This window comes from Thunnus maccoyii, chromosome 11 (assembly GCF_910596095.1).
Source record: "Thunnus maccoyii chromosome 11, fThuMac1.1, whole genome shotgun sequence".
Lineage (NCBI taxonomy): Eukaryota > Metazoa > Chordata > Actinopteri > Scombriformes > Scombridae > Thunnus > Thunnus maccoyii.
In genome coordinates, this window is record NC_056543.1 from 2,558,387 (window position 1) to 2,702,565 (window position 144,179).

Below are 144,179 nucleotides of genomic sequence, written 5' to 3' on the forward strand. Positions count from 1 at the left end.
TTTTACAAAAATAAGATTTCAGACAATAATACATGTAAAAAAACACCCTCCTAAAATTTTTACTGGCTATGACAATAAAAATTTCTCAGTAAGTGATGAGTTAATTTTTCAAATGTTTCTTTGTAAATATCATAGACAGCAATAGCCTAAATAAGTCTCTCTCTCTCTCCTTCCCTCCTCCTGAAGCTGTCCGTGGTCCAGACTGTTGCTTGACTGACGTATCGCCTTCAAAACACTGATCTGGCTTATCTTTGAACTTTATTAAATGCTGTATTTCAGCTATATGTATGTAAGCTGTCACTGATGAAAGTGTCTTATTCTTTGTTGTCAGTGAACCTTTTTACTCAGTTTGCTTTTAAGAGCAGTCTGAGTGTAATTATCAGAAATGTGATGAATGTGGGGCCTGACCAACGTGGCAGCATGTAATCAAACACATGGTCACATGTAAACACACACAGTCCATTTACAGAAGTGTCATGTAGCAAAATGAACCAGCCACATGACGGAAACTTTATCCTGGTTTATTTGTCTCAGCAACTCTTGACAGTGACTGTGATCATCTCTCATTCTGTCTTCAGCTGAGGCCACAGTGGGAACATGTGAAAGGATCAATAGTGAGATCTTGGTTGTGCTCACAGTTGATAAGCAACGTGCTGATGAAACATGTGGACCTCAGAGTTCAAACACAAGCGCAGCGCCTGCTGTCTGAAGCTTTGATTTCATTCATGGGCAGCGAACATGGAGACTCAGGCTGTTTGATTTCTGTGCACGTTGGAAACTGTTGGTTTAAGAGGCTTTTTCAAGTCCTGTTGGTTGATTTGTTTGCACAGATCCACAGCAGGTTTTGTCTGTTGCCTGGTGTTGGTTTGTGTGTGTGTGTGTGTGTGTGTGTGTGTTTGTGCGTGTGTGTGTGTGTGTGCGTGTGTGTGTGATAGCCTTCACCAGGGTACTGTACCATGAGACTACTATTACTACTACTAAACTATTACTGCATCACATACTCACAATACTTTGTTCATCATCTGATAAAAAAACTAAAATACTTAGTTTACTTACTTACTTTAAGCTGCAGTCTTATAATATTTGGGAATTATTTCTAGTGTTTTTACATCTTCTATTGTGGTCATGTGATTATATTGTTTCCTTTGATTTTCACTTTTTGCTGTTGCTTTAACCAAATTCTCCTGCAGGTGTTTGGTTTCATCTCATATCATATTAAGTACTTCATTCATGGTTCTGATGATGTCACTCAATATTAACAACCCCACTTCTTTCACATTAACTCACTCGTAGCTGGAAAACCAAAGTTAACAGAGCTTGTTGATTTCCAGCTTCATGATAGCAGTTATCCAGTGAAGCAGCTGACCAAAGAGAGCCAGACTAAGCTGAACCTGCTTCATGGTTCAGGCCTCTGGTGTGTGTCAGACTGTCCGTGTCCCCGCTGGGATTCGATCCCACGTCAGAGAGACATCCAGAGAGAGAAAGAAGAACAGAACACATTCACCTTCATCAGTGTTGTTGATTTATTTGTTGTGTATCTCTGATGTTAACAGGTGAACTTGACGGACAGCAACGTCGCATTTTGTTTCAAAGGCCCGTACAGGCCTGGAAGCAAAAACGACTGTATTCTGCTACCTAAGGGACCAGTCACCAGAGGTTATCTGGGTACAGCCCAAAGTACATATAGACCAGGATCCTATTATCATAGAGGTCTGCCTCAACTCACAGGTTCATCAACATGCTACGTGTACGTGATTACAGAGAATGGAAATAGCCGGGCGGTGAGTGTTGTTCAGTTTCATCAGTGTCCATCTGAATATCTCTTATAACAAATCAGTCAAAGCCTTTTCTTAAAGATTTAAGATGTTATTTCCTAACAGTGTCTGAATCTCCTGTTTTATGTTTGCAGGGTGTATTCAACTTCGCACAGTTTGGTGAACAAGGAGCTTTAGCTGCAAGATTGTATCCAGCCTGGTCATCCAGTCCTGTGGTAGGTATATGTTTGATATGTTTGGGATGGAATTAAACATATTTCACTTCCAGTTTTGAAGACTTTTAAGAAAAATAAGAAAGTATCCAGGATGTTAACAAAACCATGAAAGCTCTGAACACTTCACAGACATGTTGCTTTATTTGGACAAGACAGTTTTAGTTCAGTTTGTCCACAAAGTTTTGTTCATATCTTCACGTGTTGTGCTTCTGTCCTGTCAGTGTGTGACAGTAACCTCTGTGATGTTGCTTCTTTTTAGGAGGCCGTTGTGCAGGTCGATGGTGTTAAACTGGATGACTGGAATATGGCCATAAGTCGCCTAATCACCAAGGACATAAGTGGATGCAGACACTCAGGTTAGCAGAGCAAATAATTATTAAAGGACCAATTCACCCAAATTACAAACAGTCGTATTTCATCTCTTCCCTCTGGTGGAATCTGACCAGTCAGATAGTTTTGGTTTTATTTGTCCAGGTATTGAGCTCTCTGTCTGAGATTTCTGCCTCCACCGAACACAGTGCAGATCATTCAGTTTGTGATGCTGACAGCATTATAAGACATTTAAAATAAAACAGAAATAGAAAAAGAAAGCTTTTATTGTCATTGTATTGCAAATACAATTAAATTAGGAGAGCTACTACTGGTTAGTGCATTTAAAACACAGTACAACATAGTCTCACACAACCACACAACACAAGTCCTAAAAGAAACAAGTAAATATATATAAATTGGTAAAGTGTATCTATGAAAATAGGTGTAGTATACACCAGAGTAATATTGAAATATTGCACATAAACAGATTATTGCAGTAGTAGTGTGTAGTGTGAAATTCACAAGAATGATATGATATTATTGCACTTTATGAGAGTAAATAATGAATTGTGGCACCAGGACGGTTTTCATATTGCATGCTGAGTTAATTAGTTTTTGATAGAGTTTAGAGTGCAGATGGCCTTGGGAAAGAAACTGTTCATGAATCTTGTGGTCCGTGTTTTCCGTGTAGCTCCTGCCAGAGGGCAACGGGTCAAACAGGTGGTGACCAAGGTGTGAACAGTCTTGTATGATGTTTGTGGCTCTGGAAAGGTAGTAGGTGTTGGCGATGTCCTCCAGGGAGACAGAATAATCTTTATTGAGGAGCGATAAAAGCAGCCTTTCATTCAGCCTGTTTTTCCTGAGAGCTCTCAGGAAGTGCAGTCGCTGCTGTGCCTTTTTGACAACAGCAGTCGTGTTGGCGGACCCAGAGAGGTTGTCAGAAATGTGGGTTCCCAGGAATGTAAAGTTGTGGACTGTTTCTACACAGTCTCCATTGATGAGTAGTAGGAGGGAGTCTGCACTGTCCTCTCTGAAATCTATAATGAGTTCCTTGGTTTTTGTGGTGTTCAGCACCAGATTGTTGTCAGTTTCTGGACCACATCTCTGTAGGCAGACTCATCCTCTCCTCAGATGAGTCCAACCACAGTGGTGTCATCTGCAAATTTAATGAAGGTGTTGGTGGGATGGGTTGGTGCACAGTCATAAGTGTAAAATCAGTAGATTATTGGGCTCAGCACGCAGCCTTGTGGGGAGTCGATGCGTGGAAGCGTGAGGCTGGAAGAAAGATGGTGGCCAAGCTGAACAGTTTGTGGGTGGTTTGTAAGAAAGTCCTGAATCCAGGTGCAGGTGTGAGTGGGGAGGCCCAGGACAGACAGACTGCTGATTAGTATATCTGGGATGATTGTGTTAAATGCTGAGCTGTAATCTATGAAGAGCATCTTTACGTAACTCCCTCTGTGTTCTAAGTGACTCAGCCTCCTATGGAGAGCTATGGCGATGGCGTCCTCCGTGGACCTCTTTGCTCTGTATGTACACTGATGTGGATCGAAGGTGGGAGGGAGGCTGGCTTTGAGTAGAGTAGTTCCCGTTCAACTACAAACCACAAACTGAACTCCATTCACCTCCATTGTATCAGAGTGGAGGCAGAAATCTCAGACGGCTGGACAGATATGATAAAATCAGTTGCTTTGTAATGTGGATGAACTGACTATTTAAACGGGCCCTCAGGGGTCCTCGAAGCCAAACGACATTATAAAGTTACTGTTAGAGTTTGTACACGATTCAGCAATCTGAGTTTTTTACAGGTGTTCTACTTCTACCAAAAACGGGAAAATGTGAATCAGAAGACTTCTCTGTAACCTGTAATGCTTCAGCAGTCCTCAGAATCACTCCTTGTGGCTCCGGAGAGATCTGCCAGGGCGACGGCCAGTAAATATATTTGATTCATATGTCTAACAGAATGCAGTTTTCTGTTCTGTCATCATTTAGTTCTGTGTCATAGCTCAGTGTCAGTGAGTAGTTTCCATCCCATACATCAGTAGCATCTTTTCATGTCACTGTTGATTGTTCCTCAGACATTTCCAAATGTCTCATCATGCTGATGATGCTACTTGTCCCAAACCTCTGTCAGATGTGTCTTGGATGCCACGTGCACTGTAACCGGCTCCACTGTCATCGATCTTGGCGGTAAAGTTGTCTCTGTCCCGGATCGCTGTGCGTACACTCTGATGTCAGAATCAGGCGTCCACCTGCAGGCCGTCTTCCAGGACCGCCGTCGTAAAGATGTTAGTTTTTTGGACCATGTGATCCTACATCTGAATGACTCAGGCGTTAACTTTCACCTGGGACAAGGTGGGAGGGTTCAGGTAAGTTATCTACAGCCACAGTTTCACTTGGAGCGAGTGACAGACTTTGATCCAGAGTCCTCCTCACATCCTCCTGGTTGTTGGATCTCGTCAGTGTTCAGAACATTCAGCTGTTACTGTGGGTTGAAGTTTCTGTTTTTGTGCTGCTGCTTTCCATTAATGTGCCAAAAGCAATCATCATTTGATCTTTTTGTTTCGTCTGTATCCTTTCAAGCCAAGACAAGAAGTTCATAAAAGGAGGCACCCCCCAACATATTATTTATTTCATTTTATTCCAAAGTAACACCATGGTATATGCAGACACTGTGTTAATGTTCTGAGGTAAAAAAGTCCTGTTTACTCAAACGCTTATTGTTTGACGTTGTGGTTTAGTTCACAAATATTCACTGTGCTCCAGTGTCCTGCAGACAGCCACAGTACATCTGAACCTTTACATACTGTTCATATTCTGACCCTTCATAGTATCTCCTCATAATTAGTCTCTATATCAAACTTCTGACACACAAATCTGTTTTTATAAAAGAGAAATATGGTGGAATCCAGAGTTATGTGTCAGCTGTAGAGTCACTTCTGGTCCTCTCACACATTATCACGAGCAGAAAAGGGATTTCGTCTCATGTGAGCACGACATGCACACCCCACTTCTCACTCAACCTGCGTTCAGCGTCTCTGTCACAGAAGCAGCTGAGAGGACAGCGGCTGGACAAACTGCCTTCAACAGGCTGACTGATAGTAGAAATTTACTGAACCTAAATAGTTTGCATGTCAGCTCCATGTGAAGAAATCCGCAGTGTTGTTATTTATTGATTAATTGATACGGTTAATAAGTTGAAAACACATATATGGCAGGATATTTGTGCGAGTTCCATAAGACTGTCTGAGATTCAGTGTGGATTGATACATTTAATAAAATGGCAGCATATCTGTTCTGTGAGAAAACACTTTCTATGTAAATTGGCCACGGCCTCTCTCTCCAGTTCACTGGCCCTCCCCCACCATGCAATGGGTGCTGGAGATAGGAGACTGTCACATCCTCATACAGACAGCTGCTGTGATGACTTCCCCCTGTCCTGTGCATAAGCATGAACGCCCCCTGCTGCTGATTGGCCAGAGTAGTGTTGTGTTGTTCGCTCCAAGCCACTGTGTTTACATGCCCATTTACAGAGCCAGGGCTGCGTATGGACACCGTTTTTTTTCAGTCCACACACAGAATGGACAGTTAGCGGACCTTGAGGAGATATTTGCTGAATTTGACAAAAAGTGTATTGGATTAGAATCACTGACTTTACTTTTAATCCTGAATGAAGCTTGCAGAAAGAGTGTATACTTTAAGTTTTACTCTATTTGTTATGTAGCAAAAACATTCACAAGCACAATATATTATTAAGGTCCTATGTTACCTGAAACTGGAGAACATAACAGCCAACATAATTTCAATGAATGTTATTGAATGCGAAGAACATATTTAAAAATTGATTTTTGAATAAATAAGGGTCAAATTGAACGCAGAACACTCTCTACAGTTTGTATAAAAATGAGTATCAGCTGCACAAAAATAGAAAAGTTGTGAAATTTGATCATTTTTATATATTCTCACTTTGAGAAAAGTCATAAAATATCTGGCTGAAAGAAAAGTGTTTAGGGTGTTATTACTGCACTCAAATGTAAAAGCGGGTCAGATTTGACCTGGATGGTGTGTAAGGGTTCACATGAGAGTTGACAGTGTTTCCTACTTACACCACAACAGGGAGTGTAACCTTACATCTGTCACACATGTTGTACTGCAGTGCTGAGAGGAAAGGCTGGACAGAAACCTGTCAACAATGTGTCATTTTGTGTATTTTTGTGGATAAGCGAGCATAAAATGTGTAATAAGTGGACATATGTGTAGAGTTATTGCAGAGGGTCATATATATGGTGGGAAAGTTGGCTGTTTATTCATGTTGAGAATGTTTTGGCAGAGGTTTAACTGTTAGCTATGTCAACTTAGCAGCTAAGCTAACCTGTGCTAGGTGTTCAGGGACCCTGTGGTGCTATGTTTTAAGAGTCTGTGCTTGAATTACCATGTTACCAGTGATGGAACAAGGACTCAGGTCCTTTACTTAAGTAAAAGTAGAAATATCACAATGTAAAAATATTTAATTACAAGTAAAATTCCTGCATTTAAAATCCTAGCAATAAAAGGAATAAAACTACAAAGTAGCTGAAAATTTAAATACTCGAGTAAAGTACAAGTAATTTATATTCAAATGTAGGTTGTTACTTTTGATCACTGCTTGCTGTCATGTTTGATGGTGTGTTTCCTCCACTTTGTCCCTCTGCTGTGATGCAGCTGAACGACACAAAGCTGAGCCTCAGCAGCACGCCTGTGGAGCATCATGGTGTGCAGCTCTCTAAGGACCAAACTGGAGTCACAGCCAAGCTGGTGCACTCCAACTACAACACCTCTATCTTCTTTGATGGCTACACAGCACAGATCCACATGACAGGTACAGAAAAACACGTCCTACATGGATAAAAGAAGGCGGCAGCCAGTTTTTTCTCTGTTTGTCTCCATATGAGAAGAATGAACAACTTTCTTACAAATGTTGTTTTTCAAACTGAAACATTATTTTGCTATACGCTGATGATGCTGATTGATTTACAAAAAAGAATTTGGCCGTATGGTGCAGTAAACCCAGAATGCATGGCATCAACTTGCACAACCCATGTTTCTTTGCACAAAGTAAATTTAGTATGTGTTGTCTATATTATGTTTAGATGTTTATATGCTGTACATGTATGTTTATATGACATTTATATTGCGTGTTTATATTATGTGCTTTACTAACTCTGTTTACATTTTCTTACATTTTTCTCTCTTCACATTTTAAGCTTGTGTCCTGTCTTCAACATGTTGTATCTCTTTGCACAGTGGGATGGGAGGGGGGGTTGTCAGTAAAGTCAACGATATATTTCAGTTTGGATCCATGTCTAACAAATATCTATTGTGTTTTATAAAAATACATGCTTCACAGAGGGAATAAAAGCAGCTCTCAAAGACTTATACAAACAGTGGAAAGAGGAAATCTGGAATAAGCCCCAACTTTCAGATGCACAGAATCATACATTACAGTTATCAGAGAGGTCTGAGGTCCTTATGTGCACGCTGGTTACTGAGGCCTTGATGTGTTTCTTGTGATTTTGGTTTGTTGAGGATGAATTTCATTTTGTTTCATCAGTTCATGTACAGCAAACTATTGAGTTCATTATCTGCCAAATTCCCTGAAAGGATCCTGATTCGTTTCAGTTGACTGAAGGTGAAACTGTATGCTGAGTCTGTATTTTAAGAGATTTTTGTTTTGGTGAGATTAATAGAAAACGTGTGCTGGTTAATATTAGCATATCTGTTAGCATATGGCCCGATGCTGCTGAGGTTGGGTCTATGACTGAAGACACTTGACAGCTGGCGTTAAGAAGGACGGGGAGCTGCTGGTCTGCTTTCTGCTCTGTTTGTACGTTCAGATGTGATCATACTGTGACTGTATGAATCAGTGGTTGACAGCTGTCCTTTAGTGAGCAGCCGTGTGCATCCAGTCCGACAATTTATTGATCTGAATCACATTCTCTCCTCAAACTGTCCAGGACCAAGTGGAAAGACCCTGCAGGGTTTATGTGGCAACTCCAGCCGGTCTTTGAGTGACATGAAGGTCTCTGCGTACAGCTCAAGCAGGTAAGACCACGTCACTGACTGCTGCCTCATCACTGGGCTGCATGTATACTAGTAGTGCCTGTGTGTGTTTATATGAAGGAGTGAGGCCTGGGTAACACTCCTGACTTATGCTGTTTGTCTCCCCCTAGCTGTGAGAAACAGTACAAAGAAGTTCCTGACAGTCAGATCAACTGCAAGACAGTGACTGAACGGTGAGCAGAGACACACCTGAACACACATCAAACTCTCCTTTGATCTATAAAACAACCAGAGTTACTCTTCATCACACATTGATCTGCGAGAAAAAGAACATGTTGTTCATGTTTCATGTTGTCTGATGTGAGCAGGGATGAAGCTGGAAGCCAAACACAACTGAACTCAGATTATACACCTTTTTATTTGGGGAACAGAGTTTTTGTGTCAATCTGTCTACACAACACCTGTCCTGTTATTAGACCCAATAACACTAACCTTTGTCTTGTTCTTCATGTTAGTAATCATTGACCTTATCTTTCTGTCTGACTGGACTTGATCGTTCTCTCTCCCATGACAGCTGTAATCTCCTGAAGGAGGATCCCTTCACCTCCTGCCACAAGCGCACCAACCCCGAGCCCTTCATCACCGCCTGCACCAACACTCTGTGCAAATACCCAGCAGTGGACGGTCTCAACTGCCAGTTCCTGGAGGCTTACGCCAGAGCCTGCAGCCTGCAAAGCAAAGTCACGCTGGAGGACTGGAGGTCAAAGGCCAGCTGCCGTAAGACCGTCCTTTACTGTCATTCAGTTATGTTTTATAGGGCATGATAGGACAAGATGAGCCCAGATAACAGTGAGGACAGAACAGGAATCAAGAACTCTACTACAAGTAAAGACCTGCATTCAGATTTACAGTAAAATATGAAAAATAGAAGCAGTAGGTGCAGTGCATGTGATCAGATCAGATCTTCTGCGGACAGTGAAATGGCCGCCTTCTCTGTCTACAGTGTTCCAGATGTAGACGGGACAAAGTGTTCTTCATATTTGACTGAATAAAGAACAAAGTTTGGTTGAGCTGTGTGATAATCTCATGCACGCTGTTACTAAACTGCTCACAAGGAGTCAGGATCCGATCAGCTGTTGTTCCTGTTTATCTTACTGACTGACTGTAGTAAGTATTGATCTTTGTTTGATCTTTCAGCCTCCCCCCGGGCCTTCTGTCAGGACAAGTTCTGCAGTGCTCATGAGTTCTGTGCTGACGACATCAGTGGTGGAACCAGCTGCTACTGTCGGGCCATTTTTGGCTCCAAGTACAGATCGACAAAAACTTTTGGTATGAAGACTGAACAAGGATACCCGTCTCACACGTGAAATGACACAATATGACATCAAATATCATAGTTTACATGTGAAAACATGAATTTATTTTGTGAGCTGGAAATACAGCATCTGACATACTGTCACATTAAGTGAGAATTCTCTGTTGGTTCACAACAACCACAGACACTTTCACACACTGGATCGATTATTAATTTTATTAAAAAAGTATTGATTAGTGGAATGTGATGTGCTATTTTAACCACGCAAGTACAACAACAACTGCAGGGTGGTAGGTCTTAGGCACACGGACAGTGTAGGCGTCTCTATGTGCACCTGCTGTTTTGGTTCATGTATGTGCAGCAGCACAATGTGCAAAAGGGCTGAATGAAGGTGAATAGAGATCAGCAGGTGTGATGATTATTAAATACTCTCTCAGCCAATCACATCACTGCTCTCATAGGTCTGAAACAGCTGAGCCAATCACAGTTAAATGTGATAACAGCAGCTCAACACACAGAAGGCTTTTCTTCAGGAAATGTCTGGATGGTTCAGAGCGTCATGACATGAACACACATCACCACAAATCTGCAGCCAAAGACAGATGGAGTAGTTTTTGTCATCAATGAGTTACTATAATAAAGAAAAATAAAGAAATTGATTCGGTGGAACCATTTATATGATTATCTCAGATTGGTTGGCTGTGGATTTATCAACATATCAGTCCTGCTGCCTTCAGATGCTGCAGAGATTTAATGAACTGAAGGAGAAGCTTTTATACAGTATAAACAGCAGATACTGTAAGAATCACCCACATTCATTTATAGATCAATGCGAACTGATTTATTGACTTCCCTGCTTTAACCACATTAAACGTTATTTTCTGTGACGATTTTGGTTGGAGAGTGTTTAATTGAAATAAATTATTTATATTTTAAGCATTAATCTGTTGTTACAGCGTATCTGCAGCAAGTATTTAGTTTGATCCTGTTGATGAAATCACCAAAGCAGCAGCAGATTGGCGTTGCACCAGAAACAGACATGGTTCTGAGACATCTGTCTTCAGGGTGACTTCTAGGACCAAATTTCAACCAAAATACAACGACTGTCTTTGCACTGCTTTATTTGAATGAACCTCCCACCTGTGCACTGTGTGCTGGTCACCAAAATGCCACACAGACGGGCAAAGTGAGTTTCAAGATCAGGAAAATACAAAACTGTCAGAGCACTGGTTGGGCTGGTGGTTGCACCTCCATGAAAATAGCCCTTATTGTTGCACGTATGTGTGTTTCATTCTCCTCGTCTGTCCTGCTGTACAGGTGAGCCGACCATATGCAGGCACAACTCTGCTTCACTTACTCTGGTTGGTTGTCTCCTGGAGGAAAAAAGCATCGACTACTCTGTCTTACACCTCAATGACCCAAACTGCAGAGGTCAGCGGGACAGCAAGACCCACATGGTGACCTTCAGCTTCGACAGCAGCAACGTCTGTGGGACGGTGGTCAAGGTGGGCTTCTCTTCTCTACTTACTGACTCTCCAGTCAGAGCCAGTCAGATCCCTTCTACCTCTCAGCTGAGCTTTTCCTCACACTTGTAGTGTTTGTGATCCATGTGTGACTGCAGGGGCGTGGTCAAGACCCGCCACCTCCTTTGTTCCCTGAAATACTGGGGATTTATGAAGCTTATTCTGACACACAGCCAGTCAACACCTCAACAGTGTCAGATGTTAGAGTATACAATACAGTTTCTGTACAATACAATGCAATAACTAATGGGCATCTGAATAAATGAACAAAACAACAGGTGAAATCTAAAGATGAATGTGTGGTTTCCTTCACCTGAAACCTCACCTGCAGTAACACTGTCTGAATCCCTGTGACCCTGCAGGCCAATAGCAGCAAAATTATGTACAAGAACGCCATCATGACTCGGGACAGATCTAAGGATGGCCCCATCACTCGTCGTGACCAAGTGAACATCGACTTTTCCTGCTTCTACAACCAGCCGGACATCAAGACCTTGGCCTTCAAAATCAAAGACGGGTGAGTGGTTCAACAGGTTTGTGTGTTCGTTGAAACAGAGTTATTGGTGATACGTTGTCTGTAGCATGTACCTGTGCAGATCAGCTGATTTCTGCATATAGAGATAATTCTCTATATGCAGACATCATCTGACCAGGTAATAAACATGTATGTGTGTGTGTGTGCTCTGCAGCTCTGTGATCCAGCAGATTGTATCTGGAGCATGGAAATACACTCTGACCATGAAGGCCTACACCGATGCCGACCGCACTCAAGCTGTGGAGTCCAGCACAGAAATCCAACTGGAGCAGACCATCTGGGTGGAGCTGAAGACGGACGGGTTGGATGACAAACTCGTCGCTGTGGTGACCGACTCCTGTTGGGCGACCAATGAAGCGTCATCTAGCGGGAGTCTGAGATACGACCTGATCGTTAAGGGGTGAGAGACACAGAGGTGGAAGCCAGTCTGCAGCTTTTCACTGCTGCTTTGACATTTCTCAGTCAGTTCTATACGAATAAGAAGCGAGGACTCATTAAGAATCCTGCTTTTTGATTCGACTTATCGACCACTGAAAGCAAAGTCTGGTCCTACCACACTTACCTCGACTCTGTCGGTTACCTAACAGACAACACCGTATAGAGTGTTTACAGTATGGTGGACCACAGCCAGTGCTCAAAAGTCAGGCAAAGTGTAGTCAATCCCTCTCCCTGCAATTGCTTTTCATCATGTTAGCATGTTTTCAGGAGTTTACAATTCGTAATGTCAACGAGGTCTCAACAAGGGGAGTCACATCCATCTGCTACATGATGCACATTTCCTTATTTGGAAATTCACTCCCGGAGTTGGGGGTGTTCCCCAAAGATAAAGCTGAGCTACTGACACATGCGAAGTGCTCCTAAGGGACTCTCCTTAATCTGTTATTTCCCTTCCACAAAGTTAGGTTGTAAAAATAAAATTGATGAAATAAAATTGATAAAATAAATGAAAAATGCAAAGCAATAATCACCTTTGAAGTTCCTCCCTACACGTTACACGGTGTGGTGTCTCTGTGTTATATATAGGAAGAGGTCTGTCTGCAGTGAGGCAATAAGTGAAGTTTTAGCTCAGTAGTCAGCACAATCGTCTTTGATCTGAGAGACTCCAGTTTGAGACCCAGTGTGGGGACCTCCTTTGTAAGGTAGTTTATTCATGAACACTTATTATAACACTTTAATTTTCTAAAATTAAAAGCGTAATAAAAACAAAAACAGGATTTTTAAGCCTCTTTCCACTTTCATTCAAATACAAATAATCTTGCTGTCTCAACAAATACAGATACAAATACAAATAATGGGCTCTCTGCTCATCCCTAGTCTGAGTGTGTTTGTATATATGTGAATGTCTTTGTATATGTGTCAAATCTTTAACCATTTTTAGTTGTGCTTTTTAATGCGCAAAAACAAAGAATAATGAGAGCCAGAATCAAGGAGCAGAATCAGAGTCAGAGTCCATAAAATAGAAACTGTCACTAACTCTCAGCAGAGAGACGTGCGTTCAGACTGAGTCAAATGCAGACGAGACGTTCAGGGGAATCTGTGATTCTGGGGATGCTGATGCAGCTTCTAACATCTGGTGTGTTTTCTTGTTTCTGAGCAGCTGTTCGAACCCTGCTGACCAGACGGTGAAGGTGCAGGCTAACGGACTGGGAACATCCAACTACTTCTCCTTCAACATGTTCCAGTTCTCTGGGAAGTCTGGTGACGTCTACCTGCACTGCAAACTCAACCTGTGTGTGAAGAAGAAGAACAGCACCTGCGCCCCGGTACGCCTGCTTCACAAATCTACTCACAGATACATGCAGAACAGCTGCCGTCTGAACACACTTCATTAAATACATGTTCTCATGATGGGTCGATCACATCTCAGATGATCAATACCATGTTCGATTTCAGTGGTTACATGTCCCAGTACATTTTGACTGACTTCAACTAAAGTATTTATATTTTATTATTATTTTCAGTATGTCATATATGTTTTCTTTCTATCAGAAGCTCCAGTCAACTAATATCAGTGTAGGACTGACTGAAATCTGAATCTTCATCTGTGTCTTTGTCTTGAATTTTGTCTCAGAGCTGCAGCGGAGGTAAGAGAGGACGCAGATCTGTCAGGACTACATATGAGGATGTAAACCCAGCCTTCATCACCATGGCCTGGACTAATTAGGTAAAAGCTAAATGCTGATTTATGTCATTGCACTGCAGTTTGGGAGAAAAGACATCAGCATCACACAGCAGGGACTGATAACTAATCCTCTGGTTGTCTTCTCAGGTTGTTTCCATGGCAACTCGGACGGACTTACAGACTGTCGACCTTCAGCATGATTCCAGACTTTTGCTTCATCCTGATCAAGAGCCACGTTTCCTGAAAAGATTAGCTCAGTCGTTATTGCTAATGAAGCCACGCTAGCACAAAGCTGTGATAACTAAACACTCCTGATCCTCCTCCAGCTTTGATTGGCCGATTCAGTCCAGTTTAAAGTTAAGAGTTGAGTTGGTCCAGCAGGAAACAATCTGCAGCTCACATGAACTGTGTGAATGAGGACATTCAGCCCCCATCAGCTCTGAGCATGTTAGCGTGGATCATGTGTCAGTAACAAACCTGAGTAAATCTATGATGGAACGTCTCTGCAGAACATGTTGCTGTGCCTTCCTCAGTGATTTACACTTTAAAAAGACCAAACAGGCAGCAACAGAACGGTTGATTTGAATCAGGTTCATGTCTTCATATCACACAGACTGCACCTCCTTCATACAGGATCTCACTGTTCTGTGATTATTCAGACCCAAAACATTGGAGCAACTTTTCTGCAGTTAAGCATTTTTTAAATAATCTACTTATTGTTACGGTGAAGGCAAACATATTATAACCAAATTATTACATCCTCAGTGCATCTACACTCCTAATCACCATCGTCAAATATTATGACAGGTTACCGTTAACAACGAAGCGATCTTTCAAAGAATCATCTGAGTGCTGAGCAGCTTGTTGTACTTCAACCAAACACTTCATGGTAACAGTGATGAGCCAGGAACTGAGATCAGAGCTGAAACAGCATTTCCCCTCTGAGAGACAAACCACTTTAATAACAAGAATCTCAATTTACTCTCAAATAATGAAAAACAACTGATGATTGATCCAAAGTAACTCAGGGATGTAGACATGGAAGGATTTACGGTGACCAAAGTGAATGTTTTCTTTCTTGTGTGCACTGACTAAAACAATGATGAATGAAGGGTTTTAAAGGGTTTAATTCACTACGCCTTACTTTCCATTTATTGTGGTTTCTGTATTAAACTAATGAAAACTATCTAATGGAGTTTTTCCACCAAAAAGAATGTGCATCATCCAAAAAGTCTGAGCATTGAAGGCTGTCAGATGTTGTATCAGAAGTGAAGAATAGGACACCAGCATCCTGGTCCAAAAAGCAGGTTTATTGATTATCTGGAAAACCTGAAAAACTCAAACCTGAATAGAGTTGACCTGGAAGACACAGTGGATCCAAAGCTCATGGAGAGGTTGTGCTCTGAAGTGTCAGTAAAGTTTTTCAGAGAAGTAGAGGACATTTATTCCATCCTGATGGCACTGGTTAGATAAGAGACAGTCATGCATACCATAGTATAACCTTCCTCTTTTCTATTTCTTTTGTATTTACTCTGGCTTGTTTGTGGTGAACAGCAGCCTGGAGACCATCATCAGCTTGTGCCTGTAACAGAATATCAGATCATTCTCAGTTCAGTCTCATTTATGGAGGAAAGTCACTCTTGAGCCCTGAGAGAAGGTTTGCCACAAAAAGGTTTTAATGTTCAGTCTGAGGGAAAGTCCATCAACATGCTGATTATCAGTAGATTCAAGTGAAATGTTAACTGTGACTTCAACTGAACTAAACATGTGGCTTTAATGACACTGAGACCTGCTGTGGTGCTGTTTCATCTTTATTATATTTTTGTTTAAATATCAAAGACCAAAAAAATAAATGAATAAAGGGGATGTGGGTAAAAGAAAAACATGAGTTTGTGTGTTTTTATGGATTTCTGAGTGTAAAGTCTTCACTGTGTGCTGTCCATAATCTTTTATTTAATCTTTTATTTAATTTAATTTTTTCTTTATTTTCAAGCTATTTCTCTAGTCTGGCCAACTGCCCTCCTCATTTCACTAATATTAATGATTTTGTTTAATGTTTGTTTAATAATTTATGTACATCAGGTCTTGATTTTTCTGCTCCATTCATTTCAAGGTCTGTCCCAGTTATTAACACAACTCCCAGTATCAGACAGCAAAGAACAGAATACAGGAAGGCAGAACATAGATGGAAAAAAACTAATCCTCAATCAATCAACCAATCAATTGTTATTTATATAGCGCCAAATCACAACAACAAAAGTCATCTCAGGGCACTTTTCACACAGAGCGGGTTGAGACCCGGGGTTAATTTAAAGAGACCCAACAATTGTGGGTAACAGTGGTAAGGAAAAACTTCCCTTTAATGGGTAGAAACCTCAAGCAGAACCTGGCTCTTGGTGGGCAGCCATCTGCTTTGACCGGTAATCTTGAAATTCATCATCTCCATATGAAGGAGTTATTGCTTGAACTGGATCAAACTATTAAAGGTGTGCAAACGGCTTACTTTTCGGACTTAATTAACAGTAATAGAAATAACCCCAGCTCACTGTTTAGCACTATCAACCATCTTGTAAATCCCTCTTTTCTTGCTATTCCTGCCTCACCCTCAACTGATTGTGGAAACTTCTTACCTGTCTTTGTCGGCACAATCGATGGTCTCAGATTGCATTTTACCCCTACTGTGATACCTTCCACTCCATCCAGTTGTCATCCAATTCTACTGTCTGAATTTTCTCCTATCTCCCTCCAGTCCCTTTTAAACACTGTAGCCCATATGCGTCCCTCCTCCAGGTCTTGATGATCTCCACTAAATTTCTAAAATCCATCCTTCCTGTATTAGGTCCCAGCCTACTCTCCATTTTTATTCTCTCTCCTCTGGCTCTGTGCCTGATTATTTTAAAACCGTCCAGCCTCTCTTTAAAAGAAACCCTCTCTCTACCCAGTCCAGTTAGAGATTATAGACCGATCTCCAAACTTTCTTTCCTGTCCAAAATTCCTGAAAAAAGTATTACTAACCAACTCCTAAAGCTGGTTGAGGATCATAAAATCTTTGATAAATTCCAGTCCAGCTTTTGTCACAAACACAGTACTGAGACAGCACTATTAAGAGTAACAAATGACATTCTCATGCATGAAGATGAAGGTCAATAATCATGTATCCTCTTTAGCTCCCCTCCAGTACGGAGTCCCTCAGGGTTCCGTCCTTGGGCCATTCCTGTTCTCCTTGTACATTCTCCCTCTGGGTCATTTGTTCAGCCATTTTCAAGAAATGTCATATCACTGTTATGCCGATAATACTCAGATCTACTTCTCTGCCAAACCTAATAACTTCAACCAACTATGCTCCTTCCATGATTGTTTAGCCGTTACCAGGGGCGGAGCTATACTCTCAGCACAGAGGGGGTCAAGCATTCTCAAGGGGCTTCTCTAAAACAGTCATTTAAAAATTCACAACTGTAAAATAGCTGATATATCCTATCCATAATCACAAATTGTTATTGAGCCAAGCAAGCCTATGTCTAAGGAAACATACTGTGAAGCCACTGTGAGACAAGCTTGTTCTGAAGAACAAAAAAGAAAACAGGTTGCCAGCAGCGTTCAAGTGTTTCAGCACTGAGGACCACATGTGGTGCTCTACATACACTGATTGATGAATGGTTCAGCACCACCACCTATAGACAGCAACAAGCCAGGTGCTCTGTCTCAGTGCCACATCTTTCTTATACAGGAATAACATAAACATAAAATAGATACAGCGGTCTACAACACTACACGGCCTATTCAAATACAAAGTGGACAGTCTGCAACACCACAGGCAGTGACACAGACAGATGCTGAGATGCAGTAAGCATGGAGTTAAACAACAGATAAATCTAATATTCTGACTGATTTCTTCATAACCAAAATTTAAGTTAATAAAGACTAATTATGGATGTTTCACTCACCAGTTGTCCCTGCTTAGACTGCTGTAGTTTAATGTAATGTTAGTCCATTTGTGTATTTCTGAACAATCTGAACAGTTTAACAAACTTGTACATATCACGGCCCTTTTTAAAACTTCATCCTCCTCTCCTTCATGCTGGAAAACCTGCCAACTACTTTGTCCTTATCAGTGTTTATGTCCCGCTCAACACACAGCAAAGTGAGGTTGGATAGTTTGGCCTCAACCACGCACGAGCACAAATAGCCTCTGACGGCTGAAACTTTGTCTGGCAAGTTTCATTCACCACAAACCTAAAAAGATGCGAATATCTCATATTTTGGAGTTAGTCATAAACTTTGAATCGCTGTTTCTGCAGTCTTCACTTCCTACAGAGTCAACGAGCAGAAATACGGACAGCACCACTCTGTCATTGCAACCCACATTGTGATCAGAGGGGGGATTACACCCATAGTGATAAGAACTACCATAGAGAACTACCATAGAGATCACCAGTCACTCTGCTTATGGCCGTTGACCAAAGAGTGGATGACTCAAAATTTCCTCTGTCTAAACCCTGAAAAAAGTTCTTTTAATTGGTCCTGATAACTTTGTCACTGCAGCTACTCAGTTTATTGGTCCACTTAACCCAAACATTAAATCCACTGCTAAGAATTTGGTATCTCTTGGTATCATTGACCAAGATATCAGTATATGACATTTGACCATCATGTTAATAAGCTTGTCCAGTCCTGTTTCCTTAAGTTAAGAAATACTGCAAAAATAAGACCTATATTGTCCCCTACTGCTCTTGAACAATTAATCCACACCTTCATTTTCTCCCAGTTAGACTACTGTAACTCCCTCTAAACCTGCCTCAGTCAGTCTTCTTTAAAACGTTTACAGTTAATCCCAAATACAGCCGCCAGACTTTGAAACAGAACCAGCCGTAGGTCCCTTATTACCCCTGTTCTGGCTTACCTCCATTGGCTTCGTTTAAAATTCAGAATCCACTACAAGATCCTGCTGATTACATATAAGGCACTTTTTGACCTTGCCCCTCGCTACATTTCTGACCTCCTTGTTCCTCATTCCACTTCTCAACCTCTACGATCCTCAAACCTCTGCCTTTTATCTATCCCCTGCATATACCGCAAAACAAAAGGTGACTGTGCATTTGCAGTCTCAGCCACAACTCTGTGGAATCATCTTCCACAATCTATTGGATCTGCCGAATTTTTGGACTGTTTTAAACAGTGCCTAAAAGCCCATTTATAGCCTTTCTATAGACCTCCCTTCCTGTTCCCATGTCTTGGTTCATTTCAGCCTAGAAGGAGAAGTGTATACCTGGCCTGGTATTGGGGCTCTCTGTCAGACACTAACAGATTTCTAGGAGGAGAGGAGATCTCTTTAACATATAATGATTTCGCTGCTAATAATAATTTACTGTGTTGTTGTTATTATCTTACCCAGTGATTAGACACACTGTAAGTTGGTACTCATTCTCGCTCTCCCGCTGCATTACTCATATGTAGTAGTGCACTCTTAGACAAACCTGACAACCTAGCTGATAGGCAGGAGGTAGCATAGTAGTCTTAGTAACTCAACACCTATGGTAGTACTTTTGAACAGTTAAATGGCACCAAACCAATAGGGACGGCATTTCATTGGGCCGTGGCCTAGGCTCCTAAGTAGTGCCCACATTGGCACCCCAGTCCATCAGAACCAGCTAACAATTGTGATGGCTCATTAATGTGTCCAGATGATAGAACTACGCTGGCAGTATAATGCAACTGTAGATGATTGGGATTGCTGTGTAGAAGTGTATAAATAAGGTTATAAAGTTCCAGTTTCATCAGCACAACTGGCTGCATTGGTAGCGCAAACAAGAGTATGTACTGTATCAGAAAATAAAGCAGTAACAATTTACACGGATTCAAAATATGCTTTTTCAGTTGCATATGACTTTGGTAAAATCTGGGAAAATCAAAGCTTCATGACAACTGCTGGAAAACCAATTCAGAATTCTGATCTAGTTAAGGATTTTTGACAGCTATAATGTTGCTATTTCAAATTGCTATAGTGAAGGGCACAGGACACTTAAAGGCAGATTCTGACATAGACACAGTCTTTAAAAGTAGAATGGGAGGCAGAGCCTTCAGCTATCAGGCTCCTCTCTTGTGGAACCATCTTCCAGATTCGGTCCGGGGTGCAGACACCCTCTCTATGTTTAAGAGTAGGCTTAAAACTTTCCTTTTTGATAAAGCTTATAGTTAGGGCCGACCAGGCTCGCCTTGGACCAGCCCTTAGTTATGCTGCTATAGGCCTAGACTGCTGGGGGACTTCCCATGATGCACTGAGCTCCTCTCTCCTCCTCCTCCTCCCTCTCCGTCTGTATGCATTCATGTAACATTAATGCATGTCACTAACTTTGCTTCTTCCCCAGAGTTTTTTTTGTGCTTTCACATCTCACAGGAAACCCTGGGTTGCAGGCCAAGCCTTTGCAGTCCTTCGCAGTCCTGTTGGCATCCTTCCCTGGCTATTACTACTGCTGTTGCTGCTGTTATTGTTATTGTTATGATTGTTTTTATTCTGTTAATCTCTTTTGTTGTGATTGGTGCTATATAAATAACAATTGATTGATTGAAGATTAGTTTTTTTCCATCTATGTTCTGCCTTCCTGTATTCTGTTCTTTGCTGTCTGATACTGGGAGTTGTGTTAATAACTGGGACAGACCTTGAAATGAATGGAGCAGAAAAATCAAGACCTGATGTACATAAATTATTAAACAAACATTAAACAAAATCATTAATATTAGTGAAATGAGGAGGGCAGTTGGCCAGACTAGAGAAATAGCTTGAAAATAAAAGATTATGGACAGCACACAGTGAAGACTTTACACTCAGAAATCCATAAAAACACACAAACTCATGTTTTTCTTTTACCCACATCCCCTTTATTCATTTATTTTTTTGGTCTTTGATGCTTAAACAAAAATATAATAAAGATGAAACAGCACCACAGCAGGTCTCAGTGTCATTAAAGCCACATGTTTAGTTCAGTTGAAGTCACAGTTAACATTTCACTTGAATCTACTGATAATCAGCATGTTGATGGACTTTCCCTCAGACTGAACATTAAAACCTTTTTGTGGCAAACCTTCTCTCAGGGCTCAAGAGTGACTTTCCTCCATAAATGAGACTGAACTGAGAATGATCTGATATTCTGTTACAGGCACAAGCTGATGATGGTCTCCAGGCTGCTGTTCACCACAAACAAGCCAGAGTAAATACAAAAGAAATAGAAAAGAGGAAGGTTATACTATGGTATGCATGACTGTCTCTTATCTAACCAGTGCCATCAGGATGGAATAAATGTCCTCCACTTCTCTGAAAAACTTTACTGACACTTCAGAGCACAACATCTCCATGAGCTTTGGATCCACTGTGTCTTCCAGGTCAACTCTATTCAGGTTTGAGTTTTTCAGGTTTTCCAGATAATCAATAAACTTGCTTTTTGGACCAGGACACTGGTGTCCTATTCTTCACTTCTGATACAACATCTGACAGCCTTCAATACTCAGACTTTTTGGATGATGCACATTCTTTTTGGTGGAAAAACTCCATTAGATAGTTTTCATTAGTTTAATACAGAAACCACAATAAATGGAAAGTAAGGCGTAGTGAATTAAACCCTTTAAAACCCTTCATTCGTCATTGTTTTAGTCAGTGCACACAAGAAAGAAAACATTCACTTTGGTCACCGTAAATCCTTCCATGTCTACATCCCTGAGTTACTTTGTATCAATCATCAGTTGTTTTTCATTATTTGAGAGTAAATTGAGATTCTTGTTATTAAAGTGGTTTGTCTCTCAGAGGGGAAATGCTGTTTCAGCTCTGATCTCAGTTCCTGGCTCATCACTGTTACCATGAAGTGTTTGGTTGAAGTACAACAAGCTGCTCAGCACTCAGATGATTCTTTGAAAGATCGCTTCATTGTTAACGGTAACCTGTCATAATATTTGACGATGGTGATTAGGAGTGTAGATGCACTGAGGATGTAATAATTTGGTTATAATATGTTTGCCTTCACCGTAACAATAAGTAGGTTATTTAAAAAATGCTTAACTGCAGAAAAGTTGCTCCAATGTTTTGGGTCTGAATAATCACAGAACAGTGAGATCCTGTATGAAGGAGGTGCAGTCTGTGTGATATGAAGACATGAACCTGATTCAGATCAACCGTTCTGTTGCTGCCTGTTTGGTCTTTTTAAAGTGTAAATCACTGAGGAAGGCACAGCAACATGTTCTGCAGAGACGTTCCATCATAGATTTACTCAGGTTTGTTACTGACACATGATCCACGCTAACATGCTCAGAGCTGATGGGGGCTGAATGTCCTTATTCACACAGTTCATGTGAGCTGCAGATTGTTTCCTGCTAGACCGACTCAACTCTTAACTTTAAACTGGACTGAATCGGCCAATCAAAGCTGGAGGAGGATCAGGAGTGTTTAGTTATCACAGCTTTGTGCTAGCGTGGCTTCATTAGCAATAACAACTGAGCTAATCTTTTAAGGAAACGTGGCTCTTGATCAGGATGAAGCAAAAGTCTGGAATCATGCTGAAGGTCGACAGTCTGTAGGTCCGTCCGAGTTGCCATGGAAACAACCTGAGAAGACAACCAGAGGATTAGTTATCAGTCCCTGCTGTGTGATGCTGATGTCTTTTCTCCCAAACTGCAGTGCAGTGACATAAATCAGCATTTAGCTTTTACCTAATTAGTCCAGGCCATGGTGATGAAGGCTGGGTTTACATCCTCATATGTAGTCCTGACAGATCTGCGTCCTCTCTTACCTCCGCTGCAGCTCTGAGACAAAATTCAAGACAAAGACACAGATGAAGATTTAGATTTCAGTCAGTCCTACACTGATATTAGTTGACTGGAGCTTCTGATAGAAAGAAAACATATATGACATACTGAAAATAATAATAAAATATAAATACTTTAGTTGAAGTCAGTCAAAATGTACTGGGACATGTAACCACTGAAATCGAACATGGTATTGATCATCTGAGATGTGATCGACCCATCATGAGAACATGTATTTAATGAAGTGTGTTCAGACGGCAGCTGTTCTGCATGTATCTGTGAGTAGATTTGTGAAGCAGGCGTACCGGGGCGCAGGTGCTGTTCTTCTTCTTCACACACAGGTTGAGTTTGCAGTGCAGGTAGACGTCACCAGACTTCCCAGAGAACTGGAACATGTTGAAGGAGAAGTAGTTGGATGTTCCCAGTCCGTTAGCCTGCACCTTCACCGTCTGGTCAGCAGGGTTCGAACAGCTGCTCAGAAACAAGAAAACACACCAGATGTTAGAAGCTGCATCAGCATCCCCAGAATCACAGATTCCCCTGAACGTCTCGTCTGCATTTGACTCAGTCTGAACGCACGTCTCTCTGCTGAGAGTTAGTGACAGTTTCTATTTTATGGACTCTGACTCTGATTCTGCTCCTTGATTCTGGCTCTTATTATTCTTTGTTTTTGCGCATTAAAAAGCACAACTAAAAATGGTTAAAGATTTGACACATATACAAAGACATTCACATATATACAAACACACTCAGACCTGCATAGACTCAGCTATACATTAATCTAAAGTAAAGGTGTGTGCAGATGAGAGGTATGAAGCTAAAAGCTTATACAAAGAGGTCTCCTAAAAACAAAATAAACATAATTACATTTATATAAAAATAATCAGGGATGGAAAGGCTACTGAGAATGAAAGAAAAATAAAGAGGCAAAAATATTATATGTAACAATTTTTGTCATTGCAGTTGTCCAACAGTCAAACACTGTACTCTGGAAGTTACCAGTATATGTTTGAGATGTTTTGTAAAAATAAACAGAGATAATGAGTAATGGATTATGTGTAAGTACCGAAGCAATACTAGCTGCTGGTTTTGATTCTTAACGAATCATTTTAGCAAGAAAAATGTTTAAAACCAGACTAAGACTAAATTTTTATTCATTAATAAAGAGATCATTGGGTCTTCAGTGTTTCTTCATCCATCTCTGAAACACCTGAATTCTGTCACAGCTCAGCTTCTAGTAATGAAAACATGACATTTTATTGTGAAGCAGCGATAGCTTCCTGTATCTTTAGTCACTGACGTTAACAATTGTTAACCCCTGAAAACATGCTAACATGAAAAGCAATCGCAAAGAGAGGGATTGACTACACTTTGCCTGACTTTTGAGCACTGGCTGTGGTTCACCATACTGTAAACACTGAAGAAGAAAATACACATCTGGGTAGAGACTTGATAATCAAGTGATGTCTGGGAACAACTCCTTGATCAACAAGATGCCAACTGTGTGTCTTTCCTGCCTTTGACCCCTGCTGATTTGACCTTTTTGATCCTGTCGGAATGCAGCGCCCCTCTTGATTTCACCTACCTGAGAGCCCCCCCCCCCCCCCCCCCCCCCCCCCCCCCCCCCCGCAAGCTCACCGCATTTCTGGAATGCTATTAAATCATTTCCACCACAGCAAACTTTGAACAAGGACTTGAGTGATTTTCTTCAACAACACTCTGTTGTCTGTTAGGTAACCGACAGAGTCGAGGTAAGTGTGGTAGGACCAGACTTTGCTTTCAGTGGTCGATAAGTCGAATCAGAAAGCAGGATTCTTAATGAATCCTCGCTTCTTATTCGTATAGAACTGACTGAGAAATGTCAAAGCAGCAGTGAAAAGCTGCAGACTGGCTTCCACCTCTGAGTCTCTCACCCCTTAATGATCAGGTCGTATCTCAGACTCCCGCTGGATGACGCTTCATTGGTCGCCCAACAGGAGTCGGTCACCACAGCGACGAGTTTGTCATCTAGCCCGTCCGTCTTCAGCTCCACCCAGATGGTCTCCTCCAGTTGGATTTCTGTGCTGGACTCCACAGCTTGAGTGCGGCCAGCATCAGTGTAGGCCTTCATGGTCAGAGTGTATTTCCATGCTCCAGATACAATCTCCTCCACCACAGAGCTGCAGAGCACACACACACACACACACACACACACACACACACACACACACACACACACACACTTCAGCACAGGCCTCCAACAAGCTTAAGTACAGTGAAACTCAAACTTCCCGTTTTAAATTCAGTTGTAACATTTTCACTTCACATTCAGCAGGAAACATGAATCCTTAATTTTTCAGCTGAGAGTCACTTAAACTGTGCACATGAAAATCAGTGAATGGTGAATGGATTAAGTCATATTAAGAGGGAAAACAGCTGAATTTGATCCCAAAGATCCATGATTCAGCATTTCATAGCTTTATTTAAAGGTGCAATATACGACATTCAGCCCCACTAGATGTCAGCAAACAACTATTTGCTATGTAAAGATATAATAGAGTATTTATGACAGTGAACCACTCCTGTTGAACCACTCACCTGTCTTTGATTTTGAAGGCCACGGTCTCGATGTCTGGCTGGTTGTAGAAGCAGGAGAAGTCGATGTTCACTTGGTCATGACGAGTGATGGGGCCAGAGCTGTCCCGATTCATGATGGCGTTCTTGTACACGACTTGTTTGCTGTCGGCCTGCAGGGTCACAGGGATTCAGACAGTGTTACTGCAGGTGAGGTTTCAGGTGAAGGTAACCACGCATTCATCTTTAGATTTCACCTGTTGTTTTGTTTGTTCAGATCCCCATTAGTTATTGTATTGTATTGTACAGAAACTGTATTGTATACTGTAACGTCTGACACTGTTGAGGTGTTGACTGGCTGTGTGTCAGAATAAGCTTCATAAATCCCCAGTATTTCAGGGAACAAAGGAGGTGGCGGGTCTTGACCACGCCCCTGCAGTCACACATGGATCACAAACTGGCTCTGACTGGAGAGTCAGTAAGTAGAGAAGAGAAGCCCACCTTGACCACCGTCCCACAGACGTTGCTGCTGTTGAAGCTGAAGGTCACCATGTGGGTCTTGCTGTCCTGCTGACCTCTGCAGTTTGGGTCATTGAGGTGTAAGGCAGAGTAGTCGATGCTTTTTTCCTCCAGGAGACAACCAACCAGAGTAAGTGAAGCAGAGCTTTGGTTGCAGACGGTCGGCTCACCTGTACAGCAGGACAGACGAGGAGTAAAACAATAAGGGAACATGTGAACATGTACGAGGTAAGACACATTAGAATTATTGCTGAAATAGCATTTGTCCCATATCATATAAACAACTTCACCAAATCAATGTGTTTATTTTTTATTTTATTCTACTATTATTATAGTAACTAACTGACTACTACTCCATCTGTCTTTGGCTGCAGATTTGTGGTGATGTGTGTTCATGTCATGACGCTCTGAACCATCCAGACATTTCCTGAAGAAAAGCCTTCTGTGTGTTGAGCTGCTGTTATCACATTTAACTGTGATTGGCTCAGCTGTTTCAGACCTATGAGAGCAGTGATGTGACTGGCTGAGAGAGTATTTAATAATCATCACACCTGCTGATCTCTATTCACCTTCATTCAGCCCTTTTGCACATTGTGCTGCAGCACATACATGAACCAAAACAGCAGGTGCACATAGAGACGCCTACACTGTCCGTGTGCCTAAGACCTACCACCCTGCAGTTGTTGTTGTACTTGTGTGGTTAAAATAGCACATCACATTCCACTAATCAATACTTTTTTAATAAAATTAATAATCGATCCAGTGTGTGAAAGTGTCTGTGGTTGTTATGAACCAACAGAGAATTCTCACTTAATGTGACAGTATGTCAGATGCTGTATTTCCAGCTCACAAAATAAATTCATGTTTTCACATGTAAACTATGATATTTAATGTCATATTGTGTCATTTCACGTGTGAGACGGGTCTCCTTGTTCAGTCTTCATACCAAAAGTGTTTGTCGATCTGTACTTGGAGCCAAAAATGGCCCGACAGTAGCAGCTGGTTCCACCACTGATGTCCTCAGCACAGAACTCATGAGCACTGCAGAACTTGTCCTGACAGAAGGCCCGGGGGGAGGCTGAAAGATCAAACAAAGATCAATACTTACTACAGTCAGTCAGTAAGATAAACAGGAACAACAGCTGATCGGATCCTGACTCCTTGTGAGCAGTTTAGTAACAGCGTGCATGAGATTATCACACAGCTCAACCAAACTTTGTTCTTTATTCAGTCAAATATGAAGAACACTTTGTCCCGTCTACATCTGGAACACTGTAGACAGAGAAGGCGGCCATTTCACTGTCCAGAGAAGATCTGATCTGATCACATGCACTGCACCTACTGCTTCTATTTTTCATATTTTACTGTAAATCTGAATGCAGGTCTTTACTTGTAGTAGAGTTCTTGATTCCTGTTCTGTCCTCACTGTTATCTGGGCTCATCTTGTCCTATCATGCCCTATAAAACATAACTGAATGACAGTAAAGGACGGTCTTACGGCAGCTGGCCTTTGACCTCCAGTCCTCCAGCGTGACTTTGCTTTGCAGGCTGCAGGCTCTGGCGTAAGCCTCCAGGAACTGGCAGTTGAGACCGTCCACTGCTGGGTATTTGCACAGAGTGTTGGTGCAGGCGGTGATGAAGGGCTCGGGGTTGGTGCGCTTGTGGCAGGAGGTGAAGGGATCCTCCTTCAGGAGATTACAGCTGTCATGGGAGAGAGAACGATCAAGTCCAGTCAGACAGAAAGATAAGGTCAATGATTACTAACATGAAGAGCAAGACAAAGGTTAGTGTTATTGGGTCTAATAACAGGACAGGTGTTGTGTAGACAGATTGACACAAAAACTCTGTTCCCCAAATAAAAAGGTGTATAATCTGAGTTCAGTTGTGTTTGGCTTCCAGCTTCATCCCTGCTCACATCAGACAACATGAAACATGAACAACATGTTCTTTTTCTCACAGATCAACGTGTGATGAAGAGTAACTCTGGTTGTTTTATAGATCAAAGGAGAGTTTGATGTGTGTTCAGGTGTGTCTCTGCTCACCGTTCAGTCACTGTCTTGCAGTTGATCTGACTGTCAGCAGCTTCTTCGTGCTCATCCTCACAGCTAGGGAGAGACAAACAGCATAAGTCAGGAGTGTTACCCAGGCCTCACTCCTTCCTATAAACACACACAGGCACTACTAGTATACATGCAGCCCAGTGATGAGGCAGCAGTCAGTGACGTGGTCTTACTCGTCGGAGCTGTACGCCGAGACCTTCATGTCACCCAACGACCGGCTGGAGTCGCCACATAAACCCCACAGGGTCTTTCCACTTGGTCCTGGACAGTTTGAGGAGAGAATGTGATTCAGATCAATAAATTGTCGGACTGGATGCACACGGCTGCTCACTAAAGGACAGCTGTCAACCACTGATTCATACAGTCACAGTATGATCACATCTGAACGTACAAACAGAGCAGAAAGCAGACCAGCAGCTCCCCGTCCTTCTTAATGCCAGCTGTCAAGTGTCTTCAGTCATAGACCCAACCTCAGCAGCATCGGGCCATATGCTAACAGATATGCTAATATTAACCAGCACACGTTTTCTATTAATCTCACCAAAACAAAAATCTCTTAAAATACAGACTCAGCATACAGTTTCACCTTCAGTCAACTGAAACGAATCAGGATCCTTTCATGGAATTTTGCAGATAATGAACTCAATAGTTTGCTGTACATGAACTGATGAAACAAAATGAAATTCATCCTCAACAAAACCAAAATCACAAGAAACACATCAAGGCCTCAGTAACCAGCGTGCACATAAGGACCTCAGACCTCTCTGATAACTGTAATGTATGATTCTGTGCAGTAATCTCCTTTGATCTGAAAGTTGGGGCTTATTCCAGATTTCCTCTTTCCACTGTTCTTTATAAGTCTTTGAGAGCTGCTTTTATTCCCTCTGTGAAGCATATATTTTTATAAAACACAATAGATATTTGTTAGACATGGATCCAAACTGAAATATATCGTTCACTTTACTGACAACCCCCCCTCCCATCCCACTGTGCAAAGAGATACAACATGTTGAAGACAGAATACAAGCTTATTTCTCTTGGTCCTTACATGTCCGAAACTGCTTCTCTTTCTTGTGGTGTGCCGCAAGGTTCCGTTTTGGGTCCTATTCTCTTTGCTTTATATATGCTCCCCCTAGGGCAGGTTATCAGCAAATTTAGTGATGTTTCCTATCATTGTTACGCTAACGATATTCAGCTCTATGTACCTTTTAAGCCTGATAACCCTGATAAACTGTCTGTGCTGCACAACTGTCTGACTGCTATTAAGGTCTGGATGTCAAACAACTTCCTACAGCTTAATATTGACAAGACAGAGGTTCTCATTATTGCTTCTGACAGTATAGCTCCCAAGGTAGCTAAGAGTTTTGGGTCCCTTTCATCAGCTGTTAGGTCAAATTTAAGAAATCTTGGTGTCATATTTGACCAGGCTTTGCGTTTTGATCAGCATATTAAATCATTGACCCGTACATGTTTTTTCCATCAAGTCCATCGTATCACAACCAGAACTAGAAATGATCGTCCATGCATTCATTTCATCCCGTTTGGACTATTGTAATTCCATTTTCATTTGTCTCAGCAAAGCATCTGTGAACCGGCTACAAATGGTCCAAAATGCTGCTGCAAGGCTGTTAACCAGGTCCAGCAGGATGACTCACATCTCTCCTATTTTAAGTTCTTCGCAGTGGCTGCCCATCCATTTTAGGATTCCTTTTAAGGTTCTTGCTATTACATATAGAGCCCTACAGGGACAGGCTCCTGAGCACATCATGGACTTATCCATCCCTACGTCGCCAGTAGGTCACTTAGGTCGTCCAACCAGGACCTACTGGCTGTCCCTCGCTCGTGGCTGAAAACTAAAGGTGATTGTGCCTTTGCATTTGTGGCTCCAACGCTCTCTTCCTGTATATATACAGTCAGCAGTCTCTATAGAAGCTTTTGAAAAACTATTGAGGACCCATCTTTTTAAATTGGCTTTTCTATCTTTTTGAGTTGTCTGATCGGTGTGTGTTACGTGTAATGATCATTTGTTCAAGTGTTTCTACTTGAGGTACCTTGCTGCCTGTGTTTTTTTTTTTGTTTTTTTTTTTAAATTTGAACTTGTGGCATATGTTTTTACTCTATGTATGTTTTTATGGTCTTATTTTTAACTCTTATTCCTGTGAAGCACTGTGTGAATTTCATTTCTGTGAAGGTGCTATACTAAATAAACTTATTATTATTATTAAACAGAGAAAAATGTAAGAAAATGTAAACAGAGTTAGTAAAGCACATAATATAAACACACAATATAAATGTAATATAAACATACATGTACAGCATATAAACATCTAAACATAATATAGACAACACATACTAAATTTACTTTGTGCAAAGAAACATGGGTTGTTCAAGTTGATGCCATGCATTCTGGGTTTACTGCACCATACGGCCAAATTCTTTTTTGTAAATCAATCAGCATCATCAGCGTATAGCAAAATAATGTTTCAGTTTGAAAAACAACATTTGTAAGAAAGTTGTTCATTCTTCTCATATGGAGACAAACAGAGAAAAAACTGGCTGCCGCCTTCTTTTATCCATGTAGGACGTGTTTTTCTGTACCTGTCATGTGGATCTGTGCTGTGTAGCCATCAAAGAAGATAGAGGTGTTGTAGTTGGAGTGCACCAGCTTGGCTGTGACTCCAGTTTGGTCCTTAGAGAGCTGCACACCATGATGCTCCACAGGCGTGCTGCTGAGGCTCAGCTTTGTGTCGTTCAGCTGCATCACAGCAGAGGGACAAAGTGGAGGAAACACACCATCAAACATGACAGCAAGCAGTGATCAAAAGTAACAACCTACATTTGAATATAAATTACTTGTACTTTATTCGAGTATTTAAATTTTTTCTACTTCTGTACAATTCAGAGGGAAATATTGTACTTTATACTCCACTACATTCATCTACAGCTTTAGTTGCTTTTCAGATTAACACTTCACATGAAATAAGATGAGTCTGTTAATTTTGCTGTATTAGTTAAGATTAAAACAGCAGTTCTATTAATATAGCAGTAATATTTCTGTACTTTTACTTAAGTAGGATTTTAAATGCAGGAATTTTACTTGTAATTAAGTATTTTTACATTGTGATATTTCTACTTTTACTTAAGTAAAGGACCTGAGTCCTTGTTCCATCACTGGTAACAAGGTAATTCAAGCACAGACTCTTAAAACAGCACCACAGGGTCCCTGAACACCTAGCACAGGTTAGCTTAGCTGCTAAGTTGACATAGCTAACAGTTAAACCTCTGCCAAAACATTCTCAACATGAATAAACAGCCAACTTTCCCACCATATATATGACCCTCTGCAATAACTCTACACATATGTCCACTTATTACACATTTTATGCTCGCTTATCCACAAAAATACACAAAATGACACATTGTTGACAGGTTTCTGTCCAGCCTTTCCTCTCAGCACTGCAGTACAACATGTGTGACAGATGTAAGGTTACACTCCCTGTTGTGGTGTAAGTAGGAAACACTGTCAACTCTCATGTGAACCCTTACACACCATCCAGGTCAAATCTGACCCGCTTTTACATTTGAGTGCAGTAATAACACCCTAAACACTTTTCTTTCAGCCAGATATTTTATGACTTTTCTCAAAGTGAGAATATATAAAAATGATCAAATTTCACAACTTTTCTATTTTTGTGCAGCTGATACTCATTTTTATACAAACTGTAGAGAGTGTTCTGCGTTCAATTTGACCCTTATTTATTCAAAAATCAATTTTTAAATATGTTCTTCACATTCAATAACATTCATTGAAATTATGCTGGCTGTTATGTTCTCCGGTTTCAGGTAACATAGGACCTTAATAATATATTGTGCTTGTGAATGTTTTTGCTACATAACAAATAGAGTAAAACTTAAAGTATACACTCTTTCTGCAAGCTTCATTCAGGATTAAAAGTAAAGTCAGTGATTCTAATCCAATACACTTTTTGTCAAATTCAGCAAATATCTCCTCAAGGTCCGCTAACTGTCCATTCTGTGTGTGGACTGAAAAAAAATGGTGTCCATACGCAGCCCTGGCTCTGTAAATGGGCATGTAAACACAGTGGCTTGGAGCGAACAACACAACACTACTCTGGCCAATCAGCAGCAGGGGGTGTTCATGCTTATGCACAGGACAGGGGGAAGTCATCACAGCAGCTGTCTGTATGAGGATGTGACAGTCTCCTATCTCCAGCACCCATTGCATGGTGGGGGAGGGCCGGTGAACTGGAGAGAGAGGCCGTGGCCAATTTACATAGAAAGTGTTTTCTCACAGAACAGATATGCTTCCATTTTATTAAATGTATCAATCCACACTGAATCTCAGACAGTCTTATGGAACTCGCACAAATATCCTGCCATATATATGTTTTCAACTTATTAACCGTATCATGGAAACTGGAGCACAGTGAATATTTGTGAACTAAACCACAACGTCAAACAATAAGCGTTTGAGTAAACAGGACTTTTTTACCTCAGAACATTAACGCAGTGTCTGCATATACCATGGTGTTACTTTGGAATAAAATGAAATAAATAATATGTTGGGGGGTGCCTCTTTTTATGAACTTCTTGTCTTGGCTTGAAAGGATGCAGACGAAACAAAAAGATCAAATGATGACTGCTTTTGGCACATTAATGGAAAGCAGCAGCACAAAAATAGAAACTTCAACCCACAGTAACAGCTGAATGTTCTGAACACTGACGAGATCCAACAACCAGGAGGATGTGAGGAGGACTCTGGATCAAAGTCCGTCACTCGCTCCAAGTGAAACTGTGGCTGTAGATAACTTACCTGAACCCTCCCACCTTGTCCCAGGTGAAAGTTAACGCCTGGGTTATTCAGATGTAGGATCACATGGTCCAAAAAACGAACATCTTTACGACGGCGGTCCTGGAAGACGGCCTGCAGGTGGACGCCTGATTCTGACATCAGAGTGTACGCACAGCGATCCGGGACAGAGACAACTTTACCGCCGAGATCGATGACAGTGGAGCCGGTTACAGTGCACGTGGCATTCAAGACACATCTGACAGAGGTTTGGGACAAGTAGCATCATCAGCATGATGAGACATTTGGAAATGACTGAGGAACAGCAACGGTGACATGAAAAGATGCTACTGATGTATGGGATGGAAACTACTCACTGACACTGAGCTATGACACAGAACTAAATGATGACAGAACAGAAAACTGCATTCTGTTAGACATATGAATTAAATATATTTACTGGCCGTCGCCCTGGCAGATCTCTCCGGAGCCACAAGGAGTGGTGTTGAGGACTGCTGAAGCATTACAGGTTACAGGGGAGTCTTCTGATTCACATTTTCCCGTTTTTGGTAGAAATAGAGCACCTGTAAAAAACTCAGATTGCTGAATCGTGTACAAACTCTAACAGTAACTTTATAATGTCGTTTGGCTTCGAGGACCCCTGAGGGCCCGTTTAAATAGTCAGTTCATCCACATTACAAAGCAACTGATTTTATCATATCTGTCCAGCCGTGTGAGATTTCTGCCTCCACTCTGATACAATGGAGGTGAATGGAGTTCAGTTTGTGGTTTGTAGTTGAACTGAAACTACTCCAGTGTGTTGTGTGGATGGACCCTGTTTGTGGAAAGAGACGTTGCTGTTGAATGTTTTAAATGTCTTATAATGCTGTCAGCATCACAAACTGAATGATCTGCACTGTGTTCGGTGGAGGCAGAAATCTCAGACAGAGAGCTCAATACCTGGACAAATAAAACCAAAACTATCTGACTGGTCAGATTCCACCAGAGGGAAGAGATGAAATACGACTGTTTGTAATTTGGGTGAATTGGTCCTTTAATAATTATTTGCTCTGCTAACCTGAGTGTCTGCATCCACTTATGTCCGTGTAGTTTGTGTGACCTGGGATCATTTTCCAGTCATCCACTTTAACATCATCGACCTGCACAATGGCCTCCTACAAAGAAGCGACATCACAGAGGTTACTGTCACACACTGACAGGACAGAAGCACAACACGTGAAGATATGAACAAAACTTTGTGGACAAACTGAACTAAAACTGTCTCGTCCAAATAAAGCAACATGTCTGTGAAGTGTTCAGAGCTTTCACGGTTTTGTTAACATCCTGGATACTTTCTTATTTTTCTTAAAAGTCTTTAAACATAAACCAGCCTCTCCAAAAGCATCAAAACTCCATCTGAATCACTTCCAGTCAACTGCTGGAAATGTGTGTGAGTGTGTGTGTGTGTGTGTGTGTGTGTGTGTGTTAACTTGTCCCCAAACATATCAAACATATACCTACCACAGGACTGGATGACCAGGCTGAATACAATCTTGCAGATAAAGCTCCTTGTTCACCAAACTGTGCGAAGTAGAATACACCCTGCAAACATAAAACAGGAGATTCAGACACTGTTAGGAAATAACATCTTAAATCTTTAAGAAAAGGCTTTGACTGATTTGTTATAAGAGATATACAGATGGACACTGATGAAACTGAACAACACTCACCGCCCGGCTATTTCCATTCAGTGTAACCACGTACGCCTCGCATGTTGATGAACCTGTGAGTTGAGGCAGACCTCTATGATAATGGGATCCTGGTCTATATGTCCTTTGGGCTGTATCCAGATAACCTCTGGTGACTGCTCCCTTAGGTAGCAGAATACAGTCGTTTTTGCTTCCAGGCCTGTACGGGCCTTTGAAACAAAATGCGACGTTGCTGTCCGTCAAGTTCACCTGTTAACATCAGAGATACACAACAAATAAATCAACAACACTGATGAAGGTGAATGTGTTCTGTTCTTCTTTCTCTCTCTGGATGTCTCTCTGACGTGGGCTCGAATCCCAGCGGGGACACGGACAGTCTGACACACACCAGAGGCCTGAACCATGAAGCAGGTTCAGCTTAGTCTGGCTCTCTTTGGTCAGCTGCTTCACTGGATAACTGCTATCATGAAGCTGGAAATCAACAAGCTCTGTTAACTTTGGTTTTCCAGCTACGAGTGAGTTAATGTGAAAGAAGTGGGGTTGTTAATATTGAGTGACATCATCAGAACCATGAATGAAGTACTTAATATGATATGAGATGAAACCAAACACCTGCAGGAGAATTTGGTTAAAGCAACAGCAAAAAGTGAAAATCAAAGGAAACAATATAATCACATGACCACAATAGAAGATGTAAAAACACTAGAAATAATTCCCAAATATTATAAGACTACAGCTTAAAGTAAGTAAGTAAACTAAGTATTTTAGTTTTTTTATCAGATGATGAACTAAGTATTGTGAGTATGTGATGCAGTAATAGTTTAGTAGTAGTAATAGTAGTCTCACTTCATGGTACAGTACCCTGGTGAAGGCTATCACACACACACGCACACACAAACACACACACACACACACACACACACACACAAACCAACACCAGGCAACAGACAAAACCTGCTGTGGATCCGTGCAAACAAATCAACCAACAGGACTTGAAAAAGCCTCTTAAACCAACAGTTTCCAACGTGCACAGAAATCAAACAGCCTGAGTCTCCATGTTCGCTGCCGATGAATGAAATCAAAGCTTCAGACAGCAGGCGCTGCGCTTGTGTTTGAACTCTGAGGTCCACATGTTTCATCAGCACGTTGCTTATCAACTGTGAGCACAACCAAGATCTCACTATTGATCCTTTCACATGTTCCCACTGTGGCCTCAGCTGAAGACAGAATGAGAGATGATCACAGTCACTGTCAAGAGTTGCTGAGACAAATAAACCAGGATAAAGTTTCTGTCATGTGGCTGGTTCATTGTGCTACATGACACTTCTGTAAATGGACTGTGTGTGTTTACATGTGACCATGTGTTTGATTACATGCTGCCACGTTGGTCAGGCCCCACATTCATCACATTTCTGATAATTACACTCAGACTGCTCTTAAAAGCAAACTGAGTAAAAAGGTTCACTGACAACAAAGAATAAGACACTTTCATCAGTGACAGCTTACATACATATAGCTGAAATACAGCATTTAATAAAGTTCAAAGATAAGCCAGATCAGTGTTTTGAAGGCGATACGTCAGTCAAGCAACAGTCTGGACCACGGACAGCTTCAGGAGGAGGGAAGGAGAGAGAGAGAGACTTATTTAGGCTATTGCTGTCTATAATATTTACAAAGAAACATTTGAAAAATTAACTCATCACTTAGTGAGAAATTTTTATTGTCATAGCCAGTAAAAATTTTAGGAGGGTGTTTTTTTACATGTATTATTGTCTGAAATCTTATTTTTGTAAAAGAGAAATCTGCTTCATGACGGTACGTGATCGGGATCAGCAGCTAAGTCTGACAGACGGAGGGGACACTCAGATTTAATGCAGAAATGATGAGAGGCTGCTGAACTGAATGCACGGTTAGGATGTGCGCTCCAGCAGCAACACTGCACCGACCGCATGCTGAGAATTGTTGATCTGACATGAATCTGTGCACAATAATTACACAGAGAACAGAAGCACATGATACATAAACACACCCTGAACATGTCCATCAAGCAGGTTAAGTTGCTCCATGTTTCACACGCACTTTTAAAATGACGAGACATCAGATTTGAAATAGATTTGATATATTTTTATATCATTCACTGCAGCATTAGAAGTGTTAATACTTATTTATCAAGACCCCCCAAACTCAAAATTTTGTTGCTTCCAGGGGAGCTCAGGCCTCTTTCTGGGGGAGCTCAGGACTCTTTCTGGGGGAGCTGAGCCTCTTTCTTTTTGAAGCCAGCATCTAGGGGCCGTCGGTGGCATTGCACTGTAAGGTACTGCTTTGGCTTCAGACTGTAGGCGCAGTAGTTACCACTGACGTGGAACATCCTAACAGAAGTGTGTTGGAGGTAACAGCTCACAACAAAGCAGCAGCTGCTGAAGAGCTAAAACTGCCTCACAGTGAACGATGCGCATTTTTTTAAACATGTTTTCCATCGTGACCAATGACAAAGAGTCATTGTAAAACACGTGCTCTCCTCTGTCTCTGTGCTGCAGCCATCTACCATCTACTCTGAACCAACTTCACAGACCTCTAACATTTAAGAGCGTCATGACGTAAAAAAGAGAAATAAATGTAAAAAAAAAAATGTTCATGTGCTTTCCATAAAAATGAAAGTATAAAAAAACCTAATTCTAATAAATAATGTTTAATACTAACTTTACTACAAAGAGCTCTCTGCTTAACTATCTCACTGAAAACAAAGTCTGCAGGACATTTTTTCTGCCCTGAGTTGTGTCTGCAGGCTGCATACAGCCCCAGCAAATGGTAAATGGACTGCATTTATAAAGCACTTGTCAACCTTCACAGACAAAGCGCTTTATGAGTTTTACTTCTCATTCACACACACACTGATGCCGGCTTGACCATCGGGAGCAACTTGGTGTTCAGTGCTTTGCTCAGAGACACTTTGACACATGGACAGGAAGAGCCGGGGATCGAAGCCCCAGCCCTGCTGGTGGTCGAGCCGCTCTGCCTCCTGAGCCACAGCCGCCTGTTCATAACAAACAGTGTCATCTGAGAAGCAGAACCAACAGCAAAATAAGTTATGCTCATTGCTTTGAGCTCACATTAGTAACGGAAGGAGCCTCAGATGAACGTATCAATATTTTGATCAACTCAGATCTTTTCTCAGGACAGTCAAAAAACAAAGTTCAGAGAAACTGCAGGAAGAAAAATCAACCTGAAACAATAAAACATGTCTCCTCGTGCATCCTCAGTGGAAATGACGCTTGTTTTAGAGCATTTTAAGTCAAAAGAAGTTTGATTTATACATTGAATAGTTTCTGAGTAAAAGTGAAGCATTGTTACGGACACAAAGGATCAACGAGGACAAAGACATACAGCTGTTCAAATGTGACGATTCATCATACTCACATATAGAGTCTTGTAAACTTGTCCATAAAAGGCAACGGGACATGCATTGATGTTTGCTGTAGCATTAGTTGTAAAAGTAACTCGTGCAGCTGCAGAAATGGAGACATGATGAGAGTCAGTTAGTGAACTGAAGTCAGTCAGCAGGACAACAGGAAAAGCTGCAGATACTAATGTTGAGGAACAAAGAGCTCTAAGGAGCCCACAGCAGCCACGTAGACTCACAGATCAACATGTTTGGTCCATGATCACGAACAAGCTGGCAAAATGTTTACTAACTAGTCAGCTGGACAATGACCTTCCTGCCTCAGTTCAAATAATTCTGTTGTTCCTCAGAGTGTCAGATCATCTGATATCTGTCAGGTCTGCTGACATCCCTAAACTCATGGTGCAGGTAGAGTTTCAACATGGCTGCCGTGGGGATGAAGTCATGTGTGTTCTTACCTGACACGTGGCTGACTGTAGCCAGGGAGAGCAGCAGCAGCAGGAGGAGCATGTTGGAGGAGACCAGTCAGCTGACAGAGAGCTGGAGGACACACAGTCACATGTCACTGATATCCCATAATTTCAATGTAGTTCAGTTCAGTTGACTTTATCTCAGACCATGTGTCACAGTAGAAAAAGATCACATTTCCAAACATGAAAACATCCATCACACATCACATAAATACACAGCACAGCAATCATTCAGTCTGTCCTCTGTATGTATAACAGGACATTTATTAAAAATAGATACAGTAAATACAACTGAGACACAGCTGAAGCATGACAAAAATAATAATCTTATAAAATGTAGAGCTTTTATCACTGTCAGTAAATCAGCCAATAATATTGTTACAGGGATAACACTATTTCTTTTACTTTGCTGGAAATATAATACAATATAATATCTTCTATGTGAGTATTTAAATGCAAATCTCCTCTGGCTTTAATTCTCTTATCAGTATTATGATCTATTATTATGTTGCTCTAACACTTTGGATCTTTAATGTATGCATGCATGTAATTGTTAAAATATTCATTCTATTATTTATTGTTTGGTAAGACAAATGGTTTTAATGATCTGTGTCACACCAGACAGATTTGATTCCTGGCTGGTGTGTGACAGTTATTCCAAAGAATTTCTCTGTGAGGTGAGAAATCATGAATATAACAAAGCTTCCCAGAGAGAGGAGCTTGCTGCTGAAACTTGACAACTACAGTATTTACAGAGATAAAGTAGTAGTAGTTACAGCTCCTTCCAAATATTAAATCACAAACCAACTGAAACATCTTCTGCGGAATAAAGAAGCACACAGGTTTTTTTCAACCGTTTTACCTTTGAAATAAGATTAAGATTCAGAGTTCAATCCTTGGAAGAAGCAGAACATCTTTTGAAAGATCATAAGCGACACTGTAACATCTTCACACATACAGTCACATCCTCATGACATCATGGTAAGAACATCTCAATTAAATATTTCTTTAAAAGTTAGTTTATATATTTAGAGCTCTTTCAAACTCACCTGAACGCTTCTATTTCACAGCCTGCTAGTTTAATAATGTATTTTTTTTTAGAGTGAATGTGTTTAATATGCAAATTAGAATCTCCAATCTCCAAACATCACTGTCTCTGTTAATAAAAGGTGTTTTATAGCCTGTACAAGTTGTTCATTATTTATATTCTCAAGAATATGTGGCTGAGGATATTTAATATGAAATCATCATCCTTAAAACAAAGTCTTCCTCAATTAATATTGTGTGTGTCTGTGTGTAAGTAATTAAAAGTAAACAAAAAAGTAAAAGTAAGTAAAGTAAAAAAAGCGGACTGTCTTCGTCTCCATAGCAACAGTGGATGACCTGGAAATGAGAACAGGTTGAGCAAACAGTTCCTGTGTTCAGAGAGACGAGTGGTCAGATTGTCTTACCTTATGGAGGCTTTTATGGCCAGACGGGAAGAAAATGTTTTCTTATGAGGTTTTGGCACCGAGAGATGCAATATTCAACTGCAATGCTCCCCTGTCACACTGCAGCACATATTTATAACGATTCCATCTAGGCAAACTGGTTTTACTGCATTCAATGTTTGTGGGTGGGTTGACTTATACAGATGTTGAGGTAATTATCCAACTTATATAATGTCAATAAATTAGATATAGCACTTGTTTGTGTATTCATACCTATAGCTAATTTGACCCCATTTTAAGTTTCAAAAATACAGTATAGTTAAGAAAAAAAGGAAGGAAGGAAGGTTTATCAGTCATTGAAGAACATTTGATATGTCAGCTGAATGCATTAAAATTTTGCAAATTTTTGTAGATTCATGGCTTAGATGACAACAACCTCTCCCAAACTACCTCTCCCCTCCTCCCTCTGTCAGCCTCACCACATTATCCACATTAACTGTAAGAGGACAGGATGAATGACATATAATATACTATAAAATTATATATTATCCCACTAGAACACTGTGCTCCCAGTATGCAGGCTTACTGGTGGTTCCTACAGTGTTTAAAAGTAGAATGGGAGGCAGAGCCTTCAGCTATCAGGCTCCTCTCCTGTGGAACCATCTTCCAGATTCGGTCCGGGGTGCAGACACCCTCTCTATGTTTAAGAGTAGGCTTAAAACTTTCCTTTTTGATAAAGCTTATAGTTAGGGCCGACCAGGCTCACCTTGGATCAGCCCTTAGTTATGCTGCTATAGGCCTAGACTGCTGGGGGACTTCCCATGATGCACTGAGCTCCTCTCTCCTCCTCCTCCTCTCCATCTGTATGCATTCATGTAACATCAATGCATGTCACTAACTTTGCTTCTTCCCCGGAGTTTTTTGTGCTTTCTCATCTCACAGGAAACCCTGGGTTCTGGGCCGAGCCTTCGCGGTCCTTCACAGTCCTGTTGGCATCCTTCCGTGGCTGCTGCTATGTCATTGTCAATATTGTTATGATTGTTGTTATGATTGTTGTTATTCTGTCCCCCCTTCCTCCCCCTTTCCCTCTTTCTTTCTCTCTCTCAACCCAACCGGTCAAAGCAGATGGCCGCCCACCAAGAGCCGGGTTCTGCTTGAGGTTTCTACCCGTTAAAGGGGAGTTTTTCCTTACTGCTGTCGCCAAGTGCTGCTCATGGGGGAATTGTTGGGTCTCTGTAAATTAAAGAGTATGCTCTATGTGAAAAGTGCCTTGAGATGACTTTTGTTGTGATATGGCGCTATATAAATAAAAATTGATTGATTGATTGATTGATTGATAATATTACATTTACATTATTATTCATGTTCATGTGTGCAGCTGCTCTTTCTCTGTGTCGAAGTTTGCATGAGGGCAGCATTGAACTCCTTCACACACACACACACACACACGCAGATCAGCCTTTACAACATTCCTGTGTGATGTTGATCATTATTGAACCACTCCCTGCAGTCATAATTAAATTACCCAGCTATGAGGCCTTGCAGAAAAAAACAAAACAAACAAAAAAGCCCTCAGGATACAATGTTGTTCAGTCATTGAAGAACATTTGATAGGTAGGCTGAGTGAATGTAGCATAACTGTTTTAACTGTGCTTTCCATTCTTTTTAAACTTCAGTCACTGATTTGATGTTAGGAATATCATTCATTTTATTGACATTTAACATTTGTTTCCAGGGAGACATTTTTGGGTTCATAATAACTTTGCTGTTGCTGCTTATTTATTTTTGTTGTATTAAGACTATAATGAAATTCTCTTCCTGTTGTTTTGATGTTACTGTTGTTACTGTGGTATTTGCATGGCTATGAGTAATAATAAGAGTAATAATAATAACAATAATAATAACTTTTTTTATATAACACCTTTAAAAAACAAAGTTACAAAGTGCTTTACAATAAACACAGATAATACAAGTAAATAAGATCCAAAACAAAGAAATAGACAAGATACAATAAATTAAATAGTACAACAATTAGCATCATTAGCATAAGAAAAAGCCATAGGATAAAAGTGTTTCTTAATAAGAGAAGATTTAAAAGATGACTGACTTTGCCTGCCTGAGATCTCCAGGCAGGAAGCTCCACAGCTGAGGTGCCCGAACAGCAAAGGCCGGGTCCCCTCTAGACAAGTTGAGATTTTGGAACCATCAATAGGACTTTGCTGGAGGATCTCAAGCAGCGATCAGGCTCATAAGGAGTTAGCAGATCACAGATTTGGACAGGAGTCTGACCATTCAGGGCTTCAAAAACAAGAAGTAAAATCTTAAAATCAATTCTAAAACTCACAGGTAACCAGTGAAGGGCAGCAAGGATTGGTGTAATGTGGTCGCTTATCTTAGTGCGTGTTAAAAGCCTGGCAGCAGTGCTCTCTACCAACTGCAGTCTTTGGATATTATGCCTGCTGATACCAGAATAAAGTGCATTCCATTAATCAAGTCTGGAAGAGATACAAGCATGGATGACCTTTTCTAAGTCTGCAGATGAAAGGAATGACCAGATTTTGGTTAGCTATCTCAATTGGGCAAAGCAGGATTGGAGCACTTTGGTCAACTGAGCATCAAAAGACAAATCAGAGTCAAAATAACCCCCAGGTTGCGGGCCTCTTTTCAAACATTATTAGATAAGGCACCCAGACTAGAGGACAGATTGTCAATGCTGCTAGTGCTGGGTCCAGAGGGGGTAATTATTATGACTTCTGTTTTGGAGTCATTCAACTGTAGGAAGTTCATGGACAGGCAATTTTTAATTTCAGTGAGGCAAGACATAATACACGAAACATCAGGGGTAGCAGGCTTTTATGGGACATGCAATTGAATGTCATCCACTTAGCAATGGAAATCGATGCTATGTGTCAGTATTTGTATTTAGGGACCAAGCCCAAAAGACAGAGGACCCTATTGTCTTTTGTGTGTTTGTTTGTTTCTTTCTTTCTTTATTATTACGCCACGTAAACCCTAAATTTGACCCCCTAAACATGCTCAAAAACTCACCAAATTTGGCACACATATCAGGTCTGGTAAAGTGTTTTATCAAATGTAAAAATTAACCCCCAAAGTGCCATAATGCGCTCTCTAGTGCCACCTATGTAACTAAAATGGCCGCCACAGCCCGTAGGAATGTCCTAGAGAGGTATATGAACAGGCATATGAACTGCGGATTAATTGTAAAATTTAATGTCTCATTTAAGACAAAGTAAACAAACTACTGTAAGTATAAGTCATGGGCAGACAGCGTGTCGCTAACAAGGATTTTGAAGGGTAACGATCAAACCAGCATCTAACGGGTCCAAAGTGACATCTGTAGGTATGTTTACACACTGTTTGTTGCGCTGCAGCTGAGCAGCTAATTAGCATGTAGCTGCTAACTGACGTTAGCGGTGAATGTTTGTTTGGTGGCTCGTTCAACAAGCTGCAGGACAAGACGGGTGTTCATGTTTCTAAGTTATCATCAAGTTTTGATGATGTGGACAGAGGCTGTTTCATTCACTACCATGTTTAAAAGAGGAAGGTATCATGCCTCATATTACAATAATTGAGCATTGAATATTTTATATATTTTATTTTATTTTATTTAAACATTGGACATCTTAAATGTTGCTTGTCTTGAATGTTTTTCTTTTTCTTTTTTTCAAGACCATGGGCAGAAGATCATTGCTGTTTCGTGCTGTAAGTGTGTTACAGAATAAATGGAAAACAAAGTTTTATTTGTCTCCCTCTTTTTTTTGCTGATCCTAAAATCTGTGACTCAAATCCATGATACGATCAGAACTGTGAGTTTTGTGATTCATTGCACCCCTAGTGTTAACATGTCAGCTTTGTAGACTATATTTTGTATGTCGTGCACATAGATCAGAGTGTGTAAGTCATGTATTTGATACATGCATTCATACTTTCTGATGTGAACCTACACTTTTAGATCTGTGAATGTTTTTAGTGTTCAGTCTTTCTAGTATTCAGCACTGATCTGTTCCTGTATCACATTATAAGCTTTGTGGTACTTTATATATTTCTGTATACTAAGAAAATACATAGGAAACACATGTAAATCATGTGATATCTTGTATGTTTTTGATGAGAACATAAATCTGTTGTCACAATAGAACAATACAATAAATTTGAATTTATTGCGCCCCCCCCCCCCCCCCCCCCCCCCCCCCCCCCCCCCCGAGTCACCAGCCGCCACTGGTGTGGGGGTTAAGTGCAGCTCATTTTTGTAGGATACAGCAGAAAGACCTATAAACATACAGTACATTATATACAAACTTTGTATAAAGTTTGGTGTTATTATCATTTATTTTACAATAATTATAGGTCTTATATTTATAATTCAGTAGTGGGGATGACCTATGAGGGGAAGTGAAAAATAAGTGAGGGTGACAGTTTAGTTATAAAGTGCTGTGGAAAAATACCATCAGAACTAAAATTTGTAGCTCTGTGCTGCAGTTTTTCCTTTATTAGGGCCCGAGCACCTAGCGGTTTGCTCACACTCTCCATTCAAATGTATGAGTATTTTTCTGTGTCCAGCTGCAGTTACTTATTGTCTCTACAATACACATTTCAATCAAACTTTGACCAGGTCATGTGGGTTAAAAGTCTTTACTTTTCTAAAAATATGTCTCACCCTGCAGAAAATTCTCATCCTCACACCATTGAGATATCCTGTATCCATTGATACAGGTTTGAAAGTGGTCAGACGTCAGAAGCCTCTGTTTGACACAAAGGTCATGCCTCCCCATTGCTTTACAGTATAACGTGGATGTGGCACTGCAAACTTTCAGGGCTTATAAAATCCAAACTGTTTGAGTTATTGCAAAGTTTTTAACAACTTTTTTTCAACAGTGTCATAAGTCATGTATTAAAGTTTGAAGCCGGTACCATTAATGCCCCCGGAGGAGATAGGGTTTGTTCGGAGGCCAAAGTTAAGGCAAAGTCTTATTTTGACAGGCTAATTGCAGACTTCCGGTAGAATTTAGGTCAGGGGTGTCAGCACATGATTTGTAGGTCTTGATGAGACCAATAACTCAGTTTTAGTTTGATCTCTCTACGACATTCCTACGGGCCGGGGCGGCCATTTTAGTTACATAGGTGGCGCTAGAGAGCACATTTTGACACTTTGGGGCTTAATTTTTACATTTTATCAAATTTTACACTAGACCTGATGTACATGCCAAATTTGGTGAGTTTTTGAGCATGTTTAGGAGGTCAGATTTAGGTCTGATGTCCTGTAATAATAAAGAAACAAACACATGAAATACACGGTGCCTCGGTGCTCAGGCCCTAAAAAGAACATTTAGTTGAAATAAACCATTGCAAAGTCGCAGTATTATTTGCAACATATTCCTTCTCTCTTCTTTGGAAAAGACATGTAAAATGATGCTCCAAGGGAGGACGGCCTCCCTAACCAATCAACAACCTGAATGCAATATTGACATCGAGTTGATCCAATGATAGTTTCCAGAATTCATCTTCAATTCTCTCCACTGTAAGGCAAAGTAGCAGCAGTAGATAGCTCCTTGCGTTATCCAATGCAACACCTGGCTTGTTGTAGCAGCCTGAAGGACTCTTTATACATCCATGGAAGGACTGTTAAGGACTGTTGTTAAGCTAATGGGAGAAATGATCTGGACTGTGCAGCACAGAAGCAGCAGGACACGGCCAGGCAGCGGCTGGAGAGAGAAGCAACCGGAGAAACAACCAGGAGAGTTAGCTTGTTTGTCATTGTTGCTAATGATATCAGACTGGTTAAGCAGCACCCATAAAGTTCTGATAACTAACAAACAAGATGACCAACAGTCACAAATGGATGTTATGACATGAATACTTCATCTCCATGATAGAAAGAAGAAGACATCAGATAACGTGAGTCAGATACAGCTTCTCTCTCTCTGTCTCTTTGGTCGCTAATTTCATCTCTGATGGTTAAATGTCTCTCTGTGTGGCTGTTGTGTGAATTTATCTCCTTAACAAGAATGCAGCAGAGATATATATATAATGTGTTGTGGGTAGTTTGCTTGTTGAAGTTACAGTGAGCTGTCTGGACTCATTCATTCATGTGGAATTGATCCCGTTTTTAATTGAGTGGTTGTTCAGTCACTTGTTGATGTTCTATGATTAGTGTGCAGGAGGTCTGGCTGCTTGCTTCTGACAGTTTCTTTAGTTCGTTTTTAAGCTGAGCCATATATTGAGTAATAAGCTTAAAGTAACTAGAATAACAAGTGTTAACTAGTGGTGTAACTGATAGTAGTTGATCCGTGATCCATACGGATCGCCCCCCCACGGTTCGGCAGGCATATGAACTGCAGATAAATTGCAAAATTAAATGTCTCATTTAAGACAAAGTAAACAAACTGCTGTACGTACAAGTCATGGGCAGACAGCGTGTCGCTAACAAGGATTTTGAAGGGCAACGATCAAACCAGCACCTTATGGGTCTGAGGTGCCATCTGTAGGTATGTTTACATGCTGTTTGATGTGCTGCAGCTGAGCAGCTAACATCTAGCTGCTAACTGACGTTAGCGGTGAATGTTTGGTGGCTCATTCAACAAGCTGCAGGATGGGACGTGTGTTCATGTTTCTAAGTTATCATCGAGTTTTGATGATGTACACAGAGGTTGTTTCATTCACTACCGTCTTTAAAAGAGGAAGGTATCATGCCTCATATTGCAGTAATTGAGCACTGAATATTTCATATATTTTATTTTATTTTATTTAAACATTGGACATCTTAAATGTTGTTTTCATTTAAGACCATGGGCAAAAGTTCCTTGCTGTTTCTTGCTGTAAGTGTGTTGTAGAATAAATGGAAAACAAACTTTTATTTTTTTGACTGAAATCCGTGACACAATCCGAACCGTGAGTTTTGTGATTCATTGCACCCCTAGTGTTAACATGTCAGCTTTGTAGACTATATTTTGTATGTCGTGCACATAGCTAAGAGTGTGTAAGTCAAGTATTTGATACATGCATTCATACTTTCTGATGTGAACCTACACTTTTAGATCTGTGAATGTTTTTAGTGTTCAGTCTTTCTAGTATTCAGCACTGATCTGTTCCTGTATCACATTATAAGCTCTGTGGTACTTTATATATTTCGGTATACTAAGAAAATACATAGGACACAAGTGTAAATCATGTGATATCTTGTCTGTTTTTTATGAGAACATAAATCTTTTGTCACAATAGAACAATACTATAAATTTGAATTTCACTTTGTTGGTAAAATCACACATCTGAACCAGTCCATGGCTAAAATGAGCTCTTCTTTGTTTAGAAACAATATGTATATGCTAAATGTCTTTAAAGACACAGCCTTTACACCACTCAGGGGTTTTTGTTTTTAAAAGCAAATTGTTTTATTGGCATATAAAATTGCCCCCCACCCCTCCCCGATTTCATCAGGTGGGGGACAATGATATAGTTTGATGCGGTATGTTGGTTTTCCTCCTGTCCTCCCCAATTTTTTGAGTCACCAGCCGCCACTGGTGTGGGGGTTGAATGCAGCTCATTGTTGTAGGATACAGCAGAAAGGCCTATATACATACAGTACATTTTATACAAACTTTGTATGAAGTTTGGTGTTATTATCATTTATTTTACAATAATTATAGGTCTTATATTTATAATTCAGTAGTGGGGATGACCTATGAGGGGAAGTGAAAAATAAGTGAGGGTGACAGTTTAGTTATAAAGTGCTGTAGAAAAATACCATCAGAACTAAAATTTGTAGCTCTCTACTGCAGTTTTTCCTTTATTAGGGCCCGAGCACCTAGCGGTTCGCTCACACTCTCCATTCAAATATATGAGTATTTTTCTGTGTCCAGCTGCAGTTATTCATCGGTGAGCACTACGCAGATCCCGGAATTGACTCAACCCAGCAGATTCTACGCACCCTGGAGCCCTGCGGAAGTGCCGTCCTACCAGCAAGATGGTGCAGGCGGCAGAGGGAGAGGAAACAGAAACAGGGAAAGTGGGCCGGGCTATGGGCTACACCAAAGGCTAACCTGTACAGACCAGCACTACCAAGCCTGTTTCTTGCGAACTCCAAGTCTCTCACCAACAACATGGATGAGATCAGAGTAAGAACCATGCCTCACTGTGAGACTATTATCACATACTGTGTCTGGAATCGCATACTTACACTTAACATTTTGAGTGCATAAGTGCGTTCACACTGAGAAGTATGGAAAAATGCAGCGTACTGTGAGAACCCGGATGGTGCACTCAAAACGGTCAAAATGTTGAGTGTGAAACGATGGACACTTCTCACCCTCAATGTTCGCCATCTTGGCTACGTAGCGGAAGGGGGGGGACCACTTTTCAAACTGGAAATGGCGACCGAGGATGTTTTAACTACGGTGAACATCGCTGCATTATCCAAATGTAAGTTATACATGTGTTTTTTACCACTAAGCACCACTATACTGTTGTCAGATATAAGCCACCAGTATGTTTATTGGCTTAATTTAGTAGTCTGTAATGATTTGGTAGCACAAATGACGACATGAATGCTAATGCTAGCTAATGCTAATTTGCAATCATCATTTCTGGTAAGTCCGGTAAGTAACGGCCATGTTTGATTTTTAAAAGATTACTTTGAGGACGTGAGGGCTTGGCAGAGGTGAGGAACAGGAAGTGTACTTAAGGGGCTGGAGTGAATCAGTGTGGTGGGTTTGGGGTCAGGGAACAGCACTGCGTTGTGATTAGAGACAGCAAAATCAATTAAGTTCATATCTACACAGAAACCATAAGAGAGCACAAGGTCAAGTGTGTCCCTTTGTCATGGCTGGGGTGCTTCACATATTCAAATTAAAAGGTCAAATTAAAAGAATCTAAAAGTCTGATAAAATCAGATGTAAATGAAGAAGAAGGGCAACAAACATGGATATTAAAATCACAGAGAATAAGAACTCTGTCATATTTGATCATAATGACTGATAAAAGATCTAAAAATTCCTGAATAAGACTAGAAGTAAGTTTAGGGGGTCTGTAAATTAAAACACATAACATGGGTAATTTATTCTTTAACAAAAAACTAAGACTCTCAAATGTGGAGAAACAGCCAAGGGGGACTGAAGAACAACTAACATCATGTTTATGTATTATTGAAAGGCCAACCCATTAAGCCTGTCATTCGTGGCTGTTGGAAAAATAAATATTCTGGGGGTGATGACTCAGAGAGAGGGGCACATTCATCAGGATTTATCCAGGACTCAGTGATGATAAAAAAAGTCAGTATTATTGGTGATGATAAAATCCTGGCAGATAAAAGACTTATTGGCAAGGGATCTTAGATTGAGTAAACAGAGCTGAGCTGATTCAACAGCAGGAATTGAGGAGGTGGTTTTAACTGTGATGAGATTGTTCCTGTGTGGACTGTGAATAGATTTTGGTATTGCATACTGCCTTTCAGTGATCCTAACAGAAATTAATGAATTAGTAAGGGAGACAAAACCAGCAGCAGCAGGACCCGCATTGTCAGGGACAAAGCTATGAAATACAGAGCCGGGATGCTGGGCAGGGTCTTGCTGGGGAAACCACCAGTTAAGGCTAAAGCAATGAACAGCTAAAACATTCAGAGATCTCGGTCAAAGTGGGAGTGGGACCAGACAGGACACACCCCACACTCAGGCTTTCAACTGTGGAGACTAGAGACTCAAGTTCATAATGCAGCTTAATAGATTGCCTGGACATGACGTCATTCGTGCCTGTGTGCAATATCACAATGTGGACAGAGGGATGCATGTCGAGGAGAGCTGGAATTAGTTCAGTAACATCAGCTGCCCTGCCTCCTGAGAGACAGTATGTAATAACACCAGGAAGCCTCACAAATCTAATGATAGAGTCTCCAACAACTATTAAGTTAAATGAAGTAATGTTATAATAGAGTTAAATAAATTACTGTTATAATAGAGTTAAATGAAGTAGTGTTATAATAAAGTTAAATACAGTACTATTATAAGTTAAAGGGAGAGCCAGGGGAATGAACCGCCAACCCTGTGGTTGGTGGACGGCCTGCTCTACCAACTGAGCCACAGCTGCTTTATTAGGGAGGGATCTTAAACTGAAGAACAGAAAAAAGCTATTTTTATAGAATATAATATGTATGATAAAGTATATTTAAAAAACGACTCAGTTTAAAATTAGTTTTGTGGTAGTTCTACCAACTATTTTAATTGGATTTTGTATTCACGCGACATCTGAATCAAACATTATGTGACTCCATGACGTGTGACCTACATAGAGGGATTAAATGTGACAGGTATAAAAAACCAGCTGTGTAACATTGTTTTTTCAACATGGGAATCTGCCCGATGATATTAGCTGCAATATGCAAAGCAGCAAGAAACCTGCTAAGAATGTACCAGAGCCACAATCAAACAGGCTCCTTCATGAGCGTGTTGATGGGTAAGGGGCAGAAGGCTGACAGGGTGCAATCATCCAGATATGTTCTGAACGCACCGTCTTTATGTGTGTAATAACTGCTATAGGCAAGACAGTGTAAATGTCACACCCTACATTTACCCATTGTTAAGAAAAGGGCATGTTAGGCCTGTTCTACTTTTACCGATACTCCCTACTAGTCTGGTAACAACAAAACAACAGGAGTAGAACTTCTTTATACTCTTAATATGACAAAAAATAAATAAGCAGCAACAGCAAAAAACATTATGAACCCAAAAATATTTCCCTAGAAACAAATGTTAAATGTCAATAAAACAAATAATATTCCTGACATCAAATCAGTGACTGAAGTTTAAAAAGAATGGAAAACAAACAATTACGCTACATACACTCAGCCTACTGTGTGTAAGAGAGAGAGAGAGAGAGAGAGAAATAACTTTCCTTATGTACAATTTATGACATTAAATAAATTAATATATTACAGTGGAGGTGTTGCTTTCTTGTGTTTGTGATTGTAATTGCCAGCCAATATAGGCCACAATACTGAATCTATTTAGGATTTCTACATAAAAGATATTGCTTAATGTAGTTTATTAGCTATTCAGAATACCAAAGACAGTTCTTACATATTAGGTTTGGGCAAAATTGAAAAAATAAAATCATTTTCTGCAATATAAATGCACAGGCTGATGGCTCATTTATTCAGGGTTTAAATTTATTAATATTTATCATACTGCGCGTCCGAACTGCACCAAATTCGACACGGCACTCCCTTTTTTTTCCCCAGCAATACACCCGCCAAGCACAGAGTCAATCTGATGAACAGTTCAAGAGATAAAGGACACACAGACAGAGATTCCTTGCTTTATATAGAGAGATATTAAATCATTCAGTAAAATTTCTGGTCACACAACAGACTGGGCTAAAAGTGAACTTATGTTTACTGGAGAAAATGCAATTTTACAGGATTGCCCCATTAAGGTTTTTCAGGACTATATCACATATTTAGGACTTAAAATCTAAAAAAAAAATCCTAAACCTTTGAGAAGGTATTGAAAAACTAAAATGCAGCCAATATTGATCGCAGATGACTTTTTTAAGAAGCTAGAGTCAGTCATTTTAGAATTTATTTGGGGTCATAAAAGACACAGATTATCAAAGAAACATCTATAAAGGCCCACTCTGGTTGGAGGTCTGGGTCTTCCATTATTTAGAGATTACTACTGGGCAGCTAATGCTAGCGCACTGGCATACTGGTAATGAGGTTTCCCAGACCATGAATCATTCAGTTTGTGACTAAAATTAGAGCTTATGTCCTTAATGAAACCATATGCCTCACTGTCCTCCTTACTTTTTTACAAATTCCTGCATCTGCTATTGAATCAGTAAGTCACAGTTTTGTTGTCAGAAATTCACTGAAGGTTCTTACTCAAATTAAACATATCTACAAAGTCCCTAGTATTTCAATATATACACCATTTTGCCAGGACTACACCTTTACTCCAGCATTGCTGGATAACAGATTTGCTACATGGTGTGTAAAAGGGCTCAAGTGCATAAAGGACTTCTATTTAGACAACAAGTTTGCATCTTTTGGTCAGTTAAGCGTAGAGGTAGAGTCAGTTATTCTGGAGAAAGATTGCTGATATTTGAACTAAACACCCAATCACAGAATCCAGAGCGATGCGTCAGCTGTAGAGTCACTTCTGTTCCTCTCACATGTTAAAAATGTTAAACCACATATACAGCAGGGATATCTGTGTGATTTAAACAGCTGCCTGCTCAGATTACGCTTCACTAAATGCAACAGAAACAGACTCAGAGTGTAAAAAGCGTCTCGGATTCAGTGTGGATTGATATGCTTAATAAAATGGAAGCATATCTGTTCCGTGAGAAAACACTTCCTATGTGAATTGGCCAGGGAAATTGAATTGTGTGAATTGTGAGGGAAAACGTCCCCATTTTGAGTCCACTTTTGAGAGACATTCTCCTTTGGAATTGCTTTCTCTTTCGCCAGAGAGAAAGAAGCTTATTATTAAAATTGTGAATCATTTTTTTCTAAGGATTCTGTATCTGTCAACTATATCAAGAGATAGAGGGCAATCAATACTTTGTTACCTGATAAAATATGAAGGACTGTACTTTCACACATTCATAGTTGTTCAATAAACAGCAGATACAGATTAATTCAGTTCAAAGTGATTCACCGTTTTCATTATTCTAAGGTCATGTTACATATATTTTACCCCTCTGTGTCTCCAATCTGTGATAAATGTAAATCAAATGATGGTACACTGTTGTATTTATTTTGGGACTGTCCACTAATTCATCCATTCTGGTCAGTTTTTTTCTTTTCTTTTTTTTTTCTGGGGTTCAATTCAATTCAGTTTTATTTATATAGCACCAAATAACAACAAAAGTTATCTCAGGGCACTTTTCACATAAAGCAGGTCTAGAACATACTGCGACCGTATGCAAGGAAAAACTCCCCTTTACCATAGGACTCTCTCTCCTGATTCAGCCTAAAAACACATTTTTGGATGTGCTGTTGATGTACACTATTCTCCCACAATATAATGCACAAACAAATGAAACACCAAAAAACAGGAAACAACTGGCTGCAAAACAGTATATGATAAAGATTAAAATTCTGTACTGATGTTGTCTTAAGTGACCCTGCTATTGTCCCTATTTTTCATCCTATTTTTCATCCTGATCTTTGTCTCACACAGGCCTCATTTACACCTGGTATGAAATGTGATCAGATCTCAATATGCAAAATAAGCTGGCAGAGCTGGCTGACTTGTCAACAAACATGACATGTCCAAGGTCAAGTAAACTTCTGCCACAAGCTGATGACATTCTTTTTTTTTTTGCGAGGGAACACTTCCAGCTGCTGCTGCAACTTGTAGTGTTTGAGAGGCTTTCTGGTGCTTTCAGAAGGAGGCGGAGCTAGATGACCTTTCAATTTATGAATGTACAGATTATGTGAGCCTGACCACCTCCAACTGGGGTCTGACTAATCTGATTGGATTCAGATCACAATGTGTTCTGAGTGCATTTACACCTTGTGTTGTCATGTGTTTTATCCAGGTAACGTATCGAAAGTTACGATATTTTAACCCTAGTTAGCCCTCCACTGGACTCTATGGGTAATACTCTCCTCCAATCACACTGAACCTTGCATAAACGTAGCTGGCCAATCAGGAGTTGCCTACCTGAATACGTGAGGAGCCACCTGTATAAAAGGCAGCATAACCACTTTCCAACCTCCCACAACCTCTTCAGCAAGCGATGTAGGAGTGGCAAGGCCCGTAGGTGGAGGACGCCGCCTGTGCTATTAGAACTAGGGTTACGATATTGTAACCTTCATTCTATCTCACACAGGCTCCACCCTCCACTGGACTATGTGGTTACAGTGGGTGGAGACCGATGGATGAACGCCCGGCCACAATACAATGTCCAACCCAGCCCCACTGGTCCTGACCGGCTAGAGGTTAGTTGCTGCAGCCCACCTACTTCTCATAGCCTAGGCCGCCATAGCAGAGAGGTAGGGGTCCCAAGTCAACCCAGATATTATCCCAGGTCATCAAGGAGCATGGAAAAAAATGCAGGTGTATCATGCCTAGAGGGGGGTCAGGTGAAACAAAGCTGACAGACACACACACACACACACACCTTTTTCACCGGGCTTGGGTCAATCCAGTGAGCACAGGCTGTGAAAAGGGGCTCAACATGTCCAAGAGATAGAACTGGTTCAACATTCAGGGTGTGGACCATGATGCTGCCATGCATATGTTCTCCACACTCATCCCACTAAACAAGGCCACTGACACTGCCAGACTGCATGTGAAGTGTACGTGGACCACAGTGGGAGGGTCTCTTTCTGCCTCCCTATATCTTACAACATCAGGGAGAACCACAGGGTACACTGTTGTGCTGGCTGGCGGACAGATCCACTTTCGCCTTCCAGAACTGGTTTCACAAAGGTATTTCAGACTGGTCTGTAGTGTTAGGCCAGTCTTAATTTTGTTCACAGATTAGTCTAATGCAAATTAGACTGTTTCATGAAAATAAAAACTGACTAATTTTAAGCCAAAAAATTAGACACCTTACCCCCAGGCTAACTCGGGCCTAAGACCAATGTTACTATGGTAACAATCAGTGACACCACCTGACCAGTAGCACCCAACAAAAAAAGAGGAAAACATTTCTTTCTTTGCGTCTTGTACCATGTTTTTATATCTTTTTTGAACATCATTGATGCTCCTCTCAACTGTGGGATTAACACTGTTCACTGTCACTGTGATTTTTGTCCATATCAGATTTTTTTTAATTGTTACACTCTTCACTAAATTTTCCAAGTAAAATCTCCTTGTAAGTGTTGAATTCCTTCAAAAGACATATATTTTCTGCTGGGTTAAACGGAGCTGAGCGGTTGGATGCAGTCTAAGGTCTAGGTCGGCCATTTTTTTTGTTTTGAAAAAGGTCTTAATTTACCCAGAATTCACTGTATCGTAGTCCTACCTAAGATAGTCAAGAACTAAACTGCTTTGTGCAACGGATGAAGACATCTATCTGAAGTCTGGCTATCTGTTATATCTAAGCCATAGTCAAAGTCTATCTTTGTGAAACCGGCCCCAGATCTGCTTCACCACCTCGGGTTCAAGCCTCCACTTGTCTGGCAGGGGGCCACCCCTCGACATGGAAATAATTCCTGAATATTATAAGTAAGGCTACAGTTTAAAATGAGTGTGTAAATCATTATAAATGCCTCTGTGAGGGGGGTTTGTTGGATGATTAACATAAGTTTAATGTAATGTCAGACTGTTTCTGCTGCAGCAGAGAGGAGAGGTAATGCCTGATGAGGTCTATCTGAATCCATGTAGGAATGAAAGTAACTGAGTTAAGCCCAAAAATAGCTGCTAACACACTAGTCTCGCTTCATGGTAGAGGCCCCTGCTGAGGGCTTTCATCAGTGACAGCTTACATACATATAGCTGAAATACAGCATTTAATAAAGTTCAAAGATAAGCCAGATCAGTGTTTTGAAGGCGATACGTCAGTCAAGCAACAGTCTGGACCACAGACAGCTTCAGGAGGAGGGAAGGAGAGAGAGAGAGACTTATTTAGGCTATTGCTGTCTATAATATTTACAAAGAAACATTTGAAAAATTAACTCATCACTTAGTGAGAAATTTTTATTGTCATAGCCAGTAAAAATTTTAGGAGGGTGTTTTTTTACATGTATTATTGTCTGAAATCTTATTTTGTAAAAGAGAAATCTGCTTCATGACGGTACGTGATCGGGATCAGCAGCTAAGTCTGACAGACGGAGGGGACACTCAGATTTAATGCAGAAATGATGAGAGGCTGCTGAACTGAATGCACGGTTAGGATGTGCGCTCCAGCAGCAACACTGCACCGACCGCATGCTGAGAATTGTTGATCTGACATGAATCTGTGCACAATAATTACACAGAGAACAGAAGCACATGATACATAAACACACCCTGAACATGTCCATCAAGCAGGTTATGTTGCACCATGTTTCGCACGCACATTTAAAATGATGAGACATCAGATTTGAAATAGATTTGTTTTGTTTTTTGTCTTTTTGAAGCCACAACTAGGGGCCATCAGTGGCATTGCACTGTAAGGTACTGCTTTGTCTTCAGCCTCAAAGCGCAGTAGTTGCCACTGAGGTGGAACATCCTTACAGAAGTGTGTTGGAGATAACAGCTCACAACTACAACTGCTTCACAGTGAGATATTGAGATAGTGATCACTGTGATATTGACCAATGAACTTCAAAAGGGCTTGGGTCAGCACATAAATAGAACAACAACTGTTCAGCCAATCATCACAAGACTGGCAGGATATATCCATATAAGTACCTGAAACATACCCTAAAAGTTTAATTCAAATTGACCACTAGGAGGCACTGCAAATGAAAAAAATGGGCACTGCATAAATCAAATCAGACAACAAATCAGAAATTGTTTGTCCAATCATTACAAAACTCGCAGGATATGTTTCATAACAATGTTGAACCACGTATGTAAAACTATTTTGAAATCGCTCAGTAAGGGGGGACACCATAATCTATGACAGTTTGTCCTAACACTCTGTGTTGGCTTGAACCCCTGGAATCGCCACTTGCGGCTATATTTTATTTTTTGTTGTATTAAGAGTATGAAGAAATTCTACCCCTGTTCTTTTTTGTTGTTGCTGTTTTTAATGTTGATATTTGTGTTGGTTTCTTTACAGCTATAAAAAGTACAAGACTCGTAGGGATTATGAGTAAGAGTAGAAGTATTAGAATGACACATAACATGCCCTTTTCTTAACAATGAGCTCGTGTCATGATGTGACATTTTCATTATCTTACCTTGGGCATATCCAGGACATTCCTGAATGATTACACCCTGTCAGCTTACAGCACTTCATTAAGTAAAACATCATCAAGCGGCTTGTTTGATGTGTCTCTGTTACATTGTTGGTTTTTATTGGGGTTTTTTTATTTGCATTTTGCAGCAATTATCATAGAGAAAAAATATTGTTACACAGGTAGTTTTTTACCTAACCAGCCTTCCTATCGTTTGGTTGGTTCTCCACTTCTGAGAGTCTTAATTGCCCTTTTCATGTGTTTTGATCTACAGAGCATCCAAGCATAAATCTTGTTTTATCCAGGTATCTTCAGACCTATTTTCAGTCATTATGTCCAGGTATGAGATTTCGTTCTTAGAGATTTTTATATCCATATTTATTGTCCCTCTCTCTTTCTTCTTTTCTTTTTTTCACTTCTGATTTTATCAAAATGTGAGATTCCTCTGATCTGTGGTGGCTTTACAATGTGGTCACTTGTCATGTTCGAAGAGAAGTGACCACATCACACCACACCAGTCCTCGCTGACCTTCAATGGTTTAATGTGACTTTTGGAATTTAAGATATGATTTGATTTTCAGCTACAACCTGTTTGCCGTGCCTCTGGCACATTCTTAGCAGGTCACATCTTGGAATCACACAATGTTTGATTCAGATTGACAGGTCAGTAATACAGAAATAATTTGACTTGTTCTCCAGACTCGTTCGGTTGGTTCACTTCTGAGAGTCTTAGTTGCCCATTGTCTGTGTTTTAGTCTACAGAGCATCCAAACATAACTATTGTTTTATCCAGGTATCTTCAGACCTATTTTCAGTCATTATGTCCAGATATGAATTTTTGTTCTTGGTGATTTTTATATCCATATATTTCAGCCACACTCTGTTTGCTGTGGCTCTGGTACATTCTTAACAGGTTTCTTGCTGATTTGCATATTGTAGCTGGTGTCATTGGATTGACTCCCCCATTGATTCCCCCGTTGATTCCTTGACGACCCCTGGGGGTCCCCAGACACCAGGTTGAGAACCGTTGGTCTACATGTCACTCACTGAGAGTGCTCTTAACACCTTTAACATTGTGTCCTGGTATGGGAACCTCTCAGCTAGAGTCAGTAACAAGCTGACCCAGGTAGTCAACCAGACCAGCAAAATCATTGGAAATAAACAATTGCAACTCCAGAGTCTATACAACCGGTCCATAAACAAAAAAGGCTACCCAGGTCTATATTGACCCCACTCACCCCTTCACTCATCATTCCAGCTGTTACCAGGGAGAGTGGGTACAATAAGTCATTTGTGCCCTCTGCTGGGTCCATTCTAAACAGACACATTACCCCCGACCCCCAAAGCCCATAAGCACTTCTGCTACTGAAAATGTATTTTATGTATTTCAGCTGCTCTTTACTGTCTGTGTTACACTGTGTTGCCAGTACGCCGAAGGCAAATTTCCATTTCATGTAATGTAAATACAATAAAGTTTTCTTGTCTCAGAAACAACTAATAACTAAAGTTATATTGTTATGAGCCTAAAATTTGTTTTATACCTGTTTCTCACCAATAAAGAGTAGTTGTATCATGTCAGTGACCTTTCCATTTGACTCCTGGTGTCAAAATTATAGGAAAAAGTGAGTTCATTTGTCTTTGTATGTTATCTTGTTCAGGAGTTGTGAAAATCTGTGTTTTTCGCCACTCGCATCAATTCAAGATTAGGATTCTAAACAGGTTTTTAAAAAATGCCACGCGGGTACACTTGAACCTCCTTCTCCTGCTCAGCTATTGATACTTCTACTTAAGTAAAGTATCTGGATACTTCTTTCACCGCTGATCCTGATGAATGTGTCCATCTCATTGAGCCTTGCTCTCCAGAATCTTACATAGAAATAATTTGACTTGTTCTACAAACTAGTTTGGTTAGTTCACTTCTGAGAGCCTTAATTGCCCATGTTATGTGTTTTAATCTACAGAGCATCCAAACATAAATTTTTCAGTCATTACATCCAGGTATGAGTTTTCGTTCTTGGTGATTTTTATATTCATATTTATTGTCCCTCTCGCTCTCTTCTTTTCTTTTTTCACCTCTGATTTTATCAAAATGTGAGATTCCTCTGATCTGTGGTGGCTTTACAATGCAACCACACCACACCAGTCCTCGCTTCACTGGTTTAATGTGATGTTTGGAATTTAAGATATGATTTGATTTTCAGCTACAACCTGTTTGCTGTGTCTCTGGCACATTCTTAGCAGGTTTCTTGCTGATTTGCATATTGTAGCTGGAGTCATTGGATTGATTCCCCCATTGACAAACACAAAACTTTTACGCAAGTAGTTTTTCACCTGTCACATTTAATCCCTGCGTGCTGTTAACACATTGTTGAATCATATGATGTTTGATTTAGACTGACAGGTCACCATGCAGTCGCCATGCAGTAATACAAAAATAATTTGACTTGTTCTCCAGACTCGTTTGGTTGGTTCACTTCTGAGAGTCTTAGTTTTAAAGAACAAATGGCCTATTTTATGTGTTTTAATATACAGAGCATCCAAACATAAATCTTGTTTTATCCAGGTATCTTCAGACCTATTTTCAGACATTATGTGCAGATATGAGTTTTCGTTCTTGGTGATTTTTATATCCTCTCTCTTTCTTCTTTCCTTTTTTTCACTTCTGATTTTATCAAAATGTGAGATTCCTCTGATCTGTGGTGGCTTTACAATGTGGTCACTTGTCATGTTCGAAGAGAAGCGACCACATCACACCACACCAGTCCTCACTGACCTTCACTGGTTTAATGTGACTTTTGGAATTTAAGATATGATTAGATTTTCAGCCACGCCTTGTTTGCTGTGGCTCTGGTACATTCTTAGCAAGTTTCTTGCTGATTTGCATATGGCCCCATTCCTCTGTTGACAAAAAAAAAAAAAAAAACTATTATGCAAGTAGTTTTTTACCTGTCACATTTAATCCCTACATGCAGGTAACACACTGTAGAATCACATAATGTTTGACCTCACACCCTACGTGCTGTAGGGTGTGAGGTCGGGACTAGCGTAGCGTAGCGTCCAGGTTACATCGCTGTCTGGATGTATAAAGAGCTGCAGGTCTGTGTGTCTGTTGACCAAGGGCGGGGCTGAGCTACACAAAGGCGGCACCTTCCCTCACGGTTGTGTGGAGGTGCAGACGTGTTTATGTAACATGGTCAAAACAAGCTTCAAAAGTACAAAAAAAAACCAGTGATGTTAAATTACTTTTGAGTGCCTGCATATCAACATGGCTTAGGAAGGAATAAAATCTCCAAACTTACAAGTGGAATACAAGAAAATCAAAGCAGATCTGGGTAGTAATCATGAGCAGTGATAGCCACCATGGCAAAAACAGAACAAAGTGCACGTCACAGTACTGCACATACTGGTTTCTTTGTCATTCCTTCTACTTTTATCATGAAGCACTTTGTGACATCTGTTCTAGAAAGGCGTTCTGTAAATTCATATCTTATTTTACTGCAATATAAAAGATTTAAACTAAAAAATAGAATAGTTTGCCTTTGTATATATGCTGTAAAATCCACAAACAGATCATTAGAGAAGCTATAAGCCTCTGTATTGAAGTGTAGGTTTATAAAGGACAGTCAAAACTGGAAAATCCAGCTACCACTATTGATCCTTTGCTATGTGTTGGCCTGATCGCTCAGCATGACCTGCCTCACAAAACAGCCTCCAAATCCACTATGACATTTACAGAGACTGCCTCATCAATTATAACACGGCAATAAAAACTGCCAGACAATCATTTTGTCTGGCAGAGTGCTGTTCTCCACTGGCTCAGCAATCCATCATCTTCGACTCAACCGGACCTACTATAAAGTGCAACATTTTTCAACAGTAAAATCACCACCGTCAGAAAAAACAAAAGTTCTTTGAGTTCTGGCAAAAAAAAGATGTGTTACCTACTCACAAGAATAGGACTTGTGATATGCTTCATTTTGCTCCTGTGGACTCCACAGCACTGGAGGATGCTGTGCTGAAAGTTCAAGTCCTCCACCTGCTGTCTGGACTTACTTCCTACAACGTTTTTAAAAACTGTTTTTAACTGTTTAAATACAGAGATACTACAAATTGCCAACTGCTCCCTCTAGTCCAGTATTTTCCCACATGCTCTTAAAACTGCTTTCATAAAACCATTGTTAAAAAAGAACAATCTAGATTCCTCAAACATGAGTAACTACAGACCAATCTTAAATCTCCCGTTTCTCAGTATGAGTAAGTAAGAATAATCAACTGACTAGCTACCTAAAGACAAATGACCTGTTTGATGTTTTTCAGTATGGTTTTAGATCCCACCTCAGCACAGAAACTGCCCTCGTTAAAGTTGTAAATGATTTCCACATAAACACAGACTCCGGACTCTCAATCCTCGTACTCTTAGATCTCAGTCAACACCGTCAATCATGGGATTCTGCTTGACAGACTACATTATTGGGTGGGATTGTCCGGTCCTGTTCTAAATTGGTTCAGAACCTACCTACTAGACAGGAATTTCTTTGTCTCCATTGAAAACGTTGCATCTGATAAAGTCGCCGTGACCTGTTGGGTTCCACAAGGCTCAATCCTCAGTCCACTCCTGTTCAGCTTGGGCACATCATAAAGAAACAATACCATAATATTGTTTAAAACCATAACATATACAATACCATACTTACGCAGATGACACACAACTTTACATCTCTGTATCTCCTGATGATTTGAGCCCTGTGGAAACACTGATTAAATGCATCAAGGACATTAACACATGGATGAATCAAAATTTCCTACAACTAAATAGTGACAAAACAGAAGTTATTATTATAGGTGCAAAAGCAAAGAGACAGGAAATTGCAGCCCACCTCAGTTCCTTTTCCCATGAGAACAAAGAACATGCCAGAAATCTTTGTATTATCATAGATGCTGACCTTAACTTTAACTATCATATCAATAATGTCACAAAAACAGTCTTCTATCACCTCAAAAATATCTCAGAAATCAGATGCTGAAAAACTAGTACATGTATTTGTCACAAGCAGACTCAACTATTGCAATGCTCTTTTTTCTGGACTCCCCACGAAAAACTGTTCAGCACCTGCAGCTTATACAGAATGTTGCTGCATGTATTTCAACCAGGACTAAGAAAAGTGCACACATCACACCTGTTCTTGCACTGGCTTCCAGTAAATGCTAGAATTGATTTTAAAGTCCTCCTACTCGTCTACAAGGCACTGCATGGCCCTGCTCCAAATTATATTAAGAAATTGCTTGTGCCATATGAACCAACAAGAAGCCTCACATCATCAGCCAGTGGTCTCCTTGTTGTCCTCCTCTGTGTGCTCTAAAGCAGGAAAAGCTGCATTCAGCTGTTATGCTCTATACAGATGGAACGATCTTTCAAGTGATTTTAGAGATGCCCTGACGCTTAGTTCCTTTAATAGCAGACTTAAAACATTTCTGTTTACTGTTGTGTTTAACTAAGTTGAGCAACTGTCTGCTCCCATTTTAACTGAAATATTATGCACTTTAATTACCTATGCATCCATGTATGCAAACGTATGTTTGCTTGCTTTTATGTATGATGATATGTATGCGAGTATTTCATGTTTTTATAATTGTATTAATTAATTGTATTAATCAATTAAGTCACAAGTCAGTCACCATGAAAGAAGCATTTAAAACACGAGAGAAAAGGGTACAAGCCATGTCATGAGAGAACTGCACATGTTAGTTAGTCTCTACAACTAGGGATGGCTATGGTTAGGATTCATAAATCCAACTATTTATGGTTCGGTTTATACCTTGTTTTTTGTTGTTGTTTTTTTTGGGGGGGGGGGGGGGGGGGGCAATTTTGTATTTTATGCAGTATTAATGTGTGTGAATATGTTGTATGACTTCTGCCATTCTGCCACCAGGTTGTGCCTTTGAGTAAGGTGAGAGTTTTGAAGCACAAGTAGTAGAAGAAGAGGAACTTCCTCCAGTTGCAGTAGTTAGCACAAAGCTAGTGGGTTTTAACAACAGCAAAAATATGCTGATGGACTATAAGCTACACATACTGCTTTGTTGTGGTTGTAAAGTGTGCAGATAAAAGAAACTGCAACTTATACTGCAGCCTGAGTCTCTGTCTGCAACTCATGACTACTTTGGTATATTTACTCGCCAAATGGAAAATCTACCCGCATTTGGCGCTTGCACAACAAAACATTGTATTCTATCTGATGATTACTTTTTTCTGCTGTGGATTGTGTAGACTAATACATCCATTCATTTAGAACACTGAAATTGTTCAAACATCAAGCATCATCAAGGAAAAATACCATCTTGTTTGCCTGATCTTGAAGGATTGCATTTGTCACACAGTTGATTAAAGAGAAAGAGACCATTCTGCTGTGGTTGAGTTACATTGACTTTGAGCTAGTGAGGGACTGCGAACAGAACAGTGAAGCTCTGTCATGAAAAGCTGTCAATTCATAAGCTGTCTTGTCTGAATCAGAAACGGTCTGGTAATATTGAGCTTGAGAGAAAATGCTTTCAACAAGCTTTGTGCTCAATCCTGTCTTGCATTGTTTTCTAGGTCTTGCTAGACACTGTCTCCAAAGCCTGGGTTGCACACACTTCACTAGAAGCCACCCTTTCATGTCTCAAAACGTTAACTGTTAATGCTCAATATCTACAATAATGCAAATAGGCCAATCAGCTAAATAAAAACTGCCAGAGCAAGCTGTCCTTTAAATGTGATCAACAAAATCTTTAAACCATCTGTAAAACTGACTGGTATCCTGTGTTGGGATGCTTAATTTGGAGTGATGTAGTAGTCTCTACATTTGGAACCAGTTAAAACTCTGGTGCAGTATTTTGCACAAGCTTTAGGCAAGAGAGTGATTTATACTTGCAGTATAATGTTTGAATTATGCAGAATATGCAGTTTAAAATAAAAAACAAACAACAAATATACACATTATATATAAAATAACGTGATTAAATCCCTATCATGTGTTGCACATGTCAATATGTATGATAACAAAAAACACTGTCTTGGCAGCATCTCACAAAAAATGAAGTCGTCAGCCCTCACAAATAAGTGTATATCACTTTTTCAATGATGCACAGCAGCAAAAAAGGGTTTCAGCCCTAGGCTTTCCTCAACATTAGGATGGAACAATATATATCTAAAAAAAACACAGCAGTAGAGTGGACAAAAGAGTCATTAAGTTTCATTCAGCGTATTCTGCTCATTCATCATTCATCACAGTTGGATCACTCATTCAGTATACAGCAGGTTTAAATGTTTAGTGTGTTCATAATGGAAAAGGGATAAAATTGACTTTTGATTTATTTTTGTGTGTTTTATTGATGGATAATATTCTCCCACAATGCAATGCACAAAACAAAATTGAGGGAGCTACAAAAAATATCCATCTGAAGAAGAGTGTCAGATGGATATGTTGGATAGTTGCTTGTAATTACTTTCAGATAATGTTTATATAAGGTAATGATTATTACAATTATGTTTTGTAGGACATTTTTGCATGATCCTATTTTTTTGTACAGTATCAAACCAATATTTTTACCAGGAATTTACTGTAAATAGATGAGATAATCACATACAATTAAAGCCTAAAGCTCTCAAGATACCATTAATGGCTGTTAAAGGAGGATAATTTGAATATAATTTTACATATTTTTTTTGTTTTACATCCAGAAATTTGTGTTTTGATGGAGCAGTCTTAAGGATAAACTGGATAATTCTATGAATTTACAAAAGAATACTGTATAAAACAAGCCATTATTTAAATTAGGTAATTTTAAGGTATTTCTGCAATGTTTTTCATTTTTTTGTGCACATTTATACATTTATTTAGCATTCTAGCAATATTTAATAATTTTTTTTGTTTTTATTTTACAACAGTTTTCTGTTTTTTCTGTGTAGAATAACTAAAGGTTTTCTTTTTACCAATATTTGACGGTGTTTTTTTACTTTTTAAACTTTTTTTTACTTTTTTTTTTTACATTAAATTTAAAGTAAAAAAACAGAAAGTTGCCTTAATTTTACATTCAGTAATAGGATGTGTATTATTTGTATTTTTATATGTATAATATTCTATCATATTAATTTACAGATTACAGCCTTTATTTTATGGTGAATATTTTTAACAAAAATAATTTACTGTGTTTTTATGGCATTTACACTTAATGTAGAAAAAAAAAACTGTAAAATAATACAGTAAATTTCTGTGAAATAACTCTTTTTTTTTTTTTTACAGTGCAGGTCAGCATTTTATGTTTGTATTGTGTATTTTTATTGTGTATTGTGTTTATTAGCACTTTTTAATCACTGACTCAGGTGGTCACTTCGTCTGCTATTATGCCTTTGTAAAGCACTTTGTGAGTAATATCTATGAAAAGCACAATACAAATAAATTTTACTTACTTACTTATTTACACTTTAAAGCACTATAATACCTTCCATGTCATGATAGATTAGACCCTCATGGGAGGAATGTCTGGGTCTGCCTCACCTTCAGGCAGTTCTGAGGATTGTTCTTATTCCTTAGCAACTGCTCTGGATTATATAATGTTTTCAATATAATGTTTTTTATATATAGCGATCTGCTACAACAGCCTTACAGTAAACACAGCTGTGGAAGATGTGTTAAGAAGTCCGTGACTTAAGTAAAAGTATAAACACAACAACAGAAAAATACTCCTTTACAAATAAAAGTCATCTATTCAAAATGTGACGCCACTAAAAGTACAGAAATAATGCAAGTGTAGTGATTCATTTTTTAATTAAATATTCAGCATAGAAGCATATTACAGTAATGATATTAAAGTAAGATGTTACATTTTTACCATTGAGGGCATAATAATTGCCCCATAAAAGATAATTAATAAAAGATAATTAAATGGCAGCACATGGTTGTTGTGATTTTTGGACAGACGGCTGTTCGTGTAAAGACTTCAGTGGGAAATTTAATTTTTCCACATCATCATCATCATCATCATCATCATCATCATCATCATCATCATCATCATCATCGTGCTCACAGGAGAGAGGAAGCGCTGTCAGGCTGCAGCCTCGGAGCGACCCGCATAAACACAGCACCTCTCGGCCGTGGAAAGGACACCTCCGCTCCGCGCACGTCCACATGTTTGCGTAAACGCGCGCCTCGGATCCTCATCAGACTTTCTCCTCTCTGTGACTCAGATTCATTAACAAAACATCGCGCTCATTCATTCAGTCAATTCCTTCGCTTTTATATATTTTTTTTTTTTTACATTGTTTGGTGGGATTATCAATGCCAGCTCCATGTGGATACCAGGAGAATTAGCGATCATTGCAATTCTTCTCCAGTGCTGCCTCCATGTGAGCTCTGCTTAATAGCTAATTATCAGCAGTGTTATTTTAGTGATTCTGAAAAACTGTAGCAAGTGGATTTAAACCACAGAGGATAACATACTGTTTGTCTTTGACGCATCTGATGTCTGTCTGATGGAGCTTTTTCAACGTTTCAACGTGTTTGCAGGCGGAAGCCATTCCACCTGAATGCGACCCAAACTACATTTTGCTCCAAGATGAGGTGACCTGTTTGGAGCTGCTCGAAGCCAACAGGAGCTCCCTCAGCCCAGGAAAACAAGGCGAGTCCAACATAAAAGCCTCATGTCATGATAACAAATGGGTGAGAAAAAAAGATGTTCAGAAAAAGAGCTTTAAAGCTGCTTTTACACAGAAAATGTTGTTAAAAGCAGTAATATGGCTTCATGGCAAACACAGTGTGAACAAATAACATCAAGGCAAGCATGGAATTATCAAAGGTTTATCAGCATGTGAGGTGTAAAATGATTCTTACGTTTAAGCTCTAAGATTTCTGTCTCTGAGCAGCACTGAGAGACTGATGCATGCTTTTATAACCAGCAGGCTAGACTGCTGTAACACTCTCCTTTCTGGTCTGCTGAAGAATACAATTAATCAGCTACAATTAATGCAAAACTCTGCTGAGGAGAGCACACATTATGCCTGTTTGAACGTCTTTACAATGGTTACCTGTTAGTTTTTGTACTGATTTTAAAATTATTTTTTTGAGTTTATGAGGCTCTTCATGGCCTCGCACTAGACTACCTCTCAGAAATGCTTTTGGTTTATGATCCAGGAAGGCCCATCAGATCCTCCGGTTCTTCTCGTTTAGCTGCTTCTCAAAGCAGAACAAAAACCTTTGGTATTGCTGCTTTCAGCCGTTGAGCTCGGTGCTGCTGGAGCAGCTGCAGAGGATCTGAGAGGAGCTGAAAATACTAAAAACCCATTTATTGAGTCTGGCTTTCATGTAGGGTATTATAATTTTATGGTTTTATTGTTTATATTTATGTTATTTATCATAATTTATTTTATTCTGTTTTGTTTTATCAACATGTTACTGTTGATCATTATGATTTGTTTCATTCTACTTTATTATTTATTAACATTTTACTAATTTATTAATCTATTTATTTTGTGTAGTATTTCACAATTTTTTGTGATTTTTATTGCTTGTTTTTTCTTTTATTGTTTATATTTTATTATCTTAACTAACCATCTTTTATTGTTGTCTTAATAGTCTTAATCTATTTTAACATCCTATGTTTTGTCAATTGCTTGTAAAGCACCAAGAATTGCATTTTATTTGTTTGAAAGGTGCTATATAAATAAAGTTTGATTGATTGATAATGTGGTAAAAAAAAAAAAAAACTATGACAAAGGTAAACTATTTAAATTAAAAGAAGGGTGCCCTGTGACTGTTTGTTTGCTTACAGGACATTAGATGAAAACAATGAAATTAGCTTTATAACAAGAGAACCAGTTATTGCAACTTGACAGATCTACAGACGGGTTTTTCATTTACAATCAATCAAGGATATGTGCAGCAGGAAGTCAGAAAACAAGTAGCCACAATGTCCTGAAAGCTGATGTATGGACATTTTCAGCATTTTGAAATCAAGTAACTTGCCTGTTTAGAGGTGAATTTGTATGCAACACTCATCTTTCCAAAAACTCTTAGCATGAAAACAATAAAGTAACGTCAGCATAGAAACAATAAAATAACGTTAGCATGAAAACAATATAGTAACATTAGCATGAAAACAATATAGTAACATTAGCATAGAAACAATAAAGTAACATCAGCATGAAAACAATATAGTAACATTAGCATGAAAACAATAAAGTAACATCAGCATGAAAACAATATAGTAACATCAGCATAGAAACAATAAAGTAACGTTAGCATGAAAACAATAAAGTAACGTCAGCATAGAAACAATAAAGTAACGTTAGCATGAAAACAATAAAGTAACATCAGCATAGAAACAATAAAGTAACGTTAGCATGAAAACAATAAAGTAATGTCAGCATAGAAACAATAAAGTAACGTCAGCATGAAAACAATAAAGTAACGTCAGCATGAAAACAATAAAGTAACGTTAGCATGAAAACAATAAAGTAACGTCAGCATAGAAACAATAAAGTAACGTTAGCATGAAAACAATAAAGTAATGTCAGCATAGAAACAATAAAGTAACGTTAGCATGAAAACAATAAAGTAACGTCAGCAAAAAACGCTCCCATGTTGGTAATGTTACTGTTAGTAGTTGTTGCAATTGCCTCAATACCTCAAAACGTCTCCCAGACATTTCTGAGTCGCACTTTGAATACAGAACAAAATCCAGATACACTTTGCAAAACGTATTAAGTCTTTGTTTAACTGTTTATTTTAATCCCAATTCCAAGGGCAACTTTACACTTTTTAAGGTAATTTTGCATGTTAATTTATGACCCTGTCCTCCACTAGCTCCAATAGCTTCATTAGCTAGTTTATTAGCCTGCAGGAAACCTCACTGACAAAGATCCTCATGTGTGGCTGCGTCTGTCTGTTCAGGACAGGCTTGATAGAATATCGTCTATATTGCACTGCCGTCATTTTCATCAGTCATGGTGACAACAGAGGAAACACCACGTACCTTCTCCCGTTATTGAAGCAGGTAATAGCATGATCTGCAATGTATTTGCAGCACAAAAAAAAAAAAAGAAAAAAATTAGTGTTGCCATGGTTTCCACTCCCAGGTCAGCTGGAGATGAGAGAACTGAAGAGGAATTGGATTAACTGCTGTGCTGATTGGCGGATTGATGTCTTCAAAATGACATCACACATCTTTAGAGTTCAACAGGGCCGAAGGGCTTCACTCTATCTCCAGTAATGAATAACAGACACATTTCCTTCATGTTTGATGGTTTCAACAGCAAAACAAATCAGGGTGTTTTACTTTTAACATATCAAATCTACTCAAGCACAATCCAACAATTTAAATGTGTGACACTGAGTTTTATTTACACTGAATTTGTGAACATTATGTTTATGAATTAATTTATACTGAAATCATTTTTAGTATAAAATTCATTCAGTTTGAATGAATATATTTATGACTGATTGAAGGAACACAATTAAACATTTTCATGTCAGGACTTGAAGGCAAATTGTGATTTAAAATTCAAGGACAGGTTCATAATTTCTCAAATCTGTTTTAAACCAACAGTCAGGAGCCCTCATGAACATTAAAGTGTTTTTCTTGTTGTAATCATTCCTCCTGTTCATACTGACCATTAGAAGATCCCTTCATAATGACCTTACAATGGAAGTGATGGAGGACAAAATCCACAGTCCTCCTTCTGTGCAAAAAATGTATTTAAAAGTTTATCTGAAGCTAATATGAAGCTTCAGCGTCCAAATGAGTCAAATCAAGTAGATATCTTTCAACGTTACAGTCTTCTTAGTGCCAAAGTTCCTCTTTTTGTTACTATACTTCCACCTGCAGCTCAACAGGGAAACACTGTCCGAGGAAACACAAAGAGGGAATTTGATGCTAAAAAGACTGTAAATGTGTCAGATATCCACTTGATATGACTAACTCAGACTGCTGAGGTTAATATAGGATCAAAGAGTAGGTATTAATAAACACAGTATATTTACTAGATGTATGTAAGTGATGGAGAGCAGTCATTATTTTAACACATCCCTGATTCTATTTCATGGGTACGATCAATGAATGTCTGTGTCACACATACTGTACATGCTCTACAGTATTGTACATTATTAATCAATATTATAGTAACTAACTGATGAAAAAAAAAACACCACCATCTGTCTTTGGCTGCAGATTTGTTGTGAGGTGTGTTCATGTGTTTGATAATCACCACACTCTCCCTTCTATATTCACCTTCATCCAGCCCTTTTACACTTTGTGCATGAAACAAAATAGCAGGTGCACATGGAGACGCCTACACTGTCCGTGCACCAAAGACCTACCACGCCCACACTGGCTGTGCTTGTGCAGTTAAAATAGGGCCCCATATGTTTATATTGTGACCACCAGTTTTTATTAATTCAACTTCTGAGAAATGGCTCTAAATACTACAATACCCATGAACCTCAGCTGCCGTTGCTATGGCGAAAAAGCTGAAACTATTTTAATCTGCAGTTTTTTCAACGCTGCAGTTTTTAGCCTGCCGTTGGTGGCGCATGGTGTGACATAATTTGAAGCTTTGTGATTGGATGTCTCTTGCTGAAATGCACCTTGGGAGTTGTAGTTAACTTCTCTCCTTCACTTTTTACGTGTCACATCCTGCCAGGACATTCTGTTAATGTTTGGACTCTTTGTGTTTTTGTTCTTTTGAATTCCTTGGTTGTTATTATCCATCAGATGCCCTCAGACTTTTTCTTTTGTCATTTGTGTTGCCTTTACTGGTCGGACTGTGCTTATTGTGTTATTAGTTTTCTGGTTTCCCTGTGTTCATGTAGTCTTCCTCTCACCTTCATTAGCCCTGCCTTACTCCCAGTGTCTTTCCCAGCCAATCACTCCCAGCCTGCCCTTGTGTCTAGTCACCTGTTCCCCATTCCCTTATTAGTTCAGTCAATATTGAAGTCTTGGTTTGGGAAGCAGTCTTGGTTGGATCATTGTTCTGTTCTGTCCTGACCATCGCAAGAATAAAGAAGGTTTTCGTCAACCCTGCATGTTGGGTCTATTCCTGCTACTCCACTTGACATTATATCCATAGTCTTCTAACCTTTTATCAAAGAACCAGATATTTTCTAACACAGTTGTTCATCTTTTGAACAGATGATTCAACCAGGAGCGTTTCATGTCGATCCGAGTGGTAGAAGAGAGAGAACAGTGAGTCACTACTTCAGGAACCAGGGAATAGTGAGTGGAAGTAAAGCCATTTCTGCTTCATTATCCTTCCAAAATCTTAAGTGGTAGCCTATATAAAGGTGATAAATGAAACAATTGATCAGGTTACACCTCGTCAACACCATCACATTTAATAACTTCCAACCTCAACGTCAATCTGAACAGAACTGTGGATTCTGTTTTACAATAACTTGACACAGGGAGGAAACTGAGTCAGTATTTCACTAGTTTTAGGCAGACTTTTCCTAAATTAAACCCACAGCAAGTCTCTGCCTTGCCAGTCTCATTGGCAGAATTAACAACTGGGTAAAGTGGACTACCCAGGGACCCCAAAAGCCCAGCTTTACTCCACATCATTTGGATCTACTCAGTTTGGTTAAACACAAATGAGTTATAAATTGCAGCACTGAATTCCAATATGAACTCTGACAGATCCTCCATCTTATGGTTCTGGTCTTGAAGAGAAACTCTGTGTCAAAATCTAGTTTGAAGTCTGAAATATTTTTGGTTTATATTGAGCTCATCTGTTGTAAAGTTGTGTTTTATCCAACCGCACACATAAACACATAAGCAGAAACATCAGAGGAGTACTTTAACGATGCAACCAACTATTATTTTCCTTAATAATCCATTGGTTGTTCGGTGTATAAAATGTCAGAAAATAGTGAAAAATGCTGATCATTATTCATTGAAACCCAAGTGAACATATTCAGATGTTTTGTCTGAGCAACAGTCAAAAACACAAGGATGTTGAGTTTACTATCATGGAAAACTGGAAAACTAGCAAATATTCACATTTGAGAAGCTGCTACCAGATGATTTTTTGGCATTTTTCCTTTTCCTTCTCAAAATTGTTGCCAATTGTTGCCAAAGTCAATAAATTATCTAATCATTTCAGCTCTTGAATACCGGAGAGACTGAAGAATTATTAATGTCTTTCTGTCAGGTTTGAAAATGTTGAGGCCCAAACTTTGCGCCACTAAGCTGACGTCAGAAACATTCGGCTGAATAGCAGCTCTGATTTTCATATGGTATGATTTGGATAAAAGTGTGGGAAAAGTACTTTATTGGACATCACCCAACATGAGATAAATGAGTCAACAGATAATGTAAACAGGACACACAGTAGTGATTTCTGTGCCATTCTGCGCTGACATTTTCTGGTCTCCGCTTATTTTTTCATCAGTTTATTTTTCACTGTGACTGAGTTTCAAGCCAAAGTAATTTGGCAAGAAGTAAGATGAAGTCTTTGGAGAGACACGTAGTGGCTCAGCGGCCAGACACTTCAGCATGTGATATACTGCTGAGGAGTTATTCTGCCATAAATGGACACATCGGTGCATCATTTCTAAAAACATTTGACGGTGATGGAGGGAAGCAGCAAACACAGCGATCATACTTTTGTCTTTTATTTTGGTTAAAGTTGTATTTAAGGACAACTGGAATAAACTCATTCAAACAGCATATTATTTATGTAAGATACTGTCCTTACTCACCAGAACTGGTAAAGTGAGCTTATCATCAGAGCTCAATCAGACCCTGCTGCTGACAGTGTTGGAAAGTAACTAGATGCATTTACTTAAGTACAGTTCTGAGGTACTTGTACTTTACTTGAGTATTTCCATGTGATGCTACTTTCTAAATTTCAGAGGGAAATATTGTACTTTCTACTCCACTACATTTATTTGACAGCTTTAGTTACTTTTCAGATGAAGATTTGACACAATGGATAATATAACAAGCTTTTAAAATACAACACATTGTTAAAGATGAAACCAGTGGTTTCCAACCTTTTTGGCTTTTGACGTCTTACAAAAAGCAGTGTGTAGTCGGGGTCACATTTCACATGTCTATGAGTTGTTAACAGCTCCACCAAATAGTGATTTTTCCTTCTAAACTTCTCACATGCTTTCATTTCAATAAACGTTCAAATGATCCAATATTTCAGCAAAAATCAAAGATTAGAGAAAAAGTCCAAAAACTGAAAACAGATTTGTGTATCAGAACTTTGTTTTTTCTTCTTTCCTCTCCCATTAATCATCTCACCACCCCTCAGATTTATCTGCTGACCCTTTGGAGGGACCCGACCCCTAGGTTGGGAACCACTGGACTAAACTAGCTAACTGTATATAAAGTAGTGTAAACTAGCTCCACCTCCAGCAGCTACAACAGTAACATGCTGCTCTAACACTGATGCTTCACTATTAATAATCTAATGATGTCATATATAATAATATATCAGTCAGAGGGGCCAAACCACTACTTTTACTGCAATACTTTAACTACATCAAGCTCATAATACTTATGTACTTTTACTGCAATACTTTAACTACATCAAGCTCATAATACTTATGTACTTTTACTGCAATACTTTAACTACATCAAGCTCATAATACTTATGTACTTTTACTGCAATACTTTAACTACATCAAGCTCATAATACTTATGTACTTTTACTGCAATACTTTAACTACATCAAGCTCATAATACTTATGTACTTTTACTGTAGGAGGATTTTTCATGCAGGACTTTTACTTGTAATGGAGTATTTTTATATTGTTGTATTGGTACTTTTACTTAAGTAAAGTATCTGAGTATTTCCTCTACCACTGGCTTCTGGTATTACGCAAATAAACGTGTCAAAAGATCCTAAATAGAACCAAGAATAATTAGCTTGACAGGTTGTTTTCTCTTGTTGTGACAGTTAATGTTTTTTTCTGCCAGAGTGCAGCGGCTGGTGGGATCATCCGAACTGTTGGCCCCATGCTGAGGTTGGAGAAGTCGTATCTCAGCCCTGTCCCAGATTCCTACACGCTACAGGTTGGTGGGAGGGCTAGCAGCTGTTAAAAACATGTGGGTAGCATTACAGTATATGGTATAGGTACAGGAATTATTATGACTTCATGCATGAAAAAGCATGACTTAAAGGATGAGGCTTTTCTGTATTTTTCTTCTTGCCAACAAATCTCATGTTTGGATCCAAACCAATAATGAACTGATCTACTAACAAGTATTGTGTGTGTATCAAAGCCTGATATATCTTATTCCACTGTTGTTGTCCAGAAACTATTAAAAACGTCAGTGAGTCTCACCGCTGCACCGGGTGACATGTTCCTTCATCATGAAGAGTTTGGTCATGTTTGTCTGTTTAGAAACTGTGTACAACAGACGCTACTGAGCATGTGCGGGAACGCAGTTCTGTTTACAGCTTCACTAGCTTGTTGTGCTACATGTGCTCCGGATACACACACGATAGTTGTTAGTAGATCAGTTCATTGTTGGTTTGGATCCAAACAAGAAGAAGAAAAATATAGAAAATCGTCAGCCTTTAATTCATTTAATATCTCTTAAACTATCAGGAATGTACAAGAATTAACAGTATATCATTCATGCTTTGATGCAAGAATAATGCGGTAATTAATGAAGCAAGTTAGGTATTTCAGTCATCATCATTTGAGTTATTAATGATGTTCACATCTTCTTCATAGTTTAGTCAGCAATAAAAGGGACCGGCTAAAAAATACTTTTCATGGTAAACATTATACCTACTAATGTTCAACATATTGTCATTGGGAGCACGGTAGCGTGTAGCTCAAAGCACTGATTTGTAGCCTCACAGAGCTGCTAGCATGGCTGCAGACCCTCAGTGTTGTTAAATGAAGTATCAAGGCTGTGGTGGAATTGTTGCAATAAGCAGAAAGACACAGTGAGATTCATCCACCGGTCAAAAGCCTGTTGCATAATCCACTGAAAGCACCCCCATGCTAACACAATGCTTACATAACAAACATGTGGACTGCATTTATTTGGTTTTATTCTGTCATTAAACAACCTACACATAACACTTTTCTTCTACATATTCACCAGGAAAATGAACAAATCATAGACCATGAACATAAAGCGTGACACGCAGAAACACAAAACAAACAAAATAAAACAAACTGTAAACAACATACAACAGAAACAAAGTGTTATGCACATAACTGAAGCATGACAATGGGTCTTAGTCGCTGTAACAATCCCTCCTCTCCTAATGAACCCTGAAGATGTTCTCTGTGAACCAGACAATGCTGTAAGAGATGACGGACAAAATCCACTTGTTCCAAAGTTCAGCTGAAGTTAAAGTGAGGCTTCAGCAGTCTCAGACGATATTTACTAAATGTGCAGTTTGTCCAGAACAAAATTTACTTTTTGTTTCTGCAGAATGGGATACTTTATAGTAGTCACGTGTAGATTTATTGCAAACAGAGTGAAGGAACGTATTATGTATTTATTTACACAGACCTCCTCGTCAGCTGCTGTCAGCTCAGCCACTGATGACGCGACCATCTTCTTCAGTTATGTACTTGCAGCCAGTCGCCTACTGAGTCTTGTAAACGCTGTATCAATGCTCATTTTGACAGCTATTAGCCACAACTTGCTTCTTTCAGGGTCTCTCAAAGGAAAATCTCTGGAACACATTTTGCTCACTTGTTTGTTTCAGAAGACAGCAGATAAACACAGACGTGAACCATATTCATGTCCTACGTCTAAAAACACACACTGCAAAAATACTCCAACTATCAAATCTGCAAAGAAAAGAAATTTGCTTCTAACTTTCTTCTCAAGACGTCTTAAGTAGTGACAGCTGGTCAACGTCAACCAACTTACACCCGACTGTATCCCTCCGCCACAGATCAATGAGGAACTTCATTCATGCAGGAAAAAAAATAGTGAATTTGGTGCTAAACAGGCCGTAACGTCTGAAAATACAGCTGGATTTATCTAACTGAGACTAAGATCTGAACTTTGGGACGAGGGCTGTGGGTTTTGTCCGTCATCTCTGACAGTGTCGTCTTGTTCACTGAGCTTCAGGGTCAGTGTGGAGAAGAGGAACTGTAACAGCGACCAAGACTCGTTTCCACCTACATATGAGCATGTCAGTCTTGTATAAACTTGGACAGGAGACATATTGTGGCCAGTGAGAATTATGTTTCATTTCTCTCTGTAGGACGAGTGTTCAGGAACTGTACAGAGCAGGGTTGGACAGAGCTTTACCCTCCACATGAGATAGCATGCGAGTATGGATTAAACGGAAGCCTCCCTCTAGAGGTAAGCCTCTCCCTTCTGTCCTCTTACTTCAACTGGCGGTACTGGTTACTACGTCACACCAGAAAGTCAAATTAAGTAAGCAGGAAGCTTCATCATGAGCCCGTCATGTGTTTACGTAACTTCTGTAGTCGCAGTTTCCATCACAGCCGGAAGACGAGCAAAGCAGCACGCTGGAAGTGTTGCTGGTTGCTCAGCAGCTAAAAAGTCTTTACAGCCTTCCAGAGGATGGAAATTTATATCAGTAATGTCTGAAATTCATCTTTGGAGACAATCTTCCCTCCGTTATCAGCCAGTGGTTTTACAGTCGACTGTCTGCTGAACGAGACGCTGCAGGATTTTAAACTTATTGGATGAAGTTTTAAAACATGGTTTCTTTCTGTTACTGAACTAAAGGAATATAATATATCTGTGCTAAAGCTAAGCTAACAACCTCCGGCTACGTTTGGCTGTCTCACTGTTCAGAAACTTCCTGTTGAGTCTCAGCTGAGCAGCAGAAGAATCAGACTCTGCTTCATAGACGCTTTATACTGTCTAACATCTCCAGCTGCAGACATTACTGCAGGTAAACATGCTGCTGCTTTCATTAGGGCCTATTCTGATTGGCTGAGGGTGAAGGTGGGGGACACACCTCCAGCCAATCAGAATAGGGACTCATTAATAATGCAGATTTTATGTAAATGGCTTCAGAAACAGTCTGCTGGAGGACAGAGAGGAGTCTGAGCTGTAAGGAAAGATGGAGTCAAAGATGGACATAATACCAGATCTTTAAGCTTATCATTGTTAAAAGTTATGAACCAGGACCTGAAGGAGTCAGGGCAGTGAAGCAGCTCATCCTGTCAGTCTGTCAATCTTCTTCTTCTTCTTCTACCAGGTGGAGCATCGTCTCCACCAACTGTCCTTATATTCCTGTTAGCAGTCCTGTATATTGAGGATTGGTGAATATATGTTTCAAAACAGAATTTCCAGAATTGTTTAAAAAGATTGTTGTAAGATCCCCTTTTGTTCCAGCTCATTCCTTAATAACTGTCTTTCTACAAAAACAACATGATCCACAGTCTCTGTTTGACACCTCGGTTTAGTCTGTGAAGCTAATGTTAGCTCAAGCAGCTAAAGTGCACAGCTGTTAGTATCAGATTATTATGACACCTGACTAACAAGCAGTTAATTTATTACCATCAATGATCTATCAGTAAATATAACACCACCACATGTAATATCTTAATAAACGGGAGCTAAACGGTTCAATATGCTGCTTTCATTTTGACGTGTGTTGACATAATAAAAACGAATGATGGCTGATTCCTGGTATTGTTCATGTTGACTCTCTGTCACACTGTCGGGGCTTTTAGTGGGACACACAACCATTTGTCTTTAAAGTTTTGTGAATATCTAATTTATTTAACCCTCACATGCTTTTCCATTTTTACATTTGAGTGGAGTAATAACACCCTCATTACTTTTCTCAAAGAGACACAGAATAGTCAAAAAAATTAAAATATTTCACAACTTCTTTATTTATTTATTTTTTTTGCAGCTGATCAATTTGACCTTTTATTCAAAAATTATTCAGTAACATTCAGTGAAATCATGAAGGCTGTTATATTCACAAAGGACCATAATAATATAGTGTGATTGTAAATGTTTTGTCTCCATAACAAACCTAAAGAATACACCTTCTCTCTGCAAGCGTCATTAAGGATTAATCACCCACTAATCAATGACTGATAGATTTATGGTTCAGAAGTTTGGTTTACAGACTAATTCTGAGGAGATACTGTGAAATATATTATAAACAGTATATATTGTGTAGACTCTTCATGCTGTCCTGTAGTTAAATTTATAGAAAATAATTAAATTAATTGTCATTGCATCGCCTTAATTTTTAAGAAATACAATAAAGGTTTTGCCTTTAATGTGTACACAGAGGCGTTTTAGGATAGTTGAAAACACAACACAGCTCACGTGTTAAAGATGGATTCAGTGAGTTATTGTTTAGTTTAGACATCCTGAGATCAGTGGAAATAAATGAGCTTTATTGAGACAACTATTGAGATTAATTGATTAATTGAGAACTCCAGCAACACTTGTAGTATGAGGAACAACTTTAATAGTTGACCGATGTGTTTCGGCTTGTAGTCTTCATCAGCGTCATCATAAAACACATTACAAACAACATTTAAATAAAGGAAGTTGGGTATGAAAAAAGGTTAAAAAAATACATAAAAGACAACCAATCATATACATCCAGACACATATCAGCCAATGGGGCGTCTACAAAGACGGGTTGGATATATGGTCATGTGACTTCAGGCCAATCGTTGTCCAAGAAGGGACATGGGCGACGCCATATTTGGTCCATTAACTAGAAAGGTGCAACTATGGGGGGGGGGGGGGGGTACTTGGGTTTTTGTTAATCCAAAAATGTGCCTATTAGATATGACATACAGGCTTTATGAAGTGCTGTGTAGAGGGAGCAGAAAGATGCATAATAAAAAAAAAATTAAAAAGTGATAAAAAAAAATACACATACATCATGATACATCGTTAAAAAATCCATCATAAAAAACACTACAAATCCACATGAATGAGAGGTATTAAAAAACCAACTACAGAAACTCATTAATGGTGAAATCTTCATTCATGCCGCCCCGGAGATATAAAGAAGAAAATCCAAAATGCTTCTCTCTCTTTTTCCTAAGAAAACTAACATGAGCACCTCTTTGGGCCGAGCTTAATCGCTTCTACGTCCGTGAGAAATAAAGATGAGATGTGATGTTGCTTTTCATTGAGACAGAGAACTAAAGAAACCAGAAAATATTCACATTTGAGAAGCTGGAATCAGAGAATTAAGACTTTCTTCCTCCAAGAAACTGACTCAAAACAATCAATCAACTATCAAAATTAACTGATAAATGGTTGTGGCACTATATATATATATTTTTTTTGTCACAATATTTGAGCATCATCCATCTAGAATTAAACAAAAAAGTTTGAACTATAATTTGAAATCGTACAATAAAACTATACAGGAGAGCTACATTTGATGACCTGTCCCTTTAAAAGTAACTGACCAATCAGGACGCAGCTCTGTAACACCTGCTCACATATCTTGTATAGTTTTATTCAAAGTTTTGCCTTTTTTTGGTTTCAAACTATTTTTAATCACATTCTATTTACAGTTGTTTTGTTTGATTCTTTCTTTCTTTTGTTGAATTATTCTGAAACTAATTTAATCCCATAATATTGTGATTATATTTTACTCTGAGCAGGAAATGTGCGACTCCTCGCTCGCTGTGCTGTTTCTCATTATCACTCTTCCTTCTATTTTTACAACTGGCACTTTATCTCTGTTTATGTTCAGTGTTTTATTTCAGATGAGTGTTTAGCAGATTCCAGCCATTAGAAGTTTATTTGAACTGTTTGGAACAGCAGATGGGGGGGAAATGAATCACTTCAGGACAATAGATATTTAAAAATGTATAAATACAAAAGCCACTTATTCAAACAGTTGTTTGGGCGATTGTCTAAACTTTCTAAGAGCCTCCAATTCTCAGTCTAACACACACACACACACACTATGTGCTCTTCTACTCATGTTGAAGAAAAGCAAAACAAAATTTGAAGTGGAGAAATTCACATGACTGACTTCAGTTTACATCCCTGCAAGATGGTGTAATTTTATGTTTCTTACTGTCAACAAATCGCATGAAAAGACCAAAACCAACGATGTGTGAGCTCGTTTTCTACTGAAGCTGAATGAATCAATATTTTTATATAAACATTGGCTGAAATGTGACTATTTGTGATGTGAAAGGACCCTCAGCTCAGAGGAACTACATGTCTTACTTGATGTCAGCTCATTGTTTTGGTTTTTACAACCCGCAACTTTACTGTTTTGGTTCAGTCTGAGCGTTCTCATCCATCTCGTCTCCAGCAGCAGCAGCAGCAGCAGCAGGCGGCTGTTTTCAGCAAACAAGCTCCGATGAACCTGCTGCAACGTGTCTGCTGGATGTTTATGCTCACACATATTAGCCATTTCAACTTTTTTAAGGCGACATGCTCTCTTTAGTTCTCTTTAAAAATATATTTTATTTGTTTTTTTCTAGATATAAATGGAAAATTAGCAACATATGACAGCATTCATATCAAAACTGCACATAGCACCATAACAAAAACAAGCTTTCACACTGGTGTAGCATTAGTCAGTTATGATGTATATAAAATTAGAGATGAAACAATTAGATCCAATCTGCAACTATGTTGTTAGACAATTAATCATCAAAGTCATTTTTATGGTGTTTTATGGTGCTCGACACTCCTGTCCTCGCAGGAGTGTCGAGCAAGTGTCGAGCGGTTACGAGCGCGTAGGGAGGGTGAAGTTCACACGACCACATCTGTACATGTGGAGCAGAAACGCTCCCTCCAGAGGATGGTTTCTGCTAATTAAAAAAAACATATATTTACAAAAGCTGCTGTCAAACACAAATGAAACTCACTAATCTTCTCAGACGGAGTATCTTTGGGCTGCAGAGCATGGATCAGACAAATCAATCCTAATAAACTTCTGATATCTTATGAACAATGAAAACAATCCTCAGCTGTAGTCACAAAGAGAATTATGATGTTACCACTGAGTGAACGGCTCCTGATGAACTGATATAATTTATGGATATTTCATATTATATTCAGTGTATAACAATAACAATACAGAACAATTAATAACTGGGCAATGAAGCCAAATACTGAGCTCAATACCAGCAGGAAGTTTGTGTAAAACTAACGGTCTGAATGAATTTTGACTAATTTCCCTTATATTTTATTCAGACTTGGACCAGTTTTTCCTTTAATTTGCCACCTGTCTGTATAAATACATAAGACCATCGTGACCCCAAGAACACACACAATACTTTAGTAGATCAGTTCATGTGATTTCTTGACAATAAAAAAACTATGAATCATCAGTTATGGTTAAACTGAGAAGGCTTTAGCAGCTAATACTACTGTTCAGTTTACACCTCCACTACAGTATTATCTTCCAATAAACAGTGGAGCTCAGCGGACTGCTGCAGTTAAGCATCATCTCAGACAATCTGATTTCCTTTCTGTCATGTTTGGACTGGAGAGAAGTGGAATAAAAGTGTAAATCATTACGAGGAGCTGGTCTGGTTTTCGTCTGGCGCGCAGTGTGTGTGTGTGTGTGTGTCGTCTTCCTGTTGGGAGGACAGGAAAGAGATTTTAAGAGAGATACAGTATCTACACAACCCCAGTCACACTCTAAATCTCTGTGTCTCTCACCAAAGGTTACAGAGCAGGTGATGTAACACACACTCTGGCTGCCAGAAAATTCACACACACACACACACACACACACATATAAACTTATGCAGAAATCTTTATTTGCAAAGCTAATGCTAACTAATTGTAGCCCCTTGTATGCCTGGTTGAATCCTCTTTATTTCACTTTTTCTTACATAATGATAAGAATACATGCAAGACACACACACACACACACACACACATATATATATTTGTAACTTTGCTACCATGTGTGTTTATGCCTTCCTCAGGTGTTCAGGTCCCAGAGTTACTTCCTGTATGTGAGGATCATGTACTCTGTGGGCTACGCCGTGTCTCTCGCCTCCCTCAGCCTGGCTGTTTCCATCCTCTGTCTCTTCAGGTCAGTGATGTTTGTGAGTGCTCGGTGAGTTTTCTGTACTCTACTCTTTTACTTGTTTTTAAAGCCCAAAAAGGTCTCTAGCACCTTCATACCTCTCAGATTGTTTGTCAGAATATGTTCCGAACGCCGGCTCGTTAAATGTGCCACAAATAAAATGCAATGAGTTACGGTGAGGCAGCTTTTTGCAGCTACGCACCAAAGATCTGGAACAAACTCCCACCACATATTAGACAAACATCCTCTGTTTGATATTTACAAGACGCAGCTTAAAACTTATTTTTATGGTCTTATGCTTTTAATTAACTCAACCTTTTATTTGCCTTTTTACTGTTATCAGCTTATTTACTTCCTGTTTCATCTTTCTTATCTCATGATTTTACCTTTTTATCACTGTAGGTTTTTTATTGTTTTTTTCCTTTCTTTTAATATTTTTAAATATCAAATTTTTGTTGTTTGTTTATGTTATGAAAAGTGCTATATAAATAAAGTTTATTATTATTATTATTATTATTATTATTATTATTATTATTATTATTATTATTATCATTATTATTATTGTTATTGTTGTTGTTATTATTAGTATTATTATTATTATTATTATTATTATTATTATTATTATTATTATTATCATTTGTTATTATTATTATTATTATTATTATTGTTATTATTATTATTATTATTAGTAGTAGTAGTAGTAGTATCATTATCATTATTATTATTATTATTATTATTATCATTTGTTATTATTATTATTATTATTATTATTATTATTGTTATTATTATTATTATTAGTAGTAGTAGTAGTAGTAGTATCATTATCATTATTATTATTATTATTATTATTATTATTATCATTTGTTATTATTATTATTATTATTATTATTATTATTATTATTGTTATTATTATTAGTAGTAGTAGTAGTAGTAGTATCATTATCATTATTATTATTATTATTATTATTATCATTTGTTATTATTATTATTATTATTATTATTATTGTTATTATTATTATTATTAGTAGTAGTAGTAGTAGTAGTATCATTATCATTATTATTATTATTATTATTATTATTATTATCATTTGTTATTATTATTATTATTATTATTATTATTGTTATTATTATTATTAGTAGTAGTAGTAGTAGTATCATTATCATTATTATTATTGTTATTATTATTATTATTATTATTTTTATTATTATTTGTTATTATTATTATTATTGTTATTGTTATTATTATTATTATTATTAATAGTAGTAGTAGTAGTACTAGTAGTAGTAGTATCATTATTATTATTATTATTATTATTATTATTATTATCATTATTATTATTATTATTATTAGTAGTAGTAGTAGTAGTAGTATCATTATCATTATTATTATTATTATTATTATTATTATCATTATTATTATTATTATTATTATTCCAGGAACCAACTAAGACCAAATAATTGCAGTCACCACAAACTTTATTTGAATAGTGATTTATTGTGTTTAAATTACTTTTGACCACTAGGGGGCAGAAAGTTACCAAAACAAACACAGTCCTGATCAACCATTAACTTCTCAAGTTGTTTTTTTTATTTTGAATTTTGTAAGGAAATACCATTTGATAACCAACTTCAAATGTCCGGTATGTATTTAAAGAAAGGCCTATCAAAAGCATGATGTTAAAATGTGAAACTTTCAAAGTGGATATGTGTTTAGAAAATAAACCCACATCAGATATATGAAGGGTGAGGCCGGCAATATTCACTATTTCACACTGTTATTCCTCTGTGCTGTGACGTTAACGTCCAGTAACTATTAAAAAACACTGATGAGTCACACCGCCTCACTGGATGACATGTTCCTTCATCACCATCAACACACACACACACTGTAGTTTATTTTGACTCAATCCCACACACACACACACACACCGTCCTGCTGCCAGAAATACACACTACAGCACCAAATGTGGATTCATCCGCCACTGAAAATAGACCCCAACAAATACACTATTTCCTCCTGTTCATTTAAACATTTAATCATAAAAATGACGCCTTTTTTAAAATATGAAACTGTATGTTTATGAGTCGTTTTTAAGGATTTCCATCTTCGTGTGATTGGATGAGTGCTACAGACACACATTGTTGGTTTTCACTCTTATGTTCTCTCCACCAGGAGGCTTCACTGCACGCGCAACTTCATTCACGTCCAGCTCTTCCTCTCCTTCATCCTCCGAGCAGCGTTCATCTTCATCAGAGACACGGTTCTGTTCTCGACTGACGACCGTTTTCACTGCGGCGTCTATCCGGTACTTTCATCCATCCTGTCTGTCTGTCCGAGCAACTTCCTCTTGTCCGTCGAGTAACCTCGTGCTGACGAATCAAGAGAGAGCGTTGCAAAAACTTCTTATTTAAGCTCTTGTGGAGTTTTATGTAGGACAAGGTACCGACACAGCAATCACAGCTTCTCCTGTCCTCATGCTGGTAGAACAGATAGACTTTATTCTAATAAATAATAGCTGCCTACACAGGCTGTATAGTAGTTTGTGTAGACGTGTAGCCAGCCTTGAACGGAAATGTATTATTGTGCATTTTCTTCAGTTTTCCGTGTGTTGGCTTCTGAGCGCTGCCAAAAACATGAGTGACCAGCAGAACTGTGGTTTGAAGGTATCCTGCGTGGCACAGACAGAAGAGGGCTGAAGATACTGCTGACATGCTGTTTCCACTATGCAGCTCATGTAGACGCTGTGTCACTGTCTGACTGTTCACATGCAAAGCAACATAACGCCTCCTCTTCCTGAGATTACCCACCAGGGAACCAGATGCATAAATGATGTGTGTGACACAAAAAACCATACAAAACATTGAGAGTGTGTGTGTGTGTGCAGTGTGTGAATGTGAAGACCTCTTCAGACCAGCGATGCACATTCTTCTGAACTGATTTCTCTCATGTGCTCATGATTCTTTCATCGTGAAGACTAAAAGATGTGGTTGAAATGCTAGAAAAAAAAAAAAAGCTAGTAATTTGTAACTCTATACTATTTCCATCAAATTAAGGAAAATTCCTCCACTTGAACAAAACCAGAGGGACATACTGGTGCCATGCTCAAGAAGAACTCTCTCTAAGACCATCACACACATAAAAAAAGAAAGCTGCAGTGTGAATGTGTCATTGTGATGTACAGACAGCTGTGGGATACGTGCTCACCTCTTCTACCCTCTGCCGCTCCCTTTAGGTGAGTTGTAAACTTGCAACGGTGCTGTCTAACTACTGCATCATGGCCAACTACAGCTGGCTGCTGGCTGAAGGCCACTTCCTGTACAGCCTGGTCAGCGTCTCACTGTTCTCCCACACGAGACACTTGTGGTGGTACATCATCTTCGGCTGGGGTACGATTGTTGGACTAACTCCTCGTTTCACAGCTCATATCCTTAATTAGCTCCAGAATACCTCAAATAATTGTATTTCTGATCACTATGTCTGTTAGTGGATAGTAGTTAAAGCTTTATACCGACATTATCAGGCGTTTCTTTCTCACTAAAAGTCTATTTGAGTTCAGCCTCGTCACAGACAGCTTGGATCCTGTGTGAATATGATTCGAAAACATATTCAAGTAAGTTCTTGTTGAACCTTATTAATCAGATGTCCCTTGTTTAAAGCTATAATATGTAATTATTCCACATTAAAATGTCTAAAAACAACTAGACCTATGTTATATATGTTGTTGAGTTGTGTACTTACATTATCCCAAATATTTCCAACAGTTTTCAAACTCAGAGAAATCTGTAATTTAATCAAAGTAACGGACCGTTTCATTTGGTCGCCTGTCGATGGCGTCATACCTCCTCTACCAAAGAGTAAACACGCACAAGATGCATATGGCGGTGCTGTGTTTGTCCGCTACAATGGCGTCTACCAAAGAGTAACTTACACACATACAAGATAACACATCGGCGTTGTGGTTGTTCCACACAAACTGTTATAAATGGACTTTTATTCAGTTTTAAGACACATTTTCCTGATAAATTTAGGTGGTTTTTAACTATATCTTTTAGCCGGAAGAAGGATTTTAGTCATTGGACGTCTGGATCTTAAGTTATCAGAGAAATAAACTGGACAAACGTTAGCAGCAGCTCGGCTAACAGCCCCTCCAGGAAGTCCGGTGGTCACCAAACATCGTCGGAGAAACACTGATTTTTTAGGTGAAACAGCTTTAATTAGTATTTTTAAAGATTTTAATGTGAGTGTACGTTTGTTTTTGGAGAGGAGGAGACCTCTGCTGATAATTCGGCTCCCGGTAAAAACATCCTGAATGATTCACACTGGGGTAATCCGATTTTAAAATATTTACCATTTAACTACCAAAGCAGGTCATGAGAACTTTAACATCGGCCGTCATATTTTATCAAAATTATGCATTAACATTAGAATTCAGTTAGATTTTTATATTGTTTTGGGTTTTTTTTTTTGATTATCCTGTAAATTGTACACACAGTTCAACAAACATTGACCTCATATTTCTTATCATCAATATATCATTAAAACGTATCAGTTAACAAGGTTGAACTCAGCATGACAGTTAAAAATGATCAATATTTTAATAAGGTAATTTATTTACCTGTGAAATTAATGATATAACATGCAATAAAACAGGAAGTGAATTTTATTAAAGTTGGCCGGTGTGGTGTGATGGGGTTGAAAACAAACTAGGGGATGTGTATCAATATTTCAATTTCGTAAATAATTAAGGTATTTTTCACAAAAAAACAAAATTTTTTAGTTAAAGTAGACAAACATATAATTATATTAGCAGCAAAATTTTGGTATTAATTGCAATTTTTACGTTTTTATGTTCAGTGTTAATGCAATGGTCTACTACTTAGACAACGCATTTTTTAAAAACAATGATGAATAATTTTAATTTGTTTTGCATTATAATGCAAAGACAACTGGTTCTATTAATCGATGGATTTAAAAGGTATTTAGTGGTTTCCTTTAATTGAAGTAAGTCTGGGGGATTTAAAGGTGCTCGACTCAGAGAATCACTGTTTTCTGTTTTATCCAAAGTACATTTTAGTCTGTAAAATTGTAGAAGTCGATGGTTTAACTGTCAAAAAAACAAACCATAGCTCAACATTTCTTTACTTTCAGGCTCTCCAACGATTGTTATGATCGGCTGGAGTTTTGCCAGGTACCTCCATGAAGACGAAGGGTAGGATAAATATATATTCATCCATACAGCACATACACACTATATGGCTGAAAGTCTGCGGACGCCCCTTCATTCCAACATCCTTGTATAAATCCCTCTTTTCTCAAGATTCAAAGGACTCCAAACAAACTGCTCATAATTAATCCTAAAACGATGTTTATTCTAATAGAGTAGTGTATGATACTGGTATAACAGGTCTATGCCAGCAGGGGGAGGTCAGGAAGATATTGTTTCTGCATCTATAATTAACTCCACCTGTGTGTATTGATTGTGAAATTATCAGTACTCACACTGAAGAAGGGCGTCTTGCCTGAAATGTCCGTGTGGCAGTTAAAAAAAAAAAAAGTCAATTTGGAGTGCTGTGCTAGTCTTTCTTTTTCATTATGAACTACTTTAAGGATCCAGCACCCAGTTTTCATGGTATTATCATGAGTTGAGTGTGTATCTTATCTTTTTTTTTTTTTTAAAAATCCAGAGGTTCCATCTGTGTTTCTCTGTGAAATCTCAGGATACGGTAATTGGGATCTACATAAACACAATGAAATTTTGATATTACATACATTGATATTTTAGACAATAGTGTGCTTCAAACTCTGCTGGAAGGAAGAGTGGAAGCTGTCATAGCAGCACATCAATGAACATGGGTTTAGAATCGCTCGGTGTCCACATACTTTTGGCCATAGAGCATATTACTTGTGGGAATGTGCTGACCGGTATGCATATGTCTGGCTGACCTTGTGTTAAATCTCTGAACTCTGAAGCTGCTGGGAGACGAGCAGGAGCGAGTGGATCTGGTGGATCCTCAGACTTCCTGTCCTGCTCTTCATCACAGTCAGTACCTCTTAAACCTTAACCCTAACACATGATGATGTAATGCTGAGCGAGGTTTATGAAGCTGACTCTAACAGATGTGTTTTTTCAGGTGAACTTGTTATTCTTCCTGTGTATTATAAGAATACTGGTGGCCAAGCTGAGGACACAAGGCATGTCAGGCTGTGAGTTCAACCACTACAGGTCAGTAACACAAAATACATATATTTTATTTATATACGTTATGCTGATTATGTGCCGTTAGCAACTGAAGACATCTGGAGCGTGTTGCAGCCGCCACTCATCAAGCTTAGTGTCATTATAATGTTATGATGTAAGTGTTGACTAAGTGCAGATTTATGCATTATTTAATTAAAAGCAGTTGCACCACACAAACTAGTTCTTAGTTAGAGATGAGTTGTTATTTAATATCCTACTAACTGCAGGTGGAACCAAATTCACCCAGTAGACGTTGCTCTTCATTCGTGTTAAATTACTTGAAAAATGTAATAATGTACCCATTAAATATTACTCCTTTAAAGATTAATCACTTTACTAATTACTCATTGGTAAAAGTAATTCATTACATGACTTGACTTTCATTACTCGGCGCTTGAAAACCAAAGTAACTAAGTACATTTACTCAAGTATTGTGTTTAAGTTCAGTTTTGAGGTATTTGTACTTTACTCGAGTATTTCCATGTGATGCTACTTTCTACATTTCAGAGGGAAATATTGTACTTTCTACTCCACTACATTTATTTGACAGCTTTAGTTACTTTTCAGATGAAGATTTGACACAATGGATAATATAACAAGCTTTTAAAATACAACACATTGTTAAAGATGAAACCAGTGGTTTCCAACCTTTTTGGCTTTTGACGTCTTACAAAAAGCAGTGTGTAGTCGGGGTCACATTTCACATGTCTATGAGTTGTTAACAGCTCCACCAAATAGTGATTTTTCCCTCTAAACTTCTCACATGCTTTCATTTCAATAAATGTTCAAATGATCCAATATTTCAGCAAAAATCAAAGATTAGAGAAAAAGTCCAAAAACTGAAAACAGATTTGTGTATCAGAACTTTGTTTTTTCTTCTTTCCTCTCCCATTAATCATCTCACCACCCCTCAGATTTATCTGCTGACCCTTTGGAGGGGCCCGACCCCTAGGTTGGGAACCACTGGACTAAACTAGCTAACTGTATATAAAGTAGTGTAAACTAGCTCCACCTCCAGCAGCTACAACAGTAACATGCTGCTCTAACACTGATGCTTCACTATTAATAATCTAATGATGTCATATATAATAATATATCAGTCAGAGGGACCAAACTACTACTTTTACTTACATTAACGATCTGTGTACGTCTTTCATCACTGTTGAAAACCTCCACAACCACAAGCTCCATCTTTCTGTGTTTAACAAGTATAGAAGAAGAAAAAGAGACATTGTGGTTTAACAAACAGCCACAGTGACTCCATAAAGTTCCCTCCTCTCAGTGAAGCTTCATTGTTCTCACAGCCTCCAACTCTGAACTAAACCAGCTGATTCCTGAATGTAGCCTCACCAGTGGCTAACATTAGCAATCCAGATAAAAAAAAGACACATGTAAATAAGACAAGTCCCCACACCTCCAAATCTCACCAATATGTATCATGTGACGATGGGCAGTGATTGTCTCTGCCTCTGTTTTTGTTATTCTTGTTTGGTGCAGAACTATTCTGCAGAAAGAAATATTCAGAACAGGAATGAAGTGGAGACGGCAGGGTATAAGAAACCAAAAAATGAAGCAAAACACAGGTTAACTGGTTGTGTGGTTGTTGGTTATTACAAACTACTTTTAGTGCCCGCTCCCACAAGTATTGGACCAATCAAATTACAGTACAGACGCTGAACCTGCCCAATGTAAGGGGCGCTGTTACTCCAGAAAATAAATAAAACTGAAAGTCTCTCACCACTCAAACATTTGTTCTTCTTCTTGTCCTTTCAGTTGGATGTTTGTTCTTCTTCTCTGTGCAGAGTTTGTTTTCACATTCATCTGCTGAAAGTTTCTCTGAGCTCATTAAAATCTGATTTTAAGGGGCCTACGAGCAGGATTTGTGACATCACAACTAGTTTGGCGCCGATCCTGGTTCAATATTCAACTTTTTCAACAAGTGTGATGTGGAGACTTGAAGCCTCCAGAGCACAAACACTGAGAATGAACTTAACAGTGAAGGAGGAGACTTTAGAAATCAACAATGTTTGCATATTTATAGCAAATGTTTAATGAGGGAGAAGGAGGAGATGCCATTTTTAAGGATTTTAATAAGATAATTGAACTTTTTTGTGGACAAAACCATATCAGACACAAATTATTAGTTAAAGTAGAGTATTTTATATACATCTTAAAACATGTCATGTCTTTGACCAAATAAGTACACAAGTCAAAGCAAACACTGAAGATTTATGTTGATTTCTTAGAAAAAAATGAATTTGTAAGTCAGATAAACTATTTAAACCAGTCGTGATGTTTCAGACAAAAACCTTTGATTTCCTTCTATTACTCAGATTCTGTTTTTTTTTTTAAAAAACAACAGGAAACTTGCCAAGTCATCATTTCTCCTGGTGTCACTCTTCGGCTTACACTACGTCCTCTTTGCTTTCCTTCCACACAAAGTCAACAACAAGACCTATGAAATCTGCAACTTTATTGAACTGGCTTTTGCCTCCACTCAGGTACAGTAAAGATTTTCTCGTCACTCAGCAGGGTCGTTTTTTTTTCACTGTTAGTTTCTGAGATATTATCCTCATGCAGCTCTGAGAGAGCAGTTAGTAGAATCTGCAATAATGAATGTACTGATGTTGAAATCATTGTTACTGGGAGAGTGGAACAGGAAGCTGCTAAAAATAAACATGCATGCCTGGTCAGCAAACTTTCCTTGGAAACACGTCTGTTATTGTCTTGGAAACAGCTGGTGTTTCTGTATGTGCTGTTTCAGGGGTTTGTTGTAGCAGTTCTGTACTGTTTCCTGAATGGAGAGGTAAGGATTAACTCTCACCACTTCCCAAAATGACAGTTTGCCTTTTCACTTCTGTATTTAAGTTCCATACTGCTCACTACGGATATCCTGATCAGGGGTTTTTTTGCTAATCTGGTTCCTCTAATGACTAAAAATGCCAATACTGAGCCCGATCTGATACTTATATTTGCCTAAATGTTGATTAAATATGCATCTTACACATTTAAATAATGCAGCTTTAGATTACTGAATTTGGCACACCTTATTTTACACAAGCTACTTGATCCAAACACTGAAGGCTAAACTATTAAGCTGATAAGGTATTGATATGATGTGAAGTTAAACTGAGGGAATGTGACTCCTGAAACTGACATGAAGCGATCAACTAGAGAGAAGACGTCTCACTCTGTCGGTCTTCAGAGGTTTAGACAAAAAATTCACCGACTGTGATTACAAATCGGTTCAGTGAGGAAACTGGAAACTAGCTGTAAAATAAGTTGGCCAGAAAAAACAAAGAATCGTCAGTAAAGATCAACATACGGTTCTCATAAGAAGAACAGCAATGACAATTATTCAATAAACATACAAGAGGAAAAAGAGGAAAATACTAATCAGTTATCACAACAGTAATTTATAATGTGGCGTTAGCAGCACATTAGCGCCAGATAGCTAATAAAGGCTAGCTTGGTTAGCAGCAGGCTGATCATAGAAGAACTAAATTCTACTAAATCACACATCAATAATCACAAACCAGCTGTAATAAAAGCTGTAATAGAAAGAATACCTACATATATATATATATATATATATATATATATATATATATATATATAATTATTATTATAATTGTTTTTATTGAAACTTTTACAAATCTTTTGTTTGTATTAGCTACATTTGGAGCCATCATAGACTATGGGACCCACCAACATGTCGCCCTATGCTGCTGCCGTTGGCTTGTAGCTGTTTGGAAAACACTGACGTTCTCTTATGAGCTGTTCAATCACGTCATAAATAATTAAATTCTAAACAATGTAAATGATTGTTCAGGTGCAGAATGAGATCCAGAGGAGGTGGCGGAGGTGGAGGCTGAAGGAGCGTCTGCCGGTGGAGTCCAGAAGACAGTGCGGCTCCATGAGCCAAAGTGGGGGCGGCCCCACCAACGTCACTCTGCTCATCAAAGCAGCCACATCACCCGAGTCTGACCTGGCATAGCAGGAAGCTGGGGGGACTGTACAAGACCACTGAGGTCAAATCCAAGACCAAGTCCACATTGGGTCCAGAGGAGACAGAGACCATCAGCTGCTAGCTGAGACCTGAGCAAACAGAGTCCTGTTCAATAACGAAATATGCAATAAACCAAACATATTTTTTCAAAAGTAAAGATAATACTGAGTTCATTAGCAAGAAAGCTCTCTGCATTCAGGTTTAAGGACTGTTGCACACACAGGTCTCTGTAGGAGAAATCCCCACAAACTGCTGGGAGTGCTGGGAGAAGTTAGACATCCGTGGAAGAATTAATTTTTAGCCACTTAGATCCAGACTGAAATATCTCAACAAATATTGTATGAATTGCCATGAAAGTTGACATTCATGGTGCTCAACGGATGAATTCTACTGGCTTTGGTGATCCACTGACTTTTTTTATCCAGCGCCACCAGCAGGTCAAAGTTTACACTTATCAAGTAAAAAAGTATCTCAACATATACTAGATGGATTAGCATAAAATGTTATACACACATTTGTGGTTCCTAGATGTATAATAATGACCCAATGGATCCGCTAGAGGTGGAAATTACAAATCACTTATTAATGTTATTGAACATAGAAGCCCAAACATAGAAGATCCCATATGTTTACATTATGACCACCGTTTTTTTCTATTATATCAACTTTGTTTCCGAGAAATCATGTTTTGTCCGTGATACAACTACCACAATACCAATGACCCTCAGCCGCCGTTGCTATGGAGAAGAAGCCAGTCAGAGGTGGCAATCGGAGCGTGATGAATTCAAAACGCTGTTGTCTTTAAATTAAGAGTGAATTAATTTACACTGTTGTCCGCCTGCTGTTAGGGGAACATGCAACTAACTTTAAATGTTATATTGGAGTTATCGTAATTATGAGTTTCCAACTTGTAAATAGTGTTCACGTCAGCAACAAGTCATACTTAAAGCTGCAACCAGCGTTGGTTGGGACCTCGCACTCTGGCCCGTTGGGATCAGATCATTTTGCTTTTTAAAAATGAGGGAAAAATGGTGTGCTTTTATTTTGAAAGTTTGATTGAAATGTGTACTGTCAGGTGTGTAGAGACAATAAGTAACTGCAGCTGGACACAGAAAAATACTCATATATTTGAATGGAGAGTGTGAGTGAATCCACACCTTTTTGAACATTTACTGCTTCCACATAGTTTTAGATACAAACTTCATTTGAACTTTAAATGAGTCACGAGACTTTGACCTACAAATCTTGAATTTACATGTTTTTTCTATCTTTTCCTGTTTTTAAGATATTAGAGTGTGAGTTTTAAAGTCTTTTCTTGCTCCTCCTGTGATTTTATAATGAGTGTGTATTGCAGAATGTTTCACAGCACTGAGGGAGTGACATCACCAGGAGTAGCTGGAGAGGAGGATTTTAGAGTACCCTTTTTGTGAAATATCCTCATAAATCCCATGACTTTGGCCAAATCTTACATTAAAAATCATATTTTAGTAGGAAATTTCGTTGCCATTCCATTGACACAGGTATGAAAGCGGTCAGACTTATAGTTTAGACGTCAGAAGCCTCTGTTTGACACAAAGTTCATGCCCATAGTTTGCCTCCCCATTGGTTTACATTGTAAGGGTGATGTGGCACTGCAACTTTCAGGGCTTATAAAATCCAAACCATTCGAGTCATTACAAAGTTTTTAACAACTTTTTTTCAGCACAGTGTCATAAGTCATGTATTAAAGTTTGAAGCCGATACCATTAACGCCGTCGGAGGAGATAGTGTTTGTTCGGGGTCCAAAATCGGAGCACAGTCTTACTTTGAAAGGCTAATTGTGGACTTCCTGTTGGTCAGGGGTGTCAGCATATGATTTGTAGGTCTTGATGAGACGAATAATTGAGTTTTGGTTTGATCTCTCTACGACATTCCTACAGGCCATGGCGGCCATTTTAGTTATATAGGTGGCGCTAGAGAGCACATTTTGGCACTTTGGGGGTTAATTTTTACACAAATTTTTCACCAGACCTGATGTGCGTGCCAAATTTGGTGAGTTTTTGAGCATGTTTAGGGGGTCAAATTCAGGGTTTAAGTGGCATAATAATAAAGAAAGAAAGAACAAAAGAAAGAAACAAACACAGGAAAAACAACAGGGTCCTCACCCTTAGGCTGTTTTACAGTAGTCTTTTGCCTTTTGGGCTCAGTCCCTAACTATGAATCTGGGAATCTGGGATTTTTCTGAAAAGCTGTGATATATCTGACTTGGCTGTCGCCACTCGATGTAATTAAACCAGAATTTATTGTAATTTTGACAATGCAAAACATTTTTAAACCCTCACACGACCAACTCAGTTATCATACAAACTTCTTGGGTTGTCAGATGATTTGAACTCACAAGTCGTTGTATTCTTTTTATCAAAGAACGTGTTTTCTAACACAGTTGTTCATCTTTTGAGCCAATAAGTTAACCCGTCACCTAATATAGAGGAATGAAGGAAGAAAAATGAAGGGGCGGCTGAAATAGCTCCTTCCCCTTGCAACTCTATTGCATCACCATCCAAATGTGACAGTAAGTGAACACATCACCACTCAGCACTGATTCTGACTGACTTCAGTTTAGCTGTGAGTTCAGTTCAGTGCAAAACTAAACCTACAAAAGCACTTTTTTATAAAGTTAACCGCTCAGTAGCGACCCGAGTTATCATGTCATGATTGTTTCTGTGGCCTTTGAGGCCTTTCAGAAAGCTTATAACAGGAAGTAACACATTGTGTATCACAGATCAGCTGACAACAAACAGCGTTGACTCCAGATACACCATGAGATCGACATTTTTAGTTTTTTAGTGAAGCGTCTGAACAGCTATTGGATGGATTGCCATGATTTAGTAAAGACATTCATGTTCCCCACAGAATTACACATTTTTCATCTAACATCATCACCAGCTCAACATTTTAATTTGTCCAACACTTTAGTTTATGACCAAATACCTGCAAAACTACTGACATTCCCATCAGCCTCAGCTGTACTTTGTGTTTATTAGAGTATGTTAGCATAATAACACACTAAACTAAGATGGTGAACAAGGTAAACATTATAACTGCTTATCATCAGCACGTTAGCATGACAACATTAGCATGTATCTAGATGCATGACCGTGAACGCAACATGCCCAACTTAAAAAGACTCAACAAAAAGAACCTTTGCTTCTGCTGTAAATACTTTCTAGTGCACTTTGTGTTATCGTTTGACTCTTCTGTTTCTGCTCAGTTGATGTTTAACTATGGAATGTGTTAGATGTGTGTGTGTGTGTGTACGCTGCTGCACTGATTGGACTAGCAGCAGTAAAGTACAGTAGATATGTGACTTGAATAGATCATAGATAATACAGCACCAACAACAACAGGAGAACAATGTGCTTCACCTTAAGTGGTAACAGAAACGACACATCTGAAGCAAATCTCTCTTCAAACTATAATTTATTTTTCCTAGAAGCTTTTTTTTTCCTGCATGTTCAGTAATTATTGGTAAGCCTCTCTCTGGCTGGAGGGCTGCCTCGCTGCTATTCAAGTTTTCTGTTTTTTAGTTTGGTTTTGTCACTGTGCAGCAATCAGAATTAAACTGAGAATTTTTTTAAAAAAAGCCTCGATTCAGAAGGTTGGACAAAGGTAAATAAATGCCTCAAAACCTTGCATAGTGTAGGTGTAACACAGGCTTGTTGTTCCTGTATTACATAGTAGACAAACTAATCATCAAGTTCTTATCAACTGACCTTTAAACTCTGTTCTTATTATGTAAATGTTCACTGACAATACCAACAAGTCATTCTGGCTTCAGGTGATAAGTCAGCTTACAGCATGATTATTACTTTTGGCTGACATAGTGGTACACACACACACACACACACACACACACACACACACACACACACACACACATTTTTACTTGAATTCATTTTTCCACAGGAAAAGGTTCCTAGATCGCTAAGCAAAGAGCTCCATTGTTGTCCAAAAACTGTTAAAAACATTGAGCCAGTGTGTGCTCAGTCAGAGCAGTGGATTTGGTTTTGCTGTCCTGCTGCAGAATTCAGGGTTAATCTTCCACAGCGAGGATAAGACATATAAAATAGGCTGAACACAGCGGAAGGATTTAGGGTTTATTTGAATTTATTTTTAAAAAAAAACAGAACAGCGACATGGCCGTGGTCTCTCAACACTACCACTTATAGTCCATGACACATCCTCTTTTAATGAAGGCAGACAAACAAAAGGTGTGAAATAATCATGACTCTAACTCTCAGTCCACACATCAGCGTGTTTCTTATTTGTTACAGTCAGACGAGCGATTACTAGAAATCGGATAACCAATCAGTATCTATGAGCAACAGCAATTTAGTAACTTTTCTGATTCTTCAGACATGTCCGATGTCATTTTTCTCTGCACCAGGCAGCTGTTTTCAGAGTAAAAGCTCTGCAGCACCAAACAGACACAGTTAGCTGTAGACTAGCTGGTGAACATAGTGGAGCATTTAGCAGCTAAAGAGCCAGATATTTCCCTCAGGAGTTGGTAGAGAGTAAAAACAGAAGCTAAAAGAGAGTTAATATTGGACTTACATTCACCAAGTGGACAGAAACACGACTCCACATGAATGATAGTGTTGCTCCGTAACTGCTGGATGTGGAAATAAGCAACTGTTTGCTAACAAGTTCAACGTATCAAGTGGCCAAAAAATCAGTTAATGCAGATTTAGGAATTTACTGCAACACTCCATTCATAGATAGAGACATGTCTCTGTACGGTGACCTCGCAGTTCTAGCCTACGACATGTCATCCAATCACTTCTAAAATTAAAATGTCAAAATTAAAAGTTCAAATAACTTAAAAAGACCGAGGATTTGACTGAGAATTGAGTAATTTTACGGGAGGCTCCACCATCACCCTAATCCATCCTAAAGATAACTTTTCTTGTTTTAGACAACACCAGACCTGTAAAAACATTCATAACTCCGCCTCTTCCTGCTAGCTGAAACAAGCCTGGAAAAAGCTGCAAGTAGTAGCAGTAACTCCAAGACACTCATCCACAGTGCTGCTCCCTTGACATGGGACACTACCTAATTTGCATATTGTGATCTGATCACAATATGCAACACAACAACAAAAGAGCTGATTAATAGCAGATTTAAATGCAAAAACTCATGCATTGGATGTCATTATCCAGATAATGGAGCAGGATACAGATGGCATGTTAATAACTTCACCTCAAGTCCCTGGAATCTCCCTCAGCATGTCTGCAGGGAGCCACTCAGCGGAGGAGCTGGCATGTTCATGAGATGGATGCGGCGTGCTGCCAGGCCATTCAGGACAAAGAGGAAGACTGCGTTGAACTGGCACCAGAAGGTGATAGTGAAGCCCGTCTGCGACACGAACCCTCGTAGCAGAGCCACGAACACAACCACACCTGACGCAGACAAGGACGCAGCCACCAGCATCAGAGCCGACCCCAGAACCCATCGACGGGCTGAATCCTGGCCCTCGCTCAGCCGGGATATCACCTGCAACTCCAGGCCGAAGATGGCAGAGACCACAGCCAGAGAGACGAGAGCACGACAAAAGCCCATCCCCACCTCCACCCCCTCCACACCAAACTGACCCAGCTCGGTGGTGCAGCGCGGGGAGGCCAGAGCTTCAAAGGCTGACTGGTTGTGATCCATCAGATGCTCATCTATTATTCTCCCATCCACACCTTCCACAGGCTGAGCGGTGCAGAAGCGCCACAGGCCAAACATGTGTCCACCGGGAGTCTGAAGCCAGCGGCCGTCGCACACGGCGATGGAGGAGAGGACGATGGACAGGGCCGTACACAGGATGATCAGGCTGCGGACCAGGACCTCCAGGAGGTGGCCATGGGGTTTCTTCTGCAGAGAAGATCCTTTGTAGACCTTCAGATGACATGGAGAACAGTATGTAGTGGAGAACATGTCTTTAAAAAACCTTCCTCCATCCATCACCTGATTCATGTTACTTCTCTCTACTCCAAACAAGTACAGAAGGCTAATAGATAGACCAGTTATGTACTTATATCAAATATAAAGCTGAAACAAATTGTCCATCAAGTAGTTAATTGACAGATAATTATCAGCAACTATTTTGATTATCATGTAAGTCACAAGAAAATGTCACCTTGGGCTCTGGAAAAAATGGGATATTTTTTTCTACATTTTGACATTTATTAGAGTAAATAAGAAATTGATTAGTGGAGAAAATAATCAGCAAATGAACTGAAGTAGGTGGAATATTCTATTTATCTACAACCACAATACTCTCCTCTTTGGCCAATAATTGGTGAATTACTACAGCAAAAGTTTTCATCTTTTTATTTGACACTGAATGGCTGAATTGAAATATATATTGTGTTATATTCTTTAAAACACAAAACATTAATAATGGTGCATTTGAAGATTTAAAAACACTCTTATTATTGTAATGGATTAGATCAATAAAACATGACAAATGCTTAAACAGCTACAGTCACATCAGTTGTGTAATGCAGTTAAGTTCATTAAATCAAGTACGACCTTGAGATACTTGTTGTACATTGTGTGCTTTTCACTACATTTATTTGATATAATTACCATTGGGAAGAAGTACTCAGATGTTAAAGTAAAAGTAGCAATACAACAATGTAAAAGTACACATTTAAAATCCTACTACAGTAAAAGTACATAAGTATTATGAGCTTGATGTAGTTAAAGTATTGCAGTAAAAGTACATAAGTATTATGAGCTTGATGTAGTTAAAGTATTGCAGTAAAAGTACATAAGTATTATGAGCTTGATGTAGTTAAAGTATTGCAGTAAAAGTAGTGGTTTGGTCCCTCTGACTGATATATTATTATATATGACATCATTAGATTATTAATAGTGAAGCATCAGTGTTAGAGCAGCATGTTACTGTTGTAGCTGCTGGAGGTGGAGCTAGTTTACACTACTTTATATACAGTTAGCTAGTTTAGTCCAGTGGTTCCCAACCTAGGGGTCGGGCCCCTCCAAAGGGTCAGCAGATAAATCTGAGGGGTGGTGAGATGATTAATGGGAGAGGAAAGAAGAAAAAACAAAGTTCTGATACACAAATCTGTTTTCAGTTTTTGGACTTTTTCTCTAATCTTTGATTTTTGCTGAAATATTGGATCATTTGAACATTTATTGAAATGAAAGCATGTGAGAAGTTTAGAGGGAAAAATCACTATTTGGTGGAGCTGTTAACAACTCATAGACAACTAAAAACTGATGTTTTTGTAAATGGTCACAAGACAAAATGTTTGGTTTAATCTTTAACACTGAAAAGTAAAAAAAGCTTTCAGATAAAAGTGGTGGAGTAGGAAGCACAATGTTTCCCTCTGAAATGAAGTGGAGTGAAGTTTAAAGTAGCAACAAATGGAAATACTCAAGTACAAGTACCTCAAAATTGTACTTGAGTTCAGTACTTGAGCAAATGTAAAGGAATAAATCACATTAGACGAGCTTACCTTGACACTGATGGCGGTCATGGTGTCTGCAGACAGAGTCCAGTGTTCAAGTCAAAAGTTCAGGGAGAGTCTTACATTAATATATGATTAACAAGCAGTGCAGGACAGCACTGAGGGGTCCTGCGGGGAAAGAATAAGCAGCTGAAAGTGCTCCTTTCCTCCTGCTCAGTCCTTTCCTGTTGCTCCTGGATCGGCCTGATCTGTGGGAAACTGTCCAGAAGAGCTTGAATGAGCCGTAACCAGGAGAGAGACACCAGCAGGGGAAGTATGTGAGGAGTCGGAGGGCCAGTGGCAACATCTAGTGTTCAAATGACAGAACTAATAATCCAAAAAATCATGATTCAACAAATGTAAAATGGACAAAACAACTGAAACACTTGACTATAATGAAATCTGACACACTCGTCCCTGCAATCACTTCCAGATTAACGGTTGTTGTCGAGCCTGTTAAAGCAGAGCTTCTGCAGCTGTGATCGATGATCCTGTTGCTTTGTTGTTGTAACACTATGGTGGTTAATTGATTTTGTTCACCCCTGGTGATAAAAATCATCAGTATAAAGCTGAGAAGTCCAAGAGTCCAGACTACAATAAAGGTGTGTTAATTATTCTGCAGTAGTAGAAGTATTCATAAACTCTACTTACTGTGAGTAACAGTAATAACCAGGTAAAAATCCTTCAAACGCTTCCAAAGTTTGTAAAAGTATGTATCTGAAAAATATAATTCATGGTTCAAAAGTAAGAGTAACCTACTCATCATGCAGAAGAATGCACTGCTTTTAACAACCAGTTCCTACTACTGTATGCAAGCACTGTTTTAATGTTCTTGGTGATGAAGGTGGAGCAAATAACTATTTTATTTTCATATGGTGAGTTTAAAATCCTCTCCAAACATGTTTAAAGCTCCATTCAGTCAGGATGAACGTATTCTCTGTGCTCCTCAGTAATTGAACTCATGGCTCTGGACAGAGTTTTAACCACGAGGCAATGACAGGAACATTCAGCAGGACAAATCGTCCTTCTCTGAGTCATAACTCAGTCGAATCTGAACACGCAGACATGAAACACATGTTGATATCATTCGGTGTGACTTATTCTTACTGAGGATATCATTATCTCTGATGTCCAGCACCAATAAACCTCCATAAATCCACTAAGAGGCTTCAGGAGTTGCCTGAGAATCGTCACATTTGAAAGTTTTCTTCAGTATCACAGTGATCCAGTTGTCTGTACATCATGTTACACTGCAAACAGGAGCTGCTAACAGCTGATTTACATGACTTTTAATGGAGACTTTTTGCCAAAATGTGAACAAATCTGGTCTAAAAGCAGGTCTGAAAGAGAACAGCAGTAACTTCCTGTAGGTGACATTAAAACAGCACATCTGATTAGTTTTTACGGGATGATTTCAGCAGATGGATGTGAAAACAAACTCTGCACAGAGAACAACATCCAACTGAAGGAACAAGAAGGAAAACATGTTTTTTGACTTTAATCTATAACAATGTGTTGTAATTTATGAGCTCATCATTGTCTTTGTATATAAAATCCTAATCTAACGATGTAAAAGTAAATGTAGTGAGATGAGGGTGACAGTCTAATGGTTAAAAGTTCACTGAAACAAAATGAAACATAATTCTTTTCTCAGATGAAGAGCTCTCTGTGCTCCTATTGGTCAACATCACTAAATATGTGATAGTGGTCGAGTTTAGTGACAGAAGACAAAATCTTGTTTTTCTAAAGATGATGTGATGCATCCCAGATGCTGCGTCTGCTCATAAAAACGTGCTCTTCAGACAACTATTGAATGTTTTCTCACACTCCTGTACTATGTTGAATATCTTCTCTCACATCTCTGATACAGATGTGTCACCTATCAACCAACCTGGAGCTGCAAAGACTGATCCAATGAATCAGCCATTATTTTATTAATTGATTAACCATGTGAGTCATATTGTCAAACATGTGTGACAATTTGTCGGTTCCTATGTGATAATAAATTGAATATCTAAGAATTTTGGACTGTCTGTTAAACAAACCAGATGGTTTGAAGACGTCACCCTGGACTTCAGGAAACCATGACAGACATTTCATTTCACTGTTTTCAGAAGTTTTATAAAGCAAACAATTACTCGATTTATCAAGTAAATCATAAGATTAATAAATAACTAAAATAATCATTAATGGCAGCTCTAAACCAATCATTTATCAAACGTAACGTCAGAGTTCTTTCAGTAAAAGTTGCTCTCATCAGCTTTGTGTAAGAGTCTAAAGGAGAAACTACTCAAACTTGAAGGACATATTCTGCACATTTCCAGCCTCTATATTTATATTCTGGGGCTCTACTGGAATATCTTTGTATGATTTCCAGTTAAAAACTCCTTATTTATCTTCTACTGGTCCTTTATGCAGCCCCTCAGTTCAGCCTCTGTCTGAAACAGGCCGTTTTAGCTCCTGTCTCTTAAGACCCGCCTCCTGATGAGCCCGCTCTGTTCTGATTGGTCAGCTTTCAGGAAGCTTCCCCCGGCTCCGGAGGCTACGTAAACAAACTATAGTAGCAGGATTTCACTTCTTTTTCTCCTTCTTTACTCCAAATGTCAACTTTTCAAATCCATCCGTACAGGTTGGAGCTGAATCACATCTGAAGTATGAGAGTGGACGACACATGGAAACACCTTAGCAACCACCTAGCAACCAAGGCTACAGAACGAGCGGCCATTTATGGGCATGTATGATGAGCCGACATCAGCTAACAAAGTTGTAAACGAAGTGTTCAGAGCAGGTTGAAGCCCTGACTTTTGACTTGCAGGCAGCATTTCTACACACGTTCACCTCAAATTTTGTAACTTTGACCATGTTTAACATCCAACAGGAACAGGAAATAAATAACATTCAGTTAACTGGATGCTGACTGTATAGAAATATATGTTGTAACCTTTCAATCATTTTACAAACTGGTTTCTACACCAGTGTCACCACCTCTACTGTACATACAGTAGATGTTATAGGTCCAGGTATCATCAGATAATTCGTAATTCATTTGTAATTCAAAAACCAAAAAACGGTAAATCTGTTATTTGTTTCAAAACAAAAAACAAAAAAACATTTTTGGTGTCAGAATCAAATAACGAAAAACGAATCAAACCCGGCCCGTGTTTGGTTTCTGCCGATTCGTTTTATCGTTTTCCTTTTTGGACTGAACATCGAGCAGGTCTGCGGACATCAAGCTAATTCCTTTTTTCATTTTAAACCAAAAACTAAAAACTAAATCACGTGATCTATTCCTTTTTTTGTTTCCAAACGAAGGTTTAGAAATCAAGTATTTTTGTCAGTTTTGTACGATAGCGGAAGCGGCTACATTAGCCTACCCATGATCCTCAGAAACAAATAACAGGTTTTTGGTTTTTGAATTATCCGATGACACCCGGACCGTTATACATGAGGATCACAGTGACTCTGGTTCTGATAGAAATATGAGAGTGGACAACACGCGGATATGAATACCAGAAAATCCCAAAAAGAATATGTCCCCTTTAAAATGTAGGATCTTTAACAGCTCCTGCTCATATCCCTGAAATATCAAATCCACCGTGAATCATTTCCTGTTTCAGTTTGACCTCATCGTGCAAATAAAAACGTGTTTCACATGTAAAACTAGAACACATCAGAAAATCAGAGTCCACCAAACACAACAGGTAGAGAAGAGGGATTTTATATTGAAATGACAGGACTCTGTGCAGATACACATGGTTGGAAACTGAAATATGAGGTGGTCCGCTGGTGGAGGACAGTTTCTATTCGTCCGTCAGTGGTTCTTCAGCCCAGCTTTAATCTCATGGAGACCACTGGTGTAGCAGTCCAGCAGGCGTTCATATTTGTCGTGTAAGGACACATTGTTGGGGGGGTTTTAAGGCGTTTCTCAGTGTCAGGATGAGGGCCGGCTGGTGGTGGTGGTGGTGGTGGTCCCAGCCAGAACTCTGTCCGTCCAGCAGTTGGGCCCTGGTCAGTCTGCGGCTCTAATGTGACGTTAGACTCCGTACTTCTGCTTCAGCTGCTCCACCAGGGTGATGTACTCGTTCATGGCGTCGTCCTGGCTCTTGCCTGGAAGTTAATAAAAAAATAAAAACCCAGAAGGCAAAAATAAGTAAATGAGGACAAATGAATGAGTAAATTATTTAGTTAATTTAGGTCCAGCTGAGAACTCTGCTGGTTTCTGTCACATGAAGCTTAATTACTGGGTTTGAAAGCGACCTCAGTTGGATGTTTGTTCTCTATGATGAATGATGTCTGTGCAGAGTTTGTTTCCATTTGTAGTCAAGTACCAGCCATCTCTGTGCCAGCTGTGATTTAATGTGAGCACAGAGAGAAAAGTTTCCTGTAAAAAAAACAAACTCTGCACATACATCATTCCGCACGGTGACGAGAACAAACATCCAACCGAAGGAACGAGAAGAAAAACATGTTTTTGAGCGGAGTGAGGACTTTGAAGGATTAGCTTGACTATGTTGAAATCAACTAACTGAGAGTGATAATAGGCTTTCACTCTTTAAAGTGTGATCAGGGGACTGATGCAATTCATTGCATAAGTGGAGGGAAAACCAGCAGCGCTCTGTGACCGTCTGGTGAAAAGAGGTGAAGCTGTAGGTGTCTCTAGCAGTTTCTGCTCCGTCTGTGCAGAAACTGATTTATTAAAAGTGAAAGTTTGTTCTCTGTTTAGTTGAAGCATCTGGAACTGACAGTCCACAGCTGTATGGGATAAACTATATACTGCAGTTTGCACATGCAGGCATTAATATACGACAATCAATTTCAATCTGAATCGTCTCTAAGCTTTTTTTTTTTTTTGCTCAGCTGGACTCTTTATTTTTAAGCTGCAATTTGCGTCAAAAGTTGTCGTTACGTTTCATGAAGCCAATTTGCCAAAATGTAAACAAATATATCCATGGCAATGTTTTACTTCCTGTTTACAACTCCCTAAGCATTATGGGAACTGTAGTGACAAAACTGAGGGCATGATTATTATCCCCCCAACTTCGAAGTAAGATAAGCAACAAAGATTAATAACAGAAGTGACAAAAACCATTAATATGAACTTCTTTCACTCTCCTCTTTTTATTCATATACAGATTTAAACCTGCAGTCTGGAACTTTTACATATAAATGAACGTCTGTTACATTCAAGCCAAACGAGGTCACAATTAATGTTGATTAAGTCCATCACCGCCAGATAAATCTCTCTGAATTTCACAGTTTTTTTAATCTCATGTCTCATGTTAATCACAAAGCTCTTCTAGACTTTCCAAATGTTATCGGACTGAATGGATGAAACAACTCATTTTGCAGGAGTTGTGTGATGCTCAAAACTCTTTATCCACCGTTTTACAGCTGCAACAGTAGGTTACAGTAGGCCATCAGGCATATTGGGACAAATCCTGGTGGACCATCAAAACATATCTGTTGTTACCAGCCGAGCGCCTCCCTTCACTCTCACCGCCAGAAGGGGGAGACAAAGTCCTGCACTCAGTGGACAAAAAAACCCTCAATCATGACGATTTGAAACTGGCCCGTCTTGTAGGAGGGGGGGGGGGGGGGGGGGGGACTGCAGGACCTGAGTAGTCATGTTGTAACAAAAAAGCATCACCGTCTACAGGACTGTAGTTTACCTTTCTGCTTCTCCCAGGCATCCCATTTGGCTTTCCCAGTGAAGTCAAACATCCCCGGACGAGCTTCAAGAGAGAGAGAGAAGAGACACAGAGCGATGTGAGTGAAGAGCAGAAACCTCATGGACTGGACGATAGTCTACTGACCCGCCCACTGTAACTATTACTACTCCTCACACCAGAGGAGGCTGATGCATAGAGGAAGAGGAGGCTGCGCCTCCTCTATTTTTGAGAGGCAAGAAGGAGATGAAAATATTTAAAAAAAGAATAATTGGCTGAAATAAACTATCACCAATCTCTATATCATTTATAAAATATATTTCTCTCTTCTTTGGAAAAAAATCCATTATTGAAATTCTGTTTAAAATGCTTCAACAGCGACACCTGCAGGGCGGGAGGAGAGAGAGCAGCGTGTATGAAGAGGAGGTGAGGAGCAGCGGAGGAGCTCTTTATATCTCTTATATCAGTTTAATGTGTTGATCTGTTCCAGTCAACAAGCAGAATATAATACTGACATCACGTTGGTCCAATCTTCACTTCTCTCCACTGGCTGTTGTAGATTCATACAGTAGCATATTAGAAAAGACATCATGATGAAGAATTATAACATGCAAATTGTGAGCTACTTTTAAACACATCACAAAAAAAGGACATTTTATTTAGGCCGTTTTTAGATTTATGTTTCTTTTTTTCCCTTTTTTAAATGGAGCAGTAGATAGCCGTTTACGTTAGCCAACGCAACAGTTAGCTTGTTGTAGCAGGACTGAAGGACTGTTAAACTAAGGTGAGAATGGATTTCAGCTGACGTGGTGACGTGGTGTCGTGGTGACGTGGTGTCGCGGTGACGTGGTGTCGTGGTGTCGTGGTGACGCGGTGTCGTGGTGACGCGGTGTCGTGGTGTCGTGGTGACGTGGTGACGTGGTGTCGTGGTGTCGTGCTGCTGCTGCTGCTCTGAGGTGAACTCCCCTCATCAACAATAGAAAGTTAACAACATTATTTAAATGAAACAACCAGCAGAGTTAGCTTGTTTGTCGTTGTTGCTAACGGTATCAGACTGGTTAACCAGCAGCCATAAATGCAGTGGGAGGTTATGACATGAATACTTCATCTTTATGAAGGATAGAAGAAGACGTCAGATACAGCTTCTCTCTCTGTCTGTCTCTTTGGTTGTTAACTTCTTCTCTGATGGTTAAATGTCTCTGTGTGGCTGTTGTCGTCCTGAACAGGAATACAGCAGAGATCATACAATGTGCTGCAGGAAGTTTACCTGTTGAAGAGTTACAGTCAGCTGTCTGGACTCACGTGGAAAGAGTCTGATTCATTCGGCATTTATTATGGAATTTGTATTATTGAAGTGAAGATAAAGTGAACGGAGAGCTGGTGACACTGTTGGAAGTACTGCAGAGTGTTTCCTCACCTGTGTTGACATCACCGACGGTGGCCTGCTTGTACAGCGAGTAGACCTGCAGCATCTCTTCATCTGCAGGCTTCGCCTTCAGCTGCTTCACCTCTTCTGCTGCGGCATCGAATTTAGCCTAAAGAGAAGAAGAAGAAGAAGACAACACTGTCATAACAGCACTCATCACATTTTCATACTATTGAAATTGACAGATATATCATGATCATATATTTATAACAGTAGTATCACAAAAATCCTCAAACTTTTCTGAAATGCTACTAATAGAACAATTTAGAGCTGCAATGATTGTTGTTGAGACTTTGCTGCTTTTCTTGGTTTTACATGATTGTAAATTAAATATATTAAATATTTAACGATGGATGATGTTACTCTGTGCTGCAGGATATTGTGATTGTTGAGAAATTAATCTGCACTTTCATCTGGAGCTGAAACAAATCAATCGATCGTCAGAAATTATCTGCAACTATCTGTTTACAGCAAAAAAATGCCAAAACTTCAATGTTAAAAGTGACATTTTTCTGACATCTTATTGACAAAAAAAATCCTTGATTAATCCAGAAAATATCTGGCTGATTAATGGATAATGAAATAAATGTTACTTGCAGCTCTTCTATGAACTTGATGACGGAGCTTTGTGTTCACAGTGTTACTTTGTGTTTCACCGCAGCTAAAACTACAGACTAACGAGTGACTGTTACAGCCTTCATTTAGGAAGTAAACTGATGAAAAGATTAGTTCAACCAGTATCAATAGTTTCATGTTTCGAGCTGAGGGGGGAACGTTCTCTGTGTGTGTGCGGGCGACGTCTTCTCTTTAATTTAAGCAGCTGCAGTGCAGATCTCTGTCACCTGAGCTGACATCATATACGCATTATGTTCAACATGAGCCTTTATCGCAATAAATTCAAGCTCCACCTCCAGAGTCTCTGATAAGAAAAAAAAAGATAGATGTTGAGTTCAACTTTGCTCTAAACTGATGTGACAATTCTGCACACAAACGGATTTGAGGCTACACCAACAGAGCTTCAGCGTGACCTCAGATAACCCTGAAATCTTTCCATTCAGATTGTAAATCTGGAGACTAGTGCTGTGCAACTGCAAAAGAAAAAAAAAAAACCAAAAACCCTACAGGCACAAAAAGCTCATTGATTCACTCAGACCCCTCCACAAACAACAAACCCCCCCCCCCCCCCCCCCCCCCCCCCGAGCTGTGCCACTCTGTGCCAACTAGGCCAGAGGGTCGGACCATCAGAGAAATGATCTGCGACAGCTCTGGATCCCTGCCAGCGGTGATCCTGTCGGTCTGGGTATTACCAGAGAAGCACTATGGATGTTTTTATTTGAATAAATGCAGAGAAAAGCCTTCATGAAATAGACCAAACTGCACTGCAAAAACTTGTGCTGCTGGTGTAGAAAGAGAGGTAACTGCCAAGATGTTGCAACATCTGTGAGGAAATCTCAAGCACACACAATGTGAACATGTGAACATGGCTGTAGGTCAAAGGTCAGGGACACTTCCCCTGGTGTCTTGTACTGGTCAGCTGCCAGATGTGTGTCTAACTGGGAGGCAGCTCATGAACTCTCCCTTATATTACTACTCAATCCTGCAACATGTGACTGGGCTTGCAGAGCCATGACGTATCGGTTTACTACTTTAAAGTCTGATTTTTTGATTTTATGCTTCCAGTTTTAGTAACAGATTAATCTCTGAAGTACATAAATATTATGAGCTTGATGTAGTTAAAGTATTGCAGTTCGATTATTAATAGTGAAGCATCAGTGTTAGAGCAGCATGTTACTGTTGTAGCTGCTGGAGGTGGAGCTAGTTTACACTACTTTATATACAGTTAGCTAGTTTAGTCCAGTGGTTCCCAACCTAGGGGTCGGGCCCCTCCAAAGGGTCAGCAGATAAATCTGAGGGGTCGTGAGATGATTAACGGCGCTGATTACACACAAAAGATATTAACTGTTGATTTAGGTATAAATGAGTGAACACGTGACCTCACGTAAAGAAGGATAACGATGAACACCTCATTAATAAACACTCATTAACAACACTTTGGTGCAATTAAGTCATAATCGTACATCATACTATCAGTCTAGAAACAATAACACTCTTTTGTTCCGTTGCCATGTGCTGACTGAAGGATTCATAACCGGAGGCGCTGTCATTTCCGTCAGCTAACCGAGAACACCGACTAACAGCTTCCTTTACCGCCCGTTTAACGGGACGCGGTAACGTGTAAACTTAGCTTTTAAATGCCTAAAGTTTGCTCACTAGCTCCATACACACCTTGAGATCAGCCATCTTCAGATACGGGTCCGACAAGGCGAGCTGGCAGGAGAGATAGTTCCGCGGACGGTGAAAGGGTAAAAGTCCGCCCGTCCGTCCGTCCTACTCGGTGCTACTCCACTGTGGCACCAGCTCAATCCCCGCCCCCTTCTCAATGTGATTGGCTGACTCGACGCTTTGTCATAATTCCATGGTTGTTCATTGGGTGGCGTGAAAATTGTAACCAATCATGTCTCTAGGACTGGGAAGAGTAATCTGATTTTTTTTTTAATGAAACCCTGCCTTCTTGTGTTTTTCCTTATTATTTAACGGTGTATGTATTTATTCATTAATGTAACTATTTACTCATATTAAACTTATTTAAACTTTTTTTGTCTTTTCTATGTAATACTATATTTTTGAATGTTATCAGCACCCTTAAATGGAGCAATGACAGATATCTTGGACTGTGATCAATAACACGTCTTCCCGAAAATCATTTGAGTGCAAAAGAAAATTTGGTGTGTGGTTTTGTCAGCCTTTAGAGTAAGTACAATTATGTTCAATTTTAAACCTTAAGAGTAAATGATGCTGAGATCAGGGCTCTGTGGGGACCAGACCATCTGTAGCAGGACTCCCTGTCTTCTAGTTGAGGAAGATACTTCTTCATGACTCTGACTGGATGTTTGGACTCGTTGTCCTGCTGCAGATGATCAGACGCCTCCCTGATAATGGATCCAAACATCTAAAGTGCCTCAAATGTTTGCACAGTACTGTACATGTCAGTTTGTTTCAGAGCCTACCACTAAGGCTGCGACTAACGATTATTTTCTTTGATAAATCGATTAGTTGTTTGGTCCATAAAATGTCAGAAAATGTTGATCACTGTTACCCAAAGCTCAAAGTGATGTCTTCAAATGTCTTGTTTTGTCCCAACAGTCCAAAGATATTCAGTTTACTGTCTTTGAAAACCCAGAAAATGTTCACATTTGTGAAGATGGAATCAGAGAATTTGGACATTTTCTTAAAAAAATGACTCAAAACAATTAATAGATAATCAAAATAGTTGGGGATTTATTTAATATTTGGCAGCTAATCGATGAATCAATTAATCGTTGCAGCTCTACATACAAACTTTTACATTTTGTCCATTAAACACTAGTTGAGGAGTTCTAAATGAATCAAACGGAGCACATTGATCTCACCTTTCCTTCTAAACATACGGACCTGACTGCAGCATGTATAGTGCAGAAACTATCACTGTTAATACTTTTAAAAAAAAAAACAACATTCAAAAAAAACTTCAGCTGTCAGAAAACTTTATTCACCATATTTTAAAATAACATATAAAAAAAAAAAAGAATGTCCACGGTCACAACTAGCAGAAGAAAAAAAAACATAATAAAACAGAAATAAAAAGGCAAACCAGTGTGGTGGATAATAACAACAACAATAATAATAATAATAACAATAATAATAATATAATAATAATAATGATAATAGGCCTCAACTTTAAAAACAAACCCACAAATTAAAACATTATGGCGTCATTCTTTTTTTTTTTCCCAGCATGCTTGACCTTTGACCTCTTTGTCCTTTAAGGCTTCTTTTCTGCTGTAAACGTAAAATACTTTGGTCACCACGTGGTGTGAGGATTCGCCTTATAGAGACCGTAGTCTTCTTTCCTGAAGAAGGCCACTTCTGTCTCATTTGCTGAAAAGACAAAACACAAAAAAATAGAAGATAAAACTGTGATGAAACTACTTCCAGCAGCAATGCATCAATATTAAGCTCTTAGTGTTGGAAGTAAAAGACTTATGCAGCCTGACGAATGTTTGATATAAACCAGAAAAACATTTGGATCCTGCTGCTCAGTCTGTTAGAAGCCGGAGGGCATTTTTTATTGGTTTGATGAACTGGTCTTGTTGACCTTTGAATGTAGGACAAAGGCTGAGATGGAGCGTCAGTCATTAACTGACAACAAAGACTCTGTTGTCAGTCTATTAGGTCCACAGTAATAAATCCTGCCTTCAACTGTATCACAGAGGTGTTGATTTATCTTCATGCTCGTTTTGGAGGCTGCGGTTTATGATATTGTGTAAATATGCACTGCGTCTCTCCTGGAAGGCAGTCAAAGTGTTGCATCACATACAAAGCCGCCGCACAGGTGAACAATCGCTGCATGAAGCGGGTGTGAGGTAGTATAAAACCACCTGAACCACCTTGTTTAAAACTAGACAATACAAGAAAAGAAAGCTGAACATTTAATCACGAGCGGACTGAGAGATACACGTTCATTTTGCCCTGAGGGAAGTCTGACACCATCGTGTTTGAAGTGTCCATAGTGACGAGAGGTAGGATGATGTAAAACACCACTATGACACTTCACATGCCTGTTTTGACCAAAACTATCTCCAGAATGTAAAGAAGAACCACGAAAGTTGTGAACCGGTTGACGTGGTCATATCAAGCCTCCAGCAGAATAACTCACTGATGAACATTTACACCAGTGTCTCTGATATCAAACCTTTTAATGCTCAAGTTTAAAGACCCAGTTACACAACGAAAGTGTCACGTCTCCTATTGATAAAGAAATGCTGGTCATGTACAGAGTTCTGCAGGTTTTGTATTGAAATATCATCATATAATGCAGCCTTACTGGTCCTTTGATGCAGTGGAAATTTAAAGCTCTAATCTGTAATTATTCCACATTAAAATGTCTAAAAACAACTAGACCTATGTTATATATGTTGTTGAGTTGTGTACTTACATTATCCCAAATGTTTCCAACAATGTTCAAACCCAGAGAAATCTGTAATTTAATCAAAGTAACGGACCGTTTCATTTGGTCGCCTGTCGATGGCGTCATACCTCCTCTACCAAAGAGTAAACACGCACCAGATGCATACGGCGGCGCTGTGTTTGTCCGCTACAATGGCGTCTACCAAAGAGTAGGCGAAACAGCTTTAATTAGTATTTTAACGATTTTAATCTGCGTGTACGTTTGTTCTGGAGAGGAGGAGACCTCTGCGGATAAAAACATCCTGAATGATGAACACTGGAGTAATCCTATCCCAGTGAGGCCGTTATTTAACAATGAAGACAATAACTCCCATGATCCCTTGCTACTTCACACCGTCATCACACTCCGTCTTTTGTTATTGTTTTGATTGAGACGCCTAGCGGCTGAAATGACATATTGTACGTTTAAGTGGACTTTGAAGACTTGCACTAAATACTAAACACTGTCTGGATGCTTCACTGCTCTTCAACATAACGTTATGAACTAACATCGTCTGTGAATCCATTCAGAATCATAGAAGAATTGTGATTTTTTTTTTGCGAACTGACTTTTAGGATAAAGACTTCTCTGTACACAGTTTTCAGTGAGCAAATGTACACGTTGAAGGTGTTCGATGATGAAGAGCGATGACAAGCTTACCGACGCCAGCAGCGCTGAGCGTCAGGCCATCTTGAAGAATCAGCTTTTCATCGTCCTCTAAACTCATCACCAGCTCATTTGTCTGCCAAAGAAAAAAAAAGAAAAAGTTTCCACTTAAAAAGCAAGTTTGGATTTCAAGAGACCACAGAATTCCCCAACTAAATGTAAAGTTAAATCTATAATTAACTATAATACACATCTAATCAGCTGGTTCAGTTGTTAATGTATATGTCCAGCTGTCACTGATGAAGGTTATATTTTTGTAATAAAATAAATAATCATAGCTACATATTAGCATATTATCCCTGTTTGAATGTCAAAACCAGAGCAGCAACAATAAGTCCATTAGACCAGGTCAATCACATTAGAATTAATCAGCAACTATTTTGATAATCGATTAATAATTTTGAGTCATTTTTTAAGAAAAAACATCCAAATTGTTTTATTCCAGCTTCTTACATGTGAATATTTTCTGGTTTCTTTGGTCTCTATGACAATAAACTGAAGATCTTTGAGTTGTTGATTGAGATAAAACAAGACACTTATGACGTCATCTTGGGGTTCTGGGAAAAAATGCTCAACATTTTTCACCGTTTTCAGACATTTAATTGACCGAACGATAAAATTGATTAATCAAGAATCCAGATTAATCGATAATCAATATAATGGTTAGATGCAGCCCTAGTCAAAACTATAAAACTGTTTAGCTTGACTCATTTTTATGGAAGTGGTAGTTGGGACATTCCTACAGTAAGTAGTTGTACCTTCGCTCCATGTGCTTGGTGGATAATCTTCATTGTGTCTGTAAATACAAGAGGATGGAATCATATGCGGAGAAAAAAATAAATAAAATAAATTAAAACCTCTGATTTACACAACATGTTGTCTCATTTAGCTGCCTTCACCGCATCACTGATGATAAATGATTCTGCAGTTCTTATATTGTCTTAGCAAAGAAAGTCTCTTACTCTCCTCAGTTTCACATCATTATAAACTCTGATCACTTTGAGATTTATTGGGGACTACTGGTCAGAGTAAATTACCTATTTTAAAGCATTATATTGACATCTCGCTGCATTCATGACACTACACAATATACATGAATCATAACATAATGTATTTCTGCAAAAATGTGGAACCAGTGGTTCAATCTAACAAGCATGAGAGATGCATGAAAGAGGGTCACGGGTGTAGATGAACGTCTAAACTGTAGAGGAGTTTGACCGGTTCTGTAATAATCCAAACGTTAATCCCTCCTCTATTAGTGGATCAGGAGCAGAGTTATTATTGCATATGTGTCATTAACACATGGACATTATTTATAAGCTAAATTAGCCACAGCAGGTCCAGCTGTTTAGTTTGTGACTGTCAGGAGTCATCCTGTCAACAGCAGCCTGAGCAGCACACAGACAGGTGAGCTCTGATGTCACAGACACACAGACAGGTGAGTTCTGATGTCACAGACACACACAGACAGGTGAGCTCTGATGTCACAGACACACACAGACAGGTGAGCTCTGATGTCACAGACACACAGACAGGTGAGTTCTGATGTCATAACGGCAAGAATCTCAGGTGAGGTTTGAAAGCCTTACAGCAGATTCAAACAGAGTTACTCATTACCTGCAGACTTTTATAGATTTATTTTCGTGATGGTCTATGAAATGCCAATTTTAAATATTAATTTTGGTCTCAGATTCACATCAATAAAAATCAGATGTATACATACAAAAGAGGAAAGTGAGATGGAGACCGAGTTCACATTCCTACTGAAGTTAAAACCAAACCTCTGATTGGTTCTAAAACAACCTGACACATAACCAGGAAAACACACAGATTCAAACCATAAACATAAACATGGACATGCAGAAACACAAAACAACAAAGATCATACCATACGCATATTTCCTGAAAGGTGGAGGAAGTCCTGGTCTTGTTGCAATATCTGGAAAATAGAAGAAGATTGTTTGGTTGATTTCTACTGATAATAACATGATGATACATTTACATGTGTGCAGTAGTGCCATTATGGCCAATATCGTGATGAAGACATTAGTGCGATGACGCCGTTTACATGATTGTGAAGGTGACGACTCCCTTTAATAATCTGGTTGTCATACAGTTAGTTTGATTATCCACAGAGAGCTGTGACACTGTGTAGCTTTGTTTACTTCCTGTTGTTGTGTTTTATTACTTTTAAGTCAATAAGGAACACATGAGAGCTCTATTTAACCCGACTGGTATTATGTCCACGCAAACTCTGTCTCCTCAAACTTCCAGTTAGTCAACACTACACCACACGGACGCTCCGTCACCTGTTGCACCTTTATCAGAGTTTCAGTGATTGGACTCAGGTGTAAACATGCTCTGACTGGCTCCAAATAATGCCAGTAAACTGCGATTATGCTTACATAATGACTATGAGCATAATCCCATTAATTTAGTCAGATTATGGGGTTTAAATTTCAGTCTGGTTTTGGTAAATTACACTCCTCTGAAACGGCTTTCCTTAAAGGTTTCAAATGACATCCTAAAGGCTGCAGATGATGTGTTCGATTTTGGTTTTATTGGACCTTAACGCAGCATTCGATACTGTTGTCCACCACATATTAATCCACAGGCTAAACAGCTGTTGGCAGCTGGTAAGAAAAAGGATCAAATATACATAAAATACTGCCTATATAACTTTTAAAATATATATATATATCAGACCGATATGCTGATATATACCGATATATCTGGGAAAGACCGATATCTAGAGATGCATCGATTGCAATTTTCTCAGCCAAATCCTATTTCTGATTTTTTTCCACAAACATTTTTGTAATATTTCTTTAATGGAAAATATGTTCATAATAAAAGATTGACCATTAAATTACTGGACTTTCTCTCACTCAAACAAATCAAACAACAACAACAACAACAACAAAAGTTCTCAAACAAATAAAATCCAACTGAAAATGAGCTGCAGTATATCTCACTTTACCTGACACGTTTTACTTTCCCAAAAAAAAACAACAGGTGCAACAGATCTATATAACAACACATCTAATGTCATTTATTTACATGGAGCCCAGCCTGATGTGAATGGAGATTTCAGGAGTCGTGGTGCCATCTTGTGGTGAAAAAAAAAATCACTTTTTGTTTTGAGTCTGGCTGAAATAGTATCTATACATTCAAGGAACTTGTAATTCCATTACCTTTAAAAATGCACCAGATTGCAGGACCTTGACCTTTTTTATCTTTTTGACACATTTCAGAAAATAAGTGCACCAGATAACAGGACAACACAAACCTCCAACTAAAAATGAAACGCAGTATTTATATTTTTCCAAATGAAAACAGGTGCGACAGGTAAACAAAATAAAGTTACAAGGCACCTTTAGGTTGTTACGTATATATGTTATGTATAAGCCTCATGCAATCAATAGAGATCAATAGAGATCATGAAGGGCTGGACAGCAGTTGCTCCACCTCATAATTCTCCTTCAGTATTACTTCATGTACTGAGAGAGCAGTAGACTACATGGCGGCTTTTTGGCTGCAGGTGCTTCTGTGACAGGTCCAGGTGCTGTGGATGCTTCTGAAACAGGTTCGTCAGGTGTGTGTCTGGTCATCCGGTGTCATCGATTCCATGACTTTCCTCGTAATGGTTTTGGTCTTTTCATTACTGACACCGATGACAGATAGAAGAGGCTGCTGACTTGTGGCTGGCTCTGTGCTCTCGCTAGCTTTTTTTTTTTTTTAGCTGTTTAGCCTTTGTTCACTGGGATGATGGTTTTTTTAAGTGTGTGATTAAGTTAGTTGTTCCAAATGTCTTCAGTATTGTTTATGCGAGCTTTAAATCGTCTTCACTCACACTGAAGAACTTCCACACCGACGACATGCTGTGTGTGTGTGTGTGTGTGTGTGTGTGTGTGTGTGTGTGTGTGTGTGTGGCTGTGGCTGTGATGTTATGTGTACTTCTACGAATATCGGCCAATAATATCAGTCAACAGATATATATCGGTCGGGCTCTACTGAAAAACCCATTTGTTCAGACAGGCATTTAGGTTGCATGTGGTATTTTATGTTTTAACGTATGTTTTATTGCTGTTTTTTCCAGTTTTATCTGTTGTTTAACTTTGTTTATTTGACTGCACTTTGTGACTGGTGTCTGTGAAAGGTGACATATACATAAACTTTTCTTACTCTACATGGGTGATTTTGTTTACTCACCGTCTCTGACCAGGTGAATAAACTGCTGCACCGTCTGCTCCAAACTGACTCCGTGAAACACGACCGGTTTGAAGTTTCTGTGCTCGAAGGACCTCACGAGACGAACCGTGACCACGGCTGAAGAGGCCATATCCGGCTGCTGCTCAGCTCTGACGACGGTGATACTGAAACTTCAGAGAAACGTCGGAGTGTTGTGCTGTGTTTGACATGTGAGGGAATCCTGTCGCTAAAGGATCCGAGTCAACGGGGGATGTGAGTTGCGCATGCGCAATCGGGTCCGCCATCTTAGACAGCTAGGTACGGCAACACTACTTGGACAAACTACATGTTGTCGCCACACACGATCTGAGCAAAGTGTCAACTATGGATTTTACGCGCATTTTTTACAGCATATGAGTTATTACCATGGATGTATCATAAGAGCTGGATAGGGCGCCGCCGCTCAGCCTTGCAGCCAGTTTTTCCCAGTGGCCACTCGCGGTATTGCAGCGAAAAATCCCCCTGCGGCCCAAAAAGGATTTTACCCCCATAGCCCACCATTGTAAAAGAGACGCCTGTAAAACTGTGGACAGGACTCCTCCAACTGAAAACAACGTCAACTATGACTCTTTCTATGAACGTTTGATTCATTGGGGTTTTATATTTGTAAAACTTTCCTCAAGCCGAGAAGAGCGATTGAAAAATCCGTGACGTCATCACAATGTAAAGTCTATGGGCCGAGCGGGAACTCGCGGGCGGGGCCAGCGGAGGAAACACTACTGCGCATATTCAGTGGGCCGCACAACACGGAAGCAAACCCGGAAGCTAGAAACTTTTTTTGGCGTATGCGCCAGGCAAGCAATTCCTACAGGACTGAATGAGCGCCATTTTTACTCCAGTATCCAGCCCTCATAATACATCCATGGTTATTACACAAGAACATTTGGTTCATTTAGGAACAGAGTCATTCACTCAGTAACCATCTCCATTACATTTCAAAAGATCACATCATTTTTTATATCAGTTTTATCAAAATAAACAATACTAAGTAAAAAAAAAAAGTACCAGTGTTTTATCACATTAATGTCATGTGACTATTTTACAGGTTTTTTTGTTTTTTCTACATTAAGTGTAAATACCATAAAATCACACTAAATTATTTTTATTAAAAATATTCACCATAAAATAAAGGCTGTAATCTGTGAATTAATATAATGGAATATTATAGTTTTTTTAACAGGATTTTTCAATTGCTTAATGGTCTTGAATGTTACGTTATATTGAATTCTATGTAAAAAATACAAGTAATACACATCCTATTACTGAATGTAAAATTAAGGCAACTTTCTGTTTTTTTTTACTTTAAATTTCATGTAAAAAAAAGTTTTAAAAAAGTAAAAAAACACTTACCGTCAGCTATTGGTAAAAAAAAACCTGTAGTTATTCTACAAAGATTTTTTTTTTAAATACAGATATTTACTGTAGACATTATCTGCATTTTTACAGTCCAACTGTTGTTAAATAAAAACAAAAAAAAATACAAAATATTACTAGAATTCTAAATAAATGTATAAATGTGCACAAAAAACTGAAAAACATTGCAGAAATATCTTAAAATTACCTAATTTAAATAATGGCTTGTTTTATACAGTATTCTTTTGTAAATTCATAGAATTATCCAATTTATCCTTAAGACTGCCCCATCAAAGCACAAATTTCTGGATGTAAAACACAAAAAATTATGTAAATTTATATCCAAATTATCCTCCTTTAACACCCATTAATGGTATCTTGAGAGCTTTAGGCTTTAATTGTATGTGATTATCTCATCTATTTACAGTAAATTCCTGGTAAATACTGGTTTTATGCTGTACAAGAAATAGGATCATGTGAAAATGGCATACAAAAACATAATGTCAGTAATCATTACTTCACATAAACATTATTTGAAAGTAATTACAAGCAACTGTCTACAGACTTTTCCAATTAATGTATGAGATTTACTGTATATAAATAGTACTTGACAGTAATTACAAGCAACTATCCAACATATCCGTCTGACACTCTTCTTCAGAGGGATATTTTTTTATATATTGTGTGTACACTGCCATCATTCTTCAGAACCTGCCACTTATAGGGTGCTTGAGGCTAAAGAGAGTTATTGTATTTAGGTCTTGATGCACAACATATTGGTGTTGGGGCTACATATCAAATCAAATGGTGATAAAAATGTATGTTTGTTGTATCCTATGTTCCATCCTAATGCTGAGGAAAGCCTAGGGCTGAAACCCTTTTTTGCTGCTGTGCATCATTAAAAAAGTGATATACACTTATTTGTGAGGGCTGACGACTTCATTTGTTTTTTTGTGTGAGATGCTGCCATGACAGTGTTTTTTGTTATTATACATATTGACATGTGCAACACATGCTTATTTTAAAAAAAGATGAGTAATTTCATTTCAAATTCTGAGGGTAGCTATAATAAAGACTGTAAATTCACCTTAAAAATATTGGAAGCTGTCTCCTAATACATTATGTTAGACCACAACTTGAAACTGCATATGTAGCATCCATGCGTTTTTTCCTTGTGAAGGTGTCATTTGTAGTTTTTCCAGTTGACCATTTACATGTTTCAGCTCCTATTCTGTCCTGCAAACATTAAATAAAAGGCTGTGGCAAGTTGTGACCTGAGAAAGACTTTAAGTGACAGCTAGTGTTAATAAGTAAGAGGTTAAGATTAAGTATAGAGGAGTTAAAGCTTGCAAAAAACGTACGGAAGAATAATAAATAAAGATTTTGATAACAACATGCTTTCAGCATTCACACTAATTGTGTCAGAAATTCTAATTCAGTTAAAAACCAGATCAGTCAACTTATATTCTTTCACATAAATAACAATTACAAGTTGTTAAGTATTAGAAATTCAAATAATCAGCATTTAAAGTAAAAATTGAAATTCTGCCAACAAATAGTCGACAATTCTACTTTTTTTGTGGAAAAAGAATATCAGACACACGTTATTGTTTCATGCAGAGTATTTTTATATATCTGGAGGGATTCATTAAATAAACTTTGCTTTTATTATGAACTGAGTGTCATTAGAAACTCAAACCCATTTAGTCAGAGAAAAGTTTCTGTGCCTCCATCAGTAGGGTTAGACTAGTGTTTAATAATGAGGAGATCTATTGCTCTGAAAGTGAAACAAAAAAGAAAATTTTAATGTGTTTTTATGTATGTTATTTTCCATTCTTGGTTCAATTCTTATTTTAATTGGAAAAAAATATTTTCAAAGCAAAAGTCGCCTTTATTTTCTGTCATTTGCAAACATGTTTTTAAAGGACGAGTTCACGATTAAACCAACAGTCAGGAGCCAAACTGAACATTAAAGCTGTTTTTCTTGCTGTAATCATTCCTCCTGTTCATACTGACCATTAGAAGATCCCTTCATAATGACCTTACAATGGAAGTGATGGAGGACAAAACCCACAGAAGCTAATTTGAAGCTTCAGCGTCCAAATGAGTCAAATCAAGTAGATATCTTTCAACGTTACAGTCTTTTTGTTACTATACTTCCACCGCAGCTCAACAGAGAAACACAACACAGTTTCTAAAATGTGAGAATTTGCTGCTTTTCTCTTGTATATATATATATAATTGTAAATTCAACCTGTTTGGGTTTTGGATTGTCGACGGGAAAATCAAATCGTTTCAAGACAACATGAAATCTAGAAAGTGTGATCACTGTTTTCTGACATTTTGTAGACTAAATGATTCATTTAAAAATATATCAGTGAATAAAATGAAGTGCTAGTTGCTGTCCTGGTCAGACAGTGAGGTTTATTATACATATATATATATATATATATATATATATATCTTTCCTTTAATGGTTTACAGCAGCAGCACAAACCTCTAAAATAACCTGAGTTGAATGAACGTCTCCCAGAAATGACATAAAATGAACATTATGACTTAAAAACAGGATTTATTGCTTGAAACATATTATACAACATATTACACATCATACAGGCGTCTGTTCTCATATCCAGCAGGTGTATTTAAGAAGGAAGGCACTTTGATCTTCAACTGGATTTTCAACTGATTGAAGTTTTGGTTTCTGCAGGTGCTGATCATGGAAACATTATTCATGCTAAATCACCACTCCTTTATTTCTTCTTCTACTTACATTTTTCATGCATCAATTAAAGGCTCAATCGTTGTTTTATCAGCTGGATGTAGAAGGTTGCAAGTGACAAACAAATATGTCCGATTACATTTTCACAAATAAAGCCAACGGTCATGGTGTACGTCCCTTATATATCTATATCCATATTATATCTATATTATAAGTATTCACATCAGACAGGTTGAATTAAAAACCTTTTGGACACAAATTAGGAGAACAGAACATTAAACAAATAAAGATTCATGATAAACATTTGTATTAAAGTCACTTTTTTTAAAAACAAAAGGAAAGAGAGTCCCTTCAGTGGTCTTATTAACTGAGTGCAAGAAGCCCTCAAACGCTTCGACATGTACAAGTGATTTAAGAAAATTTGTGTTATTCATGAATTTTCTTAGAGGTAGAAACAAAATGACAGTCTGACTTTCTTCACGAGGAGAGAAACACTTGTTTCAATCATAACGTCTTCATCTGAATTCATCTGGAGTTTAAATATTGTACACAAAGAAGTTTTTTTCCAATTGATGATTTGTATATATCAGCAGTAGTAAACAGCTGACGGCAGCAACCTCAAATCCTTCTTTTCACTCTTTGGGAACATTTTTGTGAATGAATAAGTCGCCTTATATGGACGTTTCAGGTGACGTTTATCAGGCTGAAACCACAGATTTACTGAAACGCTCGTCTGAACAAACCTCACAGAAAAAAAGTCAGAGAGATTTAGGAGAATATGAAAATGTTCTTTTACTACTTGGCCGACAAGTAAATTCACTAGAATTAGATTCATATGAGGTATATTCAAATAAGAGTGCAGGGTCTTATTACTGGATTGAACCTGTGTGGAAACACACAGACGATGTTGGGATTCCATCATCAGGTAAATTAACCTTCACAGTAAATTAAACTCAATAAACTTTACTGTGATTGTCTGAACTTAAGCGCGACCCGTCTGGCACAGAAGCAAGACAAATGTATGCAAATAATCTTGAAAGCTCTAAACACTGATACAATATTAATATAATATTATACTAACACACCAGTAGAGAGTCGTTGAGCATGAATACTATCGATGGATCCGTCAGCAACACTCACAGCAGGTTTCATGTTCTGCTGAAGTGAGACCGGATCTGTGATGAAGCTCATAAACCAGCTGACAAAGATTCATATGTGAGCGACGTTTTTAATGTCGTAGGTAGTGAACGTGGACTTGATTTTAACTTATTTATATATTCATCATTAAAAGCTGTTAGCAGCTCCTGTTCCACTGTCAGTGGATCACTGAGGATGTGATGATTCTCAGGAAGCTTCTGGAGTTTTGCGATGTGACATCAGAGGTATAAAATATCCTCAGGAAGTGCAAATCACACTGAATCTGAAAATATGTTCATTTCACAGTTAAAGAGTTGAAGAAGGAAAACGAACTTTGATGTAAACTGTGTCGATCAGGCACTGAGGGGTTTTTTTTTTTACGCCGCTGCTGCAGCTCAGCAGTAACTAAGCCGTCTCTTTCAACCTCAGCCAGCATCTTTAACCTCTTCCACACATAGCTCACAGTGAATTACTGAGTTAACCTTTAAGGCACCGCTAGTGATGTTCACTATTCACACATGCAGCTACGTTCAGGAACATTCACGTATCGACGGCAGAAGAGCAAAACCTCCGATCTGAAAAATGCACTTTTTTGAGAAAACTAAAAAAAACACTTATTTTCTTGCAGAATGCTGTTTGTTAAGGATACCCAACACATAATACACTGTTTTTGGACTCTATTATTATATTATGTGTTAACAATTGTAGCATTGTAGTAAACTAGGGTCAGAATTCCTTAAATTCAGTGTATTTGCTTCCTCGTCCTCTGGACATGAATGTTCAGTGATTGGTGCTGCAGCTTCTCTACACATCCAGGGACTCTGTGTTGTGTTTTTGTTTTGTTGTGTGACTTTTCTGTCACATCAAAGGGCGGGATTATCTTGATTATCTTGATTATCTCGCAGACTGACTGAATATGAGCAGCCTTCCTCGTTCTCATCATCCAAAGTGAAATCCACCAATCAGAACATTCTGCAGATTGGAGGTTTTGCGCTTTCGATATAACATGGCAATGCCGGAACAGACGGTGGGCGAGGGAGAGTCCAGCAGGTGGCGGTGATGCAACACTTATGGATGTCAATAACTATACCACTCAACAGAAGAAGAAGATGATGTCTCTTATTATCTTCAAAGAACATGACGGTGACCAGCTGTTTTTTTTATCCGGTGTCAGTGTTGTTGTGATGTATTTAATATTTCAACAAGTTTGTGAGACAAATCACCTGCGAAAGCGTTGGCAAGGCAACCGTAAACAAGTCGCAGATTCAAATACGTCATCGGCGGAGTCTTTTGTGTGATTGGTTCTCTCGCTCCGTGTGAAAGAAAGACGGATGAAACCCTTTTACATGCTTGTCCCTGCAATTATGTCACCAGGTCTTGAGGTGTAGGTGGCTACTCTAGGTGTAGTGTCCTCGTCTCTCGCTCCTCGCTGTCCTGCTCACGGTTTGAAAACCTCTGATTTAGAGACAAAACTGCATATTTTACAAACTGATCCTACATTTTGTGCAAAAAAATCTGAATCTGTAAAGTAACTAAAGCTGTCAGATAAATGAAGTGGAGTAAAAAGAACAATTATTCTCTCTGAAATATAGTGAAAACAGTAAACAAGCAGAACCTCAGAACTGTACTATGGTTAATGTACCTGATGTCCACCACTGGTATTAAGGCTTATTTGTGTGTTAGGAGGATAAATAGATAGATTTGTGAAAGTGCATGGCATCATTTCTGTGTAATAAAGTGTTCAAAGAGTCTTTTTTACCTTCAGGACCATTAAAGTGCACATCTGCTTTCTGCAGCCTCAACCAAACATATGAAGAGTTCAGTTATACAACACTTTCCTCTTGTCAGTGGTCTGGAGTATTTGTCCTGACGGAGATGCTCTTTGTTGATTAGAAGACTGTCTGCAAGTAAGTTTTATGAAAATAAAAAGTGTCAGAATTAAAGCTCCGTTCACGCGTCACGCTATGAGTCGCATCTCTTGGGGCCCCTACGACTGTATCAGGTGACGTTTCTACACTCATTGTCACTTTCTCTCTTCTTCCTGTTAGTGTAAAGGAGGAAGGCTGCAGTCATGACTTGATGTCCGACTGCAACCTCTAAAAGCACAGAGGAAGTGGTGTAAGTGTTTTCTATTCCTGCTTTTAAAGGTTGTTATTACAGTGAAGTTATGTAATTCTCAGACTGCTCTGTTATATCTACATTACTGGTGATTATTTATCAAAAAATCTCATTATGTAAATATTTTGTGAAAGCACCCGTAGTCAACATCAATATTGAGGTATTTGGTATTTGATTTTGTCCATGTGGTCCAGTCCAGACTGGTTTCCCTTACAAATCAGGAACACTAGCAGTCACTGAAGTTTTGGGAAGGCTCCGTTTGCCCCTGGGTGTTTACGGGTCGGTGTCGTGCGCTCTCCCAGCCTCTGCGGATCTTCGCCAACCGAATCGCCAGACACGGCAGAGCCAAGAGGATCCGTCCGACCAGGACGACGCAGGGCAGGATGAGGGACAGCAGGTACGCCGGCGGGAGGTAATAAGGGTAGGCCTTAGCGAAGAAGGGAAAGTCCCAGGCGAAGAAGAGCGTGTGCATGATGGAGAGAGTTAAGGCGGTATAACCAAGTCCTGACTGGAGACACAAAAACCTCTTTAACAATCAGAGAAGATGACAAAATACACCGAGGAGAATTTCAATAATTAAAACAAATAAATGATTTACTGGAGAAGCCTCTTGAGATGCATCTCGTAGTCAAGAAAGTCATTAAATTTGACCAACTATTGGTTGGTACATACAAATAAAATTAGCTGATGCAGGTTTAAGTACGATTGATGAACTGGCAGGACAGACAAGCGTTAAAAAAACAATGATCATAACATAATCTGCTGACCTGAACGAACGTAAACTCCCTCCAGTTGAGAGTATTTCCAACAGAGGGAAGAGATGTAATCGCCACCAGCGAGAGGACTCCTAATCCCAGAATCCCACAGGACAGGTAAAGGTCAGCCCTCCAAACCATCTCCGATGCCCCGGATCCCACCTAAAAAAAAAAAAAAAAAAACAAGATCAGAGCCACCACAGGTGCAACACTGACCCAAACATGCACATACGTGTGTGTGTGTGTGTGGTCTTACCTGCTGGTAATCAGCAGTCAGCAGTGATTTCCCTGAAGACCTCCGCAGCGACAGACACATACTGTACACGGCGTGCAGCGCGGCACAGAGGAAGCTCAGCAGGCCGAGATGCTTCCTCCTGCACATCCAGAAGTCCAGCCAACCGGGAAATCTCTGATATTTGGTTCCCCTGCTGAGCTGAAAGACAGCCGCCAGCAGACCTGAAAGAACAGGAGACTGAGACTACCCGACTGACATCAATGTTTCTGCCTGAGGTGGATTAATGTCAAGTCAAGCAGTTCGTTTAGAAGTTCAAACAGGTGTAACAGCTGTTGGTAAAATGTTGGATTATATTACATTTGAATATTTCCTCTTTTATTTCACTCTGGTTGAACGTGTCTTCCTCTCAAAAACATGCTCTTCTTCTTGTTCCTTCAGCTGGATGCAGAGTTTGTTTTCATTCATCCGCTGGAGGAAAGTTTCTCTGAGTTCACTTGAAATCTCAGTTTAAACACACAAACCTACGAGCATCATTTATGACATCACAGCTAGTTTGGAGCCAATTGTGGTCCAGTATGCAACTTACACGAGTGTGATGTGAAAACGTGAAGCCTCCGGTGAAGAAGAAGACATTATGTGTCCAGCAAGTATAAATATGTCTTAAGAAGAAGAAGAAGAAGAACAACAACAACAACAAACTTTTTGCTGGAAAAATCCTGACAAACACAAATTATAATTCAAACCATTTTCATGTCTTAATATATAATATATCCTATTTTTGAAATGTTAACAGTTTCATCATACTAACTCTGTGGAGACTTCAGATAAAGACGACTGACATTACATTGCCAGACTTTTCCAGATTTGTTCAGGAACAGTTTGGAGCTCTAAGTAATCAGACATTTATCATTCCTCTGTACCTCTGAATCATACAGGAGTCACACTGACACCAACAGTAACTGGCTCAGAGTGTTAAATGTGTAATATGTCACTGGTTTGACCATTAACAGCAGCCAGATGTGAACAGCTGTTGTGTCAAATGTCTTCAGCAGCACTTTATACAGTATAAATATAAGCAGAATTTTAATGTTGTCAAGGCAGAGCTGAGTTTAAGAAGTTATACTGTTGTGTAATCTAATCTATAACAATTAACATTTCAGTTTATGTATAAAATATTCACTCTCTTTTAGCTCTGTTTTTGTTCTCCACCAACTCCTGAGGGAAATATCTTGCTCTTTAGCTGCTAAATGCTCCACTATGTTCACCAGCTAGTCTACAGCTAACTGTGTCTGTTTGCTGCTGAACAGGTAGGAGCAACTTTACTGAAAATAGCTGCCTGCTGTTTCAAGAACAGTTCAATCATTACGGATTAGTTTGCCCGATATTTTCTCGATCAATCGTTTGCTCTATAAAATGTCAGAAAATAGTGAAAAACGCCTTCAAATATCTTGTTTAGTGTGACAAAACCAAAAGATATTTAGCTAACAGTGATAGAAAACATTCAAAAGCAGAAAATACTCACAACTGAGAAGCTGGAACCAGTGAATGTTTACTAGAAAAAATGTGTTAAACGATTAATTGATCGCTAAAATAGTTGCATCCCATCGATCGACTGACTGGTTCATTGTTTCAGCTCTAGATGGGAGCAGAACTGCGGGCAGCTGATTGGTGCAGCTTCACAGTTGTGGTATTCATGGTAGGTGATATACGTGTTCAGTACCTGGCAGGTAGACCAGAGCCAGCGTAACCAGGGCGACCGCCGGCAGCGTCTCGTTCACCATGATCATCGGGAGCTTGAAGAACTTGTTCTCCCCGTGAACGAGGTAGGGCAGCAGCACGCCTTTCAGGAAGTTGTATCCGTAAAAGAAGAGGAAGAGGAGGAAGGTGGCCAAGACGGGGCCCGACCAGGGGGGGAAGAGGAGGAGCGGAGCCTCTTCGATGCTCCGAGAGGAGCACAGGGCCCCCATATCGACGGGGCTGAAGCCCAGGCGGCGAGCCAGCTGGACCACCGTGTCTTTAGAGACGGAGCAGTTGCTGCAGATCAGGACCTGCAGAGTTTAAATGTTCTTAGACATCTTACTTTTACCGTTTCCTTTACATGTGTCATCGACAACATCTGGAACAAACTCCCAGAATATCAGAGGTCTGCTGCAGTTTTTATAAATCAAAGATAAAGACTTTTCTATTTGCTGCCTTTTATTCATTTTGAGGCTTTTGATTAATATCTTTCACTGCAATGTAACTTTTATTCTCTTTTTAATTTAAAATGTTGTGTTTTCTTGTCTTGATGCCTTTTATGTTTTATGTGAAGCACTTTGCTGTTGAAATGTGCTGCACAGATAAACTTAACTTGCCATTCACTGTATAATATACATCAATTGAATCATTATTTAAAAACTGTGCGTCAGGATTCTGACACTGAGTAAGAATATTGTGTTCCAAGTCAGATTCAACAAACTCTCTTAACTGCCTGAACTTGTCGTAAATCGCTCGTTTCAGCCTGACGAGATGCGATAATTAGCATCATCATCATCACCCCTAAAAGGCTCCGTGTTCCTGCTTTCATAGATCAGCAGACAAAAACACAACGAGAGGAAACACTTTGACATGAAGTTAGATGCTAGAAAACGTCTTTCTAAAGCAAAGTGACTGATACGATAAGAGGTCATGTGACATCACAGAGATATTAGAGTAGAGAGGGCAGCCATGATGATGATAATATGGTGAAGTTTTCATATTTAAACTCTGAATTAATTCAGATTAGGACGTTATAATCATGAGTCAGACAAACGTTTCTCCGCTTGTTAAGAAAGTCAGATGATCTATTTATGACACGTTCAACAGCTCCGAACTCATAGATTTCAAGTAAAGATTGATAAAAACTGATGTATGTTTCCTCCACCTCACCTGCTTGCTTCCATCGTAGGCTCCATTCTGCAGCGCCCACGCAGAGATGACGTTGAACGCCTTCACCACCCTGCTCTCTGGGAACATCTCCGCCAGCCTCTCAGCGTTTGACTGCTCGCCGTTCAGCGTGGTGGCGTTGCTAACGTCCACCAGCACCTTCCCGGCCAGCCGCTCCCTCAGCCCCGCCAGGGTGTAGTAGTGCTCAGGGTAGACCGCGACGAACACCACCCTCTCTGCGCTGTCCACCGCCTCCCTCTGCGACCACACCTCCGCCCCATCGGGAAACAGATCCCCGGGGACGCGGTCCGGGTCTCGACTGCCCACCACCACCCTGAAACCAGAGGCCACCAGCCGGATCGCCAGGGAACGGGATAAGTCTCCTGAGCCGATGATGCCGATCACGGGGCCTATCGGCAGAGGCTCCAAGGCTTTGGAGGCAGAGAAGGGCGTCAAGGGCGTCTCCATGTCGCTCTGCATCATCTTCTGCTGAGGAAGAGGAGGATTTAATTAAACAACTATTGAATGTAAAGCCGCAACAATTAGTCGATTAATCAATTTGAGTTTTTTAAGATGATTTGAGAGATGAGTAAAGCCTCTTTCACACATAGTTCCCAGTAAATTACTGGGATAACCTTTCCAGCACCGCTAGCAGTTTGAGCTATTCACACATCTGCATCCAGGAACGTTTCCATCTTGCATCTTTTCACACACGTCATGGCAACGCTGGAAGAGATGGATCAAGGAAGAGTCCAGCAGATGGCGGTACGGCAACACTTACGGATGGAAACCGCCGTAAAACTCAACAGAAGAAGAAGACGAAATTCACAAAACTCAGATCAAACTTTCAAACTAGACGGTCCCGATCAGATATGAATGAAGATTCTGTTACTGCGTCGCCTCAAATGTTTTCAGAAAGATATTTTAGTGAACTGTTTAGCACCGCCCGACTCGCAGTACGTCAAGTCTTGTGATTGGTTCGCTCGCTCCATGTGCTGCAACGTTACTGCTTTCATTCACAGCCGTACCGGCATTTTCCCAGAAATGTTACGAGGTCTTGAGATGGTACAGATTTCCTGGAATATCCATCCCTGCTCTTATTCACACATGAACCCATACAGGAAATGTTCCTGAACATGTCAGGAATAGACTACATGTGTGAAAGAGGCTTTTAACATGCAACAAAGGTCATTCAGTTACCAAGGTGATCCAATCTGAGTCCATTTTATAGAAAAAGATTCTCCAACTGCAGCTTCTCAGATGTGAATATTTCTGGCTTCTTCAGTCCTCTATGACAGTAAACTCAATATCTTGAGATGATCAGCAGTAAATCTGCTCTGCGCTGGCTGTGACATTGTTCTTCTACAGGCAGAGCAGACGCACTAACCTTGGTCACATCGCTTGAAACAGCTCAAATTATTTCAACTTTGACCTCGGCTGCTGCTGACCTTGCAAGCTCAAGCAATGAGATAACAGCTGTGTGTCACGTAGCCCAGAAGCGAAGGAAGGAAGGGGAAGGTAGAGAGTGATGGAAGAGAAACTTCAGATTTCCCTGAACTCTATAACTTGTGCATCAGGTGTCTGCACTCTGCTCTGTGTCCTCCCTCGTGGTGAGCAAAGAGCACATTTCTTATCACCTGAAAGCTGCTTGAGTTGTGGAATGAAGCTTTGGCACAAATCCAATAACGAAGATCTCATCCGGTGATTTTATTTCACTGCAGGTAAACGTCACAGTTTCTCCTCGTCGTTTCCCAACACTGTCAGAATCCCTTTGTTCACAATCCTCACCAATGATCTATCGCTGCAATTCTGTCTGTCGGACCTGCTCCCCATCACCACCTTGACCTCCATGATGTCCAGGGAGACTGGTCCATCAACCACCTGCTGTCTTCATTAGGACCTACGCTTTATGAAGATGCTTCACATCGATGGAGTCTAATCACCAAAAACCTTTTTTCTGTCATTATCCTCAATAAATATTGTTTAACAATTGATCTCTGCTTATTGAACTGTTGGTCGGGATAAAACAAGACACTCAAGGACTTCATCTTGAGCTTTGGGAAACAGTTTTTCACCACTGATATCTGAGGTTTTATGGACCAAATGACATTATAAAAATGTGTAGATAATATAGAAACAGTAAAATGATGTCATGACTTGTACGTGTAACATCCTGCCAGGACTTTCTGTTGTGTTTGGACTCTTTTTGTTCTTTTGGGTTCCTGTCTTCACTCTGTCTTTTAATTCCACTTCTTCTTTATGGTTGTTGAGCCTGTTGAGTTTTCTGTCACTAGCTCGTAGTGTTGTTAAGTTTGTGTAATCATGAGGCAGTTTGATTTATGCTGGGTTGTGATGAAATGATATTGTGTTTTCTGGGTTTTGGTTCGCTCCTGTGTTCCTCTCCAGCCTGTTTTACCTCCACACTTGCCGTGCATCTAATCTCCTCAGCCCTGCCCTGCTCGCTGTGTTTCCTCCTCCAGCCAATCGGCTCCCTGTCTGTTCTCCCCATCTGCACCTCATCTCCTCGTTAGTTCAGTCGGTTTTCTGTTCACTGGTGGTTGGATCATTTGTTCAGTTTGGTTGCATCTCTGTGTGCTGTTCCTGATTTTGTGAATAAATATATTCTTCAGTTCCTCGTGCCTGCTGAGTCTCTATATATGAGTCCACCTGCTCCACAAATCCTGACAGTACATCACTAAATACATATTAGTTATTATTACCATGAAGAGACAGCTATCAATCATTCGATGAGTTGTCAGAAAACGATGAAGAATGTGGATGAGTGTTTCTCAAAGCCAAAGATGACGTCTACAAGCCAAATTTTTATACTTTTTAGAGGTTAAAATAATATCGGTTGTTTACTGCAGAGCATCAGTTCACTTTTTTGATTTATCAACTACTTGTTTTGCCATTTCTAAAGGACAAATCCCACCAAAACATGCTGGTTGCAGTTTAAGCATCCAGCAGCTCACACAGTCTGTATTTACATAACTACAATCATGCAGCACACACAAGGTTAAAACCCAAAACTACTTTAAAAGCGAAGAATCAAATAAATAAATGCTGTCAATAAAAAGAAAAGAAAAAACAAGTTCAAATGTGAGAATTTGATGTTTTTCTGTGTCATACATGATCATAAACTGATTACCTTTGGATTTAAGACCTTTGATCAGACAAAACAAGACATTTAAAGACGTCATCTTGGACTTTAAGACACAATAAAGAGCATTTTTCACTATTATATGACATTTTACACAGAACTAATGGAGGAAATACCGATCAGATGAATTGATAATGGAAATAATCTTTAGTTGCAGTAATAATAATGATGAGCAGGTCTATTAACAGATGAAACAAACAACCTTCTTTTAAACGATTTAACCGACTGACACAAACTGTAATGTGTTTCAGTTAATATGTAAAAAGCAAATTACAGCTCTGAACAGTAAAACCAGCAAACATGTTACTTCATAACACGTAATTAACACGTAATTAACATGTATGTAACCGACATGTGTCACTCACCGTCTTCTCCCGCGTTCAGAGACGATGTGAAAACACTTTAAGATGTCAACATCTTCCTGAACTCTTTCATTCTCCTCGTTTAAAGCTCAGACGTCGCAGCTCAGGATCAACGACACTTAACATTATTTAACTGAACCTCTCGTGCACACAGAGAGGTCAGGAGACGACCTGTGACGTACGGTCACGTGTGGGAGGCGCCCCGCCCCGCCCATTGCTGCTGCCTTCAGGTGCTCCCGGTGAGCTCCGACTTTTCAGTTTGAAGTTGGTGTCTATTTATTTGTACACTTTACATACAGTGGCAGTAAATGTAGCTGCTGTACACATAAAACGTTAAAAATAAAATATGAAAAATACATTAAAAGTGATAAAACATTAAAATACATGAAAAACAAGAGAATTTCTATAGTATGTTATCCTATGGTTATATTGTATATTTATTATTTTAATTATATTTTATATATTTTTTGTGTTTATTTTCTATAGATATATATTTCTATCTTCTAGTGTTGATATGTAGGCTAATTTTACTGTGTAATTACTGTCCTGTTCTATCTATCTATCTATCTATCGTTGTGATGCAGGTGGTTTCATCAGCTCTGATATATAAGCTGGGGCTAAGCTGTTTAGTGCTTTGTAAACCATTAAAAGAATTTTAAAATCAACTCTAAAAGTAACTTTTTTGAACTTACTATCTCTATGAATATAACTTCATATAAGTGCTACTTTATACTTCTACTCCACTACATTTATTTGACAGCTTTAGTAACTTTTCAGATGAAGATTTGACACAATGGATAATATAACAAGCTTTTAAAATACAACACATTGTTAAAGATGAAACCAGTGGTTTCCAACCTTTGTCGGCTTTTGACGTCTTACAAAAAGCAGCTGTTTTTGTAAATGATGCGACAGCACGTGAAGGCATCACATCTGACAGCGGAAGATAACACTCGCACGTGTCTGCTGATAATGCAAAGATTATATAACAGTGAAACAGCGACAAAAACACAGTTCACACAAACTAAACACCAAGAGACAGAGGCTTCATTTTAATTATATATTTTTCGAATTAAATGTCCGTGAAACGAGAATGAAAATGGCACATACACTTTGTCTCCACTGGGTGTCGCTGTTTTACTACAGTACACAGGAGTGAGGCGATGTCTGATTTATATTTTTAATGTCATTCTGTCAGTTTTTACACAGTCTTCTAAAGAATGATAATTTTAAAAATTAAGTCAAGAGCATTTTAAGATTATGTATAAATGATGAGCAAGGTTTTCTGCAGTAGTTTACATGCACAATAACGAGATTTTAGTTTAATTCAATCTGTGAATTAACACAAAACAACACCTCTGTGCTGCATAAATATATAAAACATGTTGAAGGATGATAGGCTACTGAATCTGCACCTGTTAGGTCACGAACACACCTTATTCATCATGTTTCTTGAACTGTGGTCGGGTCATAGAGGTGCCATGTGAAGGTTGATGGTAAGTGTAGTTTGTCAGGATGTTCCAGATGGCAGCAGGGTTGGAAATCATTTTTCAGGTGACGGTTGGACAAAAACTTGAACGAGAGGGATTTTGTCAACAGTTTAACATGACTGAGGAACACATTGTGCTGAGTAACGGCTCCTCAGGAATCAAGTGCATTTTCTGCTTCCACTTTTTGATAAGATAACAGTCATGAAGGATCTTTAAGTTGTAACTAAATGTACTTTATTAATAGTTGATAAGTCATTCATTGATCTGTTATAAGCCATCAATAAGTGTAATATTTAGGTTGCCAGGTTGTGAAAAATCCCTAAAATTAATACAGTATCACATTTATGTCTGTGCACCAAAAATATTATATATTTATTAAATATTTATATATTTTAAGCTTAAAAAATACACTTTTAATGGAAAAGGCACAAAAATGAGTTGAGATAAAAAATCGCTTCACATGACTTCATTATAGTTTTATTTCTTATATCTTTCTGCTGTATTTGTGTGGATGAATAGTGGAACTTTTTTTTTTTTTTACAGCCTTGAACTTTTCTATAATCATCTTTTCAGATTGTCAATAAAGATTTGTCAAGTTTGAAAGGCGACTGTGTCATTTTTCTTGTTATATATGTTCCTGGCAGCCTTTTACTTTGTTAAACTGACAAAATGAGACTTAAAGCTGAGTTTGTGGTGGAAAAAAAGAACACTGTGCATGTGGTGTAAGGAGAGTTTAAAATGTGCTGAACAAATACTAAAATGAATGCAGAGAAAGTTTTTATTTGTGCTTTTATTAGTTGGTGATTTTATTTATTGTGTCATGCAATAAATAGCCCACGTGGTCTTTTATGGCACCAAAAATACTGCAGCTGTGAAACATTTGTCAGATAAATAACATCAAATTGCAAATAACAACCTTTTGTCTTCTGTCACAAACTCTAGAAAATAAAAACAAAGCCACAAAAAGGCTCCTTCCTAAAACAAATCATCTTACTGTATTTGGTTTTTTTTATCTTGCTCTCTGTATTGATTTAAGACTAAATAACTGTTCTGTTCATAAATAAAGAAATCACTGTGTTGGTAAGATGTTTGAGACCAAAACAAGAAGAAAAGAAATACTTTTCCTCATCTGAATGAGACTTAGAAACTATAAATAAAACCGACACCCCGTTAATAAGTTTATTTGGATGTTTTGACCTTTCCGTCCGTCCGTCCCTCCCATAGACACCCTGCGGTCGGAGCGTTTGGCATTTCAGGCTCAGACGGTGACTCAACACCATTTATAAGATATTTATACTAATGCTTCCCTGTGTTCCACTTTTTTGGATTGATAGTCATATGATAACTGCTTGATTTATTGCAGAGATTGTGTTTATTCATCACATCTTAAAAAAAACCCACGTCTGACAGCTGAGTGATGTTCACCAGCTCCTGCCAGATGATTGATTAGGTGAAATGTTTAATGATCCTCATAAGAAAATTATATTCAGCTGTGGATTAATTTGTTGTAAATGCAGTCAGGCATCCTGCAGGTCTGCTGCTGCTGCGTGTGTGTGTGTGTGTGTGTGTGTGTGTTTGTGTGTTGAGGCTCATTTTAAATACAAAGCTCATAAAAAAGATTTTTACAACTGCACTGCTCTCAAAACAGATGTGATTATTTCCCGTAAAAAGATCAACGCTCTCCAATCGAAGATAGATAGATAGATAGATAGATAGATAGATAGATAGATAGATAGATAGATAGATAGATAGATAGATAGATAGGGTTTGATGTGCACATTTCCTCTCTCATGACTGATCCTGTCATTTTTCCTGGGAGGACAGTCTCAACCTCTTTTGCCAGGATGGCGACATAAAAAGTTGCAGACAGGACAACACAACATCAGGCATGTACATAAAGAAATATGCTAAATAAATGTGGGTGAGGCATCAAAAGTACTGGACTGGACTGGTGGATAAGTGATGCTGGCCACTTAGTGTCAGTCAGGACACATACTGAACACTCAGATAACTGCTCCAGCTTCTTTAATATTAGCTTGGGTCGTACAGTTTGTGACGAATGATGATAGATGGATGTGTTTGTATGGTTCTACAGAAAGAAATACAATATGGAAATCAGCTTACTAACTAACAGGTGTTGGCAATGACAGTGGAATCAATATATAATAAAGTGACTCTTAGACTAAACTGACAGCGACTACATTACTTTCATCACTATGTCAACCTATTACCACAATAACTGTTACACAGGGCCAGTTAGCCTGAGGAATAAACAGTGATATCTGGTGGCTTTAACCAGACATAGAAGCTGATGGTTCGCAGCTATTAATTAACTAGAAATGTCAGACTGAACATTTATAGTTACAGGAAGTAATTCAGCACTTTAAACCAGAGGTTTTCAACCTTTTGTAACTTAAGGCCCACTTTTGATTGTTAAAAAAAAAAATCCGAGGACCACCTTCCCAAATGAATGAGGAAAAAAACAAACTTGACCAGAAACAGAGAAAAAATAAACTGGGTTGTAAATATGTGTTATGCCACCTGTCAGCTGTAATGACCAAAATAAATACTCTGCTCACCCTCAGTGAGACGCTTGGGCTTCTGGGAAATAATGAGATCCAGTCGTGGTGGGACGGGTGAGAGGCTGACATGCAGAGTAGCATTGCTTTCAGTTTTTTTCCTCGCCTTTCATTTTGTGACAGTCACAATGTAAAATCCTGACTCATATAAATAGATGGTGGTGAAAGGCAACAGAAATTTGATTGTCTGTTTTGACTGGGAGGGTTTACTGACTGGCAGCCAGTATCCAGAGTGAAGCAAGGTCAACTTGTGTGAGCTGAAGCTTCGGGCTGCTGTTAGCTGATAGTTCCATCAGTTCATTTTCCAACACAGCGGATAGAAACATGTCTTCTGAAGCAGGATCCACAGAGGAAGTTAGCTAGCTTACAGTGGCAAACATGTTTGTCTCTACCTGATGATGTGTCATGATTGGTGTGGTGATATTCAAACGTAACTGTTCATTAGATGTTTTTATTTATGTGAATCCTTAAACACATTTAGATATAAAAATAACTAGCTTTGTAAATTACAAATAAAAAAAAAAATCTAATCATTTTGCAGTACCACTGCCTCTGCGGCCCACTAGAGGACGCCCTGAGGCCCACTGGTTGAGAATGACTGCTTTAAACTATCCTAGAACAGAGGGCACTAATATAACTCAATACACTGTCCACTAAAGTTAAATATCAATGCATGTGTTCTGTTGTAAGATAAGAAAAACGAGTAAATTAACATCAGGCAAGTGCCGTAATAATTATCGTATTTGCACAGCACAGTAATCTCAAGTGTAGGTTAGGTAAAATAGACAATATTCCCTACACAGGTACTAATTAAACACTCTAAAGAAGTATGTCAGAACACACAACACCTCATGTATCTGCTCTCTAAAGCCGTCCACACAAGGCTCATTATTTAAACCAGGGGATCAGCGACAATTATCATCCAGCCAATATTATAACTTCTATAGAACAATAAATTCTGAACTTATAATACTACAGTTCAGTCCAGTTAAAGCATTTCTAACACTAATAGCAGAGAAAATAAAATAATAAAAAAATAATAATATGAAGGAGCCTAGCTCAACAAGCTAGCAAAGAAGTAAACAGAAACGCATTCATGCACATGCTCAGTGGCGTCTGCCTTACACAGATGTGACCAAACTCTTCATGATGAAGGAACATGTCACCCAGTGCAGCGATGTGGCTCACTGACGTCTCTTTAATAGTTTTTGGACAACAACGGAGGTCTACGGCACAGAGGAAAAAGATATATCAGGCTTTGGATACACATACAATACTTGTTAGTAGATCAGTTCATTGTTGGCTTGGCTCAAAACATGAGATTTGATGACAATAAGAAAAATATAGAAAAACACCAGACATGTCCTTTAACAAAGGAGTCATTTACTGTAGAATTTACAGTAGCCTTGAATCCACCCAACAACCATAAGAAGCTCTAATTGGTTAAATACTGGACAACACAGTAAATCCAGGGTTGATCTACAGTGTGCAGCATATTCTTGGTCATTGGAACTGAAGCAGTTTTATAAAATTCTGACCTTTTCCTTTTCTTTTTATTTTTTATTTATTAATTTTTTATGAAGCACCTTTTAGATCTAGTGCAGTGAACTGAAACAGGACCTGCGGGCCGCTCTGTTCTCATACTAATCTGCATTGTAAAACAGGACCCAGTGGGCAAATGTCTCTTTGAAGGTGAACTGGACTCTGAGGTCGTGGTCCACTGACCCACTGCTACTGTCTGACGGAGTTTAAGCAACAGTGATGCTGCTACATCTGAACACTGTGTACACTGTGAACATTGTACCGGAGGGTTTCCTGCGTCATCTCTGAGTCTAAATCAGAAGAAACAACAGATGCACTGTATGATAGTGTGAGATATGGAAACATGCTGATAGCTTTCACATGTGGTATACGCTGGTACTGTACAGTGTCATTTCAGCAAATGTAAGTGGTGGAAGTGTCTGGATTCATTGTTGCTTTGGCTCTACACATGAGGTTTGTTGACAGTAAGAAAAATATAGAAAAATTTCCAGCCAAATCCTTTAATTGTCATTTTAGGCTCCTTAATGTTATTTGCTTTGTGATTTTCTCTGCTCTAAGTGTTAAAAAGTCTTGAAGAACTGTAGAAATATAAGTTCAGAATTAATTGTTCTATGGAAGTTATAATAGTGGGATAATAATTGTGTGAGATTTATTTATACTATAACAAGAAAAATATAGAAAATCGCCAGCTATGTCCTTTTTAAGTGAAAGATACAAATAAAAATCCTTCACTTTTACTGACAAACTTCAGAATGAAAACTATTTATCAAAATTCCTTTACTGTAAAATTCTAGATGACTGCAGTGAACTCTGTTTTCTGTCTGACTGGACTAAATATAATCGGTTATTACCAATAATTTGTTAGCTGAACCAATATGTATGTAAGATCGGAATAAAGTAGCTTTAGTCTATTTTTTGCGTTTGCGTTTTGCATTTTCCATGCATCTGCTTAGTCTGCTCTTGTCATTGTGGTACTAAAACTCTTTGTGATTTCTCTGATATAAACCAGCAGAAACATACTGTATTTTTCCTGTTTTTTTCTTTTAATTTCATGTCAGCAAATTTCCTGTTATTTCATCCATATTTATGAATGTATACATTAAAAAAATAGTAGATTGTTGTTAATCTCACATGTCGTTTGCTACTGGAAACATTAAGGATTCCACACAAATAAGTTTGACTTTATGAAAAATCTGAATTTGATTATTTTACTCTGAGTAAAATGTAAAGATTTCTGTAAAAGAATGAATAATATGGCAGACATATGGTAAATCCTTGACTCAGATTGACTATTTCTGATCAGAGTTGCTGAAATCACATTTAATCATCCCTTTTGCAGTCAAAACTAATGTGTTTCTTAAATGTATTGTTAATAGTGGTTCTGTATTATTAGACTGAAGAAAAAAGGGCTTTGGAAAAATATTTGAAATGCTCCTTTTTGTGCCAGCCGGCTGAGGGTGCATGTCAGTGTCTGTGTTTGACAGCAGTTGGAGGGGCGTGTCGGTGTCTGTGTTTGATTGACAGCTGCTGGCAGGCTGGTCATTGTTACACTGTACAGAACAGAGACAAAGTAAACAAACTGCTGCAGCTACAAGTCATAGACAGACAGCATGTCGCTAACAGGGATTTTGAAGAGCAATGACTAAACCAGCATCTAATGGGTCTGAAGTGACATTTACAGGTATGTTTACATGCTGTTTAATATGCTGCTGCTGAGCAGCTAATTAGCTATCTACCCTGCTAACTGACGTTAGCGGTGCACTTTTCCCGGTGAATGTTTTTGATGGGTGGCTCGTTCAACAAGCTGCAGGACAAGACGTGTGTTCATGTTTGTAAGTTAGATAAGAAGGAGACTTTAGCATGAAAGCTAATGTGAGTTGTTGTTGTTTCAGAGTCTGTGGCTTTTGTGTTGTGTAGCAGGATGCAATCAGGCTCAGTGTGACGTCTGCTCTGCCTATAGAACGTTATCACTTTATGCAAGATTTGATTGGCTGTATTGAAATAAGGACTCCAGCTACGTAAGCAGAGGATGGAACAGTATTTAATTTAAATCATGTAGGGTGCTGTCATGAAATCAAAGATTTGTAAATTTCTACTTTTTGGTTTCTGATTTTTTCTCAAAGAAGAACTCAGGACAAGTGACGTACGGAGCAGATATGTTGCTGTAGCAGACAAAAAAAATGCAGTTTCATTTCAGTTGGATTTTAAAGGTTGTCTTATTGTTCACACTCAGTAAAGGACATTTTTATTCCTTGAATTTGGCTATTCCTTGAAGTTGGCTATTCAGAGCATTCTTAAGTGTATTTCTTAGAAGTTTGATAAATACAGGCAAGAGTTCAAGTCTGATTTCTTTTGCAAAATTCAATTTTTGTAATCAAAATATTTCCTTATTGGCCCAGCCCAAATGATGCCAACAGAAAGGGACAACTAATGCATGACAGGAGAGAATCTCCGACCGTGTATGATAATGATCTTAGACAGAAGACCTGCACTGTCATGGTCTTAAAGACTTTAAGCTACTTTATCAAAGCCGTAATACCCAAGAGGGCATGTGTAATTACAGTGATTTTGTGAGCGACAGTGATGTGGGTAGCATCTGTATCTCTGTGGAAATCTCACTGAGCATACTTCTATCCTCAAGTACATCCCTGAGGGAAATATGGCTTTGGTCGTGTTTCTGAAGTTATTTCAGTGTACAACTTTTTTTTTTTCTGTATGAGTACATAAATACAGAATGTAGTAAAATGAATAAAATATCCAATCTTATCTTACAAAGCAGTATGCTTTATATGAGCACATAAACAATGACTTAGATATAAAAAAAAGTAAAGAATGGGATGTTTCAGCATGCAGTTTGCTGCTTAGTAGTATTTACATATATTTGGATATTAAATTCGGGACAGACAGATGGAAGAACATTAATATAAATACTAAATAAAACCTTTGGGTACACCGATACAACACCTTTAACTCTTGTGCAGTCGCATTTTACTCATATCACAATGATCATAACAGTCAATGTCACAGCATTGATCTTGGCCTGGAGGAAGGTAACTATCTTATAGACCCAATATAAATCTGGCAGAATACGTCATTTGGCTGCAGCTCTGTTAGTTAGTGTGTCTCCAGAGAGAAAAGGGAAACATCATTTTACCGAAAAGACATAAAAGAGACAGAAGCAAATTAAAGAGCAAACCCTCTGTCTCGAGCAGAGATTCAGTCAGTGATGTAGCTAAAGGCAAACACATAATCATCCTCCTCTCTCTCTTTGTAGCTCCACTCTTTTCTTGAGGCAAACACACAGATACGAATGAACGTGAACGCTGCTTTGTAGCTACTTTTGTCTTCATTTTTCCATTAGTTCTCGTGCACGTGTATTTTGTTTCTTCCAGGACATACTTGTCTCTCCATATATACCAAAATTTATTTACAGGCACTTTCAACTAGAGGAGGCTTAAGATGACTAAGGCATCTTTTTATTTACATTCCTCTGCAGCGACCTTCCTCCAAGTCACAACCAAAGTTAAACGCTACTGAAGGCTGCTGTTGTTTTGCCTGGAGAGGAGTGGAGCATGGCTCTGACTACAGCTAACTCTGAAACTGAAGACGGGGGGGGGTCATACAGCAGTCATACAAACAGCAACATGTTCCTGAAACTGACACTGGATTTCAAAAAGTATCTCTGAATACAGAACGGCACATCAGCGACTATGTTACAGTACCTGTAACTTATGCGGCTGGATCCAGCTCGAGCGCTTAGGTCCCGGTTCCTCATCGCCCAAAATAGGTAAAAGAAACAGTGTTTGCTTGCAGTTTTTCACTTCATTGTCCCATTTCACTTCTTGTTTCCGAAACAAGCTGAAATGAAGACGACAGACTCTGAGTTTTTTTGACTGTTCACTGGTCCAGCAGCAGCAGCAGCTCTGGCTAGCATGCAGCCCTTGGTAACATTACTTTTGCATTGATCAACATATCTAAAATTCCAGCGAGCCATTTGTTTTATGGTTCTTGCATACTGGTATGATATATCCAGACTCGATGAGGAAAAGTCTTTGCTAACCGGCTGCTCGGCTGGTCGTAAATACACTGTTGCTGTTTAACTCACCTCTCTCTCTGCTCCTCTTGTGCACCGGATTCCAAATATTGTGTGAGCATTAGTGTCTCCTTAAGTAAATGTCCTGTTATATCTAAATGAAGCCATGAGGAACATTAAAGAGGACATATTATGCACATTTCCAAGTTTATATTTCTATACTGGGGCTCTACTGGAATATCTTTGCATGATTTAAAAACTCCTTATTTATCTTCTACTGGTCCTTTATGCAGCCCCTCAGTTCAGCCTCTGTCTGAAACAGGATTTTTTAGCTCCTGTCTCTTTAAGGCCCGTCTCCTGATAAACCTACTCTGTTCTGATTGGTCAGCTTCAGGAAGCTTCCTCCAGCTTGTAAAAACACTATAGTAGCAGGATTTCACTTATTTTTTTTCATTTTTTACTCCAAATGGAAAACTCATCAAATATATCCGAACATGTTGGGGCTGAATCAGATCTGAAATATTACAGTGGACAATGTGAACATATTTCAGTGAAAAGATTACAGAACAGACACACGTTTATGAACATGTACGATGAGCTGACATCATCTCGCCTGGAAAGTAAAAAAAACATTGCAAACGGAGCGTCGAGGCAGCTGAAACCCGGGCTTTGTCTTACAGGGAGCGTTTGTATATATGTTCACCTCAAGTTTTGAAACTTCGACCAAGTTTGACATCAAACAGTAAATCAATGACAATTACAAAAAGGAGAATATATCCAGTTTAATGTAAAGGTTACCTCTGTCTGAATGACAAAAAGCCATCACTCTAACAGCTTGAAGAAGCCCAAAAGCAATACTGTTGGATCTGCTCTTGGGTCTTGTCAACCAGCATTATGAGATGAGAGTTTTTTAGAAAGATGTCTTAAAATACAACAAATAACTCAGACTTCCCACTGAAGATAAAATAGTAGCGTTAATGGCTTCATGACCTTCACAGTAAAATGGGTGCTGTGTCTGTTTTTGTCAGATCAGGCCTCTGGGTTCAACCAGCTGAGCAGACAGGCGACTGCAGGCCACACTGACCTCAGTCCAATTTCACTTACACCTTCAAACAATATGTCAGCAGAATGTGTGTGATCTTGCACATCGACTGGAGGCATTGTATTCTGGCCAGTGAATCAATAAAGAACTATTGTCACTTTCACTATACTGTTCTCCACACCTAACAATGTTGGACATTCAGAGTAACAAAGATCATTTCTTGCTTTGTTGAAAAGGAATTAGTCTACTCATACAACCCTAAAGATCTCTGACTTTCCCTTAGGTCACATTTAAAACTGTTGCAACACGATCGTCATGACAAACACTGTGATTGGTTATTTTACCAATTAATACATCCCAACTTATTGTAACCAAAACCAAGCATTTGTTTGCATTGTGTGCTCTCTCTCTCTCTCTCTCTCTCTCTCTCTCACTCCCTCACACTCACACAGGCACACACTTCTTCTGGCTCCCGGTGTGGTGGTTGTGTTTGATGTCTTGACGTGCTGCAGCTTTGGCCCGCAGCATGTTGCACTGCTTGGCCTAATGTGTCAAACTGACATTTACGCAGAAGTTGAGTGAGAGACAGTTTTTGGCTGCTGATGTTCAGCTGCGGGTGTCTTGTGATTAAATTTACACCAAACTGGTTTTGTGGCCTTTAGCAAGCAACAGAAGCAGCCACTAGTCTGTAGTTGAGTCAGTGGTGCACTTGCAGATCTGAGAGTATGCGTCTTTTCCACCTAAACGTTCCAAGAAATGTGGCACCAGAGGAACTAATCTCAGGGACTTTCTGGCACAGTATTAAATTAGTTTGAATCCTATTTAAAGGACAGGGACTTCTTTGTGTCTATAGGTAATTACACATCTGAGCAGACAAAAGTGACCTGTGGAGTTCCGCAAGGCTCCATTCTGGGGCCTCTTCTGTTCTGTAATTATGCAGATGACACACACATTTATATAAACATATCACCAGGGGACTATGGTCCAACACAAGCACTGAGTAAGTGCATTGAACAAATCAACAATTGGATGTGCCAGAACTATCTTCAATTAAACAAATACAAAACTGAAGTAATTGTTTTTAGAGCCAAGGAAGAACGATTTAAAAGTCACTGATCAGCTTCAATCAGTAATGTTAAGAATCAAGCTAGAAATCTTGGTGTAGTCATGGACTTGGATCTGAATTTCAACAGCCACATCAAGACAATTACAAAGTCAGCCTACTATCACCTGAAGAATATATCAAGAATTAAAGGACTTATGTCTCAGCAGGATTTGGAAAAACTTGTCCATATATCTTCAGTAGACTTGACTACTCCGTCTTTACAGGGTTCCCCAAAAAAATCAATCAGGCAGTTGCAGCTGATTCAGAAAGTGGATCACATCAGTCCAGTTCTCAGATCTTTACACTGGCTTCCTGTCTGTCAAAGAATTGATTTTAGAATATTGCTGTTGGTTTATAAAGCACTGAATGGTTTAGGGTCAAAATACATTTCAGATCTGCTGCTATGTTATGAACCATCCAGACCTTGCAGATCGTCTGGATCAGGTCTGCTTTCTGTTCCCAGAGTCAAAACTGAAAATGGAGAAGCAGTGTGTTATCCTGCATATTCTTGTATTTTATACCTTTTTTAATTTGTCCTTGTTTTCTGTTCTCTTAACTCTTTAATGAAATTTTGATTGTATTTAAGTGTCCTTTGGTAGTGGTTTTCTTTTGCACTTTTAATGTTTTATGTAAAGCACTGTGAATGAAATGTGCTACATAAATAAACTTGCCTTCCCGTGTTTAGTCTAGTTGAATCGCACTCTGGTTGGTTTTCCTCCTTGATGTGATTCGTTTGGGCAGATCTGAACACAACAATTGTACTTGAACTAGGGCTGTCACGATATCAGAATAAAAGAATTCATGATAACGATATTGTCACGATATTTATAGAAAATTTGAAAAAGAAAATGCTATAAGTCAAATCATCTTTAACTGTTTATTGTGTGTTTTGCCTTTTTTCTGGCAAATGAAGCACACTCAGAATAGAGTGTAGGGAGGTGGAGAGAGAGTCGGTAACCATAAGTGTACAAAGTTGTAAAGAAGTTTGAACACACTTGAGTATAAGGTTTTTATTTCCACCTCAATGTTTTTTTGCAAACAGATTCCTTCAGATGACCTGTAGATGTGACTTATCAGCTGGAAAACACCACAGCATGGAGCCTCACCTGGTCCAAGTTCAAATTTAATAACAATACCACAGAATATGAATATTTTACCCATGTTATTCTAAGGGTGTGTCTAGACATCTTCCGAAAAAGGCCATTAAGAGAAACCAAATAACTCCTGCTTCAGAGTAACTGAAGCATAAACACATTATAGTGCTTTGTTCCCCTGTTGAAACTAAACTTTGTGCATACAGAAGAGTCAAAACAAGTGTTATCGTCGACAAGCAGTTCAAAAAAAGTAAATCACAGCAAACTTTTTATATTTACATAATTTCTATATTATGGCTTTATAAAAAGCAACAAAGCAGCATATGGTCGTTTT

General features: G+C 39.0%; 7 protein-coding genes across 12 annotated transcripts; 2 read left to right on the top strand and 5 right to left on the bottom strand.

Moving 5' to 3' along the window:
• The first annotated feature begins 1,738 nt into the window (after positions 1 to 1,738).
• Positions 1,739 to 15,657, top strand: LOC121907628 (alpha-tectorin-like). The gene is made up of 20 exons (XM_042427295.1): positions 1,739 to 1,747; positions 1,910 to 1,990; positions 2,250 to 2,346; positions 2,994 to 3,034; positions 3,176 to 3,263; positions 3,374 to 3,649; positions 3,770 to 3,853; positions 4,177 to 4,231; positions 4,434 to 4,668; positions 7,001 to 7,157; positions 8,293 to 8,380; positions 8,509 to 8,571; positions 8,913 to 9,115; positions 9,536 to 9,667; positions 10,971 to 11,158; positions 11,539 to 11,693; positions 11,866 to 12,111; positions 13,309 to 13,474; positions 13,783 to 13,875; positions 13,981 to 15,657. Exons 1-19 carry the CDS (start codon positions 1,739 to 1,741, stop codon positions 13,873 to 13,875), a joined length of 2,457 nt encoding a protein of 818 aa, XP_042283229.1. The 3' UTR covers positions 13,981 to 15,657.
• A 6,224-nt stretch (positions 15,658 to 21,881) lies between these two features.
• Positions 21,882 to 38,184, bottom strand: LOC121907631. Its single transcript, XM_042427299.1, has 18 exons — positions 38,133 to 38,184; positions 37,692 to 37,780; positions 34,296 to 34,523; positions 34,087 to 34,167; positions 33,644 to 33,740; positions 33,026 to 33,149; positions 32,590 to 32,824; positions 30,354 to 30,510; positions 27,929 to 28,016; positions 27,738 to 27,800; positions 27,194 to 27,396; positions 26,642 to 26,773; positions 25,678 to 25,865; positions 25,201 to 25,349; positions 24,537 to 24,782; positions 22,929 to 23,094; positions 22,528 to 22,620; positions 21,882 to 22,422 (listed from the first exon to the last, which is right to left on the bottom strand). The coding sequence occupies exons 1-17, from the start codon at positions 38,182 to 38,184 to the stop codon at positions 22,528 to 22,530; spliced, it is 2,391 nt and encodes a 796-aa protein (XP_042283233.1). The 3' UTR covers positions 21,882 to 22,422.
• Positions 38,185 to 45,476: 7,292 nt separating this feature from the next.
• On the top strand, positions 45,477 to 92,645 carry LOC121907447 (secretin receptor). 5 transcript variants are annotated; one of them, XM_042427023.1, is made up of 15 exons: positions 45,477 to 45,490; positions 47,452 to 47,706; positions 65,963 to 66,074; positions 73,377 to 73,472; positions 75,643 to 75,743; positions 81,311 to 81,420; positions 83,588 to 83,720; positions 84,648 to 84,801; positions 84,957 to 85,025; positions 86,564 to 86,624; positions 87,386 to 87,455; positions 87,547 to 87,638; positions 90,016 to 90,154; positions 90,418 to 90,459; positions 91,486 to 92,645. In XM_042427023.1, the coding sequence occupies exons 2-15, from the start codon at positions 47,692 to 47,694 to the stop codon at positions 91,648 to 91,650; spliced, it is 1,359 nt and encodes a 452-aa protein (XP_042282957.1). In that variant the 5' UTR covers positions 45,477 to 45,490; positions 47,452 to 47,691; the 3' UTR covers positions 91,651 to 92,645. The 5 variants fall into 5 exon arrangements, with proteins under 5 accessions (XP_042282957.1, XP_042282956.1, XP_042282954.1 ...); XM_042427020.1 differs by lacking the exons at positions 45,477 to 45,490; positions 47,452 to 47,706 and adding an exon at positions 53,403 to 53,528; XM_042427021.1 differs by lacking the exons at positions 45,477 to 45,490; positions 47,452 to 47,706 and adding an exon at positions 65,333 to 65,802.
• Positions 92,646 to 96,310: 3,665 nt separating this feature from the next.
• Positions 96,311 to 100,379, bottom strand: tmem37 (transmembrane protein 37). The gene is made up of 2 exons (XM_042426736.1): positions 99,168 to 100,379; positions 96,311 to 97,581 (listed from the first exon to the last, which is right to left on the bottom strand). Exons 1-2 carry the CDS (start codon positions 99,186 to 99,188, stop codon positions 96,922 to 96,924), a joined length of 681 nt encoding a protein of 226 aa, XP_042282670.1. The 5' UTR covers positions 99,189 to 100,379; the 3' UTR covers positions 96,311 to 96,921.
• Positions 100,380 to 102,860: 2,481 nt separating this feature from the next.
• On the bottom strand, positions 102,861 to 108,669 carry dbi (diazepam binding inhibitor (GABA receptor modulator, acyl-CoA binding protein)). The gene is made up of 4 exons (XM_042426057.1): positions 108,537 to 108,669; positions 106,242 to 106,359; positions 104,828 to 104,890; positions 102,861 to 103,265 (listed from the first exon to the last, which is right to left on the bottom strand). The coding sequence occupies exons 1-4, from the start codon at positions 108,549 to 108,551 to the stop codon at positions 103,192 to 103,194; spliced, it is 270 nt and encodes an 89-aa protein (XP_042281991.1). The 5' UTR covers positions 108,552 to 108,669; the 3' UTR covers positions 102,861 to 103,191.
• Positions 108,670 to 110,027: 1,358 nt separating this feature from the next.
• c11h2orf76 (chromosome 11 C2orf76 homolog) lies at positions 110,028 to 116,457 on the bottom strand. Its single transcript, XM_042426056.1, has 5 exons — positions 116,176 to 116,457; positions 113,852 to 113,902; positions 112,722 to 112,759; positions 111,958 to 112,039; positions 110,028 to 110,228 (listed from the first exon to the last, which is right to left on the bottom strand). Exons 1-5 carry the CDS (start codon positions 116,303 to 116,305, stop codon positions 110,152 to 110,154), a joined length of 378 nt encoding a protein of 125 aa, XP_042281990.1. The 5' UTR covers positions 116,306 to 116,457; the 3' UTR covers positions 110,028 to 110,151.
• A 5,596-nt stretch (positions 116,458 to 122,053) lies between these two features.
• On the bottom strand, positions 122,054 to 131,106 carry steap3 (STEAP family member 3, metalloreductase). Of its 2 annotated transcripts, none has more exons than XM_042426054.1 (6): positions 130,964 to 131,106; positions 127,442 to 127,924; positions 126,255 to 126,582; positions 124,556 to 124,755; positions 124,312 to 124,461; positions 122,054 to 124,052 (listed from the first exon to the last, which is right to left on the bottom strand). In XM_042426054.1, the coding sequence occupies exons 2-6, from the start codon at positions 127,919 to 127,921 to the stop codon at positions 123,771 to 123,773; spliced, it is 1,440 nt and encodes a 479-aa protein (XP_042281988.1). In that variant the 5' UTR covers positions 127,922 to 127,924; positions 130,964 to 131,106; the 3' UTR covers positions 122,054 to 123,770. The 2 variants fall into 2 exon arrangements, with proteins under 2 accessions (XP_042281988.1, XP_042281989.1); XM_042426055.1 differs by having other exon boundaries at positions 127,442 to 127,927.
• Positions 131,107 to 144,179: the final 13,073 nt, after the last annotated feature.

Excerpts from the sequence above, each read along its gene's own strand:
- LOC121907631 (XM_042427299.1), bottom strand. The coding sequence starts at position 38,184 with ATGCTCCTCCTGCTGCTGCTGCTCTCCCTGGCTACAGTCAGCCACGTG. Across the intron at positions 33,741-34,086 it reads CCTGGTCATCCAGTCCTGTG|GAGGCCATTGTGCAGGTCGA; the intron begins GTAGGTATATGT and ends GCTTCTTTGTAG. Across the intron at positions 22,621-22,928 it reads AGAACAGCACCTGCGCCCCG|AGCTGCAGCGGAGGTAAGAG; the intron begins GTACGCCTGCTT and ends ATTTTGTCTCAG.
- c11h2orf76 (XM_042426056.1), bottom strand. The coding sequence starts at position 116,305 with ATGGCCTCTTCAGCCGTGGTCACGGTTCGTCTCGTGAGGTCCTTCGAG. Across the intron at positions 112,760-113,851 it reads TTTCAGGAAATATGCGTATG|ACACAATGAAGATTATCCAC; the intron begins GTATGATCTTTG and ends TTGTATTTACAG. Across the intron at positions 110,229-111,957 it reads GCTCAGCGCTGCTGGCGTCG|CAAATGAGACAGAAGTGGCC; the intron begins GTAAGCTTGTCA and ends TTGTCTTTTCAG.
- dbi (XM_042426057.1), bottom strand. Across the intron at positions 104,891-106,241 it reads CGTCGGTGATGTCAACACAG|CTCGTCCGGGGATGTTTGAC; the intron begins GTGAGGAAACAC and ends TCTCTCTTGAAG. Across the intron at positions 103,266-104,827 it reads TGCCTGGGAGAAGCAGAAAG|GCAAGAGCCAGGACGACGCC; the intron begins GTAAACTACAGT and ends ATTAACTTCCAG.
- LOC121907628 (XM_042427295.1), top strand. Across the intron at positions 11,694-11,865 it reads GCCTTCAAAATCAAAGACGG|CTCTGTGATCCAGCAGATTG; the intron begins GTGAGTGGTTCA and ends TGTGCTCTGCAG. Across the intron at positions 13,475-13,782 it reads AGAACAGCACCTGCGCCCCG|AGCTGCAGCGGAGGTAAGAG; the intron begins GTACGCCTGCTT and ends ATTTTGTCTCAG.
- steap3 (XM_042426054.1), bottom strand. The coding sequence starts at position 127,921 with ATGATGCAGAGCGACATGGAGACGCCCTTGACGCCCTTCTCTGCCTCC. Across the intron at positions 124,462-124,555 it reads TGACTGCTGATTACCAGCAG|GTGGGATCCGGGGCATCGGA; the intron begins GTAAGACCACAC and ends TTTTTTTTTTAG. Across the intron at positions 124,053-124,311 it reads GGGAGTTTACGTTCGTTCAG|TCAGGACTTGGTTATACCGC; the intron begins GTCAGCAGATTA and ends TTGTGTCTCCAG.
- tmem37 (XM_042426736.1), bottom strand. The coding sequence starts at position 99,188 with ATGACCGCCATCAGTGTCAAG. Across the intron at positions 97,582-99,167 it reads TGACCGCCATCAGTGTCAAG|GTCTACAAAGGATCTTCTCT; the intron begins GTAAGCTCGTCT and ends TGTCATCTGAAG.
- LOC121907447 (XM_042427020.1), top strand. The coding sequence starts at position 53,469 with ATGAACGCCCGGCCACAATACAATGTCCAACCCAGCCCCACTGGTCCT. Across the intron at positions 53,529-65,962 it reads CTGGTCCTGACCGGCTAGAG|GCGGAAGCCATTCCACCTGA; the intron begins GTTAGTTGCTGC and ends ACGTGTTTGCAG. Across the intron at positions 66,075-73,376 it reads CCTCAGCCCAGGAAAACAAG|AGTGCAGCGGCTGGTGGGAT; the intron begins GCGAGTCCAACA and ends TTTTTCTGCCAG.